The following is a 144,179-nucleotide window of genomic DNA, read 5'->3' on the forward strand; positions in this document are numbered from 1 at the left end:
AGATTGTTTTGGTCAGCAAAGCTAACAGCAGCGTTTCCTACCCCCACCCACCCCCAAAAAATACATTGCTTCTGATGGCATTTTGGGTTTTTAACTATCAAACATCAGATTTCATGTGTTAGCTACAATTTTTTTTTTACCTATTAGCTACTCTTGACACATTAAAATACTATGTTCAGGTTGAATTTAATGTTTAAAGAACATAGTAGAATTGTGTACTAGTTACTGAATTCTTTAAGTTAAATACAAGATCTTAATTAAAAATTATAAAATCTAACTTTTTACTCTTTAATTGAAATTAAGTGAAATATAGTATATATTTCAGTTATGTACTGTTTCTATAGTGTTTTTAGACAGATATTCTTGAGCGAATATTAAATCCATCGAAGTAAGATTAGATGTAACCTTTTTGAAGAATTTAGGTGGGTCAAATGGATTAGGGTAAGATTTAAGAAAGGAGGAAAAAAACTAAACGAACCACCACAGAAGGTATCCTGGAATTTTAGAGCTGAAAGAAAACCTTAGAAATTTAAAAGGTGATTTTTTTTTTTTTTTTTTTTTTTCAGTTTGGGTTAGGGATCCGAGGTCCGAGAGTGTGGCTTTGGAGCGCTGGATCTAGAAATCGTGGTCTCTTCATTCCCATTCCAGTACGCATGTATCCACTAAATGGGGAAGACATTGACTCACAAGAGTAGGGAACAAACTAGAATTATTCAAAACTTTTATCTCTTAGGTATTAGGAATTAACGTATATACATGATGGCTTTAGGAGCAGAAAAACATAGAAATTGTAAATATGTATACTTTTGTAGTTCATAGTAATCCTAAAGCACAAGGTCTTAACCCGTGTTACTATATAACATAGTCCTATAGAAAAATTTGAAAACTTGACCTCATTATGAATAAAATGTACTCAAGTGTAAAGAAGTTTTATTTTCTGAATTAACTTTTAGGATTACTGCTGTGTTAGTATTTAGGGAAATGTTGCTTTAAAAACACAATCCTAAGAAAAATAAACTTTATTTCCTAGAAAATATGTAAATATTTTCAGGATATAGTTGTAACTAGAAAAAAAGAAAAAGAAAAAAACTCCTACCCTTCCTTGATAGTTGAAATTTATTACTAATTAATACTGTTATATATTATTTAGTTTAGTAACTGTTTTCTGGAAATATTAGTGAGGAAGATGCTAGTAAATGGAATTTAGCGTTACCTCTCTGGAATCTCTTGGTTTATCTAATTTACTGTGGAACAGTAGCAGCCAGTTCACCCCATGTGATTCAGTTTTGCTATCTTTTCAAAGTAACATACCTGATGTTTGGATCATGGAAGAATCAGCAATTCAGTATCTGTGTAAAAGTACAAACTGGGAGGCGGGCTTGCAATGCAAATTAGGACTGTTTCTTAATTAAAAACATTCTTAATAGGATATGTGTTTTGAAAGACAAAGTGTTTTAGGAAAACAGCACAATAGGGTCAGTAGCTTTTTTAAAACACTCCTGAGTGGAAAAATGTGGAAGAAAATTTTTCACAGTGAAGGTGAGTATTGACTAAGAAGTGACTATTCTCTGTTCAAGAGAAAGAAGGAATATACTCCACATCCCCTTAGGTGGTCCTGGAAAAACAAACTCATACTCTGAGGAGATGCTATTAACATTCGCTTAATCTTTTAAAATAACAGGTAAATTGCAAATGATAGAATGCCATTTTATCAGGCTTTTTTTCTCATTTTCTGGGATTTTGCAAAAACAATATAAAATTATTTTGGAAATTTAAGGCAGAGTTCCTGAATAAATTTGAGGATCTGACCAGTGAGAAACCTCTTTAAAAGCACAATAAAGCTAAATCTAAATAATTAAAGGGAAATGATGATCGTCGATCGGACCTAATTTAATTTTACCTAAAGATTGCACCCACAAGTACAAACTTGGTAAGTGATGCCCTTACAGTAAGTGATCAAAAATGAGAAATTCTACACTTGTATACCACAGGTTTGGGGTGACTTGTTAAGGCAGTATCCTCTCTAGAGAAATGTCATGCAGCCTCAGTGTAAACAGCACAAGGAAGAATTAGAAAATCAAAAAGGTGAGCGAAGCTATGAAATCTGTTGTATTTGCTGTATTGATTTTATTCACTATCCCCCTATTTGCTAACCTCTTATTTGTTGGAAGATGACTTTATCCCTCTTATTTTTCTTTTAAAACTCCTGACATTTTTGTCTTCTGCTTTTTGTAGTCCTGCTCTACCAGGGTACTCGAATGAGTGGCAGGAAAGTCACCCATGGTTAGGTTTGGGATGAATCTTTGCAGATTGCTTTTTGTTCCGTATAGATTTAAGATCATATTTTTTCCAATTATTAATGGGCAGGCCTCGTGGAACAGTAATTGAATTGACATATTCTCTCCCCAAAGCAAGGTACATTGTATACCTTTTGTATTAGGTGTTTGCAGGAGTTTTGAGGCCTTTGAAGATCAGTTATTCAGCCCTTGTTTGCAATTATAGATGCACCTAGCTCTTAGAAAACGCACTCTTCAAAAAATAACACTTTCAGAAACTAGCGTGTCTCAATGCTCATATTTCCGTAATTATAAAGGCCACTATCAAAATCTTTGGTCTACTAAGTACCGCACTGACCTTACATATATATACATGGCTTGTAGCAGAAAAGGTCTTGTCAATAACCAACCGTTCTCACATTCAACATTTTTTTAAATTGGTGAGCTTTTTATTTTCTTTTGAAAAATGAGGAAGTTAATTTTTTTAATCCTATGGTAATATTTTTCAAGTAACTAACAATGTAGTTGAGCTACTGTTTGAATAAAATTATAAAGATATTTTCCTAAACCCTGGAAATACCAAGTTGTATTGGAAATTGGTAGAAAGAAAACAAACTAGAGAAATTACAAAATTACTGAAATTAAGGTGATAATTTTCAATGAGGATGAGATTTTTAAATACAATGAAAATATACAAAAGCTGTTTCTGAGCCTAAAGAGATTTTTCCTTTCAGTTTTGCCACCACTATGGGTCATATTAACTTTATGAACACAAGTGATAGTATTTAATTTTAAAATGTATCTCAATTTCTATACTTTTAGAAGTTAATCTATGCTTGCACAAAAGAAATAGTAAGTTAGCTACGTTTCTGCTGGTTTCACTTAATGAACACTTAGATTGTTAAGGGTAGTGAATGGGGTGAAAGCCTTGCTATTTTCTGTATCATTATCACTTATAATTGATGGATATTGTATTGCTACAAACACTATTGAAACTTCTGTTTCAATTACTTGTTAGGCTTTATTTGCAATATAAACTGTTTAGAATCCATATGCAGACAAATTGAATTTAAATTATACATTTAATGAGTAGTAGCCAAGAAAAAATGTTTTTGTTGCACTATTATTCTAAATATGGACTATATGTAATGTGGTATGGTGTAACTAGACATAACTTTATAGTGCATTTGAGTGATACTTTCTTCCTTTTATTGCCAGCTTCTGGTAATGAAGAAATTCTCCAAAGGGATGAGATATATGAAATCATTTTTTTTTAATTAGTTGGGGGAGAGGTGTTATCTAGTTCTAAATGTCCATTTGCTTTGTATGAAGGCTTTGATTCCCATAATTGACCACTTGATGGATATTTGAATTACACACAATAATAATGCCTGCATAAAATAAGATTTAAGTATGCAAGAGCCTTAAAGTGAAAAACATGATCTTTCTGACTGCCTTAAAATACGACTAGTTCTCCAACCCAGGCATAAAGTTCCTTTCCATAGGGTCTGTTCATTAAGTAATGCCTTAATAGTGTTAGTTTCTTGAGTGAGAACTCAAAGCGTCTTTTAGAGCTTTCACTTTTACATAAAGAATGGGAATTTAACTATTAAGTTTTAAAACCTTACTGTACATTACTATTTGAAGCACCCACTAACAGGATAAACATGACTGTTAACATCAGTAATATTTGTGAAAGTTTGAGGGTTTTTTAATTGTTTTGTATAACAAATTATCCAAGAAACTGGACTTTATGTAACTAACTCCAAAGACCAAGTTGTATCTTTAAACACTAGGAATGAAAAATACAGTTACACAGTTCCAAAAAATTGTTAATTTTTTAAGGGAATTTTTCAAGACAAAAGGCAAATATTTTGTTTGAAGCCTACAAGTAAATTCATTCAGAAAAGTGACTGTAATTGTGAAATATTGCAACTATTGCAATCAATATAAAGTATCCAGACCAGTGATTTGTTTAATTACATTCACATTTTGTACATTCAATTTGCTTTTCAAAGCAGGAATCTTTTATAAAACTGAAAGAGAACTTTAAATTGTAAAGCTGGTGCTTAAAAGTATATAAAGTTTGATAACAAGTTTCATTTCAAAAGAAAAGGCCCTCATGGGGGTGGAGGGGTCCTAGGTCTGTTGATAAACTCATTGATGCTTTGTTTAGTCTTCCAAGTTTTCACTGTAAATAAAATACCTAACAATGTAATTTTGCTGTTTTCTGATAGAAAATGGAAGAAATACTAATGTATGAAATTTATTACATGATAAAACAGTTTTCACCGATGCTGTGAAATCTTGACTTCCCCTCCTTTCTATCCTTGCAAAATGCCATACGGAATAAATCATTTTAGACATGGAACACAGGTGGGCACTCTGAACTGTTTCTGGTCAATTGTATTATTGTAGAAATTGATAGAAGTACCAAATAAACTATGCACATCAAACAATTGTCTTTATTTCTTTAAAGAGATAAGAATTTTAAGGCTCTAATATGCTTTATAAAATCTTAGACTCTTAGTAATCTATTGTATTTGAATACGGTGAAAATAAGGTTTTGGAAATTAAATTGGGCTTATAATGCCTCTATATACTACTGTGTGTAACTATTATTTATTTAAAATATATGTGGTTGGGATATTTTTCCAATGGATTTCAATTATAGGATCAAAACAACTGGATTTAATCGAAGTGCACATTATTAAGAGTTTTAAAAACAGGATTCTGTGAAAAAAAAATCTCAGATTTGCCTTTGGGAAAAGTTTACAGCAAAAGTCAACTATGCAAATAAAAACATTTTGTTTCAGTGCCAGTTTGCAGACATTTCTATCTGGATTCCCATAAAATTTTTCTGAAAAGTTCCAAGATCAGAGCTGGAAGTTACGCAGAAGAGTAAGAGCACATTACATGAGCATATACCCACCAAAACTTGGAACATTCGGTTGATTTTATAGTTCTTTGTTTAAACGTGACAGTCAACAGTTGTGGAAAAAGGAAGACTGCAAACTGTACATTCATAGATGAAGAAAATTTGACTTTAAAAGATGTTGCTTATATGACATTTTTTAATATACATTAGTAAACAATAAAATCCAGATACATTTAAACAAAACACCCTTTCTCCCCCTCGACTTTTAAGCTTTCCAATTAGATATTTTGACAATTTGAGTATAAACTGATTAGTGATAAAATGAGAAAACAAATGGCCCACTTAATATTAATGGGCTCCAGGAAACACTTTATCTTTCAGATCTTAACATGAAAAATAAAAGAGGATTGAAAAAAACCCTTTTAAACTGGTTCCTCGCCATTCTTTCTAGCCTACGATTCTGGAAAAAGCTGTTGAAACAACGCACACCTAGCTTTTCTTAGATTTTGTACTTTTATCCAGCTGTAAGGTATGTTTTTGGGGACTGACTGTCTCCCTAAAATTTGTATGTTGAAACCCTAACCTCCAATATGATTGCATTTGAAGATCCGGCCTTTGCAAGGAATTAGATCTTAGGCAACGTGATGGATTATGCCTTTATAGGAAGAGCTGTGAGAGCGCGCTTCTGCCCCTGGCGTGTGAAGACAGCAAGGAGACGGCCGCCTGCAAACCGGCAAGAGGGTCCTCACCAGGAGCCCAATCAGCCGCCACTCCATCTCAGACTTCTCAGGCTGCAGAAATGCGAGAACAAGTGTTTGACGGCATCGCAGCTCGAGCTAAGACCTCCGGGAAGGGAGGAGAAATGGAACCCCCCCCAATAAGGTTGTGGCGGGGACCTTGACAAGCCCTGATGGGTCCACGAGAAAACCACACAGTAGCCCCCCCCCCCCAATCCACGGTTTCAGTTACCGATGGGCGACTGGTCGGAAAACACTAAATGGCCAGTCGCGGGCGTTGTGAGTCGCGTGATGAAGCCTCGCGTGGGCTTGCTCTGTGCGCTGGGAGGTCCGTAGGCGGGAGGCGGCCCTGCCGCTGCTCACGTAGTGGCCGCCTCGGGTGTCGGAGGGAGAGGTGGCGCCCCACGCCTTGTGCTGGCGCCCCGTCTTACCTCCTGGAGGCCCCAAAGCACAGGGCAGTGGTGCTGGCCTTCCGGGCCCGCCGCCGCGGAGGCGCCGCCAGGGGCCGCGGTGAGTCCGGTACGTGCGGCTCGTGAGACGGGCCGTGTTCACATGACACGACAGACCGGTCCCAGGAGCGGTGTCACACACGGGTGTCTGTCCACCCTGTCAGACGTATTAGAATAAAGCCGTGGGCCTGGTCCTGCGGCCTCGGGCTCCCACGGGCTCTCACCGAGGCTCCGCTGGGAGGACGGCCTCCCACAGCCCAGGGGGAGCTGGTTCGCACAGGGTCACGCAGGTTTGCAAGCACGGGTGGCAAGGCGAGCAGAGCTAGGAAGGAAGGAGAGGAGAGTCGGGGGTCCGCTGAGTTGCTGCGGCGCTGGGGTGCGGAGCGCCGGCGTCAGGCCGGCTGGGGAGCCGTCCCGGAGGCCAGGCTTCTCCCGCCCCGTCGGGGGCCAGTGCAGGCGCCGCTGTCCCCGGTCAGCCGAGGCCCGAGCTCTGATCTGACGCTGCAGACCCGGTGCGGCGGCCCCATCCGCAGCCGATGAAGCGTCCAGGTGGTCACGCTCCATTGCCCCTGTGTCTGGTTACCTGGGTGGGGCTATCATCGGTACGCCTGGCACGGGTGCTCTGGCAGGACCGCCACTTAGTGGCTGACACAGAATGACCAGAGTCCGTTTGTGTTCATAACGAATGCTCTGTGCAAGTCTGTGGTTGTAACTGTCCTGTTGTGCATCTCTTCCTGTGCCTCATTTATAAATTAAACTTAATGTAGGAAAAGCACCGACTACATAGGGCTCAATGCTACCTGCGGCCTCAGGTGTTACCTGGGGGTCTTGGAACATATCCCTGAGGACAAGTGGGGACTACGGTACGTATTTCTGAGCCATTGTAACTATAATAGCCGTTATATACCACGTGTCTGCTCTCCACTGAGCACCACGCTGTGATTTACGCCATCTCCATTTCTCAGATGTTAAAGGAAGACAGTATTACCGCCTTTTATGAAACGGAACTTGCAGTTCGGAAAGATGACGTCACCTACCTACTAGTCATACCTGCCAAATATGACTCATGAAATGAACACGTCTCTGTCTTGATCTGATAGGTGTATCACTGTAAGTACCAGTTACAATCTGTTTTCACTGAGGGTGGAGTTCCGTGCGTCTACCTCCCCACATCCCTCCCTTGAACCTGACTTTGTAATAGCCCTGCATAACCAGTTAACACGTTGCGTACGGATCACGAGAATCTTCGTTTTTTTCTGAGCCATGCGTTAAGGACAGAAAATGAGAATTCTCGTTTTTACTGTTGACTCTTTTTACTTTGCACATTTTATTGAATTATTTGTGTTTCATTAATAACAAAGGAAGCTGCTTTCTGCAGTATCACACCAGGAGGGATTACTAACATCATAGGTGAGTAAACCCTAAAAAATTCCATAGAAAAATGATAAATGACATAGAAGCATTTACGCTTTCAAGAGAAGAGTGCATTTTAAAGTAGTTTCTTTTAAAAACCTGCTGGAACAGAGGGGTATGAGGGATTTAAACCCCGCCGTATGCAACGTGTTAAAACAAGTTCTTCACAGAATGGTATGTCTTGTTAGCAGGGCACCCACTCGATCCCACATTGTTTCCATAGTTCAGCCACCCACTGGAGGTCGTTTGTCACCTGCATTGCTGACCCACTGGCTGTATATGGGAGGCTCCCGGGAACTCCTCCCTGGGTTTAATTAATTAGCTGGAGCAGCTCGAAAAACTCAGAGAAACATTTTACTTAATAGATTACCGATTTATTAGAAAAGGATATACCTCGGGAAGAGATGCACAGGGTGAGGAGTGGGGAAAGGACGTGTTGCTTCCATGCCTCTCCAGGCACCACTCTCACCAAACAGGAAGCTCTCAGAACCGTGTCTTTTTGGGTTTTTATAGAGGCTCCATTACAAAGGCGTATTAGATGAACTAGGGCATCGCTGGGCGTTAGTGGTTGCAGTCAATCTCCAGTTCTTTCTCAGGACATAATGCAAAATAAAGGACACTCCATGCTCTGTTCTATTCATGTTATAACTTACCATGAGAATGAAATAGCCCAAATTCTTGTTTTATCAAGGTCTCCTGATGACAGTTTAAGAAGTGCATGTAGAAAGCGTCATTGATGGCAAGTAGCCAAAAAGGCCACCAGCCTTTACCTGCAGGAGTATCCCAAGATTCCTTGGTCCATTTTGACCACAAAGCAGAAGCCCTCCACTTCTCTTAAAGTACATATTCCTCCCTCTAAAGTTTCTCTTTTCCAGCATCTGGTAAACTGCCTATGTGAGTGTGAGGTCATCTAGTGAAATGCTTCTTAGACACAATATTAACTCAAGTACATTTCTGAATTGTTTCCAAAGTTCATCCTCATACAAAACTGAAATATTCCTCCTTTTAATTTCTGTTGACGAGCTACACAAAATGAAAGGCTTTTATAGGCAGAAGGGGTGAGAAAAAAGTTTAGAGCAGGGGTGGTTTCAGGCGGGGTCACCTTTCTTTGGGGGAAGCAGGGTTCCTATCAGGTGGGTTTCCTCACATGACCAGGAAATCCCAGACCGACTGGTTAAAATTCCATTCCTGAGAGAGGCTGAACCTGTATTTAGGTTAAGTATTAGGTCTCGGTCTGGTGATGTTTGGTGAGGTGGCCATAGCATAAGTGACTCCATTTAGGGCCTGAGGTCTCTTTTTTTTCACACTGCTCATAGGTGCAGTTTCTGTTCTTTGGAACAACTAAGTCAATTAAATGATTGATTTGGTTTCTCTGAAATAAGTTTCATTCCATCGTACAAATGTAATATACTTCTCTCAGTCTACTTCTCAAAGTGTGAAGTGTTGCCACAGTATAACACTAGGACATAGCCCTACCAAGTTCACAGTTATATCAGTGAAAGCCTCACGTTTCAAAGAGAAATCACACATCAGTCCAAACCACTAAAAGCTGCAAAAGGTAAGGGGTTGACTCCCGAATAGTATACGTAATAAAGAATCCCAGATGTTTACCTTCTAGCTCTTGGTGGTAAAATGTATATATAAATTCCTAGTAAGACACATTCTTCCCTAATCTTTTGATATAACTCCACCCCTTCAGTTTTTTTGTTTTGTTTTGTTTTTTAAGATTTTTTAGTGGGGAAGGGGAACAGGACTTTGTTGGGGAGCAGTGTATACTTCCAGGACTTTTTTCCCAAGTCAAGTTGTTGTCCTTTCAATCTTAGTTGTGGAGGGTGCCGTTCAGTTTCAAGTTGTTGTCTTTTCAGTCTTAGTTGTGGAGGGCGCAGCTCAGCTCCAGGTCCAGTTGCCATTGCTAGTTGCAGGGGGCACAGCCCACCATCTCTTGTGTGAGTGAAACCGGCAACCTTGTGGTTGAGAGGACGCACTCCAACCAGCTGAGCCATCCAGGAGCTCAGCGGCAGCTCAGCTCAAGGTGCCGTGTTCAATCTTAGTTGCAGGGGACGCTGCCCACCATCCCTTGTGGGACTCAAGGAATTGAACTGGCAACCTTGTGGTTGAGAGCCCGCTGGCCCATGTGGGAATCGAACCGGCAGCTTTCGGAGTTAGGAGCATGGAGCTCTAACCGCCTGAGCCACCGGGCCGGCCCCACCCCTTCAGTTTTAAATATCCCTTTTTCTCAAGAATGAGGAGGCAGGAAGATGAGGTTTCCACAGCGATTTATTGTTCATTGTTTTTACGATGTTTTCATGAAGATCATTCACATACTTAAAGATCCTCAAACATTCAAAAGGCACCATCAGGCATTATCACTTTGAATAACTGGCATTTTACTATCACTAAAATTCGCGTTACTTTTCTTTAAATAACACTGACGAACCAATGGCAGCAATTTCCCTTCTTCGTGAAGCCTATGAGTGTCAGTTGCACCTCCAATAAAAGTTCCATTGACAAATATTCTCGGCACCTGTGGGATAAACAAAGATTAAATGTCACCCTTGTGTCAGAAGTGGAAGACCATTTGACATAATACCCAATGCTCACACTCGGGGTACGTTTATGGGCCAAGCACCATGCTAAAGTCCCTCACAAAGTACCTATTTGAGTCTTCACATCCCTTGAGTTAGGTACCATTTTGAGCCTTATTTTGGAGGGCAATGAAGCACAGGCACTTGCCCAAGATCAAAGTGATAGTAAATAACAGAGCTGGGATTTAAATCCAAGACAATCTGACCCTCAAGTCCTTCCTCCAAATCACGATAGCATATAAAAGGGAAAATAAAACAGTCTGTAATTATCAATAACGTTTAAGTGTCTTACGGTTGTTTACTAAAGGGGAAAAGAATACTCTGAACTTCTGTGCTCATAAAAACAAGAAGGAAAATGGCCCCATGGTGTATTTTTCTGAGAATGCATATTATGGAAAAATCCACAAATGTCAAGAATCTAAAACCATGGGGCACTAAAGTGGTCCCGTCGGCACAGTAACTGAACACTGAGCCCTGGTCTGTACCGTCCAGGTGAGAGGAGGTACAGGAGACTCGTAGACAAGCAGTCACGCCAACACCAGTGCCCCACCCGTCCCAGTCACACGCACGCACGCACACACACACACACACACGCACACACACACACATGCACAGCAAGAATAAAAATCAAAGGAATGAACTCTGCTGTTTCCTAGTCTATAATCCGGTTCCCGGATTGTCGTGTCCTGCATTACAGAAGTTGTGGAAAGCAAGGAGGGCGGCGCAGGGTTAAGAACCACAGTAGCCAAGAATAGAGTGCAAGCGAGGCCAAGGGACTCCAGCCTCAAAGGACTGAGCCCCGAATCAGGCCAATGCATAGCTTTTATTGATTAGCAAATGAGGAAGTAAAGCTTGTTAATCTCAAGATCTGTGAGTCTCACACATTCTACTAGGAAATTGATTCAAACCAATCACCCTTGCCTGCAGGCAGCAGAACCGTAAGTTTCAGGATGTCTTAGAAATTGTTGTACGTACCTCCCCAAGGGACAAAACCTTTATGCATATGAATAGATGGAGAGCTGATGTTATCACATCATTGAATCTCTTCCCAAACAGGATGTGAGAATGAATGTTGCCAGAGGCAGGAGCTCTCCTTAGCCGGGGGTAGATGGGGGTCTGTGCCCACCTCTATCAATCCCACGAGTTCTCCAGATGGCCCCCACGTGACTGTGCCTGGCTTAGGTTGCTCCTTCCTTGAGGAATCTTACCCGTCATTGACTAACCAGCCACGCTTTGGGGCCAAACAGGGAGACATAAGGTGTAAGCATAAAGGTGAAGCCAAGTCCCTGAAAGGATCCATCTCACAGACTCTCCTTTCTTTAGGGGCAGGTACGAGGGGACAGACGGGTAGGCTGCTGCGTGGCAAGACCGGATCTGCCATTTCTTTACCAACACAAGCCTCTCAACAGAATGTCTGGCTCCCTGTTGCTAACACGAGGGTGTGGACTGTAGTGGCCCAGGTCACCAGCTATGTGGGGGAAAGCCCCGCAGAGAATACACTCACGGTTCTTTCACCGGTCATTCTGTAAAGAGCGTCTTGGAACTGGCTCCCGTATTCCAGCGTGTCCAGTTCCACCACTTTGCAGTTAACATTGATGTCATGGAAAAGCTTCTTTGCCATTGTACAGTAAGAACAAGATGTTTTCGAGAAAATCACCACACAATTATCAGAAATTGTTTCCTGAAGTCAAACAAACAAAACAACAAAGAATCACTGTAATTCCAGACATTACCTTTTGGAAAGAAATCATGATACAGTGGAGAAAGGGTATGGATTTGGGGGGTTCTCATGATTCAGGGCTCAAACTAAGGGCTCAAACTAAGTCTCCATCATCCATTTTCTCATCGGTAGGTTGAGGGTAATGTTATTCATTTCCAAGGAATGTTATTAGGAAAAAAGGATGTGACAGCTGGAAAGTGTGGGCATGGAGTAATAATGATTGTAGCCAGTTCATATACAGCAAACACTGCCGTGCACCAGACACAAAGCTCAACATTGTACTTTCACGCGCTCATTTCAACCTCACTGCAGCCCTGAGACAGGTCCTACTACGACCTCCACCTCACAGATGAGCAAAGTGAGGCAGAGAAAGGTAAATAACTTATTCACAGTCCACTAGCTAATAAGGGGCAGACCTGGGATTTGACCCCAGGCAAGTCTGGTTCTGCCGTCCAGGCACGTACTCCTGTCTGTTACACTGCTTCTCAAAGAGTCCGGAGGTACCCAGGACTTATCTCCCCTTCCTTAACGTTCAGTGGTGAGGACTGACGTGTGATTTCTCTTTAAAATGTAAGGCTTTCACTGATCCAGGTAGAAACCACAGCTTACTGTATATCTTTATAGTAAAAAAACAAAACCCTGTCTTTACTGTATTGATAAGTTATGCTTATATTGTTTCTCCTGGAAAACCTACTTCCAGGAATCCTTATTAAATGAGTCGGCTGGAGGCAGAGGTCAGAAACTGTATCTTTAAAAACATTCCTAGATGACTCTCATGGGATCAGCCTGGTTTGGAAACTACTCCCCAGGCCTTGGATCACAAAAACCATGAGACTTTGTCAGGCATCTGCATTGCCTATGGAATCGGTTTTTTTTTTTGGTTTTTTTTTGTTTCTAAGTATATGAATATCCAGGTCCTTCGAGAGATTCTGAATGTGTAGGTGTAGGACCCAGGCATCCGTTTAGGTTGTTCTTATGTGGGTCGTAACCAGCACCTTCAAGATGAAGGCCAAAAATCAGAAAGCAGAGTCCCCAGGCAAAGTGATTCAGAGGTTACGTCCACCTGGGGTGCCAGAAGCCTTCTCAGTCCCAGTCCAGCAGTCTGCAAGTTGGTCTGTTGTTACGCTTTCTCTTCTGCTTACTCATAATATTGAGTATAGAAGTCTATCTCGGAGAGCCAGCCATATGAGAGACGTATTAATGAACCCATTTTATAGATGAGAAAACTGAGGCCAAGTAGTTCCCAATACTGGGATTTGATCCCACCTGTGCCAACACCAAAGCCAGTGCTCTTTCCTCCACCGTGCTACCTCAGGATATAGGCACACAGAGGTTCACTGAGAGGGACGTGAGCATCCTGGGTACTGACAGGTAGTACAAACACTGATGAAGAGATTCCAAAGTGCGTGGAAACTCAAGAGGACAGTGCCAAAGGTTCTTGAACCTTCCTTCTCACCTTTTCTCAAGCTCATCCTTGCTATACAGTTCATGATTTTGGATTCTTGTCTTAAAAAGATTCAATTCCCTCATACTGGGTTTCTAGCATTGCTGTTACACTCAAGAGCTGTCAGTAAATAGTTTTTTGCACCAAATAAAGGCAGAAATGTTCTGTGTGTGTGGTAGGGTTGGTGGTGAGGAACACAGAAAGAAAAACATGACTGTGTCTTGTAGGCTGTGAGGGAACAAGAGAAATTTCCTGAGGCAGAATTAACTGGGCTTTGTTGGGGGCGGGGGGGGGGGGAACACGGGGAAACAAGAGTAAAACAGTAGAACACAGCAGTGCACAGAATCCCTGAGAAGATAGTTTATAGATTAACTATCGTGTCCTAGGTTCTGTGTTAGGGAACAAAGCTGTTGTTATACAGCTTCCAAAGCCAAAATCAAATAGTACCCCTGGCTAAGGGAAGCCTGACCTGTGGGCATGATGGAAAGAAACAGCCAACATCACAGACCCCGCTGAGAAGGAGTGAAGACTCCATTAAGAGTAAATCTCAGGGGCGGATGGGTGGCTCAGTTGGTTATAGCACGAGCTCTGGGCAACAGGGCTGCAGGTTCGAATCCCACATGGGCCAGCGAGCTGCACCCTCCGCAACCAGAGTGAAGTCAATGAGCTGCCGCTCAGCTCCGGGGTGGCCCGATGGCTCAGTTGGTTGGAGTGCATCCTCTCAGCCACAAGGTTGCTGGTTTGACTCCTCGACTCCCACAAGGGATGGTGGGCTGTACCCCCTGCAACTAACAACAGCAACTGGACCTGGAGCTGAGCTGCGCCCTCCACAACTAAGATGGAAAGGACAACAACTTTGACTTGGAAAAAGTCCCGGAAGTACACACTGTTCCCCAATAAAGTCCTGTTCCCCTTCCCCAATAAAATGTAAAGGAAAAAAAGAGTAAATATCATAAATTCTGACTACCAAAATGGATTGTTTTGTCACATGGATTATTTTGACAGTAAATATTAAAATAGATTTTTAGTAATTCATTTGCTGAACTATGTCAGATTGGATATTGAATAAGTATATTCAATGCAGAAGACATTTCTTTTTCCACACAGGAGAGCTTCTTTTTTTCCTACATTTTTTTTTTTATCACTCACTTGGATCTGATTCACAGGAGGAGGTGCTGGCTTCCCCAAAGATGACGACATGCTGTTCCCCATCCTAAAAGGAATTTATAAAGGTAAGCCAGTTTATTAAATATTAAAAATAACATACCAAATGCGATCCATTTGAAGAAAACTTGATATGCAAATATATATTCAAACATATGTAGATGAAAAAAAGTGTCCTTATCAGTACAAAATATCAGTTTACAAAGTATTTTACTAAACACTTGGTTTACTAAAACCAAAAGGGCCTTTGTGCTTTTCTAATTAACCTCCCAATGGCCTTAATTATTTGATAAAAACACATTTACTGTGTTTAAACCCTGGCACCAATTTCAAACACACTGTCCTAATGATTGGCCCCCATGACCATTTTCTTATAAAAACATGCCAAAACTCCACGAACATGTGATGAAACAGAAAATCTACCAGTGTCAAAGATTTTACAGATATTTAATTATAAGATTGTACACCTGAAATTTATTAGTAACATTAAAGAATGTTATTAATACATTTCATTAATTTTTTAAATTAAAAAAAATTAAGGTTTTAAAAGTGGGAAAAAAGGATTTTAAGGAAACTAAAGTATCTCAGTCACAATGATCCACAGCTCCAAGTTTCCCAATCAGTAAAGTGGGAACAATAGCTATTCCCACCTCAAAGAGTTTTGTGAAGGTTAAATGAATTGATATACATAAAGAACAGTGCCTTGAACACCGCAAATGTTCAATAACATTTGACATTATTACTATTATATCCTGATTACAGAGACCCTCATTATCCCAGTATTTATTATTCAAAATCAAGCCACTGGTAGCTTCTACAAGGAGGTATTGTTAACAGAAAAAGGTCCACTAAAACAATCGACCAGTTTAATATCATAAAATCTCGCTGCCCATCCCTAGAACCTTTCCCCACTGACTTCCTTTCTTGATCAGTCAAGTCCTACAGCATGTCTGGAACAGTATCAAACAAACATCAGGATGCAAACTAATTGCAAGGTGGAGTTACAGTCCTTGCAAACAGATTGTAAGATAAAAGAGGGTTCAAAACGAATTACTCAAACATCTAGGGATTGAGAGAGTAAGAAAAAGGATTGAAGCTTCAAATATTTCAGAAAATAGTCTCCTTATGATTATGGTGCAAACTCAAGCTTTGATAGAAAACTTTCTCCCTCCAAACGCTGAAAGCACTTAAAATTTAAATGTTGTAATGTTGTTCAATATAAAAGCAATCGACTTTTTATAATGTTTAGATTCCTTTTTAAAAAGGTACCCACCAAAACTTTTTCTTTTTTTTTTTTACTGTATAGCATGAAACTTTAGTACTGGTTTAAGAATCCACTTTAAATGGCTTTTTACATGTTGTCCTTGGATGATGAACACAGGGAACAAAGCTGTTGTTATACAGCTTCCGAGGCCGAAATCAAACAGTACCTCTGGCTGAGGGAAGCCTGACCTGTGGGCATGCCTGCCTGCTTAGAATAAAGAAGCTGTGACAAACATTACCTTTGGTAATAAGGAAGAAGAGTTAGACACAAACCACTGCAAGGGAACATTGTAACTCCCCAATGTTTACAATCTATTGTTTCTTGCTTCCCAGTAGTTGAGCAAGGAAACCTTTAAAACAAAAAGGGCCTGTGTGCTTTTCTCAGAAAGGGGCTGGGAGAAGCAAGCTAGCCAACTTAGCAGACATTCCGCTTTAAGTAAAAAGCAGGATGAGTGCCTGAAGCCTAACCCAGAAAAGAAAGGAGGTTAATCTGTGCTGGCCTGGACCTTAGGAGGTGCCTGTGACTAAATCAGCAATGTATTTGGTTGTCAACCAAGAAAATGAGCCCTTTTCATCCCAAGTCCAGCGTTTATTTGTCGTCCCTCAACCCTCTGCTACAATGTTCACTGTTGAAGCAGCAGTTCCAGTGGAACTTTGGTAAGAGAATGTTTTCCTGGGTGGTGAGAGCAGGTGGGGGGTGCATTCTGAAATGTCACCCCCTTCCCAGACAAATGAAAGAGGACGTTTCTGGAAGGGACCTTTCTCCTTAATTCTAGTTGAGCTTTGCAAAGCTATCACCTATTGAGGAACAGAACATCAACGGACAAGTCAGTGTGCACAATAACGCTTTCACCTCACCGTGATGAAGCACCCACTAGTCAAAGCCACGTGAATGAAGCACCTACTACGTGCTAAGTCGGCAAAATGCTAAATGCGCCAGGGAGACACACAGTTAGAAAAACACACCGTAGGGGCTTTTGTGACCTGTTAGCCACATAGTTAGACCATTTGATTAGCACTTTCCGGAGGGGTTGCCTAGCTTAGCATAGGAAGTTCAAGAGTTTCTAGCATCTTGCAAAACTGGTAGGAGTTACCAGATCGTGTGGGTCGGGAGAGCCCCGCAGGCAGGGCGAGACGCACAGCGGCCCGCACACATGTGCGAGCCGGCGGGACAGCCCGGCCCGTGGGGCGGGCACAGCATCAGCCCCGCAGCCGTCTTCCGTGCGGGCCCGGTCACCGCGCGGTACTGGAACCGGAGCGGCGCAGGCAAAGCACTGTCCCCGGTGTCGCCAGAGGCGACCTCAACATGCAAAAGCCACAGTACCTGTCCTCAAGGACGTGGCCCCTCGGGAGGCAGCGCCCCCTTCCCTTCTGCCTGGGCTGCCAGAGCAGCCAATAAACCCGCAGAACTCGCGATTGCATTGGAATTTCAGTTACACCGCGACTGTCGTCTGAGTGTGTCCCCTGCAATATTGGGGGTCTACTTAAACAACTCTTCGCTGTGAATCTGGAATCCCAATTTACTGAGGCATCTTGTATTTTATCTGGCAATCATGGGGATTGCGACACGACCCCAGTATTTTTAACCAGAGTCACAGGATCCTTCGGTCGCACAACCGCCCTGGGCACCGTCCTCTCCTGCCGTTTCGGGGCCTCGGCTTGATGGGGCTCGGGCCCCACGCGGCGCCGGAGGAAGAGGCTGGAGGCCTCCGCGCCCCGCCGAGCCCACCCTCGCCGGTACCTGAAGGCCGCCCCGCCGCTCCGGTTCGCGCCCCGGGCGAGACGCGTCCCCGCCAGCGCCGCGCGGCGCCAGTGCATGGTGTGCGCACCCGGCCGCAGCCAACTGGGATGAGGCGGACCGTCGTCCCGGAAGGCCCGCCCCGGCCGGCAGGCCCCGCCCACTGCCTCCGGCCACGCCCCGCACGCCCGACCACGCCCCCGCACGCCCGACCACGCCTTCGCACGCCTGATAAGCCCTCTGCTTGCCGGCCTAAGCCAACCTGGCAACTGCCCACTTGGTGTTTTCATGCAAAGCCAGATTCCTGGCGACTTCTGTCATGAGCAGCAAGTATTTACAAAGGTCCGAATGTCACCATCTGCAGCTCAAGTTGAGTTCTCCGCCAGACAGCTCCCTGGGGTGTCTCCACTCACACCCAAGCCTCGTGCATTTAAGTTTCTTTCCGGATTAGGGTGCTTATAAAGGCTCACAGTGGCCAGTATTCTGGCAAAACGGGCGACGGAAAACAGAAAAAAAGGAAAGACTGTCCAAAGCAATCCAAGTCCTTGGGATGTTTGCCTAAGGATGGCAGTGTCATCACAGCGTCTGTCGGCCAGGTCTGTGTGTTGGTGAAGTGAAAGCCTCAATAAGCCATCGAAGGGTATTGATCGAGAACCCGCAGCAACCTGGGGATATTGGATCTTTACGTTCACAGTTAGAAGAAAGAAGTAATCCGATGTAGAAGGTTCATTCCGAAGAAAACAAAGATTGTGTTTTCGAAGTTAGGAAATAAAACTTAAAAGCGCAGAGCTGTCTCGCCATGGCTTTGAAAATAGGCCGCTGATGCTAATAAGAAGCCTGGGCCACCCGGTCGTGGCAATAAGAGCCCTGTGTGCAGCGGCTGCGGAAGATGAAGCGAGGAGACCACTATTTTATTCACTGAAGCCGCCGACGACTATGTTAAGGAGGGTCAAAGGTCAAATGACACGTCTGCGCTCTAAACAATTATTTCAACAATCCAGACCTTTTTCGATCCTTGATGCTCAACTAGCTAAGTTTCAGAGTCGTGTTACCAGGTTACAGCTTCTGTTTCTGACGGTTCTTTTTCTACGTTCAGGCGGGCTGTGCTTCACGACTTCATGAAAGGATGAAAGTTAATAGCAAAAACAAACACCCTAAAAGGTGTGCAGTCATTCTTCATAAATCCAAAATAACTTTAGAAATTAGGATATGTCATCTACAGTGTTGCGGGGTTTTGTTTTGTTTGTGTAACCAAAAGAGAGCTGTTTAGGAAATTTACTGCGTTATTTTTGTTTTGAAAGTAGGATTTTACCTTATTGCCTCAAATAATTTTACAAAATAAAGACCATTATGAGGTGAAACAATCATGTCACAACGTAATTTTCATGTAGTAGACATGGCCTACAGATTTTTAAAAAGAGATCTCACAATGAAAGTACTTCAGACCAAAATGGTGTGCGTGAAGGAAGCATACTACAGGAAGCACACTACATGCTACATGCTACATACTACATACTACATACTACGTACTGCCTCTTCGTGCTTAACTGGGAAGCTACAGAAGTGATGGGTTGGGGTCACAACTGTGATGTCTACAAGAGCATAGTAAGAAGTATGTGGGCTGGTCACCTACATGTGTGCTCTGAAAATAATGGGGAGCGGCCAGTGTAACTAAGTCACGAATATGCAGAAGGTGCCAAGTGCCCTGGAATGATGCGCATTCCTCTCTCTCTCTCTCAGTTCAGCCTGTACCTCCCGGACCAGTCCAGGCGGTACCCTCCCTGGGCCTGCCTTGTGGTGGCCCCTATAAAAGAAGCGCCCACTAGGTGTGCACAGACCGTCATGCGAGGACTGCACCTCCGCCTGGCTCTGGGGCGGTCCCTGCTCGCATTCTGCCTCCCGGCGATGCTCCACGAAGCCGGGGCAAAGCAATGGAAACTGGCGGTGGGAAATCCGCTAAACCTGTCGCTCAGCCCCTCGCAGATGCTGAAGGTGGAGCCGCCAGCGGCGGTTACAGACTGTGCGGCAGCCCACTCTGCTACTCCCGCGACACCAACAGCCTCAAGGCACAGAGACCCCTGGTGGCCGGCGCCAGGCAGTACCGGAGCGGAGATGGGGAGCAGAGCCTGCGGGGAGAGCGTGGTGGCCGGAGACCGCGGAGACCTCACCCCCTGCATCCCCACCTGACCCTTCCCGGCTGTAGGATCCTAGGAGGAGAAGCTGCGCTGCGAGGTGGAGACCCCAGAGCTTCCGGCAGAAGTCCTCCCGGCTTCCAACGCCCCACTGGCTCCCCTGGGGGAGACCCCTGCGGCCAGGTGAGCGGAAGGGAGCGGCACCGCCGTGGAGCGCCCTTTGGGTCCATGGACCACGCATAGTGCACTGCGTTGCTAGGGCTGCTTCTTGGCAAATATATAGAATGCATTGGTAAATAGCTAGCCTTATGAGTTCCATAATTTCTTTTTCACGACTCAATGTGATATCATTTCAAAGAACTGAGATCTTTACACTTTTTTTGGACTTGTTTATTATTGTTTGAATTGTGAATTAAAGCTCACACATTTTCTTTGACATCAAGAGCAGGTTAACCCCCTGCCTAGGGTTGAAAGCCACTAAGCTCAGTCAATTCTGAGATCTTCTGCTTGAAAGGGCCCTTAAGTGACGTCATCTATAGCGGGTCCAACCTGTGTACCTTAGCCCTCTGGGAAGCGCTGCAAATTCTTCCTCCAAGGAACTTTTCTTAAAAGCCTAATTGTGTGCCCTCCAGGGTCAACTACTGTAGCAGTTTCCTAGGGCTGCTCTAACTACCAAAAATGTGTTCTCTCACAGTCTGGATGTGGGAAGCACCAAACGTGGCCAGGGGCGGGGTTCCTTCTAGCGTCTGCTGTAAAGGAGAAATCACTTCCTTCCTCTTCCTCCTTCTGGTGGCTCCACGTGTTCCCTGGCTTCCTGGACTTGTGGGCACATCTCTTCCATCTCTGCTTCCATCTTCACGGGCCTTCTCCAGTTTGTCCCTGATCCGGACACCAGTGATTAGATTGGCCCCACCTGGATAATCCAGGACGCTTTCCTCCAGGTCCTGAACTAAATTCCATCTGCAAAGGCTCAGTTTTCCAAGTAAGCTAATATTTACAAGTTCCAGGGATTTGACCTGGACATTTTGGGGGAAGGACCATTTTTTTTCAGCCTACCACAGTTTTCAGCCTACATAACCGAATAAAACAGCTTAGAGAAAGCCTGATATTTCATTAAAGTCTTGTGGATTTTGTTAAAATTCTGTGAATTTTGCAATGCACTCATTTTCTGTTACATACCCCTGTATGAAACGGTACAAATTTGTGAGCCCATGCATTATCTTCGACTGAACAATGTCTTCCCCTTGTGTTTTATTCCTCAAAATAAATTGCAGCTCTAATGAAAATCGCATCAGTTTAAAACTGTGGACAATAAAGGGGCCCCATACTAAACCTGACAAGCTCAGGGGAAGCCTGCGTGGCAGGCCCTACAAACTCAGAGACTGAAAGTAACCACACAGGATGGTCTGAACATAAAAATTCCCAACTGAAAGCGGGTCATGGTGGGTAGTCACATCCTTGACCCATAGCTTCCTTGACAAAGGTTAGTCTTTACCTTAAGTGAGCCCTGTCTGTTGTCTTTTTGCATCTAAGATAAAATACCTTTGAAATGTCAGAGTAATCTTCTATTCCAGACGCCTCCGGGACACACCCCAGCACTAGAGCTGAGAGACCACACAACCCTTTGTTGTTATCTTATTACCTGCATACCATCTCTAAGTGCTGTGAATGTTTACCCACCAATGTAAAAATGTACCCACCCGTGCAAAAGAAGTATGTGTCTCTCCATTTTGACTTTTACCCAATTGCAGAGATTTCTCCACTAGCTTTCTCCCACCCCTTTAATCTACCACCAATGGAGTACATGTAACTCTCCTTACGTCTCCTCCTTTGATTCTAATGTGTAAAATAAGCTGCAAAACTGCCATTTTCCAGAGCATTTTCTCAATCCTTTGAGATTTTGCTTCCTGGCAATTGTCGTCAGTTTGGCTCAAATAACCTCATAAAAATTCTCTACAGGTTGGGACATTTCTTATGTCAACAAAACCATTACTGAAAGTCATTGTAAGCTTTTTGGCATTAGAGGGTTTCTCATTCTATAAGCACAAGAATTACAACACATTATTATTTCACAGATAAGCTGCTGAAGGACTGTTGCTTTTCTAAACAACGACCAGTTTCCCGATGTCTGCCATCACCTGGGTGTTCTAGGATTCAATTCAGCGCCGACACGCACCACCCCACAGGTTCCAGGCTCAGGGCTGCAAGACTGCCTCCACTCCAAACACCAGCCACAGACGGGGTGTCCAGGCTACCCGCACTTTTGCCTGGCCAACTATAAATTCGGGTGTTACTATGACCTCCACTCAAGTTCAATAATTTGCTAGAAAAACTCACAAAACTCAGAAAAGTGCTGTACTTACACTTGTATTGTGAAGGATACAACTCAGAAACAGCCAGATGGCAGAGACTCCGGGGACAGGGCTGGGCGGAGGTTAAGTGCAGAGCTTCCATTTGCTCTCCAGGTGCATCACCACCCTCCCGGCAAATCAGTGTGTTCACCAACCCAGAAGGTCCCCTGAAACTTTGTTGTTCAAGAGTTTTCATCAAAGTTTCATTGCATAGGCAAGGTTGATTAAATCGTCACCCAACGGTGCTAGAACTCAGTCTCTAGCTCCCTCTTCTCCCCTGAGTTGTACAGGGGCAGGTGTTGGGGAGTGCAGTGGGAGGGGGTGTTGAAAGTCCATCCCTTAAGCACAGCCAGCCTCTCCCTTGAAACTAAGGAGGACCCACCAGGAATCACCTCGTTAATGTAAACTCAGGTGCAGGGAAAAAGGGCTTGTTATGAATAACAAAAGCCACTACAACCACTCGAGAAATTCCGAGGGCGTTAGGATCTCTGTGCCAGGAACCAAACCAGGAGCAAAAACCAAATGCATACTTGTTAAATTATACCACAAGGACCTATCTAGTCTTTTTATAGAAACCCAAGGGTAAAAGGCTAGAACAAATGGAGGTGTCAGATACTATTTGAGCTTCTTATAATCAGAAGGCTTATAGTCCAGATTCCTAAGTTAAGACTGAAATGAATAAGAAAACACTTTTGTTAGGTGGATTAGAATATCCATCTGCATAGTAAAAATGGAAAGAATTAAAGATTTATGCAGAAATTTTAAGTGTCAAACTGGAAGACAGTTAAATGCTCTGTGCCCTGAGAACAGGGAAAGAAAACCAGACAGTGAGTACTTCACACCTACATGGAAGAATTGGGAGTGATATTCTTGAACCAAGTATGCCCAGGATATATTTATGAAGGAGATAAAAGATATGTCATTGATTGGGGGAACTTCTGTTAAAGAATGTGGCAACTTTACCACTTCAGCTCACTGAAGAATTAGCATCTGGTATGTTCTAATGAAAATATTTACTTTTATTTCCTGCCAAACACTTCTATGTCTTTTCTATATCCATAAAATGTGTTTTCTTAAGTCTCTGGGTCAATAGACTTCGGTGACAAGACCAGAACATGTTTTCTTTTGAAGTGTGAGCAAATTTCTTTTTCTAAAGATCGCGGGGGTCTACAAGCCTTGCACTAGACAAACTAATAACTCCAACTGTCGACGGTTGTGTTGAACAAACAGCACTCTGTGATAGATGTTTCCTAACCATTGTGTTCTGAAGTTTTGTCTTTTCTCTGTGTCTTTGTAGAGGTCAACGTTGCTTTGCCCTGTCCATTTTTGTTGGTCAAGACGAGGTTAACCTTGCATTTTCATTCTAACTTTCTTTCCTTATGCATTCAAAGAGAATGAACGGAGGGGTTATATTTTCAACTTTACTGGCGAATATCATCCTAGTTAAGACTAGAAATTCACTTAATAGTATAAGCAGTTTTAAGTATTGATGCAGAAGAGTGAATGTCGGGTAAGAAACCTGTAGAGAAATTTAGTGAGTTTATTTGAGCCAAACTGACGACAATTGCCAACAAGCAAAACCTCGATGGATTAAGAAAATGCTCTGCCTGAGGTGAGAGGGGAGAAATGGTTTCAGGTACAGCAGGGCAGCTGTCACTTGAACCCACCTCTACTCAGCACCCTACACTGGAGAAGGTGTGTAACACCAGAACTGTGGCACGAAGCTACCTTGCTATGAGACCCCCTCCACTCGAACCTGACTCTGAAGAGAAGTCATTTCCTGGTCTATCCATATTCAGGCAAAATATAGTGAGTACTTGACATGAGCTAGAGAGCATGCCAATCAAAATTCTATTGGTTACTGTCTGAGGCAACTGAGAGTTTTCAGAGCAGGATAACAGAAAGAACATGAGGTAGGCCAGTGGCATGTGAAATCAGGGATGTGAGCCACAGCCCAAGTATTAGTGTCAGGGTATGTGAATTAGTTGATACTGTAATGCAAAAGACATCCCTGTGAATTCCACAGGACGCTTTGTAGTTGAGTTGCCCAAGCTTCTAGAAAGAGGGAAACATAATTAATAATAGTTGAGAAGGAAATACAGGTGACCTTATTTGCACCCACCAGAACAAAAGCAGGTGACTCTAACATATCATTAGGTATGCGAATGGGTATGTTTTTCAGAGACACTGTCCTTGCTCTGAAGTCTACTTTGTGTTTTGAAGTTCTACAACAGGCAAAATGAATCCAGTGGCTACCTCTGGGTGGGAAGGCAAGTGGGCAGGGCTTAACTAGAAAGGAACAGGAGAGAAATTTCTAGAGTGAGGATAATGTTGTGTATCTTGATAGAAATTTAGATTACACTGACATATACATTTGTCAACATTTATCCAATGTCACACTTAAGATTTGTGCATTTCCCTGTATGACAATTTTACTTCAAACATTTCAAAGAACCATAAACAAACATTGAATTCAAGGTAATGATATCCGTGCTAAAGCATTTAGGGATAAAGTGCGGCAATATTTGCAATTTACTTTGAAATTCTGCAAAAAAAACACCAAAATGGATTGATGGGTTGATGGAGGGATGGACATGTGACAAAGTAAATATGGCAGCATGTTAATTTTAGAATTTAAGTTATGTATAAAGTCATTCAAGTCTTCCATATGTTTGAAAATTTTCATATTAAAATATTGATGGGGGGGGAAAAAAAGAAAATGCTCCTGAGGGGCCTGCCCGATGGTTCAGGTGGTTGGAGTTCCGAGCTCCTAACGCAGAAGGCTGTCGGTTTGATTCCCACATGGGCCAGTAGGCTCTCAACCACAAGGTTGCCGGTTCAACTCCTCAACTCCCGCAAGGGATGGTGGGCTGTGCCCTCTGCAACTAGCAACGGCAACTGGACCTGGAGCTGAGCTGTGCCCTCCACAGCTAAGATTGAAAGGACAACAACTTTGACTTGGAAAAAGTCCTGGAAGTACACACTGTTCCCCAATAAAGTCCTGTTCCCTTTCCCCAATAAAATCTTTACAAAAGAAAAGAAAATGCTCTGGAAAATGGCAGTTTTGCAGCTTATTTTATATATTAGAATCAAAGGAGGAGACATAAGGAGGGTTACATGAAATCCATTGGTGGTAGATTAAGGGGGTGGGAGAAAGCAAAGCGGGAAATCTCTGGGATTGGGTAAAAAGCAAAATGGAGAGATGAGTGGGTAACTTTTACACGAGTAGGTACCTTTTTATATTGGTGGGTAAACATTTATGGCACTTAGAGATGGTATTCAGGGAACGAGATAACAATGAGTGTTCGGTGGTCTCCTGCTCTGGTGTGGCAGGTTATGACTGGAGGGGTCTGGAAAAAGGGGTTACTCTGACATTCCAAGGGTATGTTATCTTAGATGCACAAAGACAATAGACAGGCTCACTTAAGGTAAAGATGGACCTTTGTTATGGAACCTGCAGGCCAAGGATGTGACTACTCGCCATGACCTGAGTTTAGTTGGGAATTTTTATGTTCAGACCATCCTGTGTGGTTAATTTCGGTCTCTTGAGTTTGTAGGGCCTGCTGGCAGGCCTTCCCTGAACTTGTCACATTTAGTATGTGGTCCCTTTTTCGTCCACAGTGAAACATGTGTCTTGCAAAATTTTATAGAGGCATATAGTGAGTGTAAGTAAATTCATGTTCATAATTTAGTAAATTATCTATTGCATACTGGAGACTGAGAAATTTCAGTGGCATTTCAAACAAAAGCTACAATGGTGGTCGTATTCCCCTGAATCTCTAACTCTTTATGATGTGATTATTAGTACACCCCTCTTTACAGTGTGTTCCTGGTGGTCTATGCTTGAAGGTCATTGACAAAAATGAAGTTTTCATCAAGATTCAGCTGAGACCCTCACCGCCACAGACTGGGCCCTTCAACCCTCTGGTTTGGACATTGGAAATCTCTTGTGTTTCCTGGCTAAGGCCACCATACCTGGAGTGGGGAGGTAAATTTAGGCTGAATTGAGCTCCGACATTGTGTTGAAGTACTTTACACTGGGTTTTATTTTCTTCCCTGGGAAAAGTCTCCTGAGAACGTTCTGCAATCTGACCAGATTTGTATTGTTCCTTAGCGAAACTGTTTTCTAGCCTTCTGACTTTCTCTCCTGTGGTTGTCTTTTTCTCCTGTCTGCTTGTGAGGTTGTCTATTAGAGGAAAAGTCCATGGGAAGAGGAGAGGCAGAGGCCCTATAAGTCTATCCTTGAGCTGGTGCCACAGGTCTCCTCAGAACGCTGTGAACCAACTTTGCCTTGCGTTTCCATTTACAAATGATACAAAGACTCCCTCCTTAGTCTTGTCTTTGTATCCCTGCGCTGTTTAATTTCATCTGCTTAAAAGCAAGAAGCTTGCCCCACCCGTGTTTGGGGATGATTAGTTTTGGCTAACTTCCAGAGACATGAGGTTTCACAAGTACTGTGTGTTTCCTCCAAAATAAGACCTAACCGGAAAATAAGCCCTAGAGTGATTTTTCAGGATGGCATCCCCTGAACATAAGCCCTAATACGTCTTTTGATGCAAACATTAATATAAGACCCGGTCTTATTTTTGGGGAAACACAGTAGCATCTTTAGGGAACACTGCAATTTTCACAGGGGCTTCTTGATCGAAAACTGCCACTTCCATGCCAAAAATCTGCTTCCCTCGTGTTCTTACACTCTAATTTTAACTGGTACGCTGAGCTCTCTAACCGGCAGAATTATACAAGAGGCAGTTTAGAACTACACAGCCACTTTGGCTACTTTTGAGAAGAACAAGATTGGTCATTTAGGAGGTGCTTTAGAACAAAAATAAAAGAAAGTCATATGATGAACTTGTCTTGTTAGTGTAAAGGAAAGAGAATTTTTAAAATTTAAGGTAGGAGACACCCCCTTCTTCATGTCCGTACTTTGAAGATTGATAAGGGCTGCTTTTTAATTGTATTACTAGATAAACTTGTCAAGGATCCGAGTTATTCTTTAAACCAGCTATAATACCCTTTTGTGTGTGTACATGTTAAAATGGGTATTTCTATATCTAAATTTTCTCTTCTCTCTTCACATAGACAATATAATTAGCCTTTTACAGTGGTCATTTCATATTTGTCTGAAGCTGCCTGCTTTTCGTTTTGTTTTCATTTTCCCTCTCTTAAAAAATCTAAACATTAACTAATGGATCAAACAAACAAACACATTCAGTTAGGTGCTCATTCTAAAAGACAGTTGTCAAACTTAGTGTTTATTTTGTGAACTCTGAAAATTATACTTACTGAATAGCCCTGGTCACATAAGCACAATACAAGAAAAGAAGAACTTTGGGCATGATTCAGAGTTTGTAAATTTTAATTTACCATATAAAAGCAATGTTAACATAGTATTTTGTACATAATTAAACTAGTGTTTAGTTTCTCATGATTTGTACTTCCAAAATTTCCTATGTTTGGTTTTTGAGTTAAATAATGTTTGTATAACATGATTAAAATTACATATATATATATACATATATATGTGTATATATACCTCTACAAATAAAACATATGAATTATATTCAACTAAATGAAATGGTAATAACAGATATCTGTTTTTTTAAATGGCTGCACCCTTCACACAGTCACTCATTTTTTTTAGATTTTATTGGGGAAGGGGAACAGGACTTTATTGGGGAACAGTGTGTACTTCCAGGACTTTTTTCCAAATCAATTTGTTATCCTTTCAATCTTAGTTGTGGAGGGTGCCGTTCATCTTCAAGTTGTTGTCCTTTCAGTGTTAGTTGTGGAGGGCGCAGCTCAGCTCCAGGTCCAGTTGCCGTTGCTAGTTGCAGGGGGCACAACCCACCATCCCTTGCGGGAGTTGAACCGGCAACCTCATGGTTGAGAGTCCGCGCTCCAACCAACAACTGAGCCATCTGGGAGGCAGCGCAGCTCAAGGTGCCGTGTTCAATCTTAGTTGCAGGGGGCAGAGCAACCTTGTGGTTGAGAGTCCACTGGCCCATGTGGGAATCGAACTGGCAGCCTTCGGAGTTAGGAGCACGGAGCTCTAACCGCCTGAGCCACCGGGCCGGCCCAACAGATAACTTTCTGAAATTCCTACAGTGCTACAAATAACAATTTAATGTGCTTGCTAAAATTGTAAATTACCGATTCTTAATTAATTTTAAGACTAGGCAAATGAATAAGTTAACAAATAACTAATCTTTTGATGCTTGGACAATTTTTAAGTAAAAAGCAGATAAAGAAAACCACATTGGTTACTAAATATAATTTGTTTTTATTTATTACAATGGCAATGGATTAACAAAATATACAAATGTCTCTTGGTTATATGATATATATATGTATAAATATATATGAGGTATGATCAAAAACATGGTGAATGTTTACATAAAAAAATTATTAAAATAAAAGACACATTGCCATTAATCCCCTTCAAAACACTCCCTCTTGCTTCGCACACACGTGTGCCATCGTTCTTGCCACTTTCTCAAGCTGTGCTACAAGTCCTCTGGCAGTCGTGGCTGCTTCGACGTCCTGAATTGATTCAAAAAGTTTACCTTTCTTGGTCATTTTGATTTAGGGGAAGAGCCAGAAGTCACATGGAGCCAGATCTGGTGAATCAGGTCGCTGAGGACACACTGTAATGTTTGTGACAGAAATTGCCGTACCACCCGCGATGTGACACGGAGCGCTGGCACAATGGAGGCTGAAACCGTTTGTCCACTTCGTGTTACTACATTGCTTGTGATCCATGATTTACCGCACACTGTAAAACACACCTTCTCTCAACTGTAGCTCACACCAGACCGACTGCACCGAACAAGTTGAAACTTGTCTCACACTGTTACTGAGGTTCCACGCACCGCTTCCCTTATTGGCGATGTAAGGAACTGAAGGGGAAGGCCCCACACTTACGACATTTTGATGATTTGCGGGACCCTTCCACCTAATTCTCATACTAACTCCATTTTCTCCATGACCCAACTGATGCTGTGAGAAGGCGCATAGCTTGACCAAGTGCGGGACTGATCCCCGCTGGACCCGGTCTTTTCCAACATGCTAAGCAGCCTCACACCAAAAACAACCCGAAACCCCGCTCTTCTATAGGGTCTTCGTCACTAAGACCCAGAGGCCACTCGCTAGGCCTGGTGCGACCTACGTGGGAAGGTCACCCTAGCGCCCTGCACACCTTCTGCCACGTTCCGTCGCCAAAGCAGGGACGGCGAGCTTTCGGCCGCACTCAAAACGGGTCACGGGTCCCTCCGCGCGCGCTCTAGGAACGGACGCGCGGAACCTCTGTGCAGGTGCGCGCGCACCTGTCGCTCGCGGAGCCGCAGGCAGCGGTGGGAGGGGCCGCGGGGGGTGGGGATGAGGCACTGGCTCCGCGCGCGTGCGCCCGGCGATGTTTCCCGTACGTGCGTCGTACGTGGTGGCCGTGTCCCTGCGCTCCGAGGTGCGGGCCGGGAGTCGGGCCCGCGCCGCCTGGGAGTCGGGGAGGGGCGTCTTCCGGGGCGGAGGCGACGCCCCCTGGCGGCGGCCGCGCGGCGCGGGAGGCGCGCAGTCAGGCGTTCTCCGCGGGCAGCCTGCGGCGGGGCCTTGCCTCCTAGCGCGGGGTCCTCGGCGGCCTGGGTGGCTACTGCCCCTGCTGCTGGCGTAGGCGCGGGCGGCTGCGAGTGCGGCTGCAGTTGGTTCGCGGCGGCGGCGGCGGCGGCAGCGGAGGGGGCGGCGGACCAGGCGACCGGGGAAGAAGGAGGCAGGCGCGGCGGCGGCGGCGGCGGCGTCCGGGGCCGGCGGCCGACAGGGGGGTGAAGATGGCGGACGTGCTCAGTGTCCTGCGACAGTACAACATCCAGAAGAAGGAGATTGTGGTGAAGGGAGACGAAGTGATCTTCGGCGAGTTCTCCTGGCCCAAGAACGTGAAGACCAACTATGTAGTTTGGGGGTGAGTCCGGCGGGGCTGTGGCCGGGCAGCGGCGGGCGCCCCCGGGCGACCTCTCCCCCGGCCCCTCCCCCCGGGCCCTTCGGGGATGGAGGACGCGGGGGCTCGGGGAAAAGTTTTCCTCTGGAGCAGAAGTTACACTGGTAGGTGAGGAGGGAGCGGTGGGAGCTGCGTCCGGAGCGGTCCGTCCCCCCGAGTCCTGGGGGCGCTAAAGGGGAAGGTCCTGGGGCGGTTTCTGAGTCTCCCAGTTGGTTTTTACCGATGTGTGAGGAGCGCTAGCAACGCGCTTAGGTGCGTGAAGGAGCAGCGTTCCGTCCGCGCCCGGAGACGCGTCTTTTTGTTCTTGGGGGTTTTGTTGTTGTTTGTTTGTTCTGTTTCCTCGCTTTCTCCGTCCGAGGCCGCCCTGTGTTGTGAACTATCTCCGCTGCCCCTTGCAGCTCCTGCTCTGTTTCTTCTGCTTTGGCGATTCCCTCGGGAAGAGAGAAGGGAGCCAACTGTATGGAGTTAGGACGGGGAAGAGGTTTGGTCACTTTGGACGGGTTATCCACATACGTTGGAAGTGAAGGCAGGAGTTTCCGCAGGGACGACGTTGCTGGTGAGATAGAGTGAGGTGTACAGATCTGAGTTAGAAACGGATGGTGTGTGTGTGATTTTGGGAAATGTGTTTTAAAGAAATGTTTGGGGACATTGATCCACGTGGGGTGTCCTGAATTTTTAAGTCATTGAGAAAGCATCCAGACAGAGGTCTGACAATCGTTTGGGCCTTTTTAGTGATGTGTCTCTCGTTGGTGGTGTTTCGTTGGGGTAATTAGAACCTTGGGCCAGAACTTCCATCCTCTTTTTTTGTTTGATTGCGTGGAAGTGGTGCGCTTTATGAAGTGTTGATGAAAAACTAGGCGAAATTTAGTTGGTGGGTTGGTTTTTGTTGTTTTGTTTTTCTGGCTTGAGGGCTTGGGGTTTAATTCGGTTTATGGAATGTTAAAAGTGACATCATTCTGATTTTCCTGTTTTGTCCATTCAGAAGGATTTGCAGACTGAGTTACACTTGGAGTTTTAACTGAGTGTGTATTTTTTTTTCCCCTTCAATGGCTCAGGAGTCCTCAGGGTGTTGGGCAGTTCAACCTGAGAGATGGAAACTTCTGAGGACCCTGGTCCCTGCCTCAAAGGCGGTTCAGCTACTCAGAATAGAGGAGATGAAACCTGCTCTAGGTCTTAGGACAAGACCCCCAATACCCCTTCTAGCTTGGGGTATTGGGAAAAGTTTCATGGACGTGTATTTGGCATGTAGACATGCGACAGATTTTTCTTGAATAAATGAATGAACAGATAAATAAGCTTTAAAGAATGGGTAGGAATTCTGAGGTGAAATGGTGGAGTAGGTCTTTAAAGACTAGAGAACTGTATTAAAAGGCATGCGTGCTGGAAAGGAAATATTTTGAGAGCAATTTAGTGAAAAAGGAGTGCGTAGAATAGTAGATTTCAAACTTTTACAGCAGTGAATCACACCAATAAATATGTCTTTTATTATTAATGTTTGTGCGTATGTAAATCTGTACATGTTCATGACGTTGAACAATATTTACCTTTATCGCATGCAGTACGTTGTTTCTTATTTTGCTTTTCTATATCATAAAAAACCCCTGGTTGTTACCCGTATTTTAGATTTCGTAGTGCAATAATTGACAGTGATGTGTGGTTTGAAATATATAGATTTAGAAGAAAAATGGAAGTAGAGGCTGGAAGATAAGGTTTAGGGCTGATTATACTGGGCCATGTTCAAGTGAATTCAAATGCTTTGACATTTCCAGATGCGGAGAATGTTGTAGGAAGGGTGGGATTGGACACTAATATTTGTTGAGCAAGTGGTATTACGTTCCTGTGTTAAATATCTTGCACCCCTAGACTACATTGTTTTATCACAGGTAGAACTCATTTTGGTTTTGGTCATTGGTTTAATTTGAAGCATGTGATTAAGACGTATACCTCAGAAATTAATTGTTGTGTTCATTACTTAGGAGACATAGACATACCATAAATTTCTTGTAAGTTTAGCACCAGTAACAGATGTGCTTCTTTTCTTCTTTTCAATCTGTTCTTCTCTGAATCCTTTCTAGTGTGTTACTGATTAGGTTTCTCTATTGACAAAGTCCACAACCTAATTTGGGCCAAATATTAAAAAGTGTATGTAATATCGTAGGGTAGGAATGGGTGTGCTTTCCTTCTTGCTTTTTGCCATTGTCCACCCTTGTGCTCCTTTTGCCCTACCTAACCTAATGATGATTCCACTTACTAAATTTCATATTTTGTATTTTTGTTAGCCATCTTAATTCCATTGTTGGATAGCAAAGTGGGTATAGGTAAATTAATACACATAATTAAGCCCTACGAGTTGAAATAGAATTGTGAGTAAAACTCTTGCCATGATTCTTTCAGGACTGGAAAGGAAGGCCAGCCCAGAGAGTACTACACGTTGGATTCTATTTTATTTTTACTTAATAATGTGCATCTTTCTCATCCTGTTTATGTCCGACGTGCAGCCGTAAGTAGAATTTATTTTAAAACTTTATTGATTTAATTGATGGTAGGTAGCATTTGACATAGATAATGTCTCTCGTGGATTTCAGATGAAAAGGATGAAAGGTTTGTATGAAAGTTTCCTGGAGGGTTGTGATTAGATTATTGTGGTTTATGCAGATTTTTTTGCATGTAAAATGTGGGTAATGTTTACAACAACAAAAGTTTTAAAGACATTTATAGGGATGTTTTAAATAATTTATGAGTCTGTGGTAGGACCCTAAAATTCAGAACTCTAGTTTAATCTCAAAACTTTTTTGACATCAGAAAGAATCAAGATTAACAACTTTTTAAAATTAATTTTTAATCAGACTTTTTTCAGATTTTATTGATAAATTCATCTGTTTTCAGTTTTGCCTGCTTTCTGCACCTCAGTGTTTGAACACTGCTTTTGTGAACAGGAAATACATGTTTAGTGTCAAATATGTATTGAAAGAAATAATACGTAAGGTGAAACGGCTTGGAATCTGGAGAAATAGTGGGATAACACAGCAGCATCTCTGTAAAGCCATGTTAACTCAGATCTTAAAAACTGTATTAGGCAGTAATTAGAATGTTTTGTTGGTTGTATGCATTCCTTTTGGGGTAATAAGGGTGGTCCCGACACTTGATTTAGATTTAGAGAGTCTCTTCTTGGGGATGGGTGTAGCACAAACTAACACTGTGGATGTTATTGTGGCTCTGAGGAGCTGGGTCACACAGCATTTAACGCTTTGTTTTTCTTAACTGCCTGAAAGATTGAAAGGGCAGGATTCTAAAATTCTAAGTTCTACAGTTCTATTCTCCTCATTCTGTGTTCCCTTCTCATTCCGTGGAACAGACCATTTCTGAACTCAGTTTGCCTGAGTTGTAGCTCCTAGTAACGTGTGTATCATTCACTAGTGACCAAACCCTGAAGTGTGTTCTCAGACTTAGAAACAGTAGTGTAAGGAAAATTCATCCAAATCTTTTAACTGTTTATGATATTCCTTGTAGGCTAGTGCACAGAAAAACCTGTGGGCCCTTAAATGTCTGTATTTGTAAGCAGCAATGAAAGTTTAGCCTACTCTTTTGAAAAAATACATTAATCTTAAGTGGTTAAATACAGTGCATCTCTACGATGGAGGACTGAATGTTTGGTGCAGCGAAATCAAGTCAGTAGTCAACATAGTCATCAGCTAGGGTGCTAAGGGTTCTGGTTACTTCATTGTTGGCTTACGGAGACTGCCCGAAAGGATTTTCACTATGTCATCCTGCAGCCACTAGTTTTTCCTGTACTCTGTTGTTTGTTTACATTATAAAAATGATATGGACGATTGTAATTGCAGGATTCGTTGCATTCATGGCCCAGAGATAACTTGGTGCCTAAAGTATACAGTTCTATTTGTTTTGCTCACCTCTACAAATTGCTCATGTAGGAACTTAAAGGAAAATTATCTGTTTTACCACAGTGTATACATTTCTCCAGATTTAATTTTTTAATCTTCTTACAGAATGTATACACACTTGAGGATAAAAAAGAAATATGTGATGTAGAAAGTATACAACCACCATTAACATTTCCCTGTATAATCTAAAATTTCCCTCATGCCAGTCAACACATACCTATTGTTAATTATAAAAATTTAGTTTTAGTGGTTAAGCTGGTTTATTTGAAAGAGTGCAAGTATATTTTGAGGAAGTCTGGTTTAGATGTGATAAAAGAAAGCACTTTGGAAACATTGCATAAAATTAGCGAGCAATGAGACTAAAAAGATACTTGCCCCAAATAACGCAAACCATCATGAGTAAAATTAAAAACTAAGTACGTAGAGTAAGCGAAGGGAACAAAACAGACTCAAATTGATATTTTGAAGAGGGAAAGGGTCATTGTTTCATTTCTGATACCAAAAATTAACATGCTTAGTACTTTTAAAGATTATTTTTAGGTTCTTTTAACCTAGTAATTTCCTAAAAATACAGTTCTAAATAATGTTATGAAGATATGTTGGACTAAAATTCAGACATTACATGATGTTTATCTTTACCAAGTGTCTATAATTGTTTTTGGTTTGGTATCTAATTTAAAATTTTTATTTCAGACAGAAAATATTCCTGTGGTTAGAAGACCTGACCGAAAAGATCTGCTTGGATATCTCAATGGCGAAGCATGTGAGTCATTTTTAAATTGCCCTCGCTCTTTTTTTTTTTTTTTCTTTAAGGCTTAAAACAATAGAATTTATCACCTCACAATTTTGGTAGGTCAGAAGCCCACTGTGGCATAACTGGGTTCTCTGTTCAGAGTGTCACAGGTTGAAATCAGTATGTTGGCGTCCTCTTCGAAGGTCCTTCCGGTTGTTGGCAGAGCTCAGCTGCTTGCAGTTGTAGTATTGTCTCCATTTTCTTGCTGGCTGTGGAATGGGGGTTGCCCTCAGCAACTAAAAGTTGCCCACATTCCTTGTTATGTGTCTTCCTCCATCTTCAAAACCAGCCATGGAGAATTTTCTCTTGCTTTGAATCCTGAAATTGCTCTCACTTTAAGTGGAAATTGTGTGTGTGTGTGTGTGTGTGTGTGTGTGTGTGTGTTTTCTATGAAATAAGCGGTGGGAAGAGAATCTATCCCCACTGAAAGATGGACGTACCTGCAGCTGTGTCCATGTGCTCTCCTTTCTTTCCTGTTACAGTGAATGCACAGCTTTTGCTCCTAAGGCCAGTCACCCCTTCCTTGTGTGTGGGTTCCATCTCCTTTCACACTTTCAAAGACTTTGCTTGGGAAAATTGTTGATTTTCTCTTGCACTTTTTTCTTCTGCATCATTCCTTTTAGAATACCTACAGTAAGACCTCTTATTAAAGAAAATATTTTGACCCCACATTTCCTACTATCTACTGCTCTATTTGTCTTTTTATTGCAAAGTTCTTTGCAAGGGTTGCGTGGTATCACTGCTTCTTCTTTACCTCTGCTTCTCTCTTGACTCCTCCAGTCTAGCTTTCTTCCTCACATCTCACAAAAATCGCCCGGTGATGTCAACACTGCCTTGAGGGTTGCGTGCCCTTGGGTCTCTTATCCACGGCCTATCTGACCTCTTAGCAGCGCTTGCTTCTATTGACTGCTCCCTCTTGGAGAGCCTTTTCTTCACTCGGCGTTTGGGGCATCAGGCTCTTTTGGTTGTCTTTCTACTCATTGGCCACCTTTTGTTTTATTTTGCCTACTTCCTTGCCTCCAATGCTGGCCTATTCCTGAGCTCCAGGTTTAAGAATTCACTCTCAGCATCTTCCCTTGGATATTTTACAGGCATCTGGAACTTAACGTATCAAAAAACAGAATGCCGACCCTCCTCCCGTTCTCCTGGAAACAAAACTAAAACAGCAAATCTGTTCATCAGCGTTCCCATCTCAGTGAATGGAATCCCATTCCCGTAGCTGCTTAGGCCAAAAACCCTGGAGAAACCTTTGATTTTCTCCTCTCACGTCTCCCGTCTATCCCATCTTCCATCTTTAAACTTCTGACAACTTCCTATTCTATGCCCACCCTGCTCCAGACTTCCTCTACCGTGTAACCCCCTCACAGGTCCCCACTGCAGCCTTTATTTTCTGCAGCGCAGTGTCCCCATACCGTTAGTGACCTGCTTTTGCAAGCATGTCAACTGTATTGTGTCACTCACCTGCCCAGGGCCCCCCTGTGGCTTCCATCACGTTAGAATGATGCTCATACTCCTTCTCCTGACCTGCATGGTCTTGCTTCTCATCCTCTGACCGCGTCCTCTCCCAGCCTTCCTCTGCTCACAGCACGCCAGTACAGTTGGTCCTTTTAACGGTTCTAACCCTCAGAGCCTTTGCAGTGGCTTCGCTCCCTGTGTCCAGTTCTGTTTCTCTACAGTGGTACATGGCTCACTTCTTACCACCTCCCTCAGCCCTATGCTCACGTGGGGGTCTCTCAGAGAACTCAGCTGACAGCATGGCTCTCCCTCATGCGCCTGTCGTGTGTAGCACCGTCTGATTTACTTTGATCAAGTCCCTTGTGTTGACCTGAATGCTATATTTGTTTACTTATAGATCGTCTCCCCGACTGGAGGGTCAACTAAGGGGGCAGACAGTTGTAAATACCCATCATTTAGAACAGTGGTTACGAGGTGCTTACCCGAATCAGTGCCCAGTTATTAATAGATGCCCATGTAGCTATAACAAAAAGTTAGAAAAGACTTCATGTACTGATATGGAGGGATGTTGGAGATAAATTGTTAGGGAAAGAAAGGAAGGTTCGGAACAGTGTGTATAGTATACTATCCTTTGTGTAAAAAAGGAGGAAAAAGTATAGTTTTGTAGTTCTTGTATCTACAGAAAGAAACTAGAAAGCTATGTAAGAGACTAGCAGTAGTTACATAAGGTGGTGGCAACTCGGTGGATGGGATGGATATAGCCTGTTGTTATCTTTCCATTATTTTGAACCATTCTTTAAAAAATAATTACAATTTTAAAACCAATTATGAATAAAAGTTGTATTTAAAAGTGAATGCTAACTTAAAAAATAACCTTTCCTTCACGTATATGTACACACATATGTTTATGTATTTGTTTTGATACCTTTCCATGTGCCTGTGTATTGGAGTATGTTCTTGGCAGTAACCAGTTGATTTCAGTCAGATTATCTCAATAATTTGTAGTTTAAATTGTTGAAAATAGTCTGTCCTCCTAGTAGACTAAATGCACATTAATCTGTTATGATAAAATGTATTTACAGGAGCTGCTTTAAAACTTATTTTCACCTAGGGAAATCACCGTATATAAAGTAATATATCAAATCTTGAGCATTTCACCTGTAATAAATCCAATATATGTGTTTAAAAAAGGCCTCACATAAATCTTTTTAAATCTTCAGCAACGTCTGGAAGTATAGACAGAAGTGCTCCTCTAGAAATAGGTCTTCAGCGATCTACTCAAGGTATGTCTTCTTTAATGTCTATATTGAACTTTCAAAAACCTATCCCAAAACTGTACATTTATTTACTTCTGTTTTTTTCAGTCAAGCGAGCTGCAGATGAAGTTTTAGCAGAAGCAAAGAAACCACGAATTGAGGTAATGGAACTCTAGTTTAAAGGTGAATCATATTGTTGCAGAAATTGGGATTGTGTAGCAATAAGAATTCTTTGCTCATAGTTGTCCTAGGAACTTTTTTTCTGAAAGAATTGTTGTAGAATAAATAGATGATTAGTAAGTAGCCTGAGCTCTTGTAGTTTAAGATCTGTCACATATAAGCTATGTGATGGACAAAGCACTTTAATGAAAGTGTTGGACTAGGATCAGGGATTGGGAAACTTACTATAAAGAGCCAGACAGTAAATATTTTAGGCTTTTTGGGCCATTTAGTTTCTGTCCACTATGCTGCTGCTGTAGTGCGCAGGCGGGATAGACAATACGTAAATAAGCAGGTGGGGCTGTGTTCCAGTCAAATTGTACAAAACAGATGGCGCGCCAGATTTGGCCTTTGGGTTGTAGTTTGCTTAATCCTGGAATAAGATAGTGTGGAAATTTGCTTCACCCAAAGAACTATGAACATGAAGTGCTTATTACAGTTACTTCTTAAAATACTGACTCATCAGGTTACATGTTTCTTGTAGCATTTTATAGCCAGCAAGTGGAATATTAATATTGGTGAATAAGGATAGTTCATGTGACATAGAAGCCAAAAAGAGAGAGTTACCTTTGGAGATAAAATTTGTTGATTAGCTGGTACACTGCATGAGACAATTAAACCTTAGGAATTTAATGATACTGTTCATTGAAATTTGTAACAAGCCCCAGATTAGTTACATATAAAAGCCCCTGAAAATGGAGAATTATGTACTAGAGGCGCACTTAAGATCTGAGAAATGACCAAACTGGTCATATATCAATTCCCAATGTAGGAATAACTTGTAGTCATCACTAGTGTTAACATGGCTCGATAACATCAATCTGTGCATTTCACACTTGTATAAAAATCAAACAATTGTACCATTTGCCTGCTACATAAACAGCAAAGCATCCACAATTAAGAATAGGAGGGAGCTGTTAAAGGGACAGGGTTGGTTGGTAAGTACCTACACTAGAATCATGGACAACGTTTGATGCTAAAATGGTGTTTAGCATGCTTTGAGACACGGGCCTGATGTATTGCAGGTGGTGACAGTGACAGCTCACTGTTACTGCTCTGTTAGGTGCTATTCCGTGTACTTCGTGTCTATGAACTCATGGAGCCCTCACCACAAGCTCCTGAAGTTGGCAGTACTGGGCGTGTCATGCACCAGCAAACGCTCTCAGAGAGAATGAGTGACGTGTGAGCCTCACCGGGAGTAGAGCCCAGGCAGTCTGGCTGCCAGCCATTCCACTATACTGGCTACACGTTTTGGGGCAGTAAAACTGAAATTTCCCCCAACTCTTTCTCTGTGAAAGGAGATTGTAACTCACTGTACAAAATAAGTGAATTGAAAGATACCATTTATTTTGAAAAACATAAAACTCACAGTTTAATTATTGAACACAGTTTAATTATTGAAAAACATTGAACATGTCAGAAATGTTAATTTGTTAGGATTCCAGTAATTTGAAAAACCAGCAGGAAACAGCATAAATAATAAAATTCTTTCCAGAGCATTTAGAGTTAGAGTTATTTAAACAGCCGTGGTACATAAACCATTTCCAGTTCAGCAGATACATATTGAGAACCTGTAAGACACTACATTAGGAGGGAGAAAGAAACCTTGAGGGTAGGAATTCTGGTCTGATTAAAATCTAGGCAGCAGCTTCTTAAGGAACTTAAGTAATATGTGTTATACCTTTGTTACAAATGGCAAACATGTATCCCATTTCTTAAACTATTATCCTTGTATTCATTCATGTCAGCCAGTATGTTGTGCTTTGAGAGTTTTATGTGATAGATTAACGTTAGAGCATGAATGGAAACACAGCATCCTTTTAGATCTCTCGAATATACTGATGATGCTTTTTATACAGGTTCATACTCCATTAGTCAGACACTAACTCTGGTCCTCAGTTTTCTCATTTTTAAATGTGGCTGTTAACCTAGATCAGAGTTACTAAGTTTTGTTTTTAACCAAACACTTTTGAGATTAAATTTTACTTGAAATTTTAATTTACCAATGAGGTAAAAAGCTGAGCTACCAAGGTTGAATTCAGACAAAAGTGGCCCATGGGGCCCTTTGTAGGGAACTCCTGATGTTTGGAGGAGCATGCTTTTAAAAACCTTTTTTAAGTTTCACTTCTAGTGTTTGGATCTGTACTGGTGGATTCAGGGCCTGGGCAACAGATGAAAAAATCTAGGTCCAAATGAAATTTTTGACTGTGGTGAAGGCTTTTCATAAAATTTGGTCAGAAACTTTCCTGAAGAGGAGGAATTTCTTTGTTGTATGATACCTTTTTGAATAAAGGTAGCTATCATATGTTACTGGAAGACCACTTAATCATAAAGTTGCTGAAGTTTTTGGGTCAGTTCCATTCTTATGTTATCCAACGTATTATTGTCTTCATGTAACTAAAAGTAACCTTACGTTGACGTAAGGCCAGTGGTGCCTGGAACTTTAGAGGCGCAAATTTATGTAAGGAAAAGTTACACGTAGTGTTTTTTTGTTTTGTTCTACAAGTTAGATAAAAATTTAAGGTATTTGCTAATTTGTGATTGTTTTCAGGATGAAGAGTGTGTGCGCCTGGATAAAGAGAGATTGGCTGCTCGCTTGGAGGGCCACAAAGAAGGGATTGTACAAACTGAACAGATTAGGTAAGACCTTACTTAGTAGAAAGTAGGCGGTTTCGGCGTATGTAAGCACGTGCAGAAAAGGGGATATTAGTATGTTCTCCGCATTTACCTCTTGCGTTCAGTATGTGCCTCTGTGCCATAAGTTCCAAAGATGATGTGTGTGTGTGTGGAAGCCATTGTGCTAATGATGCTTTCTGGAAAGCCACCTTGATTCTGTTACCACGTCGAGCTTTCTTTTTTAAAATTACTCCATAATCCAAGCCACTCATTTATGTAAGGGAAGTTAATCTCTTGTTGATTTATAGTAGAGGTCAGCAAATTTGTTCTGTAAAGTGCCACTTATTCAATATTTTGGCTTTGTGCAGGTCATAGGTCTTTTTGCAACTATTCAACTCTTTGTGGTAGTGAAACAGCCATACTCGTATACTGCTTTTGTTCGTAAATGAATGGACATGGCAGGTTTCAGCCTGTGGTCTTATTTTGTTGAGCCCTGATTTTTACTATAATTAGAAGCACTTCATAATTTTTCCTTGGCACAATATAATGTTTTTGGAAGTTTAACTTAAAAATTAAAAAGATGGACCGGCCCAGTGGCTCAGGCGGTTAGAGCTCCATGCTCCTAACTCCGAAGGCTGCTGGTTCGATTCCCACATGGGCCAGTGGGCTCCCAACCACAAGGTTGCCAGTTCAATTCCTCAACTCCCACAAGGGATGGTGGGCTGTGCCCCCTGCAACTAGCAACGGCAACTGGACCTGGAGCTGAGCTGCGCCCTCCACAACTAAGACTGAAAGGACAACAATTTGACTTGGAGAAAAGTCCTGAAAGTGCACACTGTTCCCCAATAAAGTCCTGTTCCCCTTCCCCAATAAAATCTTTAAAAAAAAAAACAAAAAAACTTTAAAAAAAAAAAAAAAAAAAAAAAAAAAAAAAAAAAAATTAAAAAGATAATTGACATACAATAAACTGCATGCATTTAAAGTGTATAAGTTGATAAATTTTCACGTATGTATGCATCTGTGAAACCATCATCATAATCAAGACAATAAGACATTTTTGTCACCCCATAAATTTCCTGTGTGTACCTTTATAATTCCATGCTCTACCTATTCCCACACCTTTCCCTCCCTGGCAAACAGTGACATGCTTGTTACTATAGTTTTGTTTTTTCTAGAATTAGATAAATGGAATTATGTAGTATGTGCTATATTTTTGGTCTGGTTTCTTTGATTTAGCATATTTCTGAGATTGACTCATGTTGTTGGATGTGTCAACAAATCATTCCTTTTTATTGCTGAGGACTATTCCATTGTATGGATGTAACAGTTTGTTGTCCCCGTGACCTGTTGAGGGACGTTTCGCTGGTTGCTGTTTTTGGTTATTACAACTAAAGCTATGAATATCTGTGTACAACTTTTTGCATGGATGTATGTTTTCATTTCTCTTAAGTAAATACCTAGGTGAGCAATAGATCATAAAGTATTGTAGATTTAAGTTTTTGAAAAATTGTTAAAACTTTTTCAAAGTGGTCGCACTGTTTTACATTTCTACCAGCAGTGTATAAGAGTTCTAGTTTCTTCACATGCTTGCCAACACTTGGTGTAGCCAGGCTTTTTAATTTTAGCCATTCTAAAATGAAAATGTTATAAGCTTCCTTTCATGTGCTTACTCGCCACCCTGCATCTGGTGAAGTATCATTTTGTGTCCATTTTTTTACTGGACTGTTTTCTTATTACTGAGTTAATGCAAGTTTGTTACAAGTTCTTTTCTGGATACAAGTTTTGGATACAAGTCCTTTTTTAAACACATGCTTTGCAAATATTTTCCCCAAACCGACTTACCTTTTCATTCTCCTAGCTGCTTTTTGAAGAGCTGAATGTTTTAATTTTTACGGAGTCTAATTTATCAGTGTGTTTTTGCGTGAATTGTGTTTTGGTATAGATACAAAATCTTTGGGCAAGGTCAACAAAGATTGTCTCTTTTATTTTCTTGTAGAAGTTTTATAGACGGTTTTACATGTAAGTCTCATCTACTTTCAGTTAACCTTTTTGTATATGACATGTGGTATGGATAAAAATGCACTTTTTTTAATGAGATAAGGATTGAAGTTCAATACTGTGCCTATGGAGAGCCAGTTGTTTCAGCACTGTTACTCTCCAATGAATTGTCTTTGTACTTGGGTGAAAAACCAGTTGTTCCTTCACGTGTAGGTCTGTTTCTGGACCTATTCTATACCATTGATTTGTTTGTCTTTTTGCTGATGCCACACTGTTTACATGACTCTGTAATAAGTTGAAATCAGGTAGTGTTAGCTTTCCAACTCTGTTCTTCTGTTTCAAGGATGTTTTGTTATTTTTTAGTCCTTTGCATTTCCATATGAGTTTTGGAATTAATGTGCCAGTTTCTACAGAAAAGCTGGCTGGGATTTTGATTAGGATTGCATTGAATCTGTAGACCAGTTTTGGGGAGAATTGACATCTTAAAAATACTGAACCTTCTGACTTATGAATACAGTATATTTCTTTATTAATGGAGAAATATTTAGGTATTCTTTAGTTTCTTTTAACATTTTATAATTTTCAGTGTACTGGGCTTATATGTCTTTTTGTCATTTTTCATAAGAAGTTCATACTTTTTGATGCTATTGTATTTTTTTTTAATTTTCAATTCTTGATTGTTTATTGCTATTGTAGAAATACAGTTGACTTAAGGGTATGGACTTTGTATCCTTCCATATGCCTTTGTAACTTTTTCTTGTAGATTTTATTGTCTTTTGTGTAGACAATCCTGTTGTCTACACAAAGTCCACCTTCACTTCTTTCTTTCCAAATTGGATGCCTTTTGTTTCTTGCCTTATTGCGCTGGCAAGACTTGCTAACCCAATGTTGAATAGAAGCACTGAGATTAGAACTTGTCTTGTTCCTCATATTAGGGGAAAACAGTCTTTCACCATATAAGCAAGTTAGCTTAGGTTTTTTTTGTAGATAACCTCTTAACAGGTTGAGGAAATAGCCTTTTTATTCCTGGTTTGCTGAGATTTTATCACAAAGGAATGCTGGCTATGCTCAAATGCTTTTTGTGATTCTGTTGAAATAATCACATAGTTTTTCTTTTTTGTTAACATGGTGAATTAAGTTAATTTTTTGAATGTTTATGTTCCATGGATAAACTCTGCTTGGTTATTTTAGTTGTTACCTATTGATGCAGAACAAGTTAACCCAAAACTTAGTGGCTTAAATACACAACATACATGTTACCTCACAGTTTCTGTGGGTCGAGTCTTGGGGTGACTTCGGAGGCTTCCCGACTTCGGAGTCTCTCACAGCGAATGCGCGTTAGGTGTCGGCAGCACCGGGGTCTCATGGAGGCCTGACTGGGGGAGGACCTGCTTCCGGGCTCATGTGCCTGTTGTGTTAACAGAGTTTAGCTCCTTGCAGGTTCTTAGACACACTTCAGTTCCTCAGCTGGTATTTAGAGGACGCTCTTGGTTCTTTGCCGCCTGGGATCTGTCCGTAGAATGTTTCACAATATGGCAGCTTGCTTCGTCAGAGTGAGCAAACAGGAGGGCGAGACAAGCTAGAAGTTGTGGTTGTTTAAAGCCAAACCTTTAGTGACACCCTGTCTCTTGTACAGCGTTCTACACCTCCCCACAGAGAGGGGAGTAAGTGTGGGTTTGAGAGCCGAGAGGGGGTATCAGTAATGGTAATTTCAGAAGCTGGTACCACAGCTGTCATATCCTGCTTGCGTATTATTGAATTAGATTTTCAAAACTTTATGTAGAATTTTTATACCTAAGTTTATGAGGTCTGTAGTTTTCTTGTCATGTCTTTATCTTGTTTCATTCATACCAAGATAATTCTGGTTTCACAATGAGTTGGAAAATATTTCCTTCAGTTTTCTGGAAGAGTTTATTTAGAATTGGTATTATTTCCTCCAACATTTGGGAGAATTTACTAATGAAGCCGTCTGTTCTATAGTTTTAGTTATTTTTATATATTTATTTCAGATAAAGTTTTTCTTTTTTTTTTTTTTTAAGACTGATTTTTTTTTTTCCCCCAATTGGGGAGCGTTGGGGAACAGTGTGTCTCTCCAGGGCCCATCAGCTCCAAGTCGTTGTCCTTCAATCTAGTTGTGGAGGGCGCAGCTCAGCTCCAAGTCCAGTTGCCGTTTTCAATCTTAGTTGCAGGGGACGCAGCCCACCATCCCATGTGGGAATTCAACAGGCACCCTGTTGTTGAGAGCTCGTGCTGTAACCAACTGAGCCATCTGGCCGCCCCTAAAGTTTTTAAGTACAAATTTAATTTCTTAAACAGTTACAAGGCTAGTCTCTATTTATGGATTGTTTCTTTGAAAGAATTTGTCCATTTCATGTAACTTGTCAAATTTATTGTCATAATGTTGTTCATAATGTCCTTTTGTTATGTCTAGAATAGGTAGTGATGTCCTCTCTTTTCATTCTTTAATATTTTAAAAGGGGGCTCATTTATTTAAAATGGGGCTCACTGTTGCAAATGTACAAAAAAATGACAAAATAATCGCCAATTCCCTCTTTTCATTCTTGATGTTTGTAATTTGTGTCTTCTCTGCTAGTTTCTTTATTAGTTTGGCCAAAATTTATTGATTTTCTTTATCTTCTAAAAACCAGATTGGGGTTTTCGTCTTTTTTCCCCCTCTTTTGATTCTTTGATTTCTGCTCTGATCGTCATGATTTCTTCTGCTCACCCTGTGTTTGATACATTCTTCTTTATAGTTTCTTACAGTGGAAGCTGAAGTCATCAATTTCTCTCTAAGTACTGCTTTAATGTCTCATTTGACGTGCTGTGTTTTCATTTTCGTTTGCAAGTGAGTTATTTCGTTTCCAAATATTTGGGGATTTTCTGGAGATCTTTTTGTTACTGATGATCCAATTTATTCTAAAGTATGGTTATATTCTGTATGACTTGAATCCTTTGAAATGTATTGAAATTTGTTTTTTGGCCCCAGATATGGTCTATCTGATAAATGTTCTATGTGCACTTGAAGATGTGTAGTTTGCTATTATTTTGGAGGTTTTATAAAGGTCAGTAAGGTCAAGTTGGTCTATCATGTCAGTCAAATGTTTTTTCCCCATGTTAGTTTTCTGCCTTACTTGTTTTATTAATTATTGAGATAAGATCATTGAAATCCCCGACTGTGACTTTGTCTGTGCCTCCTTGTGGTTTATCAGATTTTGTTCTACCTACTTTGAAGCTCTTGTTAGTTGTAAATGTTTGGGACTATGTTCTTTTGATGAATGAATCTTTTTCTTATTATGGAATGACCTCGTTTATCCCTGGCAATATTATTTGTTAAAAAAATAATCTGCTTTTTCTAATGCTAACATAGTCATTCTTTCAGCTTTCTTTTGGCGTATGTTAGCTTAGTAGTATATCTTTTTCACACGTCTACTTAAAAAAAATTGTGGTAAAAGACATAAAATAAAATTTGCCATCTTAACCATTGTTGTCTTGTTCTTTTGGTTTATATACCACATATCAGTGAAATCACATGGTTCTCTGCTTTTTCTGTCAGACTTTTTTCGCTCAGCTTTACACTCTCAAGATCCATCCATGTTGTCACAAATGTTCCTATATCATCTTTTCTTACCACCAAATAGTATTCCATTGTGTATATATACCACAACTTCTTTATCCATTCATCTATCGAAGGACATTTTGGTTGTTTCCATGTCTTGGCCACCGTAAACAAAGCTGCAATGAACATTGGAGCACACGTGTCTTTATCTCTAAATATCTTAACCATTTTTAAGTGTACAATTTAATAGTGGTAAGTAGTTGGACATCGTCGTGCGACCATCTCCAGAATTTCATTCACCTTTAAACACGTCCTGGTACTTTTAACCTGTGCACCTTTGTAGCGTAAGTGCTTTTCTGATATATTTAGACCTTTACACTGGTGATTATTCCTGGGGTTAGTTTCAGTTGGTCATTTTGCTGCTGTTTTATGTTTGTCTCTTCTGTTCTTTGCTCCTTTTTTTGGACTTATTTTAGATTGAATGAATATTTGTTGTAACTCCATTTGGTCTTTTTGTTGGCCTCTTAGTTACAACTGTTTTGTGCCTGTGTTTGCTTTAGGGTTTCTGGTATGCACGTTTGTAGCCTCACAGTCTTATCTTCAAGTATTGCACCACCTCACTGCATTTCTTTCCTTCTGGCCATTGGGAAACTATTGTCATACGTTTCTCTACACATACATTGTAAACACCAATACAGTTCTCCTTCTTGTTTAAACAGTTATCTTTTAAAGACATTTAAATAAGAAAAAGTCCTATATATTTACAGGTACCATTTGCACGGCTCTTCATTCCTTTGTGTAGCTCCGAGTATCCATTTATTTCCTTCTGCCTGAAAGACATCTCTTAACATTTATTTTTGTTCAGGTCTGCTGGTGATTAATTCTTTCAACTCTTTTTATTTCTGAAAAAGTCTTTAGTTTGTTTTTTCTTTTGAAAATTTTTTTCACTGTATATAGCTTTCTAACCTCTTTTAAAAAGTACTTTAAAAATCTTGTATTATACCACAGCCTCAGTTGCATTGTTTATGAGAAGTCTATTGTATTTATTTTTGTTTGTTTTTATGAAATGTGTCTTTTTTCCCTCTGGCTACTTTAAGATTTTTTTTTTTCAATCGTTGATTTTGAGCCATTTAATTATCACTTGACTTGGGGGTGTTTTCTTCATGGTTCTTGTGCTTGAGATCCATTGAGCTTCTTGAGGGGACTTTGGGGGTCTTAATTTTTATTGAGTTTGGAAAATTTTTGGCGTTGTTTCTTCAATTATTTTGTTTGTTTTCCTCTTTCTGGACTCCCCTTGAAGTTGTCCAACAGCTCATTTAATATTTTTTCCTTATCTTTTTTTATTTTTTTTGGACTCCGTATTTTTTGGATTCTTTTTTCTATTCATTTCAGATAATTTCTGTAGTTTGTTAATATTTTCTTCTCTACTTATATTTGCAATACATTTGTTGTCTCTGACGTTGTGTGTTTGTAAATCTCTATAAATTGGTTAAATATATAATCCATGTCTCTACTGCACTTGTTGAACATGTGGAATAGAGTTATAATCACTATTTTAATGCCTTTGTTTGCTAATCCTACATCGGTGTCAGTTTACAGTTGGTTTTCATTATATTTGTCCTCATTCTGGCTTTTGTTTTTCTGCATCTTTAACATGCCTTGTAATCTTTGGATATTAGACATTTTGCACTTTACCTGTTTGAGTACTAGATATTTTTGTATTTCTCTACTTTTTTTTAGTTTTACTTTGGGACTTAGTTAAATTGCTTGGAAAGTTTGTTTCTTTGGGTCTTGATTTTAAGATTTGTTATTTGGACAGTGTTCAGTTAGGGTAATTATTCTATTCCCCACCCCTTAGTGGAACAAAACCATTCTGAGTACCTAATGCCCCGTGAATGCGAGGTTTCCGGTCTGGCAGGCGGGCACAGGTGCTGTTCTTCTCCCTGGTGAGCACTGGGCATGGTTCTCTCTGTCCTCTTGGATGATTCCAGACCCAGCTTTCCTTAGTTTCCTCATAGTCATGTGCTCATCAGCGTTCTGTGCAGCTCTCTCTTCTCAGGTCCTCTGGCCTGTGAATTCCAGCCACCTTGGTTTTACTGGACTTGGCTCCATTTTCTCAAACCAGGGAGTCCACTGTGATGTTCCGCATGGGTTCTCCTCCTTACGCCATGTTGAAAACTTTCGAGGCAGGAGACAGCAGCATACCCAGGGCTCGCCTTGTTTTTCATTTGTTAGAGGTCACTCTCTTTCATTGTTTGATGTCAAGTATCTAGTAGACTACCGTTTCACGTCATTTGACTGGTCATTGCAAAGAAGGAGGGTTAATCCAGTCTCCGTTATTTCATCTTGGCTGGAGGTAAAAGCCTAATGCACATTTCATTATAATTTAGAAAAGTGTTTGAATTTGGCTCAAGGTATGCTTGTATGCTTTCGATTTTGAGGGAAAATTGCAGAGCATTATATACAATGAGTCGAATACTAGGTACATACTGAGCATCTACTATGAAGCGCCTTCATGCCTAATGTAAGCTAGTATACTGTATAATATGACCATATTTAAACCTGCAGGAACTCCTGTCCTTTTTCCAGATGTTGTTTAAGCCTATTTCAAGATTGTCATCTTGTGATTAGAGTAATAATTTTGTCAACTGTTAAGGTACCCAAACACTTTTTAACTCTTTCTCAGTTTACATTGTGAAAAATGACACTTAAGCTTAAGATTGTCATCTTAATGAAATCTGTACTTTCAGTGTTGTCTTTTTTTATTCTGAAAGCATAGCCTCTCCTTGCTGTTTTGCCTGTTATTTGGAAATCAAGTAAAGAAAAGGAAACTTCAAAACATGGTTTTCTCTTCCAGACATAAAATGGAGTATATGTTTATGTGGCATGTAAAAACCTCCGTCAACTGTAAATTTGATATGTTGTACATTATGACATAGGTTTGAAATCTTGAAATAAATTTCAAGAACAACGTAAGCTTTGAATTCTTCACAGAATGAATTCTCATTCTCCTCTTCAAGGTGGTGTGCGTGTGCAGAATTTACATGGATGGGGCCATTAGCAAATAAAAGAATCAGAAAATATAAAGAAAAAGCACCCATATTAATGAGTTGTACTCTTGGGTGATGGGAGACATGAAAAAAATGTGAAGGTTTTTGTTGCATTGATTCTTCTAAGAAATTACTAATTTGCTTGTAGAGTAATATTTCTACATGGGCTCTATAACACTCTTATATGATCACAAAATGTCAGGTGTGTCATTTTCACCTATAAGAAGAAGATCTTAATTGCCACTTAAAGTATTTTTACCAGGAACTTAACAAATGTAACAAAATGTATTTATATTTTGAGATCCTTGCTTGTGAAAGTTTAAAAAGGAAATTGCTTTCAGGTCCTTGTCTGAAGCTATGTCAGTGGAAAAAATTGCTGCAATCAAAGCCAAAATTATGGCTAAGAAAAGATCTACTATCAAGACTGACTTAGACGATGATATAACTGCTCTTAAGCAGAGGAGTTTCGTAGACGCGGAGGTGGATGTGACCCGAGATATTGTCAGCAGAGAGCGTGTGTGGAGGACGCGGACGACTATCTTACAGAGCACGGGAAAGGTAACCTGCGTGTTTCACTCAGTCGTTAGCGTGTGTACTGAGTCTGTGATTGCTGACAGAACTGGTTAACACTTGCTAGTAGCAGGAGGTTTCAAGTTTATTCCTGAAAGATTGGTAATAATGTAGAATTCCAAGTGGCCATGTTTGCCATTCCGTTCTACCATGTGGTTGGTTGTTGGTCACCAAAGAAGCTGATGAAAACGTCTGAACCCAAGTGCAAGCTCCTTGCTTCACACCTCATTCGTAAATCTAAGGAGTGGTCCCGTGTTCTTGTGGAGCAGAGTTTTGCTTAAACCTAATGAATAGGGATTACTGGTGGCAAGCTTTCTGGTCGTTAATATTATTAATATTTTTTCACCACAAAGTAGAGAACTTAAATGAAAATCAGTCAGCAAACATTTACTGTGTTTATATATTCTGCTATGTAGATGTAGCAATATTTACTTATTCCTTATTAATGGAGTCAGTTTTTTGGGGGGAGGGGCTATAGGATTATGGGATTGTTTCCCCCTTCCCTTTCTCCTTTCTGCCTTCCTATTCAGTATTACACATAATGCATTATAAAGCATCCTTGTACATACATACACCTTTGTGCATTTATTTGTATATAGCAAAAGGATTAATTCCTAGAAGCAACTTGCTACTAAAGGAGGTTTGTACTTTAAATACTGGAAAGATACTGAATGTCGGTATCTCAGTGGATCTCCAAAAAGGTTACATTGATTTGTTTCACTACATATTTTCATCTGTCTTTCCCTCCCCCGCCTCCCAGTTTTCTCCTGTTAATTCTGCACTGATGCCCAGTTGTTACTAGTGAGGATTTGGTCAGAGGTTAGTACAAGTGTGTGAATTACCGATGTGAGGGAGCTTCAGCAGCGGTCTTGGCAGGCAGGCGTCGTTTGCGGATTTTGGGTTCCGAACTCAAATTGCCATTTTAGTAGGAACAAAACTTCTAGAAAAGAGTATGTGAAGGAAGGAATTATTTTTCTTGTGTACTTCGACTTGTTTTACAAAGTACTTGAGCTCAAAGATTAAGAATCATTCTCTAGAGCTCAGAATTCTAGAGATATCTGAGAAAACGAACTAACTTCCATTTTTGCATTTGCAATACAGTGATCTGTTTATACAGATTTTTACAGCTTAATGTGGGGCTCATAGTTGAATATTGTGACTTATATTGTTCTACTAGTGTTTATTATAATTGTTGAAAAATCTGAATTTCATAGTAATGAAATAAAACATAGGTGATATGCCCCATCTTGTAGACTGACAATTAAGCTTTCAAATAACTGCGATGAACGTTTTTTATTGAGCTCTAGGTGGCAGGATTGTACCATCATTTCAGAATTTAGTGTTGTAATTTAATTTAGTGTCGTTGGCACCACTGTATAATTTAAAAATAGATTAATTTAAGAATTGTTTGGCAGCTGGGTTTGCTTCTGTGAGTCTTAACATTTTTAAAAATAAGAAAAGTTACTTTGATGTTTTCTCTGTATACTGTTTTATCTGCTCAACTCTAAAAACCTCATAGGTACTCATAACTCCAAAGGCCCCAAGATTTTAGACAGACCTTCCTTACAACCAGGGATCGGGGCCTTCTTATTTTATGGGTTTCTGGAATAAAAGACAGGTTGAAGATTCCCACATAAAGCAACCTGACTTTATAAAGCCATTAAAAACACATTTCTAAACATGCATTAATTAGTATTATCCAGTGTTGAAAAATTGATAAAAAGACATTGCTAAAAGGACCACAAAAATCACCTGTAATTCTACCACACAAAAATAGTGATGACATTTTGATTGATTTTTCTAGAGTTTGTATCTCTCACACATACTGGATTATTTTTAAAGTAACGAGACTTGATTTTTATCAATTCTCTTAATAGGATTAAGACTTTGTTTGCCTCTGTCACTGCTTTGATCTTAGCATTCCTGGTACAACAGCAGTGGTTTATTCACCGCTGGCATCTTGGCATGAATGAGGGCGTTGGCGCCCAACTGTACTAGCAGCCATTGGGTTCTTCACTCACTAATAATGTCCTCGGTGAAATTTTAAAATAGACTAGTTTTATTAACTCTTGACTTTTGAATAACACCTTTCCAGGATTTTGGGTGATGAAATCTGAATATCCACGGCACTTTGGTGTGCCGAAATACGAGGGTGGTGTCCATGAAAAACACTTGTGCCGTTGTTTAAGTTGTGTGCCGACCCAGCTGCTTTTTCAAGAAAACCATTTTTTATTTGCTTAATTATGCTACTTAGACTCATGTTTGGCAGACTTTTTTTTTTGAAAATGAAGTAACTCTTTTCCTTCAAGGGATGTAATCGATAATATTTGTTGTCAATAATTGAAATGTGAGCTTTTATAAGACAGTGTTTTGGGGCGTTTCTTTTTGCTACTGTGACCTGTTGCTTCCTAATTCTAGACTCTTCTGATGAGGTCTGTGATGATACTAGCAAATGTAATTTGTTGCAGTGTATAATATTATACAATTTGTTAATATTTGGTAAGTCTGCAGTGATCAATATTTTCCAGATGACCAATGCAAACTATTGTGTGAGTAAACAAAAAAGTCCATTTAATGTACAAAAGAGACCGGTGGATTTTAAAGGAACGATACAAAATGTTTATGGATGTGGTTTCCACATGGCAGTAACCTTTAGGAGACTATCACTTACTGAGTTTTGGTGTGATATCAAAGAAGAATATCCAGTCATCTGAAAGTGATTATAATACTTCTCCTTTTCAAGTGTCTGTGTGAGACTAGGTTTTATTTTATACGCTCCGATCAGAACAAAACAAGATGTCACGAGAAATACTGAATGTAGAAGTAGATTTGAGAATACAGCTGTCTTTTATTGAGCCAGACATTAAGGAGATTTGCAAAAACTTAAAACACTGCCATTCTTTTTTGTCAGCACTTTTTGTGCATTTTGGAAATTAGTTTTATTAGCGCCTGAAATCATTGAGCTTATAGGAAGACTTCAGCAAGGGACCCCTGAAATGAATGACGCCAAGCTATTTACTTCAAGTAAGGGGTGGTTCCACAGATTCAGGAATAGGTTTACACTGAAAAACACAACAATTACTGGAGAAGCTGCATCTGTTGATGAAGCGGCTGCCACCACATTTGTGGCAGATTTTGAAGGAGTGGTTATGGTTTGGTGGTGCTATTTGAGGTTTTAGGAATCTACTGGGATCTTGGAACCTGTCCCCTAGGAATAACGGGGCACGACTGTAGTAGTTAATTCAGAATTAGGAATCCTCTTTTGACAACAAATTTGTCATATTTTATTTAAATGTAACTTATTTCCTGGCTCTAATTTGAATAGATGCAGCATAAGAATAAATTTGTAGCCAATTATACAATTTAAGTAAAATGAAATAAATGAATAAGACTGGATTTATAATCATTGGTCTTTGGATCCACTTCCCTGCAGTTAGTTAATTTTTTACTTAATGTGTGTAACAGTAATACCTCATGATATAGTAGGGAAGAATTGAGAGGAAGAAAAAATCTGAAATTGTCTATTAAGTAAAGTTACTGTCTTTGAATGTTTAACCAGGCTTAATGAAAATCCATTTATATTTCAGAATTTTTCCAAGAATATATTCGCAATTCTTCAGTCTGTAAAAGCCAGAGAAGAAGGGCGTGCGCCTGAGCAGCGGCCGGCCCCAAACGCACCGCCCGTGGTAAGGATGTTTTACTGCTTACATAGTAATTTTATGGAAAATGACACTTGTTTTTCAGTGTTGTAATTTTGAAGACATCTCATCTGAAAGTTTTTCAATCAGTATGTTCTAAACCTTTTGGTGCTTCAGTATAGCTGAAGGAAGTGAAAACCCTCCTCATCATTAAAAGTTGCTTCAGCAGCAGTTCTTACCTGGAGACATTCCTGGGTCTTAAATCTGAAAGGGGTTAATTAGGAAACGCCCTCTGAGGAATTGGGTAAACTGTAGCTGGCCTTCTTGTGGTGGCTTGGGACAATCACTGACCACTGTTAGAAATAGAAATCCTACTAGTGTCCACCTTGGGGCGCTTTTAAATCATTGGTATCTGTGACTTCTGAGTGAATGTATTGTGTTTCTCCTCCTCATTGGTCATTTGGTCCTTTCATTGGGCCTTAGCTTCAGCTGTTTGGAAGGTTGATTTCCTCACTCTTTGAGGTCCCACGTAGAACCCCTAAAGTAAATTCCATGTATGACATATTGCCTGTATTTTAACTCAAACGTACCCTCCAATTTGGTTGAAAATCCTTCTAGCTATTTAGTTTCGTATGGTTCCACAGTATCTTGGAAATAAGCATGTGATGACTCCCCACTTTCGTCTTATTGGCTTCAATAAGCAAAAAGTTTAGAAAACAATACCCTTATTAGGTTTTTATCATGAGTATTAAGTAACAATTTAAAATATTAAAATGTGACTCATAATTAATTTTTCTACAGGATCCCACATTGCGTACCAAACAGCCCATCCCAGCTGCGTACAACAGATATGACCAGGAACGATTCAAAGGAAAAGAAGGCAAGTTACTTAGTTTTTGTTTTCCTTTTACTGTGGTTGTGCTCAACTTGAGAGGCAGTAGAGCCTGATGCTTGAGAGCAGAGGTTGACAAACCAACATCCGCAGGCCAGATCTGGCTCTCCACTTGTTACTGTAAGTACAGTGTTGGAACAAACGGCCACACTCATTCATTCGTGTTATCGGTGGCTCTTATGGTGCTGTGACAGCGATATGGAGTTGTGACCAGACTGTGTGGTCTGCAAAGCGTTAAAATACTATCTGGTCTTTTACAGAATAAATTTGCCCGCCATTGGTTAACTGCGTGGATTCTGAACCCAGATTGCCTGTGTCACAGTTACTTTTTCTGTGAACTTTGATCAAAATTACTTTAACTGCATTCTGTCTCAGTTTCCTCCTTTCTAACATTATAGTACTAATAATAGCAGTATTCGGTTGGTGCAAAAGTAATTGAGGTGTTTGCAATTGTTTTTAACCTTTTAAACTGCAATTACTTTTGTACCAACGTAATAAATAGTACAGTATTGTGGGGATTAAACTAGTTAGTAAATGTAAAGGCCCTGGAATAGTGGGCGGTATATACTAAGCTATTATATATATTTTTATATATAGTGTGTACATATATGTATATATATGTAATATATTTATATGTATATATTATGTTTGCTATTATTAATATTCTGTGTCTCAAATTTTAAGAGTGGAGATTCTATCCATGTTGTCTCCCAAATTATAACAGTGTCCATGAGAACGTGGGGAGTGCACATTTTAGTCGCAGGGTCCTCACGTAGCACGCGATGAACGCCCACGTGGTAGATTGGCTAACGCAGTCATGAATTGGTTCCACGTCAGTGAGGCGCTTAGTGAGGTGGGACTGCTGTCATTGTAACTTCTCTTGAGATCTTCATGTATCTTGACTTGATTCGTGAAAAAATGAGAAAGAAGCAAAGACTTGTTAGAAGCAAGTCTAACATTTATGATTCTTTTCCTGCGTAATCTGAAGTCTCTATTTCACTTTCATTAAGGTTATATTGCCTTGATGCAGTGAATTCTGTGTGTTGACTTCATTCACTGGACAAAAGCATGTACTGAATTCATGCCATAGAAGAGAGCGGTCCATTCTTTATTCACTGCACTGTTTTTTCCTGTGGAATGAATTGTGGAAAGTAGGACTTGGACAGTCACAGCCCACAGACCAAATCCCACCCTCCCCGGGCAGCATCAGGCTATGCCATTTGTTTACATATATTGTTTATCCTGCTTTTGCACCATAAGTGCGTAGTTCAGTAGTTGTGACAGAGACTGTGTAGTTTGCAGGGTGTAAACTGTTTATCATGTGACGCTCTAGAGAAAGGCATGTTGGGACTTTGTCCTGGAGCCTTATTCCCTCTTACAGTGTGGCTTTTATACAGGTGGAACACAACTTTTTATAAGTTAAGGACTTCTCATGATAATAGATGCGTTTAGTGGTACTGTAATAGATAATTTGCGGGTTATAAAAAATGTTATTCAGTCAAATTTTTGATATTCCCAAGCAACTACATACATGACTGTTGAATAAAAGTACAGAGGTAGTCTTAACCAGCGTCTACCCAGTGGGCTCGTTGGTGCGTGTTGAATATATTTTTGAGACTAGTGTCCCTATTGAACTTTCTATCATCACAAATATGTCATTTAACTTAAACTTTGTATGTATAGTAGATTGAAGGTATTGTTATACTGTTGAACTGTCAAGAGACTATGTAGATGACCACTTTAGATTTGTTATTGATCATGAAATACATAAATTCTAATAGTGAACCGTTTTTCTTTATAGAAACGGAAGGCTTCAAAATCGACACAATGGGCACGTACCACGGTATGACCCTGAAATCTGTAACGGTAAGTTCCTTTGACTGCACAGGCTCTTTTGTTCCAGGCATTTTATGTGAGTAGCAGATGTTGAAGAAAATCTTTATTATGCTCCAGTATTTTCTATTTCAAACATTTATCTTTAATAACCAATTGTGTCCATAGATCTTTGTGGTGATTATTTGATTCATGGGTGTCCTTTATGTATTTATTTTTAATTGTTTATTTATTTATTTTTTTACCTGAGTTGAGTGTGTAAATAAAATCTGTTTTAACTGCAAGTAGGGTGGATGCTACCTGGTTAGACTATTTAAAGCCAGTGGGGAATGGAAGGTCCAGTTTGGAGAGTTTTCTGCCATAATGGCTTAGGTTCTTTAATCTTTTACACTCTTTAAAATGACTGATGGCAGTGGTTGATGTAATGCTTGCGAAGTGCACACGTGACAGAACCAAATACTTGGGTATCCACGACTGAAAGCCTTTGGCTCACTTGTAGCAAACTTTGCTCTTCAACCCCCTAAAGATGGTTATTTCTCGATGTTCTGACTAAGCCAAAGTTAACACTTTTCATTTTTAGTCAGTGATAGGACAGGGTGACGTGGAGCAGGAATTGTGTTAACCTCATTTGCGTATTTATATTATAGCTCATTGTACCGTGAACACTTTAAAATACTTTGTATATGCGTTAATTGGAGTGCCTGTATGTTTAAAACACCACTGCCACGCTTACTGTGCCTGCGTGAGTCATCATGTCTTTGAGGACTCAGCATAGGAGTCACTGTGCATTTGCTGTGGTTTCTCAGAATTAAGATACGTCTCGCCATGCTTCACTCATTTCCAGAAACAGACAGCAAATAAGTGTGGAGGATCTGATATTAAAAGTTGACTTTTTTTCTTTTTCGGGACTTCAAATTGGAATGGAGGATTAGACATTTTGCTAATAGTATACATGTTTTTAAATTGTCATCAGATTTATTTTTGTAGTTTTGAAATTGTATGTGGACTCGTTCATTCATTCTGCAAGTACTTCCTGAGGGCTTGAGTCAGATCCTGTTCTGGGTGTGGGGTCTGCAGCCATGGGTAAGACAGGGAGGGCTTCTTATGAGTGAGCAATGACAGAGGCCTCTGCGGAGGTGACAGTCGAGCGGAGACCTGGCAGTGGAGCATTCTAGCATCTGCCTACTTCCTCCTGACTTCAAAAGGAAACTCGTGGTTGTAAGATTTAACTTAACTTCTTACAAGATTCATTTATTGATGTTTTCTTGGGGACAGAGCTTGCCTACTGGCCATTGCCCAGGTGAATTAACTGTGGAACTGAAGTTACCCTTTGGTAGTTGTCAAAGTAACTTTTTTGTGATTATTGTTGTCCTTTTCACTTTTGTCTCATCTGAAATGCCATTTAGTTGGTTTCATTACTGAGCTTCTATGCAAATAGTAAAATCAGTGATAGTTTTTATAGTGATTCTTTTTTCACAAAACAGTTTTGCTAAAGTCCAAGGACAGCTTCTTAGTTAGGCACTGTGAGAATGATAATGGCTCTGCTTCCTCATCAGAGACTGTGTTCCTGAATGTACTAGTAATAGAGGTCAATGTAAATGAATTTATGCTGTGTGATTTTACAGAAAGAATCTCAAGAAGACTGTGTGTAGGAATGCAACAGAAAGACTAACAGTGCCCAGATTTCTAGTACCTTTAATATGTTAATACCCAGTTTGAATCTCTGCTGCTTATGACCTGATTCATTCCAGCGGTGTTTAGAAAGAATATAGACAGACGTTTGACACTTGAAAGCTTTGAAATTATTTGATAATTGTTTCTTTTTAAAAGTTGAATCTCAAACTTATGTTTTTTCTTGCATTTCCCCCCCTCTTTTGGAGTTAATACCAATTTGTGAGCTTATGAGTTTCACCAACTTTCTACCTTGTTCGATTCTTAAGACAGTTTCTCTTACGCTATCCGATACCCGCCGGACTTACAGAGCCCTTGAGTGAGTGCTGCCTGTAACAGAGGCCCAGTGGTGACTTCCTCTCAGTGATGAGAGCTCCTCACCACCATGTTCTTCAGGGTTTTGCTAGGCCTCGGTGATACAGTTACTGAAATAGGATCAGTTCACTTTACGATTGATCTACATAACTTTGAAGTTCAAGACACCAGGCTTCTGTTAGATGTAAGAATATGTTAGTAAATCAGCTTCTGCAGATGGTTAGAAAATTTTTATACAAATGAGTTTTTCCCTATATGTTTTACAGAAAAGAGGTATGTGCTTTGATAATATTTCATGAGTCGTAAGTTATTGAGACATATGGAAATTACTGCCTAGCCAGGATATTTTTGTAATAGTTGGTAATATTTCGTAAAAGTAATAATTTACTGAAATTTAGTACAGGAGCAGAAGTCCAGGCATCTTTAAAGTTACTGAGTTTATGTTGTTGGCTTGCTGGCTACCTTTTGACTTAGGCTAAGAAATACACTTCATGGCAAAGGTTCCAGGGACACTAGACATGAATATTGAAGAGTTGTTAGAGGGCTTTTCTGAGTTGGAGGCCTTTCCCCAAAATGTGTTACTTGGTTTCTGTAGTGTTTCAGAAATACTAGATGAAGCGTTTCGTGGTGCAGGAAGGAATCTCTTCGTGTTTAGTGTGTGAATCAAGAGCCCAACTCGCTCCCAAGCTCGTGTGTCCCCACTTTACCCCTTTGCTCCCTGCTGTTGAGAGCTCTGGGGACACCTCGAGCTGCCCAGACTCGGTTTAGGTGAAACATCTTGGGAGTTACCGGGTGGGTGGGACTAGAAACCGTTTAGCATGGAGAACACCAGGACGTATTTTCATGGATTCCGTTTGTGAAAGGGGGCATCTTAGACTAAGAAAACGCCACTCGACAGTGCGTTTCATTCTGTAGTAAATAAGATGAGGACCTTTCTTTGTTGGTTAGGTACTAGCAAAGAACCTATGCTCCCGCTGGAGATGGAGTAAGAAAATAGGATCAGAACTCACTCTTGTTATGCATAAGGATTTGGTGATTGAATGTAGCACTGCTTCATTTTAACGTCCCCATCTAGTTTGTTCATGTTCAGGTGAAGGGTCACGTACTGTAGCCCCTCCTCATTCTTTTCTCTGTTCTCACTGAATGGCACTGACTCTGGATTACCTTGCTGTCTTAACATTTTTGAGGAAACAGTTTGCACTCTGAAATTGTACAGATCAAAAGCTTTCCTTTAAGATCGTTATTTGAATTGACTCTGACAGCCGTAGTTCTTAGAACAAGTCTTTGGGGAACCATTTTTCGGATAGTAAGGAAACTTGCGTGGATTTTCAGTATCTGCATTAGAGGTATAATGATATCACCATCAACTGTCACGTTTTGGAAGGATCTGGAATCTCAACCTCTTCAGGAACTTCTGTTAAGCAGGAATGTGTACATTAGTAACCTCCCCGCTCCCTGTTTTGTGGAGCCTTTTTCATCCCCACTCAGTGTTGATGAGCAGGTTCGCCTCTGCCTGCAGCGTACGGGGTGCTCTAGGATCCGAATGCCGGATTCGGGTCTGGACCAGGCCAGGGAAGGTGAAGACAGCTGCTGAGGGCTTTCTCAGGGCCCTCCTTCCCCGCCCTCCTCCTCCTGAGCAAATACTGCTTCGGTGCTTGTGATGCGCGTGTCCTGTGCTAGCTGAGCAAACCCAGACGGTTCTCATGGGCTGTATTTCTGGTCTGTCTGTCGGAGGAGAGGCGCCTTACATGGGGCTTGTTTGGGGACAGTCAGAATCGTTCAGGGAGGAGGTAATCCGACTTGAAGTGGGGGCGCAGTTTGAGCGGCAGTTACCTTGAAGATCGCAGGACAGCACATTTTGGGAGGCGTGAACAAGAAGCATGCGTCAGCGCCTTGGCGGCAGAAAGATTTGAAAGAAGGCTGGTTATTGTGTGGTTGGTAAGGTGCCTGCGAGACAGTCTCCTCCCAGCATCAGACGCAGCCCGCCTGCTCCCAGACGCCCGTGCGCGGCCATCCTCTGCCCCCCTCAGCATTTGTACGTCTGCAGTCATTCACTCGGCCATGTCAGTGGGGCCCCAGGCATGTCTTACTAGGCGCCATTGCAATTTAAAATTTTGTTTTACTCACCAACATTTAAAAACAAGAGTATGTCTCATAAGCAGTCTGGGTTTCCCCTGCTCCCAGGGGCTCTCTGGCAGAATTGGGTCCTTGTTCTAGCTTCTCAGCAGCCACATCCATCTGAGCTGCAGCTGCCTTCTTGAGCATCGTGGGTTTCTCCAGGTCGCCACAGGCCTCATGTTTCTGTCCCTTTTAGCTGGCTTTCTTCATCTCTTTATTCTCTCTTCTTAGACTCTAGTGGCCTTTGGGTTTGAAATCCCTGCTCTAAAACAGAGAGTGCTACCTTGTTAGAAGTTAAACAGTTGGAAGCACTACAGATTTCAGGCTTGGAAGTCAGCCCTGGCTTTGAATCTCGGCTCTTGCGTTCATTCTGCAGCTAATGAAGTTGAGCAGGTTATTTAACCTTTCTGTCAGTGGGCTTGTTCTTACTTTATAGTAAAGACACTGTTCACATCTGAAAAAAAGTATTATAATAACTTCTTCTGGGATTTGTTTAGAGGTTTAAATGTATACAGGCTTACCTTGTTTAACATTATTCCGTTCAGTACTGTTGAATTGTAGCACTGAATTAATTGTAGTTATTACAGAAATTTTTATGTTAAACACGTAATATTTTGTAAATGTTTAATGCTGAGTAGTATAGAAAACCCTTTTTTTTAAAGTTGGGCAGTGTTGACTGTGAACATGTACTTAGATGGGTGCGTATTGGTCTTACATTGATAACTTTCTTTGGGGTGCAAGATATTAAAATCTCATTGTACCTGAATATTTTGTCACCATAATCAGCATTTTGATGCTAATATACTTCAAGAAAAATGTATTATGGCAGCGGAACATACTGATATTTTAATGTATATTAAGTAAAAGTTTATGTATCCTGAGATTTATTGAAAATTGATTGCACAGTGGATGGTACTTTTGATGTAAGCCTATAAATTAAACTCCATTAATTTATCTTTGTATTTCGTTAAAGAGTTTATCTAAAATATCTTAGCAATTTTAATATCTATAACATAATCTTTAAAATTAATCTGCCAATGACCATATAGCCAATGCCATGATTACAAAATTGCTGAGACTTATTTTCGAAAGAAGCATAGGCAGAGCTACTGTTGGTGCATATGTCAGAAGTATCTGAAACTTAGAAATGCCTGTATTCGTGTAATTTTTAGTGATAATGTTAACAACATCTTGTTTCATAGTGTTTTCATATTGATCATTTTAAGAATGGGAGAAAACAGTTTGCAAATATAATGTTTTTTGTTAGCAGCTTGATAAAAATTTATACACAATTTTTATTACACAAAAATTTATTACACAATTTCAGTTTTACTGTATATATGCTTTTAGTTGTCATTCCATGTGTAATGTTATAGTTACATATAACTCAGATAAAGCAAACTTAATTTTCTTTAAATTTAATATTCTCTCTTGGACATAGTACATGCAATATAGCTTTTTATTATAATTTCTATTTACCTTCATCAATACAACTTGAATCCATTCCATTTTAACAGAATTATTATTAATGAATGTGTTTCACCATTTTAAATTCTAATTGCTCACTGTATTTTTATTTTTATTATTTTTTTACTATTTTTTACTTTATTTTTTTCTCAGTGTGTTTTTAGACTAACTGTTTGCTCTTCTTTAACATAGACGTGATTTTACTTTATATATGTCTCTCCGTTATTTTGAGGAAAAGGATTAATATTTCCTTTAATTTCATGACATGATTTGAATCCATTCATAAGAAGAAAACCTTATATATTTAATAACATGCTCTAATTAGTGTTATTTCTTTGATAGGTACTTTTCTGTTGGCTGTGGTTGGCAGAGTTTTAGTTTGTTGTATCAATTTGTAGGTCTTCATAAACTGGTTTAAAATCTTCAATGAACTTCCTATCTTTTATATAAATTCTGCGTTCAGATTTTATTTTCTTACTTTTCTTAGTATTTCTATCTTATTCGTTGGATTGTCTAGTTAGTTCATCCCATCACCTACCCCTTCCCTTACTGTGCCAAGCTTCATTTGATCTTTAATTCTAAGTTTTGGTTTCTTTTCCAGGTCTTTTTCTTGATGGATGTTTCTTTTAGTATTGTTCTTCTTGTCTTTCCTGCTTCTCATGTTCCTCTGTGAGTGACTGTTCCCACTTTTATTTTAAATATCTGTATGTAAACTCTTACTGCTTCTGGTTTGGACGAAACTGAAGTTCTTATTTGAAATTTTAGAATGGTACTTTGCTGCAAATAAGTTGAAGGCATTCATTTGTAATGCTAAGGAATTAAAGCTTTACAAATTTTTTTTAGTTTTGTTTTAATTGGAGATAAAGGTTGTACCACCAAACTCACGTAATTCTCTCACTGTCGTGGTTGTCAATGTTAGGTTGTCATTGAAAAGGCATTTGTTCTTTACATTTAGATTTTTGCAGTAGTATATGATCAAACAGAACTATTTTGAAATCAAGTCAGTTGGACATTTTTACAAATTACAATTTAAGTCAGAAAGAATTGATTCAATATTTTATCATCATCTACAAACAGTGAATTTTGGACACTCAATCTAATTACTTACCTCCCTACATTCGGTATTTTTAGATATATGCTTCAGTCTTCTTACAGTGTATTTTTGTCATTCCTATCTTACATTGTTGCCATAAACAGTCTGTAATTAAATTGCTTGTGTATTTTAATATACCAAACTTGAGAAATAAAGTTAAGCAGGTCTTTGATCTTTCCAAGAATTTTAACTTCTATTATGCAGAAGGCTTTTAGTTTTTTTTAATTAAAAACCTCCCAAATTCAGCTTCTGATATGATTAGAGTATTATAATTGATCATAAACGGCTATAAAAAATACTTCATAGCGTCCTTAGGAACTGTTGGGTTTTAACATAGAGCTACCTCATAATAACCAACCATTCTGATAGTAAATTTGTGGGTACGTTATAATTTATCAAGAACTTTGGACTATATCATCACATTTTTTCCCTACAAAAAAAAAGTTAGTTTTAAAAAAAGTCACTTGAACAGGACAAAATAAACATTAAAAATTTAACTATTCAAATAAATTGAGTTAGGGACCATTTTTTTTCTTTATCTGGATTCAACGTAATAGATGTAATTGATCGAATACCTTCTAATAAGTTGATAGACATCAATTTTTGAGAGACCTCTGAGACATTTGGTTTATTTCTTAGCTTGGAGTCATGAGTATTTTTGCCAAGTTTGCATAGATTACAGTACAACAGATGTTACAAAAGCTGGCCTCAGTGTGGCACACTGGTAACAGGACATTTACATTTTATATCGTGACCCTCTCCTAGATCACTGAGGACCAGTTCATAGTCACACAGTCTGGTTCTGACTGCCTGGAGAATTTTCATAACCATCTTTGTTCCAGCACAGTCAGAGTGTAAATAGCTGCAGGTGAGGAGGCTGCGTCCCCGGGGAAGAGCACCTGCATGGACCCCAAGTCGCTTCACAGGGTGGCATTTCCTTAGTAATTTGTAGTGTCCTAGAGAAAGGCTGAGGAAATGCTATGAGATATTGGTTCCTTGTGGAAGCTTCTGAGAGTAGCGCTGCAAGTGCTCAATGTTGATGCATTAATTACAGTGAGAAATAGGATTACCCGGGTCACTGACTCCAGTCCTGTGAAGCACAGACGTGTTCTCCGTGTAAAAAAGCTACGTGGGAAATCATGGCATATTGATGTGGTGGTGCAGTGAGCACATATTAAAGGAGATCCTTCAAACGTTGAGTGGGACGAGAGTGAGACGGCTTGGCATTTGCATCTCTTCAATAAAGACAGACCTATTGCGAGGCCAGGGACCCTCCTGCCTTGGTCACTGCTTGGATAGGCTTTGTCATCATTTGCCATTTGTGACTTGTGTTCCTCATTTGTGTTCTAACTGATCTCTCTCCAAGTGGGTATGATGTATTTCTTTAGCTGTATTGGTTACTGATTTAGCTTTAGGACTACCATCTGATTCCATATGATTGACTAAAAAGTGTTGGTGAGGGAATTAACCTCTTTTGCATTTAAAATTCATTACGTAAATGTCCAAAGGATCTGATTTGCCCCTCGAGAGAGTAGAGTGGTTGACAACCTGGCTAGAACTCGGAGCTGCAGGGCCAGCATTAGTCTCACGTAGCCTCAGTGCTTCGGATGGGGAGACGAGGGGCAAGGATTTCCCACTGGATTCTAGAAACCACTTATTTCTATCTTTCATGTATTCTCACAGATCGTTAATCAGATTAAGGACATTACTTAAACTCCACCCTTCCGATTAATTCAATAATTTCATTGCTACAAAGACATTAAAATTTAAGTGTTTCCTTGGCATTGTAGGGAAGAATTTAAGATTTAGAATGCTGTCAGAATGAGCACAAAACACATATGAAGTACAGATGGAGACGTCCCAGTGTGAGTGAGGACCGTTGTTGAACCCTTCCTGGGTGACCAGGAGCGTGATCCTTCTGTCTTGGGTAAACATTGTGCACAACTTAATGCTGCCTTGGCGTGTGTACTTGCAGGTGTGAGTATAATGCAGTACAATGCGAAGTGTGAGGGATTTTAAAGTAAGGATAATTAGTGGATTATTACATGGAAAGTTTCCCTGACTTTAGTTCACATTTTACTCAGTTGGTTATACTTCTTCTGTAAAATTCAGTTAGTGAAATTACCAGAAACATTTTCAATAATAGGAGAAGGAAAGTGTGTTTCTCTCTGACACGTAAATGCAATACTCCTTTCCCTCTCTCACACGTGCATAAATAATACTAATAAAAATGTGCTTGAGGTCTCCATTGGGGCATTTATAACTAAGATCATTTTGATTTTTTTTCCCAACCTTAAAAATGTACAAACCAGTCTCTTGGCCCATGGCATACATCAGTATAGGCAGTAGCCTAGATTTGGCCCAACAACTCTAAGTTTGCTAATGCTTGACTTAAATTTTATCAACTGATATAGAAGGCAATAATTTATCTACTAAGCCAAACAATCCATAATTGAGTAGAATTTAATATCCTAAGGAATTGATATTTAGATGAATTTTAGGAAGGATGCTATTTAAACACACCTGGAATGCTCATTAAATAAAAATACTAACGTAATGTTAAATTTGTAAGAGTGGAGGCATTTGCATAATGGCTATTGCCTGTGTACTGGAGTTGAAACATTTCTATTTATCTTAGGAAATGCAAAAATATTAAATAAAAATTCTTAATGATGGATTTGGATTTCAGACTAACAGCAGGGAAATACTATGTGAGAAGATGTATTTCTCAGTACTGAAATAATTAAAATTTCATCATTCCTTTTTTTTTAAATCAGGGATTTTTTTTTTTTTTTTTAAGATTTTATTGGGGAAGGGTTACAGAACTTTATTGGGGAACAGTGTGTACTTCTAGGCTTTTTTTCCAAGTCAAGTTGTTGTCCTTTCAGTCTTAGTTGTGGAGGGTGCAGCTGAGCTCCAGGTCCAGTTGCCATTGCTAGTTTCAGGGGGCGCAGCCCACCATCCCTTGCGGGAGTCGAACCGGCAACCTTGTGGTTGAGAGGATGCGCTCCAACCAACTGAGCCATCTGGGCTCAGCTCAAGGTGCCGTGTTCAATCTTAGTTGCAGGGGGCGCTGCCCACCATCCCATGTGGGAGTCGAGGAATCGAACTGGCAACCTTGTGGTTGAGGGCCCACTGGCCCATGTGGGAATCGAACCGGCAGCCTTCGGAGTTAAGAGCATGGAGCTCTAACCGCCTGAGCCACCAGGCCGGCCCCTAATCAGGAATTAATTGCTTAAAGCCAAATGGGGGAAATGGATTTTGGTGGTGTTTCTTTTTGTAAAGAAAATTTCTCATAATGAATGAAAGAATGTGCCGATTTTTGCTAAGACATCCTCCTGATTTGTGGTAACATAAGATATTTAGGGAAGAAAGTTCTAAGGCTTTCTGTCTGTCAGCCAAGCTGAGAAAACACTTATGCAGAGACAGGAGGAGTTGAGAGTCTTTTGAGTTAGCTGACAGGTGAGCAGGTGAGGCGAGCAGGCCAGTGTACAGGGCCTGGAGAGAAGAGGGGATTCACAAGCCCACCTTCCCGCCGGTTGCAGAGCCGTGTGAGTGTTCCCATCTTGCAGTCCACTCCAGTTACGCAAGGGGAAAGGCTTCCTCTCCAGTGACAGTCATTTTTTGACAAGCTGGGAACCATCTTATATGGTCCAGTTGTCTAAATATGGCATTTCCTCACCCCCCTCTGTTTGTTTTGTGTGTGTGTGTTCTGCCAGTCGTGAAGACTAAGTGACCTGGTCCTGCATTGTTTACGTGTATCTGCAACTACCTAGTGTCCGCCACCTCCCACCCCACAGGTGTCAGGGTCTCCTACATGGAAAGCCTAAATTCAGTCAGTGCTCGTTAGCTTATGACTGTAACTTATTTCTCCTAAACCATCGCTGTTTCTAATGCCGAGATGTGCTAGTTTGATCAGAGACTAATTTTCTAGGCCCAGACAGCTGAATAATGAGAAGTAGTCTCTTTTGTCTTTGCACTGAGTGCTGTTAGACAGGGGTTGCATACTCAGCAAGGTATGAATAATAGCAGAGCAGGTTTTAATGATGCCTCCTGTCTTCTCTGAGCGGAATGGGAGAAGAAAGAGGAAAACCCTGGTTAGCCTGCACCTCGGCAAGTCAGGCAGCCTGGCCCAGGACGTCAGCCTGGAGGAAGGGGCGTCTTCCTCTCATTTGCACTCCAGCTGACAGTGCCTCTTTGTGATTTCTTTTTTTTTTTTTATCTAAGGGGCACCTTTTTACAAAAGTGACTACTGAATGCCTTTACCATCCCCGTTTTTCTTAATTTTGAAAAGTTTCAAACATAATTAGAGAAAGTAGCATATGATCTTCTTCGCCCATCACACAGATGCTATAATTATCCTTCTTAACCACTTTTCCTCCACCGGCTCCACGTCTCTCTGGTTTTCTGAAGTATTCTGAAGTATTGTAACGCAGAATCTGACACTGACACTTTGTGTACACATGGACTTGGCACTTCCAAACAACATGGACTTTTCTTATTTTTATTTTTTACCCAGCCACAGAGGCTAACGTTATCACACATAATAAAATAAGTGATAATTTGGTGGTGTCAGCTAATACCCAGTTCATTTTCTAGTTTCTTTGATTTTTCTGAACGTCTTTTTGTAGTTCATTTCTTGGAAATAGGATCCAAACAAGCAGCAGAAGTTGCATTTAGTTGTTAGAAATCTTAAGTTTCTTTTATTCTAGGTTAAAGGTTTATAATCTTTTTTTGTGCCATTGACCCATTTGGTGGCCTAGTGAGTCCTCTCTCTGAATGATGTTTTTTATTTTTGTTATTTTCCCCACCTTCTTCCTCTCTCCTCTCCCCTGCTCTCTGGTTCAAGCCGTTGTTTCTCAGTCTAGTTGTGTAGGACACAGCTCCCTGGCCCATGCTGGTATTAGGAGCCTTGAGCTCCCCCGGCTGAGGCAGTCGGTTGCCGGGGCGGCGGCTCACAGCAGCTCACGGCAGTTCACCGCCGCCCAGCTCCAGGAAGGGCCCTTGTTTACAGTCTTAGCTGTAGAGGGCGCAGCTCACAAGCCCATGTGGGAATCGAACCGGTGATCTCGGCGTTAGGAGCACGGCCCTCCAACAATCTGAGCCACTGCACCGGCCCCTGAATAATATTTTTAATGCATACAATAAAATACAAACGATGACAAAACCAATTGTGATGAAATAAAAGTATCATATTTTAAAAGTGCGAATTTATGAAATAGTAGTTTGTACTTTACTTATGTATTTTATAACAAAATTCAGTGACAAATCTAATAAATACCAGAATTTAGAGTATGAGTATATATAATAGTTTAAGACAGTTAAGTTTTAATATGACATGAAAACGTCTGATTTCTGTTGGTGACAAAGTCTCAGCCATTGTTAATAGTGCTGTGGCTTCTTGCCTGTTCACGCAGGAAGGAAATGTTAATTTCTGTTAGATGTTGGTGACAGTAAAATTGTTCAGTATTTTTCCCATCCAGATTTGGAAGCCTCTGAATCCTACTCCTAACCTCCTGCTCTGGAGTAAATGTACTAAGAAAGGTCCTGGCCGCGTGCTTCTGTTTCACTGCCTTTGCCTGTTTCCCACCAGCTTGTCAAGCAGTTCTCGACTTCCTGTTCTTTTCTTTCGCCTGGATCATTCTTCCTTTTGCTCTGAATAAGACTGGCGCCTCCTCTTAATTCATATCTCAGTGCAAAGGTCATGTTCTCAGGAAGACCGCCCAGTTTTTTCTTCTAGTAATCTTGTTTATTTGTTTACTGTGACAGTCTTCTTTGAATATGAGGGTCTGAAGGTAGGAACCACCTCATGCCCTCCACTGTGTCTCCAGTGCTGAGAACAGAGTACTTGGCAAATAGGTATTGCTTGAAAAGTATTCCTCAAATGGATGATTCTTAAGCTCATATTGCGCATTATGTTTTTAGTTCCTTTCCACGCATTCAGTCTAATGTTAGGTTTTAGAATTTAGCATGGCAAGACTGGTCTTTTTGGGAAATGATGCCGAGCTGTTTCATCTGTATTGACGTTATACTGAGGACAGCGAACCCTTCACATCTTGATCTTAAGCATCATAATCCCTGCTTAGAAATGCACTGTGGTTTGCAGGACCTGGACATACGTGGCTTCATTAAGTTTGATAATCAACACTTCACAGTTGCTTCCCTGTTCACGATTCAGTTCTCATAGGCTGTCTGTAAATCCATTTTGTGTTGTCCAAGATGACTGAGACGGATTTAGTTTGTGTAACTGATTGTAGTTATTATTTCCAGAATACCTGTATTTTTTGTCAGCATGTATTTACTTTAATGTTGCTTTATTCTCAATGTGAATGAACCCATATCTAAATTAGTGGATGAGTCTTGTCCCTGTAGAGAAAAACTGATTAGGTACCTTAAAAAATTTCCTTTCAGATACAACGAAAATGCCTTAACCCAGAAATGTGAGACTATTTTATTGAGTCAAATATCAATTTTCTGTTTCTAACCTAGGATTTTTTGTTTATTGATTTTAAAATCAGTCTTGAGGAAGAGAGGGTAATTTATAGAATGAAGAGGAAGGCAGGAGTGGGATCAAAAGATTGGATGGAGAGATTAGCCTTAGCAAGGAAGGGAATCATTCAGTGGGCCTTGTAGCTAGCCAAGGATTTTAGGGATTTTGGTGTTTATCCTAAGAACATTGGGAAGCAGTTAAAGCAGTGGGATGACGTAAATAGCTTTGTGTTTTGAAAGTACCATTGTGGCTGTAGTCTGGAAAATGTATTGTATGAATATGAGGAAACCAGTTGTAAAGGTATTGCAGAAGTTCAAGTGAGAGATGCTCATTGGAATTACTAGAGGGTAAGATCTTTAAGAAACGTACATGGATTCCACTAGGAATCCAGGTTTTTGGGTGGGTGGGTGGGTGGGTGGGTGGGTGGATGGATAGATAGATAGATATAGATAGATTAAATAGATAGATTAGATAGATACATAGATAGATAGATACATAGATAGATAGATAGATAGATTGATTGATTCAGACGTGGCCACTGACTGGAGATAGCCATTCATTGAGACATGAAATGATGAGAATGTATTATCTTTGGAGATGAGAGAAGATAATCTGGGTTTAAATGTACTGTTAAATGTGTGTGTACTCATAGACATTCACATAGACATACAAATAGGTTACATTTGGGGTTATGTTTATGAACTTTGATTAAAAACTTTATTTTTGTAAAAATTAAGTTTGTCTTTTTTGCCCAGTTCATTGAGGATGGAACAGCTTCCCAAAGGGAGTCTGCCCACGTTGGGTATTGTCTAGAATATTTAAAAGATCATGGTTCGTTTTTTAGGAGTATGCCATCTCCAGTTGACGGAACTCCACAATTTTTTGTAGCACAAGAGTTTGAGACTCACTATACATGGTTGTAACAGATCTGGTATTCTCAGTTTCAACTTTTTTCTTTTTCATGGCCTAATAAGTAGCTCTGTAGTAATTCTGTGCCTTGTGTTTTTTCCACCCATCCTAAGCCCAGAGCATTTTGTAAGCTTGCTGCTCTTGAATATGGTCTTCTACTTTCTCCTTGTTGAGGCATAGTGATTTTCCAATTTGATCTGTTGTTTTTCTTTTTCTTATGCTCAAAGTTCCCCATAATTCTCTCATTCATTCTCCTATTTTCCCTCTCTCCCTGCCAAATGTGTGTGTATAAGTAACCAGTCAGCCTGCATTCATTCTTTTCTTTATCCCTTTAATGGTTACATGGGAATATTACTTGAGAATAAGTAATATCTGTTCTTTTTCAATACCTTTGCTTTTCCATACGGGTTCTAGTGGATAATCAGTAGAAAGAAAGAATTTTCTTAAACAATTTAGTTCATAGCATTTCCTAACCATATTAACATGATTTCTTGTTTGTTCTATCTGATATTTCAATAGTTACTTCTAAATAACATTAATAATATTGCTGTTTATTACAACATAGGTGAATGCAATTATTTTTCCTACTTCGATACAGTCTTGGTCTATTTAACCAGTCCTTTTCTGGGTGGATGTTTAGGTTGCTTTCTGTTTACTGTGCTGTTACAAATCATGCCTCATGATAGTGTTATGCCAACTTTATTTCATATTGTTAATGTATTTTGGGAAGAGCTTCCTACATGCAGAATTGATGAGTAAAGGGTAAATGCTCGTGTAATTTTGCGGGATGTTATCAATTTCCCTGCAGTCAGCATTGTGCCATTTGCATTTCCACTGGTATGTATGAGTTTGCCTGTTTTCTCACAGGTCTGTCCGAAGAATCTGATGTGTATCTCTTAATCTTTTGTTAGTTCAATAGATGGAGAACGGTTTCTCAATGAAGTTTTTATTTGATTCCTCTTCAGTTCAAGGTTGACCATGTTTAGGCTTACATCAGTTCTTTCTCTGCAAACTATTAATATTTTTCTCCATTTTTCTATCAGAATGTCGGTCTCCTCCTCTTCCTCTGTCTCTCTCTCTCTGGTATATTGGGGATATAAACCTTGATCGGTTGCAAATATCCTTTCCCAGTTTGTAATTTTCCTTCTGATTTGTTGATGTTTTTATTGGCATGCAAGAGTTTTTCCCCCCCAGATTTTACGTAATCACAGTTATAAATCTCATTGCTTCTGGGTTTTGCCATATTTAGGAAAGTTACTACTTCGCCTGATTTATAAAGGAGTTCATGTTTTCTTCACCTCTAGAACTGGTTTGTTTTGTTGTTTACATTAAGATATTTGATCTCTTTGAAAATTATTCTCATATAGGGTTGTCTAACAGCTCTAATTCTTTTTCCTTATGGCTGTCCTGTTACCCAGACATTTATGAAAAAATATACCTTATCTTGTCTAGTTATCATAGTGTCAGTACCTGGCAAATTGTAGGTGCTCTGAAAATGTGAAAATGTTTGGTCATTTATCCCTTGAAGAGCTAAGTCCAGTCAACTTCATTCAAATTTTGATTATGATCTATAACTCTAGAAAGTTCTTTAAAAATTTTTGAAATTTATTAGAGTAGATTTAGTGAACATAGTGAATATGTGCTAATCATACAAGATATAGTACAAACCTTGATATGATTCGCTTGTTACTGACTTTATTTTTCACTGATTTTAAACCTGGAAAAATTGAAAAAATACAGAAAAATAGGAAGAAAACATAGTCATTATTCCATTTTCCAGAAATCACCACAATTCCATTTTTACATATTCATTTTCATTTAAAAAAGTACATATGTTAGTGGAATATGAACCATACTACATTGTTTTATAGCCTGATTCTTTTTTTGTTACGGCTTAATAGAGTGAGTGGTTTTCTATGTTATTAAATTGTCTTTGAATCCAAGTTGTAAAGGACTGTAATATTCTATTATACAACTACCATAGTTTATTTAATCTCTGTTTTGGACTTTTAAATTTTTTTCTGGTTTACTTTCTTACAGATTTTTAATTGTGAGCTAATGGTTCAAAGGCTTTTGTTAAATATTTTAAAGTTGTTTTTCAGAAAGACTCTACCAGCTTACACTGCCTGTGGAGGACTTTCTCAACCCTTACCGTTATTTTAATATCTTCCAGTTTGATAGATAAAGATGGGACCTAGTTTCTAAGTGCATTTATTGACTACGAGTGAGGCTGAATGTTTTATTGGATGATTTCATTGTTTGTGATTTATTTATGGCTTATGGTCAGATTTCTTTTGGAATATTTGTTTTCTTACTGACTTGTAACAGTATTTTTATATATCGAGACTGTCATCCACTGTCAATTATTGTAAATATTTTCTCAATTTCTATTTTGCCTTTTAATTTTGCTTATGGCAGTAGTCAATTTTATGTAGAAGTTAGTATTTTGTTTATCTTTTTCTGCTTGATTTCTTTCTCTGTTTGATTTTTTTTCTCTCTGTGATCAGTAAAATAGTCCTCCTACCCCTTCAGTAACAGGCTTCACAGTGCCTGGCATGTAACAGGTTTGGTAATTATTAGGACAGTATTGTACTTAGTTTGCTCTACTGGGATTTATTTTTGTAAAGTATGAGTTTAGTAGTATGAGGACTTAACCTGAATTCTAAACATTGCATCCTAGAGATTAGCCAGTATTTATATTAAATAATGGAATATTAAATTTTAATTTGTTCATGAGACCAGGTTACTATAAACGTTAGGGTCTCTTTCAGGTCTGACTTTTTTTTTCTTGATATAAGTGCCAACCTAGTTTTTGTGTTGGTACAAACCAAAAGCGTTGTTGCTTCATAGTAAATTCTTTATCATCATTTTCAATAGTATTTTCTTAGCTACTGATGCCTTTTTTCCATATTAACTTTATAATCGTGTTGTGCTTTCCACACACACTAAAAACTTTTTAAAAATGTAGAAAGACTCTTGTTTTTGTATTATAGTCTTGCTTTTGACTGATTTTGTGAGTTCTTTTTATTCTTTGAGATAGTTGATTGGTTGGATGTTATATAAGTAAATATGTACTTTTCCCTTTTTTTGTAGTTATATTTCAGTTCAAGAATCATCGAACTTGAATCATTTGATATTTTTTATGATGCTGTTGATCTGTTTTCATTTTTTTTCAGTGTTTATGACACTAAAGTGAGATTCAAATTTAGAATCTGTAGGATTCAGTTGGAAATTGAAATAATTGGACTAATAACAGACTGAGGCAGTTGCTTTAGCTCTGTTTAGCGCAGCCGTGCTGTGTGAAGGGAGAGGAAACAATTTCTGCACATACAGGAAGGTTTCCTTCCTCTTCTGGCTGATTGTGAGGTTTACAATTACATTATGCTGGGACGAGGGTGTGTGCGTCTGTGTTGGTGGAGCTCAGTGATCAGTTTCTTCCTGAAACTCAGAATGTCCCCCTTTCAGTATTGGATGTATTAACCTGTCTTCTTAGAGTCGTGTTTAAGTAACACATCGATATTCTGTGAGGCATATTAGAAACGTCTAGTACGGATATTATTTGACTTCTTAAATCTGTGTTAATTTAATAGTAAAATTTTGTAGTTAAGCGGTAAAATCTTGGGGAAAAAATACCCAAATCAGCCAGATCAGAGGATTTTACCACCTTGTCACAAAACAGTAGTGACTAACTAGTAGTGTGGGTAAATAAATACTTTTGTCTAATAAAGATGATCAATTGTGCTTCAAAAGAAGCACCTTTTGTAATTTTTAAGTGTCACCTGCCTGTTGTTTACAGATGTGTCTGTGTGCTTAATGGTTTTCTAAGGTTCTGGCCACCAGACATCAACTACTGAAAAGGAGAAGAAAAAGGAACTGAGGGCTCAGGATTCCTCTCGTTTCGCTTCTCTTTAGTTGCACTTAACATGAGGTTCCCCTCCAGTGCAAGAAAATGTTGGAAAGCCTGGAGGCTGTGGCAAAAGGTGAAGGGCAAGTGGAGAATAGAAGACAGGCCTTTTTTGCTTAGCTTTTTATACCTTGTAAAAGGTGTCATTATGTGAAATACACAGCAGAATAGTAGAGGTCTTCGCGAGGGAACCCTGTTGCTTCGCCAGCTGTGTGGTCCTAGGTCCTCACTCAGCCTCTCGCAGGAATGAGACTTTCCTATCTCTCCAGGTTATTTATAAGGATTATGTGAGATGCATGTAAGGTGCTTTAACACAGTGCCAGGCACGCGGTGTGTGCGCCATCAGTGAACAATTCCTGTTGCTGTTGTTAGTATTTTTATAGGGGTTTTTGGTAATGGATATTCATATTCCAGTTGAGATTATATAGGATTATGCTGTATACTAAGAGGTGAAAATTTTAATTACAGAATTAGAATTTCATCACTTATAATCTTGATCAAAATAGTATATTGACAGTTATTTTTGTCTTCTAAAATAACTATTAACACTTTAAGTATAAAGATTATTCTGTAATATTTTCTTTGATGAAGCAGTGCTGTCATTTAAAATTATATTTTCATGTATAATAAAAATACCATAGGCATGAATAAGGCACAATTAATACGTGGTGAAATGTTTTCATACCATATTTTAAAATGCAATATAAAAATTCATATTTTGCTGAAGAAGTCAACTTGCATATTGTTGACTTCTAGAAAGTCAAATATCAATTAATAGTAGAATATTTATTTTAAAATAAGAATTTTCAGCTGTACTAAGAAACTATTATTTGGTCCAGTGCTCTTTGAGAACTCATCAGAGTCTATCATTAGATTACCATTGGTTTTCAAGATAGTATTATCAGGGATATAAAAATGATTTTAAATTGGTGCTTTCATAAGTCAACTTTTTACACTTGAATTTTTCCAGAAGGAAAGTACTCCCATAGGACATCCTGGACAAACAGGGCTGGGCTTGGTTCTGTGTGCATAGCTGTGCACCTACGCAGGGATCAACATACACCTTTCCCCCTTGATTTAGAGGTATAAATGAGAGAATTACACCGAGGGGCGGGTTCTTTTTGTCTGTCATCAAACTTGCGTAATTTGGTATTGTCCTGTTATGTGTGACTCGTATAGTAATTTTGGTGTCTAATTTTAGTCGTTTTGTAATCATATGGAATAAATTAAGTGAAAACCAGACCTAACAAGAGCTGAAGGTGTTGTATAGCTCAGCTCTCAGAATTACTCTATGTAGAACAGGACACTTAGACTAAGAAATTGAAAATGGGAGATAAACTGAGTATAAATAGAATTCAGTGTATGAAATAATGAGTACTTAAGCAGGCCTTGTGATTCTGAACTTGATCAAATGAGACAAGTCTGTTTTGATGCAATGTCTCTTCGGAATTAAGGATAAAAATAATTGTGTTAGAATTAGAATAAGTAACATCCTGATTAAATTAAGGTTGATACATTTACATACTTGTATGAAATAAAAACGTTAAAGTTAGTGGATATAGTATTTCCTGATTTTTAAATTTGTAATGGAGCCAAACAAAATTACTGTGAAATATTTGTACCATAACACTCAGTGATATTTTTCTTTACCTTTTTTATTAAAAAATTGATAAAAGTGCATTGTATACATTGTTCATCCTAGAATTAAGTGTTCATCAGCATTTGTAGTTTCCCCCCATTCCCCCCAAAAAGGTTTTTAATTGGTGATGCAGAATATTTGTCACCTACCAAATTAAAAACTGCAGGTTTGTAAACTTGGCACTCAGAGAAAGAAGTAGGTGCCATAAGATGATTAAGTATTGGCATGTGTACACCTGCTGTCAGGAAATAAACTTCCCGTATGTTGCATTTGGCAGCCATGCATCTTAAAAATGGATTGAATGAAACTGCTGCTGCACTCTTTATCCTTTTTCAACAGCACATTCTCTTTGTGACTTTAAGTCGTCACTTCTGCTTCAATTAGAGAAACAGGGTGTATTTTTACAGAGCGTCTTGAAGTTAAGTGGTGGTTCCTTAAGACTGCAATAACTGATCTAGTTGAATAATGCGTTGAAATACTAGCTTGGCCCTTTAACACCAACGAGGAAACACATTTGTCTACTTTGAAACATTTAATTTTTTGCTTTTATAAAAACTTGAGCCTGAGACACATCGATTTTTCACATTTTATCACGTCAAAATAATTTCCCCCAATATATGTATTAATAAAAGAAAATGAATCTCTCAGTCGCTTTTAAAAAGTAAATACTTAAGATGAGAACTGCATTGATGAAACATCTGAACTTTGTAAATGTGTTTCTGGAATAACTCAGCTAACTCTTATTGCATGGAATACGGTTTTTAGAACCCTAAAATAGTCATGTCAGAAAATTTGTCCTTTGCACAATTACAAAGTTTCCTTAAAATTGACAGTAATGTTTTATTTACATGTGATTATATATTGAAATGAAAAACTGAATCTGAAATGAGGGGTCTTTTGACTGCCCCCATTTCTTAAATTAAAATTGATGTGGGAAATATATGCAAATACGTCTTCTTGGCCCCTAACGTAAGACTTGAACCATTGATGTCTGCATGCTTGTTATTGCAGGTTAATACACAGAATCCCCTTACACAGTTTTTGTATAGATTCTTTCAGGATGCCTTTCTGTTATATAATGTATTTTTAAGAATTACCTTCTTCAGAAATTAAAACAAATATTTTTGGAATTCTTTCATGTGGTGAATTTTAACTAAAACCTGTCCTATGGGTGTACTCAGTTTTAACTATACATGCTTTTAGCAATATTTTACAGATTGCACGTTGGAAAAGAAAAGTTGTTTTCTAGTGTAGTTTACGGTGGCGATACCTGCCTGCCTTTTCTTTTGCTGCGTTGGCACAAGCGTTGTGCTTATTTTGTTGTAAATGGTTCCAGTATTTTATCAGTTCACTAGGCTGGAACTGATGAGAGGTAATTAGGTGGCTGTATTTACAGCTTGAGTAAGAAACTCGCCAGTGATTGAACACAAACTCATTGGGCGGAGGCACAGGGTCAATTCTCAGCTTGGCGAGACAGATCCCTACGTATACATCTTCCAAGTGCAGACGGCGGATACTTAAAGAAACTTTAAATATCTTCTCGGCCAGGTCTCCAGAGAAAACGTACCCAGTCCCAGAGCAGAAGACAGGGTAGCGCTCACTTGGGTAGAGGTCTGGTGGCATGTACCATTTGCTGTCTTTGTTTCGGTTGGGTGCGTATCCTCTCATTAGGTAACCAGTGAAATAGTTCCGTCTGGGAGGCAAGTCTGGCTTCAGTAATTTGTGTAGCAGATATTCAGTGTTGACAAACATGTCACTGTCAGTTTTCATAACATAAGGGATATGTGGACAGTATGTTGCAACCCAGTTCATGCCCATCAGTGTTTTAATGGTCAAATTATAGTATGTATCTAAATATTCCTGTTGAATGATATCATGGTGTTGTCTGCTTTCTTCCAGTATTGCACGTTGCAGGTAGCCATTTAACTTAATACTGACGCCCAACAAAAAAATGCGCGTGATTTGGATTCCAGCTGCTAGACTTTCGTTGCCCCAGGTTTGCCGGATGGCTCTTCTAGCTTCTATTTGTCCAGGTTCTGCAGCTATTAGTAGTATTAAAAAGGGGCTTTTCTCTTGGCATTTTCCAGGTTCATTGATAATATATTTGAAATGGTAAGCATTGGGATGTCCAGTACCTTTCTCGGTGTAAATACTTCCATTGGCACTGAGTGTATTCTCCAGCCCTGTAACTCCTTGGGGCGAAAGGTCGGTGTTATTGGAGTTGGTTGCTGTTTGAGGCCTCAGAGTTTGAGGGACCGTTTCTTTCCAAATGTTTCGAAGAGAGCTGTGGTTTGTCTCACTTTTTGTGGAACGAAATCCTCGGAAAGTGTAGGTCACAGGGTTTTCCTTGAATCCACCTCTGCCTGGCAGCCAGTCATGATGATTGAAAAACAAGAACATGGCAAAAAGGAACACTAGGGAAAGTACGCCGATGAGGTGGGTGCGGAACAGAGACCTCTTGGCGTTCCAGCTCATCTTGGCAAAGCAGCAGTGCCTTCTCCTCCACTGCAGCATGTTGTACAGATCCAGGGCCGGGGAGGAGCTACTGGTGCTGAGAAGGGTTCCTTCTGCGGAATCAGGACTGTTCTTTGGTGACCATCTTCTCATTCGGTCACATTGTCTCCGTTGCAGCCATTCTGTAAAGATAAAGCACGGAAGTTTACGCAATGCTAACTGTTACAGAACTGTCTGAAAGAGACTTGGAGCGCTCTGAAATTAGGGCAAATAGGAATTCTGAAGCTGTGAACATACGGTAACCCAGGAACAAAGTTTATAACTCGTTTCCTTTTGGAAACATAACATCACCACGTAGAATTAGTTTCTTTAAAAATATACCTTTTTGTAGCACAGTGAGCACTGTAGTGAGGGGGACGGATATCGTTTCTTCCACTTACTTCGTTGTCTCCGTAGGTCTGGTCATTTGTACCCTGGACCTAAGTTAAACATGTACAAGTTGTGTGCATGTGGAGGAGAACGCCAGTGATTTCCTGACCGAGGCCACGCGAGAAGGCCTGAGAGCAGATGGGAAATGTATTGGCATTAATTAAAATTGATTTGACATGCCATTGGTGGGGTGGCGCTCAGTCAGCGGCCCTTTCTGTACAGCGGCCATGTATCAGTTGTGGGACAGACGGCGCAAGGTTGATTATGGCAGAGCTCTGTTAGACACAGTGCGCTGCTTGGCATGTTTCCATTGGCCCCTGCTGTGCTGAGAAAGTGAGTGAGAAGATGCACCTGTCAAAATTAATTTTCAGGGTCCAGTAACTTCAGTGCAGATTTTCAGACAGTAATAAATGATGAGCATTTCCAGGCATTCTTTGCTAATCCTACCCTTCCACTCCAAATACGAGGGGTTCAGGAGATCATTATCTACACTTAGACTGAAGATTGATTTTTACAAAAAATATATAGCAGCTAATTATCTTTAATTGTCTGTGGCCTTGGCAGAGCACTGTCACATATCCCAGTAGACTCTGCATGTTAGAATTAAACAAAGAACTACTTTGAACAGTCTTTTCAGATTTCGTACAAAATATGGGCACTAATTACTGTCATAGCCAACTGTTTAACATTTTAAATTTCACAAAATGCATTTTTAAAGATTCCTAAGTTATGCTGTGTTCTAAATTTGTACGTATGTAGAAAATTTGTTACATTTTTAGGACTTTTGCGAGCATGGCATTTAGAACCCTAAATTTTTAAAAAGATTATGAGATACCAGTATGAGAAGTTCATGGTACCGCATGTTAAGAATTGGCTGTTGTCTTTGAAGCGGATTTTTCAGAACATAGCACAGATTTGTTCATGGTTTCTGGTTTGTTTTTCTGGATCAAGCCACAGGGGTGGAGTTGGATAAAGGAGCTGTATGTAGCTTGAATTCTAGTAAAAGAAAAAACTTTGGGTAGGGGACTAATAAATATGCAATTTTAATTTTCCAGCTTTTTATTATGAAAACTATTTCTTTAAGCAAAAGAAAACTAGTCAATAAAAAATTTAATGTGGGAACATTTATTTGAAATTATAATCTATACATCCATACGTATGTGTTCATTTAGTCTGTGATGTTGAGAGATTCATGGTTAATACCAAATTTGTTTAACCTTGACCTGAAATTTAATTATTTTGGGGAAATAATGCCAGTCCTCATATAACTGAATAATTATAGAGTAAAATTCATTTATATACATAATGTGAAGAACTTTGAAACTATTGACTGAAAGTGTTGAGACATATGAATGAAAGTACTTCTAGTAACAGTCACTAGGGGGAGCAAGTAGGTGGGAATTTGAACAAATTTCTAAACTGTCATAGTACAGTCGCCGGCTTTTTATAATTTCTAGTATCTGAAATTTTGTAGTACTTTTAGAAGTTATGGCATTTCTCGCGTGTAGAAAATTAATCATTTTGTGAGATGCGAACAGTGATTTATTTTTAAGTTTGTGGTTTTAAATACATAGGATCTAATTTGCTATTTATTAAAGTTCATTTACATGAATTTTAATGTTACATTACTATAATGAAGACCAAGGCTATTCACTGTACCAGTAAAACATAGTTCTGCAGTGAACTAAGCTGAAAATAATTGAGATGAGTATCATGATTTAGAAACTCACTTTTTCCTTTCTCGTGAATGTAAATAGTTGGCCAGTCTGTTTAGACTGGGAAACTTTTTCTAAGCTTTTATTTTCAAATGAAACATTTAATAAATAGTAATGATACTTACACCACATAAAGAAGCCAGTAGATGTACGGGTTATGTGTATATACTTTAAAAATACAAAAGTGGCTTTTAAATTTTAATTTCATCATCTGATTTAAACATTCCAAAGCTCAATTAAATGTATCAGCTTTCTGTTCATAAAATAATGCTGCTTGCAATCTGGTTGAAGTCCCAATTATTTACATTTTTTAAAAGTGTAAATTTTGACTGCTTAAAAAAGCAGTAAATACAAAGTCAGATTTTTGAATGAATGTTTAAATAATGGACTGAAGAAGTGAATGAAGGTAATTATCATGGTAATAAATGTTGGTATTTTTATTAAAACAATATACCTGAAGTGATATTTGTTTGTAATCCAGCACAAATACATAGTTTATGGTTCCATGTGATTTTGTAGCAATGGATGATGGAAATATATCTTAATTTAAATTCATGTATTTGTATGTTTGTAACTATTCAGCTGCTCAGGCTTGAAATCATATATACTCATATGTTAACCTCCCATTGATAAAAATGCATGTGTCCAGCCTTAAAACTTTTTATTATAAGTTTATCAGGTATTATAATTTTTCTGTTAAAAAGAAAGTAAAATTAAAGTAAAATTACAACCTTTTATTACACGATAAAAATCATTCTCCAGTTACTGCCTGTTGTATTTTAATTCTCAGAAAGTAGGAACAAGACAAGAAAGTTAAAAATATTGTGGCATTCTAAATATTTTTGTACTTTTACATTTTTGGCACAGAAATAGCTTTGATTTATCTCTTACGGGTTTTTATGGTAGTATTTTCAAGTTATAATGTGTGTTTACGTCTTATGGACTGAAGTTTATGGAATATTACTGTAAAATGTTCAGTTACTTACAGACACACATACCCACTCACTGTCTTTATCATTTGGCTTTTAAAAGTGTTGATATCTTTAGTGTATTGGAACAGTTGTAAATTTAAGTGGTGCTTAAATGAAAAAAATGCTACACTTTGTTATGAAATATCGAGCCTATAAAAATGTTTAATTGGTGACTTTAACCTTAAGAGATACAGGCTCTAAAAGGGACTTGAGGTTTTTACAACCATATTTTTTTAATACCATCTGATTTTATTCTTACGTGGAATAAAAAATTCATGGTTTGAATGAGAGTTGATGTTGAGATGTAATAATAGTAGGGCCTGCTAAAACTTGTTTAATCTTAATTTTAGAATGGAATGCTGACATGTCTTGCAAATGTTTGTCTTTTATGAATAGTGAATCATAGGTTACTGAGTTGTCCTGTGACATAGAGCAAAAATTGGGATCTTTGATAGATACGTAAAAAACTGTAGAAATATCTTTGAGTTCCTGAACCATGAGCTGCTATTCTATGATTGTTGCTAAGATAGTTTATTAATTTCTGCCCTGCACACACATAACCGTGGCAGTAGTTCGTTACTACATATTAATATAGCCTGAAAGCACAGTAGCTACATTTATTTTTAATTTTTTGGCCTTATATTGCTACCTATGGATGTTTTTATATCATAGTATTTTCATACTATGTTTTGGAATTTCACATTAAAAATGATCACCAACAACCTTATATGTAATCATTTAGAATCAGTCTGTTGCTTAAAATTAAAGCTCACTGTTTCAGGTAGGGGAATTTTTAGCAACTATTGATATTTCTTTGTTTAAAGTTGTATTCACGGACACCGTAATAACATGCAACCCACCGTGGTGGTGTTCTGTGCGTGGACCCAGTGCCTGTGATCCTCTGCACACGCCTTCTGTGTCGTGTCTCACTGCCTGGTAACACTTAAAATTTGTTGATACTCTCTTAGGTGGTGTTCCTTATCTCTATTTGATGAATATTGGAGGGAAGATTGTGTTGCCAAAAGCTGCTGTATATTGAGATCCTGTTGTAAAAGGACTTTGAAAACAGCTCTTCATGTTCAGATCATCTTTGGTGCTATTTAATGTAATTGCATTGTCTCTCCTGATAGCCATTTTTAAGGGAGCACTGTAATTTACTAGATAAGGATGCAATTTGACCTAATTTGGTAGAGGATTGCTATGTTTTCTTTAGAGGGCTACAGATTTTTTTTTTTAAGTTTAATTTCTCAGAGAATCCTTTAAGCACATCTTATATTTGCTTTTTCTCCCTTATATGCCTATAATCCGTATTTACTCCAAGCTACATAGTGACTTGAATAAAGCAGTGGCAGCTTGTCTTCTAAATAATGACACGTTTTTAGAATCATATATTTAGAAACCCTTCATAGTTTCAAGGGCAGTGAACTGTACGAACTCTTTTATCAGATATTATTGCCTGCAGGGCTAAAAAAAGGCAGCAGACATTTACATGAATATCACACATAAGATACTGACATACCTTCCTTGGTCAGGCCATTTGTGTGGAGAGGACTAAGCCCACTGAACGTACTTTGGGCACGCCATCACTTCAGCAGAAAGATGCTATGGAACATGCGTACATCCCCCAGCAGTCTGCCGCCTGCGATTGCTTTTCACAGCCTGCAAAGTGTCCGTCTGTCTGCCTGGCCTCCAGGCACCCTCCTTCTTCATAGGGGTCCTGCTCTTCTGCGGCTTTTCCTGTCTTTCATTTTCTCTTTCTTTAAACAAAAGAGCTGTAGTTGTCCGTTCTGTTTGGAGCACTGTGGACCCTTCCCGACAGTCGATACATTGAAGCTTTTTACATCTGCTGTTTTGCTGGCCGGACAATGCAGTGCTGTATTCTCTTCTCAGTATCCATATTTCTAGTAAAAACACGGAGCTGCAGTGTAAGGCAGCCAGAGCTAGAACGGAGTGCTTCGGTTGTGTTGGAAGAGACCAGGCTTTAATTCTCTCTCGTTGTTGCCTGGCAGCTGCAGGAAGGATTTTGAGCAGTTTTCCTGGGGTTTTAGTCTATAATATGAAACCCACGTTTCCTCAGCTGCTGCACAGGCAGGCAGCAGTTTAAATGTGGGCTTGACAGATGCTCTCTCTGACAGAGCAGAATTGAACGTCACTGCTTGGCTGAATCCCACGTGATTGTTTGCATTAATTTGGACTAAAAACCTAAGGTAGGGGAAGGCTTGGGGATTTTGCTTCTATGTGATGAATTATATATACTCAGTACAAGTGTAGTGATGAGTGTGTGATATGAAAATGGGATGATTATGAAAAGGTTATAATTTTATTTTTTTCCATTTTATGTCCTTTTTTTTTAAAAAAAAAAAAAACTTTATGCTGAAGAACATGCTTTCTTACCGTTGTCAGTGTTCGATGTTGGTTTTCATGTTTCTTCCATGGTTTCACTGGGCATAAGCAATTATTAGCTTTTATATGTAACTTGGTGAAATTTAACCCTTGCAGTGCACTCCTTCCCTTGAAGTTTTTGTTTCTTCCTCACATTGTCCTGATTTTACTAGTATCTGTTTAAGACTCACAGACCCTTTTCTTTTATCTGTAACTTAGACCCCCGCCCCTTGCGTTCCCCCCCACTTTCTGGGGTTTATGTAAATCAGTGCCATGCTTTGCTTTACTGACACGTGATGTGATACAGCCTAGATCTTTTTTCTCTTATGTGGTTTCGAGTGTTCTAGAAGGCAGCAAAACTTTTAATCACTTTTTTAATGTCAGCATTTCCTTTTTATTTTTCCTTTTGTTTAAAATTACATTTATGATAGAATCCAGCAAAATGAGCTGGTAGATACAGCACACGTGTACAGGATCCTCTTGGTGGGTAATGAGGTTTCACTGGTCATATTTACTTGTTCTGATATTTATTTCAGGATGGGTTAGTAACTTACTGTCAAGCAGATTTTTTAGTAAGCTCTAGATACTCATGCAAACATTTCTTTGTACATTTAGTATCCTGGGTTCTTTGCTTCCTTTTCTTTTTTTTTTGTTTTTAAACTGGGACATTGTCTTTTTTTTTTTTTTTTTTTAAACTAGCTTGAATTACCAGTTTTTTCTCTGAGGCTTTAGGGACATTAACTCCTAGAAATTTATAGTTTTGGAACTTAAGCTATATATTTGTATATGTTTCATCCCATCTTTCTTCCCCAGTCAGTGATGTCTCTTATTTCAAATATAGATGTGCATTTCCTCTAGTACCTGAAATTTTTTTGTCCTCATTTATTTTTAGTTTAGCTGATGAAAAGTACTTTGTAGTTTTAGGAATCCTATGACTGGTTTTTAGGAGTGTATATGACTTTCCTAGAAATTAGAAGGAACATTAAGAATTCTGTAAATGTGAAATCTAAAGCCTAGAGCTTTTGACTTTGAGTAGTTCAGTGTGAAGGAGAGACCTAAAACCCAGGTTTCTTGGCATTTAGGCCTCTTGCCCACGCATACCACACACGCTCACCAGTCATTTTTGTGTGTTTGTTTAATTTAGGCAGCAGAGGAATGCTTAGTGCCTACTTAAAATACCTTATCTTACAAAAGTAGAAGTTGATTATAGTAGATCAGTATTTACCCATAGTCCCTCACATAGGATTTCACTGTGCAGCTCAGCGAGCAGCAGTGGCCATTTATCACTAACCCAAGTCAGAATGGACACCAGGCCTACCAGAGTTGTTGTACAAATGGCTTTTTCCCTTGTAATGGTTTTATTACTGTAATACTCACCTAAAGATGAGGAACTAGTGCTTAGCGTTATAAACTAGTTATCCCAAATATTAGCTAACTATTGATGAGAAAGAGTCCGCCTGGGAGTTAAAACGATATTTATGTCCTTACGTTCTTTTCTTAACCATTATGCTACATGGCGCTGCTGTGGAAATTGTGGGAATTTTTTTCTAGTGCTGGCACACCATGCCCAGAAATCATTCACAGAAGTATAAATGGTTGTCACATTTTTACTTTACTCACCTGTTCAGCAAATATATATTGATCAACTACTATGTGCCAACATTTGCAGTTGGGCACAGCTTATTAAAGGTTAGGGGTACAAAGATGGTTTAGCCACCTTCCTGCCCTTTGTCTAGGAAGGATAAAGGAATTATTTTTGCCAGTTCTTTTGAGTGGACTCTTTTTTTGATGGCCTACTGGATTTATTATGGATCTTGGTTTTTCTTTTCTTTTTTTTCTTTTTTCTTTTTGTTTTGCATTTCTCATTTTTATTTGACAGAAAAAGTTGTTCTCGCTGTACAGATTTTAAAAAACCAAATGCATTTAAGAAAGGTGAAGAAAAGTTGGGGGTAGGGGGCCACAATCTCACTGGGAGGCAGTAAGGGCCAACTAATTTTAATTCCTGCCCCATGTTTCCAGAACACCTCACACAAGTTCTCTAGCCCCGAACCATCATCCCCCCAGAATTCAGGGGTACAGGGGGACAGTGCCTTCCAGTCTCTTTCTGACTCAAGACTGGGAAGTCTTGAACTGTATCCTCCCCTCCAGCAACTCCCATTTTCATTCCCCGCAACCCAAGCCCCCCAAAACATGTGAACCAGGAAAAACAGATTAACATTTCATACAAACAAAGAAAAATAGGTGGGGAGGGAAAGAAGGGAGCCCCTCCCTGCAAGGTGCTGTCAGGGTTTGGGGTGGCGGGGGACCCCTCCTGCAGCTGTTGGGGGGAAAGGACGCATTCCTTGTGGCTCCAGAACTTGGGGTGTGGTGGGATTCTCCCCAAAACATTCGTGGAGACCTGGATGAACCGTGCTGCGCGGAGGCGGGGCCCAGGCGTGTACATCCTGCATTTGTGTCCTGGGGAACAGCTGTCCCCACGCTAGCCTCTCTGGGAACCCCGCTCTGTGCTGCTCTGCTGGTCCCATGTGAGGGTTGGGTGAGGGGCATTGGCACTGAGGGACCCGGAGTCTAGTGGTTTCCTGGGGCTGCAGGTTTGGGCAAGGCCTGAGGGTCAAGCTTGGGGTGGGGAGGAAGCAGAAGAGGAAGACGAGGAAGAGGAAGTGGAAGTGGAATAGCAGGAACTGAAGCCGCTCCAGCCTCTTGGCCTGGCTGCGGTTGGCTCCTGGGATGTCCCTTTACAACAGCCTCCTTTGGGGTTGGGGCGGACTAGGAACCCTCCTCAGTGCTCGCTCAGGTTGAATGGGACGGTAAGGAGAGCCCTCTGAGTTCCCAGAACAGGAGCCTGCGGAGAAGGCGCTCCGCCTCCTTGCCCTTTGCTGCTGCAGGGTGGCCAGTGCAGAAGGCTGCTCGGCCCCATATAGGCAGGTGGTTCCCACCCCCAGGGTGGAGCACCCCAGGGCCAGGACCAGAGAGCATGTGTTATGGTCACCTGCCGAAGACGTGGTCTTGGCCACCGCCCCAGAGGAAAGGGACTGAGACCCTGCTGCAGGGGCGGTCTGGGCAGGTAAAGATGGAGTGGACTGGTCAGAAAAAGCAGGTGGCACAGGGGATGTAGGCGTGGGTCTGGATTATTGAGAGCGCTCCACGGTAACCTGCTGGCTGGTTGGGAACCTTCAGTGTTGTCCGGAGCCCCTGAATTCCTAGTGGACTGTTGTCTTAAAGATACTTGCTGTGGGACAAGTGTTTCTGCAGCAAACGAGATTCCTGAAAACTAATAAAAAGGGGCCTGTGTCCTTAATCAGAATTTACTTTAAACCTTTAGGTATAGCTGCATTCTGTTTAAGTTAAGCTGGTTAAGAACTTCACATAAAGTGCAGGAAAGCAGAGCAGGCATGAGATAAAAGTTCCTGTAGTGACTTTTTCTAGCAACCTTCATGTTTCCAGCCAAGAGAAACGGTGAAAATCTTATGACAGGCGAGCTTGTAGAAGTTCCTCCTCTAGTCTGGTTTCTTTTAACATCTGAATTCTATGGTTAAACTTTCTCAGTAGATGTGACAAGCTTCTTTGTCAGACTCAGCAGACTGCCAGCTATTTTGTTAAGTGTTATAACTGTCTTGTAATTTTTCCTTGCATAGGTCTACTTTTTAATCTGTAACATGTCCCTGATGGGAAAACAGGTAGTCATAGGGGTGGCTGGTTATCTCAGTTGGTTAGAGCATGGTGCTGGGAGCTCCAGGGTTGCCAGTTTGATCCCTGCATGGGCCACTGTGAGCTGTGCCCTCTGAAAAAAAAAAAAGAAAGAACATAGGTAGTTACTACTAAGTGCGTTATGGCCACAACTGCCCAGGTTGGTTTTAGGATTTTCCTGAGCCCGTCTAGAATAAATCTCAAGGAGTCAGAATTTAAAGACAGGATGTACAATGCCTCTGTCAACCTTAAAAATAAAATAGCTGGGAGCGGCCAGTTAGTTCAGTTGGTTAGAGCGCGGTGCTCTTAACAATAAGGTTGCCGGTTCGATCCCCACATGGGCCACTGGGAACTGCGCCCTCCACAACTAGATCGAAACAGCTACTTGACTTGGAGCTGATGGGTCCTAGAAAAACACTGAAATAAAAAAAAGTTAAAAAGAAATAGCCAGTTATTTTACCAGCAAAAAAATGAGTTTATTGAGAAATGGCAGAGAAATTGCAATTTGAGACATGCAAGCTATAAGACACCATAGGCAAGACCAGAGACGAAGGAGAAGCACATGACTTTATAGAGAAAAAAGGAAGTGGCGAGGGTGTGCTTCGAACAAAAGTGCGCAGGGTGGCCAGGTTTCCCATTGGCTGGGTTGTTGCTAGTCTGGGAGAACATCTCCCCTTCTCCTGTTGTGAGGTAAAGTTAGCTTCCTCCATCTGGGGAATAGAAGGCAGGCTTCTCCTGCCGGGGGGTCTGCTGGCAGAGCTGGGGGTGGGGGTGGGGGTGGGTGAGAGCCGCCCCCTTCAGGGCTTTCTGACCTTCATTTTAAATGAGGTTTCCTTTGTTCTTTTTCACACCTTCCAAACTCTTCTACTGGGTACAGAAGTAATTATTTTATTCATGTAGTTAATATTAATAGTTTTGCAGTGATTATTACATGATGAATCAGGTATAGATTTGCTCATTATCTAATAGTCAGGATAAGTCATTTCATGGACTTAACATTAATCTGTTTATCTAGATAAGTTCAACTAAAAATCTTTGGTTAAAAAGATTGAGGGAGAGAGGGGTGTGAGGGGGACACTTCAGTCATGGCGGGTGACTTCCATCCCCTGAGAATGCGGAGAAGCCCTGAGGATGTGAGCAGGAGCCGGGCAGCGGGTCCCCTCCCATCGCTCCTCGCCGCTGTCTGGGCTTTGGGGTGAGTAGTGGCCCCTGCGGCAGGCGAGCGTTTCACAGCACTCACCTAAGAGCTAGCTTCCTTTGCAGTGCTGGAGAAAAATGTTAATAAGGTTTTGGATCAGATGTAGTTTCCACCGCAGTACTCTGAAAATGCCATTGGACACAGTTACTTAGAGACCAATTTTAGTTTTATTGAGCTCAATCAAAAATTTTACATAGTAATGTTTGCTTGGAGTTTTTATCTCTTGACTATTTGGACTTAAAATTAGGTGAAATCTTTTGTATTGCATAAAAGATTTGGACAAATAGCATATATTTGGCTATTTAATTTTAGTGAATGGTTTTCCATTTTTGAAGAAAAAAATTACTGTTTATTAAGAGTTTAGAAATTTCCTATAAAGTCAGTAGATGATTTATGAACCAGTTGTACTTTTATTTAAACTCATAAAGCTGGAATTAGGAATTAGCCTGATTACAAATTAGCAATCTCAGAACGACCACAAGTGTCAGTGTTTGCCTGCCTTATTTTTTCTCCTTCAGTTTTCATCAACCTGTGCAACAGCTATTGTTTAAGAATTTCTTTTGACTTGAAAGCAGAGCTAAATTTAAGTCTCTTTCAGAACTAATGGTAGACATCTTTATCTGATTTAATTCACACAAATTATGAGTGATCCTAAAGGAAAATGTAAGCATTTAAAAGCAGCAGTACTTTCGCACATACTTTAATAGTATGATATAGTCTTTGGTTTGTCAGTAGCATAGCTATTTTATTTGGGCACAAATCAACTGGACTCTTTCAGTTGTTACTTGGTATATATGCAGGGGGTAGATACTCTTGGTTATGCTGCTGGAGAATGGGTTTTTGGTGTCATGACACGAAGAATTCAGAGACACACTGAATAAGCCAAGGAAGCAGTGAATTTAGGCTTAGGACTTTATTAGAATGGGGGTGCAAAATACCCAGGTTTTAGGGGTGGAGTTGCAGGCATTCCCAGGTGGGTCTTCGCTCACCACTCCTTCCGGTTGGGTGGGATTCCCTTTATTTGGCCCTTGTCTGAACTGCCATGGCGTCAGAGGGGTGGAGAGTGTTCCCTGCCCACAATGCTAATAGTATTATACTCTGTTACCAGTTAGCTACAGTTCACCTTGAGGAGCAAGATGGTGTCCGAGTCACCGAAATCTAGCTCTGGCCAGTCGGGTAGCTGCACCTTTTTCTAAGAGTGATCTCATCTCCTTTCTTTCCTTTGTCTCCCTCACACCCTCTTTCCTTTTCTCCCCCCTCTCTCCCTGCAACCCTATTCTTTCTGCCCACAAAGCAATTAGAGGGATGGTGCTGCAGGTAACACGCCTTGTTACGGGGGTTGTAGAAGTTTATGAAGGAGGCTTTGGTTGACAAAACTACTGAAGATCATTTAGTCAGTGGGGCCAGGGGAGGCAGTCTGTAGTGTTTGGGACGACTTCTGAAATCAGTGAAGTTCTGTGTTCCCCGGGACTTCTGGCTGTCCCATTGGGTATTTGTGTGTGAGTAACAGGCCTTTATAATTAAATGAAGCTAAACCATAATTGGAATACAAAGTGTGTTTTGTAAAGTTTTAAATATGCACTGAATTTTCCTAGGAATTTACAGTATATATGGAGGGAAGATTGGGCTTATATTTGTTCTGAATTTTGCCAGTATTACACCATTTTGAAAAATCATGTTGCTGTTGTAGTGATGCTTATAGTAATTGAATCACCAGTACAACATACAGTCTGTGGGCCTTTGTAATTGTTACATTCACTGTGATTTTAGGTATAGATTCTAGTATCTGATTACTTCAGTGAGTCTTCTGGTGTAATCAGGTCTGAGATGCACATATTGAAATACATATTATAATAAATTTCTTTCTATAAAAAAAAAATGTTTTAATAAAAAATTTAGTGTGAGTATGATTGAAAGTATTGCACCAGAAATAGACAACCTTTTAAGTGTCTTAAACATTTCAGAGGCATCTAATCCTGAGTATATAATTGATATACTTCCACACTTAGCATATTTCTTTGTACATATTCACCTCCTTAGTAATTAGTTGAGATTTGTTATTCACTTTTTAAAGTATTTTCAACCACTCTTAACTGTAACAAGTCTCATCTTTATAAATGGGATTATTTTCCCTGAATATTTTAAAGGCATTTAATATGAACTGTTTGTGGTTTTTTAATGCCTTCAAAGTAACATTGTTTACATCTTTCTTACATGAAGTTCTGTATTATTTATTCATTTTCAGACTGTTTAAGGGAAGAAAGATTGACTTGATTTAAAAGCTGGTAATGACATTTCTGAGATGTTAAAATTGTTAGCAATTAAGCAAATCACTGAATATTTGAAAAATATTACATGCTTACAATAACTACAGTATGGTAACAATTTACATTTATTTTCCACTGAAGATTCCAATTTCTACTTTATGACCAATAGCATAAAAGATAAGGAAAGTTTTTTTTTTTTAATTCTTAAGTTTGTGGAGTGACTGAGAGAAAACTAGATACGGAATTTGTTGGCAGTAATTAAAGTGTTCATCATGTAAAAGGATTTTCATGCCATGTATCACTTTTTATTCTTTAAAAGGAGGGTGCATCGGCCCGTAAGACTCAGACTCCTGCAGCACAGCCAGTACCAAGACCAGGTAAAAATACAAACTTTGGCTTTTTGTTTTCTTTCTAAATGATGCAACAGTGAAAGGTTTTTTTTTGATATTTTATTTTGCTTTGAAGGAATTGAAATTTTACTTAAAGTACTTCTAAAGTAATATCATAAGAACAATTACTTGAAAGGAGGTATAGTTGGAGAAAATTTTTAAGAAAATATTTTTCAGATTTTTAGAAAAATATTTTTAAAAGCTGGTTATGTGTTGTGTACCATCCCCCTCACCAATTCCTTGATAAAATCCATGATGGTCCATGAGGATGTGATTTTTGTTCCCCTGTAGAATCAGAGAAGCATCATTTTAATAGACTAATAGGCAGCTTTTATGCTTAGAATTTCAGATGCCTGTGTTATTTAGTGTGTAAGGTTCTTAATCATTTTTTTTTTTAAATGTGTTAAGCAGAGGTAATATTGAAGTCATTTTAGAAATATTTTTCTTCCCTCTTCCTGGTACCTGAAAAGATTGATGTTTATTAGTGCGCATAGATACCAATGCTAAATTCATTTTAGGTTTTTTTGGGTTTGATTTTGGTGTTTGTTTTAATTTTACATTTAGCATAATTTCAGGGCTAGGCTGTACTGTGTGTCTTTTTTACGTCATTGTTGTTGAAAGTAACTATGAAGGAAACGAAAAGTACTGGAAGGCACAGTAAGAAGTATTGGAAAGACGCAGGTAACTGGGTGACCTTCTCTTCAGTTTGACTTGATCAGGAGTGCGTATTTGGGCTTCTTTTTACTCATAGTATGGCCACACACAGGCTAATTCTAAAATTATGTAGATTATGCATAGTAAATAGTTCTGGAAGCACTTTAAAAGTCTGGGATTAAGATTATAAGGGGCTTTGATTGGAATGGTTCTGAATCGGCTGTTTCACTGTGCCCTGGATCCGTACACCTGGATCTTGACACACCTTTTTTAACATGACAGTGGGTTTGTTGGAAGTCGTTGTCATTGCTGTTTTTGAGGAGGAGTGCTCCATTAGTCGTCTTAAATTGGGAGCACGTCGGATATAATTGATTTCGGATGACAGGACCGTGGTCTATTTTAAGGAGCGAGCATCATGCCAAAGCAATTATGAGAGTACAAGGAAGAGCAATTAACTTCGGTAAATGCTATTTGAATGCCATCTATGCTCTCAGTGCCAGGCACTCGGAGAAGCTCCAGGAGCTGGTTGCAGGAGGAAGTAGGGATGGGTGGGCTGAGCTGGGCCCCAAGAACACAGCCTACAGAGTAGAGGAGCTGTGGTGCTGGCCGCTGGAGCACAGGCACCCCCAGTGGTTTGTTGTTCTTGGAAGGGAGGGACGGGAGGTGATCGTTGGCCAGGCTAAGGAAGATCCAGTGAGAAATTCAGAAACAGTATAAAAAAGGAGAAATCGCCACCCAAATATTCTAACCCAATTTTGTGTTGTGTGATGTAAAGTTGTGTTATCTCACATTTTCTCAGAATCATTTGGCAAACAAAGGAATGGGGTGGAGGAGGCAGGAACACCGATATAAACCAGGTTGTTCCAATGTGCCCTGTGACAAATGAAATTATGGGAGCTGATCTGCGGGCGATCACATGACAGAAGGAGCTCTGGGTCTTTTCAGCTCTTAATATTCTGTCATTCTTGCTCAGTCCTTCTACCAGGATGCACTGACAATTAAACTGATTGAAATTAATGTGAGCTAATGTCTCATAATATAACAAATATTCTGATGCCCATTCGTGTGTGGTCTCCTCTTCTTCCACTTAACTACTCCCCTAGGCCCGCAATCCCTACCCACCATTCTAAAAGCAAAGACTGTTTTATAAGTTTTCAGCACTCATTTGTCACTAAGACCTGATTTGAGTGGGTGTTAACAGTTTGTCATCTTTATTTGTCAGATTAATGAATTTCTGTTTTGCAGCAAAAGTGTGTTCATCTGTACTGTCTTTTTAAAATTGGAAAAAATACGAATGTACAAAGGATCTGGCAATGTAATATGTTGTAGATGCGAGATTATAGACTTATATTATTTGTAGGCAGAGCGAACCTTTTGGAAATGAGACACGGAGCCACCTATTCTCTTTTCCTCCAGGGAAGGAACTCAAAGATGGACCTCCATTTTTGATCGTTTTCTTCTTTATCCATTCATCAAATATTTATTTAGCACCAATTGTGCCAGGTGATTTAATATTTTAAAGTGTTTGCAGTTATCCCTAACTTCTAAACATTCCTTTAGGGAATATAACTAACAAGAGACATATTTTCCAATGTATTAAAAAGCACAGCCTTTGAAAAGCCACAGCCCTGGTCTTTTTTGTCACTTGCTTTTTAGAGCCAGGTTCAGCCTCTCGCACATACCACTGCTCTCCCACCTCTTTCTGGTGCACACACAATGCACATACTTCACTTCTCCAGCTTTAATTCTTCTACTTTATAGATCTTCTGAAATGCGTGGGTGGCTTATAACTCTAGTTTACCTGCTTATCACTCATGTGAGATTGAGTGAGTTAGCCCTCTGTGTTTTACACACGTTTCTGTTCAGTCATCGCTTTATAACCTAGGTGCGTGTTGGAAGACCTCTTTCCATACTTCTAAATCTCTGTGCTGATGATTTTCAAATTTTTATTTCCAGTTTAGACGTGCCTTCTTATCTCTGGTATTTATATTAATTGTCTAACATTTGGATATGCCATGGGCATCTTAATACTGATTTAAAAACTTCACTCCCTGATATTTTCCCCAAGATGGCTTCACACTTTTCAGCTTCTTCCTGAGTAAAAGGCACCACCATCCACTTTGTTTCTTAAACCACAAACTTAGGAATTATTTTTCATTCTTCACATTTGCTTATTCCTCTCATCTAATGTTGGCAAGTTCTGTCACATTCACCTTTTTTGTGTTAGAGATTCATCACTGTTCTCTTTTTCTCCACGAGCACAGCTCAAGTCTAAACCGTCATTGTTTCTTCAGATCGGTGCATCTTAAAGTCTTATTCCATGAGTCCATGACCCGTTCATTTCCGGTCCCCAACGAGACACATCCAGCGCTGGAGAGTACAATGCTGTCACAGCACCCCAGGGCCTGGCCGGTCTCGAGCATCGCGCTGTGACTGCATTTTGTTCAGTGGGCCTTGGATTGGGAATCTGAAAAACAGAACGCCTGCTGCCTAAGCACACACACTTCCAGGGGCAGCAGGGTGGGCTGCGGTGCTGTGTGTCGTCCTGACAGAGCCTCTGTTTTCCTGCTCGCCCCCCTTAAACCTGTTACCGAAACCGATTGGGTTTGCCTTACCGAAGATGTGCTGGGAAAACCACATTATGTCACTCTCTGGCTTACAAGTTGCAGGCTTTTCCAGTGATGCCTCAGTACAGACTCACGCTGCCTGGAAAGCCCTGTGTGAATTGGTTTCTGCGTATATTTTTTAAGCTCATCTCCTGCCACTTCTCCTTTGGCCCCCCGGCCGGCACCTCTGCAGATCCACAGGCACAGCACTTTCTTCTGCTTCTCCCATTTGCTCATGTTCCTGCTGCTTCTCTGGACTTGTTCTTGGCAGGTTGGCTCCTTTTCATGCTTCAAATCTGCGCTTAAATGCCACTTCCTTTGAGAGGCTTTTCCTACGCAGTCTACCTGAGGACACCTTCCGCTCAGTGTCCCCTCCTGTTACTCCTTAATATTGTGTAGTCACATGTATTTACTTCTGTGTGTTCGTTTGCTTAGTTGGGGTGTGGCCCCTCTACTTCACTGAGAGGTCTTGGAGGGCAGGGATTACTTCTGTTTTCTTTATCATTCCAATAACAAGAGCCTAGCAGAGTTCTTGTACATTGGCTCCGAGTAAATATTTAAGTGACGAATATAATTGTATTTGAAATCAGACATAGCCACAAAAATTGCTAATTCTCAGCCTGTAAATCATCAGTCACTGCATTTGCTGGACTGGAGGTGGGTGGGACCGGGGGCTGCAGCGGTCAGTGTTGGCGGTGGCCACGGTGCAGGAAGTGCTAGACGGGCGCCCAGAGCTGGCGAAGGACCGACCGCGCGTTGTCGTTTCGAGTCTTACAGCAGCATCAGTGATAGAAACTATTACCTGTGTTCTGGTTGGGGCCACCTGAGGTGGAGCAGTCAGTCCCTTCTCCTCGCCTGGGGAGGGTCATGTGCCTGGGGAGTGGCCCAAGGGGCTTGGAGTGGAGATCTGAGGACAGACTCGACTCTGCTGAGTGGATTCCTGTCCGCCCTCTTGGAGGCTCATGCTTAGCGAGCTCCTCAGGGGCCCTGCCTTCGTCCTCGCTCTTCTGTACTTGTTTTCTTCTAAACCTCTAAACTTTATTTTTAATATGTGAGCTTTCATATTTTATCTTTTTCTTACATTGGGTCCTTTTAGCCTTGATTTTTAGTGAAACACTTTTCCTAAATTCCTGAGTCCATTTTGGGCTCTCTACCACATCAGTGGCATTTCATTCAAAGACATCTTTTCTTTTTTTTCCTCCTTAGTCATTCTCATAGCACCTGCTGTCTCCTGTGTACCCATGTACCCATCCATCCTGTCATTGCTTTGTCCCTCTACCAAATACCAAATAGTTACGGAGACTGTGTTACAGCCCAGATGACACTGTCTAGTTAATCAGATGCATCCAGAAGTCCTGTTTCTAAAAATGACTTAATAAAGTGTTAGTATTTTTCCTCAGCATTAAGAAAAATGACAACACTATAGCAAATACATACGTGTGAGAACTTCCATTTGTGTGTGTCTTCTTCTGCTTTCTGTGGCTGGAAGAATCATGCTACTGGACTGGATAGTACCTAACGCAGTGACTTACTCTCCATAGGAGTATAAACTGTTGTGCAGTGTCCAATTTTACTGCATTTAAAATGGAACATATTCCGAAAATGTGTGAGCTTTCCTTTAAAAGTAGTATCTGTTTCTAAGAACTGATGTTTAATTAGAATCTTAACTCTCCTAAATTTTTATTTGCTTATATGACTAAAAAGCACATTGTAGTAGCACAGCACATGGAACATAGAGGGCAGTCAGTAAATCTTAATTGTTGGATAAATGCTGAAAATTGAACATACAGCACTTTACCCTAAACTATATTAATTTTGAACTCGGCTGGTATTACCATTATGCCAACAAATATTTCTGTGCATTATAAAGTCTGTTGTATACAAATAATGAAAGCATGACTATCTGTGTTTTTTATAACATATGTTTACAATTATTAATAATATATATGGGCAATTCCAGATAATACAGACCTTCACATGACTCATGGCCTGTACTGTTCTCTTCTTCTTCTAATAAAAAAAGAAAAGCCATTTTAAAAAGAGAGAGAAAAAAGAAGTAATAAATATTTTAGGTGTTGGCTCCCAATAATGCCTTTCATTTCCCTCCACAGTGGTTAAGCACATGGCCCCTCCTAGTCCTCCCCCCAGTGTTGTACGTACGCTCTTGTAATACTCTGTTGTTGCACTTACTGCTGTGGTGGTCAGTTAATTAAGAAGTTGTTTATTTGCTTCCTTGGGTAGACCTTAACATCCATGGACAGAGACACTCAGCACCCACTAATGTAGTATATCCACTTTCCTTGTTCAGTGGAAAAATAACTACAAAAGAATATAGTAGATAGTTCCTTGGTAAGTAAGGACTGATGCAACTACAGGTTGTTGAATAATGCTAAATCCTTTTAGTGTTTTTATGAAGCAGAGAAATAACTTATTATTTGAGAAGATTGCAATACATTTTAAAATTTTATAGCTAGTCGTATGTAAATACAGATAATTTTTAGACCTTGTTTGCTTTTTAAGTTTGAAAATAAGAATGTGATTTTTATAATACTAAAAGGTTTGAGTTTTTTTTCCCTTCTCTTGCAGTTTCTCAAGCAAGACCTCCCCCAAATCAGAAGAAAGGTGAGGTTGTGCATATGCTTCTAAATGTACTTTAAAAAGTAGTTGTGACTAATCTAGATTCCCAGACCAGGGCGGGTACTATGCTTGTGCGTTACATCAAACATGTGTGCGTGTTACCTATTCTGATACGTGAGTGCCTGGGCCCTACTGATGATTAAGCATTTTGAATATCACTGCTGACTTAAAATAGTTTTTGGCTCACAGAGTTATAATTACAAATTTACAAACTTTTAACTTTTAATTGGGAGAGTAACTATAATTCCTTTTGGTAATAACAGATTTGCTACCTTTAAAATTTTGTCTGTGCAGGATCTCGAACACCCATTATCATCATTCCTGCAGCTACCACCTCGTTAATAACCATGCTTAATGCCAAGGACCTTCTACAGGACCTGAAGTGAGTCATTTGATAATCTGCTCTTTTCAGAGCGCAGAGAGAGAGGTGTGACAGTTATGATCTGTACTCCTTATCTAGCGAAACAAAATTTGTGTTTCTGTGCTATAGGCTTTATAGATAGTCTGAAATATAATGTTCAAAGTAGAGTGTATTTTTAATGTCTGGGTTTTTAGGGAAAATTACACAGACTTTTGGCTAAAGTCATAATGAAAAGGATACTATTGTATTCATTTTTAATATGAATTGTTTTGTTGATTTTTTTCCCCCCCCGAAGAGTTTGAGGAGGTCCCAACACAACTTGAGGCTCTCTCCCTCTTTCACCCTCAGAATGGAGGAAGTGATGTGAACTTCTGGCTGTTAGATAAGAAGTTCCCTCGGGGGAGGAGGGTAGAACCATGGTTTTCTTAACCTATACATTAAAAAAAAATTAGTTAAAGTGGAAACGAACCCTATAATCTATGTTAAATTTTCCAGATGCTTAACTTTCTGAGCTTTAAAAATTGAGGTAGAATTGACATAACATTGTATGCATTTGAGGTGTACAGTGTAATGATCGGAAATCGTTGTAATGACGCGGAATCAAAATGATCGCAGAGTAAGACCAGTGAACGTCCACCACCACATACGGTTTTCTTCTTGTGAATAGAGCTTGAAAGATCCGCTCTCCTAGCGACTTTCAAATATGCAGTATCCTGTTATTGACCATGGTGTACATGATTACATCCTGATGACTGTGACTTACTTATTTTATAACTGGATAGTTATACATTTTCATTTTATAACTGGAATTTTGTACCTGAAACTTTGAATGTCTCTTTCCTAATTTCCTGTTTAAAATGAGTATAGTTGCAGTTGTACTCAATTTATTCTAATGAATGTGCATCAGGGCAATGGGCACAAAATAAATCTCTCCCCTACCCAACCAGCGTTAGAGTTAGACTTAAAATTTAAGTAGTTTACATATTTTCCAATAGCATTTTTATTTATATTATATTAATATGATAAATTAATAAAGCTTGTTAGGTATATTTAATCTATCTTAGTAGTAACTCAGTTTGCTAAATGTATGTTAATCTGTTAAGACACCAGCAAATTTTTAATTCACATTTCTTGATTGAGTTATAGCTGAGGAGAAATTTTAAAAAGTATATTTAATAAAATATTTGCCCATTTGGCTATAAAAAGTTTGTTTTGGTTTGGAATACACCCTACATTAGAAGTGAGTTTTAATTTTTACGTTGTAAATCATGCTGTTTTATCTGTTATGAGAAGTACAGATGGACTTAGTCATAACACCCAGTTAGGGAGATTGCTGTGTCTACTGAGCCATAACTAAAAAGCACAGTGCTAAGTAGATAAATACACCACAAGTCCAGCCTTCTAGGAACGCCCAGGATAGTGGTGATAGTGTATTAGGAGGAACTAATAGCAGTTGATGAGAAGTAGAATGTGTTCCAGCATTTAGTGTAAAACCCAGTCTTCCCAGTTTTAATGTGCATTGTTCAAAGTATGGCGAGAACATCATTTCCTTTGACACGCCATAAACTGAAATCCCATCTAGAAGGTTGGTTCAAAATCAAATTAGACCTCCACTGTAATATATTAGCCAATACAAACTTTACCTACATTTCTGACAGATTTTGTGGTATTAGTGAGAACATACAGAACCACAGTGACTTTTTTTTGTAATCTAAAGAAATACTTGAAATTCATTATTTTCTAGAATTTGAGATCTGAAAGGAATATAGAACGCCTTTAGCTTGATCCATTCTTACACTCAGTGAAAATGCTGGGAGATAACCTTACAGGCGACTCTGGAATTTCGTTAGTTGCAGGTCAGGATCTTCCAGTGACCAGTTCACTTGTTTTAACCTTGGGACAGTGGAGATTCTTAAACATTCAGGTTAAGAAATGAGGTTTTTTTCTGGACCTGATCGTTATGGGATAACTCAAGAACAAAAACTCTTCATTCACTGTTAGAATAACATTTTATAATTTGAATTGTCTGACAGTAAAAATTCTTGTTAAATATGTTTAGTGGTAACTAGGAAATTACATTCACTCAATATCATAATTAGTATCTAAAAGAAGAATGTGAGTGAATGATCTACCTTCTTAGTAAAATAACAGTGACAATTCTTGAAGAAGGAATAAAACAACCCCAAAACCCTCACCTCCAAAAAGGAATTCATACTGCTTCTAAATAGCTTATGACTAATTAAAAATGAGAAGCAAAGTAAGTTGTAATCCTTGCTGATTTTAGGTTTTACCAAATGTAGAACTGAATTTTAAAAAGTACCTATGACTTAAATAGCTGTATAAAAATGTATGTAACCTGGTACATACAAGTTTATCCGTGTTTTATTCTTCTTATTTTTTTTAGTACCTTTGAATGACATTTTCAAAAAAGCTCTTTCCATTAACAGTATGGAGAGAAGAAATGTTTGTCTTATGGTTTTAGTTTTTATTAGGCTTTTGTAATGAAGTTTAGTGTTGTGATAGTGTTGTGGATTACTGGCTCAGTTCCTCAATTGACCTACAGTTGGGGGTGAAAAGGAATGGAATCATTTGTCCCACTTTCTGAAATGGATTTGATGCTCCTACAGCTGAGACTGTCAGACCCACACACAAATGGTTTTCATTAACTTTTTAAAAATGCTGTGCTTTTGCTTGAGTATTTATGTATCTCCTTTTCATCTTCTAATCGATATACATAGGTAGATTTTTTTATCATTTATAATCTGTGAAATACGACATGCATGTAGGTTTTGGTTTTGGTTTTGTGATGGCTCGGTCTATGTCTTGCAGTCCAGCAAACTTTACAACTAAATTGTGAATTCCTCAAGGCAAAGGACTTGTTATTCTACTGTTATTTGTCTTTCCATTGTTTGCCAAGTAATAGGTATTAAGTCAATGTTTAGGAAGGAAAAGGAGAGGGGAACACATTGAGAAAATTGGAGAGAGGTACTCGTGTGTACCTGAAATTCAGAATTTGTTTTTGTGTGTGTTTGTGCAAGCTGTGAATTCATTTAGTGCATTTATCTCTAATTTTCAATTCCTTTTTTGCTCTATGGTAGTCATATCTGTACCTGTGATTGGTTGTCATGAAGTGTCATTGTACTTGGTAGTGGGTTTTTTGCACTTACTGTATGTGGATCAGCTGAGATTTGTGGCCTTTTGTCACTCTTGGGTTTTTATGATCTGTGAATTTGATATTTTCGGTTCTCATTTTTATTTTAAGTAATTGACAACTATGTGTTTCATAAATATGTCTGAATGGTTGCAGAAAATTCACAGTAAGTTTTTGAAATGTTAAAAAAGAAATCCTGTCTTTAATTTTTTATTCCATTGGAACCTTTGCAGTGCTCATCCGAATGTATTACAAATCTGAAATATTGTTTTATAACAGAAGACAGCAAATGTGCAAAGAAATCACAAAGTACCACATTCTTAGGACCCACCATGCCTCATTTTTCTTCTAAGTTGCAAACACTCCCTTCATTGTTTTTAACACCTCATTGCAGCTGACACATCCCCTACAGTTTGAGTCAGCTGGAGGCCTTGCTGTGTAATTAATGCATCATTGAAACCTCCTCCTCACAATGAGAGCACGGGCTGGGGCCCATATGCCTGGTAGCATGGAGTTGACTTGGTTTCACGTGAAACGGGGGATTCTTCCATTTTCTAGCCCTTCAGTAAGAGAATGAAACAGAACAAAATAAACCCCACCGTAACCTTTAACATCCTGAAAAACAAAATTGAGGTTACATTATGGCAGTATTAAAAAACGCATTTTGCATTCATGAACATGATCTGGAGAGATGTTTTAGTGGGACTGTAAGTTTATTGAAAATAAACTGATTGGATGGCACTTGTGAGTCTGGCCATGATGGTGGTAGCCTCCATGGGCAGCGTTGCAAAGAGGGCCCCTTGCTTCAGTCACGCGTTCAGAGCACAAGCGTGTAAGGACGCTGCGCAGGGCCTGGGGAAGCCGCGGGCAGAGCAGTTCCCGGGGTTCTCTGGTGCTGTGGGTCGTTCATGCTCCCAGCGCACTGCAGCCATTCAGCCACCTGGGAAACAATACAGGAGCTGCTTAGTATTTTCTCATTGCACTGAAGGTATTAGTGCACATCCAGATACTATTTTTTTTATTTCAATTTTTTTTACATTTATATTTTGAACGTGGGAAACATCCATAAACGTGTTCAGTTTTCAAAATAACAAAATTAAAAGTCCAGAACATATCTCCCTCTATCATTTCATTTGTATTTGATTCTTTGACAGTACTAGTAAAAGTATTTCAGTAGAACTACACGTGTTGAAACAGTAATGACTTCAGTTGTGCCCCCCACCCCCCTTCACACTATGGAGTATAAAGTGGAATACAGACATTTGCAAATATTGGGTGAGTCAGTGGACATCAAAATACTTATCCAAATCATATACCACCCACCGTATCAGTTGTGCAGTTCTGGTTGTACTTGTGAGAATACTTTTAAGTGATAAAAACCAACTGAAACTACCTTTATAAAAAATAATTTATTGTCTCAATATGACCTAAAAGTTCTGGCTTTCGACACAGCTGGACCCAGTGCTAAAATGATGGAATCAGGGGCTGCTGTGTCTGTCTCCGTAATCATCGAGAAAGACGATGACCAGAACGTCCAGGTTAGCAATCACTGCACGAAGATAGTACCTGTTTCCCAGTAATTCCAGCAGAAACCCCAGGATTACGTCTCTGGCCTGTCTTGGATAACATGTTGATCCTGAACCAGTCACGGTGGTCAGGGTTGTTAATTCTTGCTTCAAGTCTCAGTGAGGTCCAGTTTACAGTTCTGAGATTTGATTTTCCTTGCACTGGCCATGGTGTTGGTTAGGATTGGGGCTGAGGGGCAGGGAAGAGGGTGGGCAGTGAGTTTATTCCTAGTTTGCCATTACTTTGAACTTATTTCTGGAGAGTTCTTATTTCTGGAGAGCTTTATGAAAGAAGGAACTCCTGTTAGATTCCCTACCTGGAGCAGAATTGTGGCTTTGTTTCCTATTCCAATAGCCTTGTGAAATATTGTAAAAACCAAAGGCTAAGTTTAATTAGTTTGCCAGTGCCCTCCATGGGTAGAAGTCTGCACTGTTATTCTGACTTCTTTGGGTTCCCAACTCCACTTAGTCCTTGGCCCAAGAATCTTTCCTTCTTACTAGCTAGCTCAGAGATGCCTTTATGATGCTCTTTAAACCTTGTCCTACTTTGGAAAACTTCCCAACAATTTCTTACACAGTTAAACATACCCTGTGATCCAACAGTTCCACGCATAGGTGTTTATATAAGAAATGAAAGCATATGTCACAGAAAATGTTACACAAGAATGTTTATAGTAGCTTTATTTGTAATAACCCCAATTTTGGAACTACCCAGGTGTCCACCACAGGAGAATGCATAAACAGATGTGGCATATTCATACACTAGAATTCTACTCAGCAGTCAAGAAGAATGAACCACTATATGCCCACATGGATGACCGCTGCAAATGTTCACCTGGGTGAAAGAAGCCAGGCACCTAAAAGAGTGCATCTGTACGACCCCAGATGTGTGCATTCCTAGAACAGGCAAAGCTAGTCTTGGGTGAGGGATTGCAGAATAGCGGCTGCCTATGGGGGGGAGGGAGGATGGGGATTTACTGAAAAATTCCCTAGGTGTGTTTCTGGTTAGATGGCAGATGTTTTGTTTTGGTTGGAGTGCTGCTTACACTGAGTATACATTCCCGAAAAGGCATCCTTCTGAACGTCACTGTGTGTACATTTTGTGGCAGCAGCCTTGCGTATGCAGACTCACACTGACAGGAAGCAATGGGGCATATGTGTGGTATTTGGGAGGCATGTGCGTGGATTCCCCCTTGGAGAAATGACCTCACACCCATCTTTTCTTGTAGATGACTTTGTAAACGAATCCATAGGGAGGAAAGTGATTATCTGGGAGAACTTTTTAAATGATACGACAGTCTTTCCTATTAGATGTGATATGGATGTGAAAGCATTCAGCTCAAAAGTGAAGTTCAGTCTTATCACAATCACCATATCCTAACAACTTTCATGACTACAGAGCTAATATCACTATATCATGAATCCAACACGTGGTATTAAACATTTTCAAAGGATTCTACCAAGTGCAGTCTCTCATGCATCCCCTCCCCCTTTTATCTCTCCTAAATTTTAGAAGCAGAACGCTACTCAACACAGTAATTGCATTGCCCCCATTTAATTAGAGGGCCCAGACTATAGCTAATAAAATAACTAATAGACTGTATTAGGGGTATGTATATTTAAAAAAAAAAAGGCTTTTAAAATACTTTGTGAACACTAACAAATCTAGATCTGGTTAACAGCTCTGCAGATTGCTGAATTATTTTTGAGAATATCTGTTGATGGTACAGTAGAGAATTCAGCCACATAGATATGGCAGTTGACTGAATTATTAGCAGTATTTACTGAATCAGACAGTTGGCATACACCAATTGAATTTCCTTACGTTAGAAATTGCAAAGCAACCCTGAAATTTGATGGCGTTTTTCTAATTTTGCTGAGGCATAAAATGTGAACAGAGGTGTGTTGTGAAGTTCCTGGGTAGGCTGAGTCCCCTGTCCAGGAAGAAGCCTCGCCAGCCACGCCTTTCTTTCAAGTTGCCTTTCAGTTTATAATAAAACTTCCCTCTAAGAGCATTTGAGAAGTCAAGGATTACTGTGGTCTTTTATGTGACCTTGGAGAATGCTAAGGGCTAGACGAACAAATATAAATAGTGTGTGTCTGTGTGAGACATGCACACACATACTTACGGCCCAAGTGAGCGTGTGTTCTGTTCTGTGGACATGCAAGGGAAGACCCATAATCTTGAAGCATTATGACCTGTACATGCAAAACAGGTTTATTTTAAAAATGAATGTTTTTAAAAACTCGCAGTATTTTAAAAAAATAATTTCAAAATATAATGTATTTTACTGTTTGCATCACATTGAATCGTTTGACGTTTTCTCATCTCTGTTTTTTCAAAGATTTGTCCCATCAGATGAAAAGAAGAAACAAGGCTGCCAACGAGAAAATGAAACTCTAATACAGAGAAGAAAAGACCAGATGCAACCAGGGGGCACTGCAATTAGTGTCACAGTTCCATATAGAGTAGTAGACCAGCCCCTTAAACTTATGCCTCAAGACTGGTAAGATAATCTATAATTTTTGGTATAATGAACACATCATATTTTATCATGAGTTATAAATAGAACCTATCTTTGAAACCTGTGTTACTATCTAATTTGGTCATCAATAATACAGACTAGTAATACATAAATTTATATTTTGAATAGTTAAACTTTATTTTACTTATAAGAAGAAGCACTAACTTCTCGAAGCCTTAGTAAAAATTTTTTTCATTTGTTCTGGATCAGCTTTTAGAGGAAAACTTTCAAATAGACTAATGTTTTGAGGGTTTATAGTTTATTTAACATTTTGATTTGGACAATTCAAATTTTCTGGTAAACAGTGAATGCATTGTTACTTTTATTGTAAGGGAATAATTTAATAAAAACATAATCACCATGTTTTAGGGCTGTTATTACATTAAAATGTCCTTTAATAAAATATTAAGCTTTTTGTAATGTAAAATACTTATATATATAAAATTCATATACATGAATTACCTTAAATTGTTTCATTGATGTAAGCTGGAATAAAAACACAGTCTGAGCGCATCTCTGTGATACAGGGAATGCCACACATTGACGCATGAGATGGCATTTCCCTTTGCAGCACTCACTAGTCTTCAGACATTAGGAAGTCAAGCCGTTGATGATACTGGTATGTTAATTCACTAAAGAATAAAGGATTCTTGTATTATAATTCTCCCCTGATACCTAACCAAGATACATTGAGTAATACATGAAGTGAATAAGATGAGAATTTCAGATGTCAGGTTTAAAACTTGTAGGAAGGAGGAGTGTTGTACCATTTGTATTATATATGTTTGGAGCTATTGGCAGAAAATGATAATGCAGATGGGATGTACAAGTGCCATCACTGGACACAAAACATGGCTTGTGCATATTCACTACGTCCCTAGCCATTGGTGTCATAACCTAGGGATATTTTCCCTTTCTTTCTTCTTTTCTTCTGTGTTAATTGTCCTTTCATCAATTCACCGGGAGTCATATTTATATTTTGCTGCTCCCCAGCTAACACATTGAGACCTGGAAGGATCCAGGTGACCTCTCTCCAGCAAATTCCCTTTTCTTGGCAGCTAGGCACCTTGAGCTTTTAATATGATACAAGTTACATCATACAATTAAGAAGCCATTTAATAGTGTGCTTCATTCCCAAGGGCGGTTTTGGCGGGATGAGGCATATACCCCTTGAAAGGAAGAAATCTTCTATTTAAGATTTAATTTTAGCCTTAGAACAGGTTTTTAAACAGATTAAGAATTTTAAGCTGTGGTTTGTCATGGTAACCGATTATTGCTGTAGGTCTTTTTTACTTGAGTAGAAGGCAACCCAGGTTTAATGTTGTTGGATAGATAGAGTCTTCTTCATCTAATGTACTGGTTGTCCGTGGACTCCCGGGCATTGCTAGGACCCTGTCAGGGAGTTGGAAGGTCAGAACTACTTCCATGGTTTGGAGTGGAGTGGCTGTTCTCATGGTTTATCAGCTCCCACACGGGACAGTAGCACCACCAGTGTACAAGATCAGTCACTTATTTCCCTTTCTGTCCGCCGCCCCCTTTCTCGCTCCTCGCACGTCCTCTCCCTCCCTCCCTCCCTCTTTTCTCTAGCGTGCCCATGCACTTCTGCTTCCTCATCTGTAAAATGGGGATAATGATAGAACTCGCCTCCCTGGATTCTTTCAAAGATTAAATGTGTGCACATAAGTCACGCTGTAAGGTGCTTAGCCCAGCTTGGGCACATCGTAAATGCTGGAGTCCATCTCACTGACGTTAACTGTTGTTGATGTTGGGTTTTGTTCCCGCCTTTTTACTTGTAGACTGTTTATGGCGGTTGTACTTACTGCGATTTCTCAATTTAATTAAATATTTTGTAAACCAGTGAAATGTGAGGGCCTAGAAAGAGATTTGTTCTTTTTAGGAAAACAAAATTAAATGGTTGGAAAAAGAAGCTGCTTTAAGCAGTACTTATAGCATGTAGGGTGAGTGAAAAATTGAAAACTTAAACAGTTGAAAAACTTTTAAAAGTCTAGATGGTTTCTGTATTCAAATTACTTTCCAAATAATCAGAACTCAAAACAAGGCCTTAGAGCTTCATAAAATGGTTGGTGAATTACTATAATTTATGATGTTTTTAATTAAGGTAAAATATTTAGGATGTGTTTGAATTTTGAAACCAACTTTTTCAATTAATAGATCAACTACCATTCCCTATTGCGTTGGAGAAGTGGGCCCTCACTGTAGTTAATAAAAGGGCAGAGATAAGAAGCTAAAAAAAGATCACATGGAAGGATTGCACTTGTGCTTAAAAAGACTCAGGCACAAAATACAGCCACATGGGGAATGTAGCAAGCGTTGTAATCTGATGGGAACGTTGTGATGAGAAGTTATGGTGATGTGCTTGGTTTGCCTCCTAGAACTGTTGACAGGAGACTATATTGCAAGACTAATTACGAGACTTTTCTTCAGGATTTACAATAACCGAAACTCATGTTTGTGTATTTTCTCTCTCCACTCTCCCCCTGCCCCTTTTCTGTTTGTAGGGACCGGGTTGTAGCAGTGTTTGTGCAAGGTCCCGCGTGGCAGTTCAAAGGTTGGCCATGGCTTTTGCCTGATGGGTCACCAGTTGACATATTTGCTAAAAGTAAGATTTTCTTTATTACTTTCTACTGCTTGCCTAATATGGAGGTACTCTTACTTTATTTAACAGAAAGCGTCATCTATGTCTCTGCATCTATGATGTGTATATCAGAGGATTCCTATTAACATACACAGACGGTGCCCACAAAAATGTATACACATTTAAGAAAGGAAAAAACGGGGGCTGGTCTGGTGGCTCAGGTGGTTGGAGCGCCGTGCTGGATTCCCACATGGGCCATGAGCTGCGCCCTCTACAGCTAAGATTGTGAACAACGGCTGTCCCTGGAGCTGGGCTGCGGTGAGTGGCCGGCAGCCAGTGAGAGCTGCCGTGAGCGGCCGCCTGGTTACCGGCGACTGACTGCCTCAGCTGGGGGAGTGCAAGGCTCCTAATACCAGCATGGGCCAGGGAGCTGTGTCCTACACAACTAGACTGAGAAACAACAGCTTGAAGCGGAGTGGGGGGGTGGGGGAGGCGGAAGAAGTGGGGGGAGGAAAAAAACTATATTAAAATTACGCTGATGGTAACCACTTTGAGCACCTCTTGTAATTGCGGAAGCCAAACGTGACGTGTATTTATCTTCTGTTATCAGTACGTATTGAGTATTACAATTTTAATAGTTTTTTCCTCTCTTAAGATGTGTATACATTTTTTTGGCACTCTCTGTATAATGTTATTTTCAAGCACCTGTGAAATATTTTTAAGCCTTTTTTGTGACCGTTAATGTTTTCTATGAACTTAATATCTAACAGTGAATTATTGCCTATCCCCGAACATTAATAATTATTTTTTTAGTTTGCTTTAAAATCGGTTGTATTGTTGCCTGCCCATACATTTTTATTAGAATTGTTGTCGGGGTTGACTTTTATGAACAGTGATGTGTAGCTGTGACTTGAAGTGCTCGTGTCGCTTTTGCCAGCTCTTCCCTTTGTCTGGAGTGGTTGTAGCCTGACCGGCTTCTTCTCATTCACGCCTCAGCTCAGGTCTTCCCTGTAGAGAATCCTTCTCTCCCGGCCTGGAAATAGGCATTCCCTCCTCTCAGTTCCTCTCTACGCGGTTGTATTTCTGTGATAGCACTGACTGTTCTTGATCTTTTCTTAGTTTGTATTGTGGTCGTCTCGCTCTGCAAGTTCCGTGATAGGAGGAGGTTTACCTGCATTCTTCGCTCTTGTCTCCTCAGCATAGAAGAGTGTGTGGCATTTGGTAGATAACCCGTTAAAGGAGTAGATTTCATGTGGTTATAGCCTTTCGCCACCATATATTGGTCAACAAAAAGCAGAGGAATTTAACCTGCTTTTTTGGCTGGTAGGGGTAGTTCAATTATTATTTAATTCGAGTACCCTGTTAAGTTAGTAACATTAGTGGAACCACTTTATAAAAAGCATTCTCATGAAACAAATATGTTTATTACAAATGACAACTTTAGTTATTATAAATGTAGATTGTGCTACTGTGAAATCCAGCTGATTTTTAGAAACTTCCGTTTTTGTTAGTGGTACCACTATTCTTCCAGTCTGGAAACTGCCGCTTAAAACATGTAATCTTTCTTGTCCTACCTTCATTCATTTTTTAAAAAGTTTTCATAATGCTAATATTATGTTATTTCTGAAACTTGAGTGATGCACAGAGTTGATAAGTAGAAAGTTAAAGATGCAGAGAGAAGGGGAATTTTTATGAAAACAGTCACCGAACACGAATGTTGTATTCCACCTGCTTGCTCGCTTTGTTGGTAGTGTTATAATAAAAAATGATCAGAATGTCTTGAAGATGTAAATGCTGTCTAAATTGAATTAATTATAAACAATGTTTTAATTGTTATTTTGTTCAGATTGTTAAGTCTTCTGAAATTTCAATAAGAACTTAGAGGCTTTAAAAAAAAAGTTATTAGTAATGATTTTCTTCCATGGATTATTTTCTTTCTCTTCAGCCTTCCTTCTTTCTTGATTCCTTTGGGTCAGCATTTACTTATTTATTTTATTTTTTGTTTTTTGTTTTTCCCCCACCGCCCCTCTGTTAGCATTTAAGATGAAAGTACTCTTCCCCTTCCATCTTAAAACAGATAAAACAAACCCTTTCTCTTGACCTCACTCTGCCTCCTGGCGCCTTCTCCTTTTCCTTTACAGATAAGCTTTTGAAAGAATTGTCTCTGCTCACTCCCTCCTAATTCTCAATCCACTGTAGTCGGACTGTCTTCTTTCCACTAAACTATTCCCACCAAGCTCACCAGTGACCCAAATACAGGATATTTTTGACCTCTTTATCAGATTTTGACTCTTTTGACCCATTTCCTCCTTTTAAAAATGTTCTTCTCTGTGGTGTGTTATGCTTTCTCAGACTTCCTTGCTACTTTTCCTCTGGCTTTCAGCTACATTTTTGTGTTCCCGTTTCTCTTCTCCTTTAATTAGAAATACCCTCTGAAGAAGATCTGATAGCCTTCAGTTACCATCTATGCCCTCTTGTTTGAAAAGTCACGTCTCTGGCGCATGTCATGCTTCCCAAGTAAGGCCTCTGATGTCCCCATTGGTGCATCACACTCACCCTCTTCCCCGTGAAATTGATGGTCTTATATTCTCCCTTATCCCCAAACTGTTTCTTTTCCTCAGTTAGTTTTTTTGTAGTCATTTACCTAAGACAGAAGTTCAGGACTATATTATCTCTTGGCTTTTAATTGGTCTCCTTGCTGACTTCACTCTTGCCTCTTCTAGCTTCCCAACCTTTCCCCCATAACACACTCTGAAAACAGTAGTATCTGTGTAGCATACGGGGAGAAGACGGAGGGCGTTGGGAGCGTCTCTGTGGGCCTTGGTAAAAAATTATCTTTTCTTTATATTGCATAATAAAATACAAAACTTTAGAGAAGATATTAAATATTGAGTTGTATAAAATTGCCAAATAAAGTATTTTCAAAATTATGAGAAATTTGAGCTTATGACTAGGTATAGCTTTTATAAAATATTATTTTTTATGCTTGAGATGGCTCCACACATCGGTGATCAAGATTTTTAAATGATGATTTCTTCAAAGTTTTGCTAGTTATCATTGAGAAAATTTCATTCAACAATATCCTTACATTATGTTGTTCCTTTATCATTTGACATGCCATTATTGTATCTACTAAATATTATTCAAGAGCACCGTTTTAATTTTTTTACTTCTTTGTTCCCACAAAAAAATGTTGACAAGATTTATGCAGTTTGCGGAAAATGAACAGTTCTGAGCTGTGTGAAGTATTTTGCTTTCGTATTCATTGTGCCACCAGCTCACTGGCTTCTTATAAATGAACTTTGCTTCTTTTACGTTTTGCTGAGGCTTAAAACCTCGAAGCTTTTTCTGAATAAGAATGGTGTTTTAGGGTGATGTCGTGGTTTGCTTGTCACCATCGCTCCATGTTAAATGATGAAATGTTTTATATGATGAGAGAAACCTTATGTTTCTTCATTTGTGAGTTAAACTTTTTGGATTCTGATATTCCCTTTTTAATTTAAAACGTTCTCTATTGTGTTGGAAAAATACTGTATAAACTAAATTTACTGAAATTGTTAAGGGGAACTGCATGCCTTTGTGGCTTTAGATAAATCATTTTTTAAAATATAACTAATAATGTATTTTTAAAAATGATTTAAAGCAGTCATACTGAGAAAATTAGAAGTGTGAAATGTAAGCAGAATAGGAGGTGTTGAAATGTTGATGTATTTAATTTTAAGAGTTTAAAAAATTAAAAAATATTTTCTCAAATATTTTGAAAATGGGTCTTCTCTCAAACTATAACATTAAGCCCTTTTAATAAATTGGCTTAAATTCATTAAATTTAATTCATTTCAAAATGAGTAATGTGTCTGATGAGGGGACCTGTACTTTAAAAAGGAAATCATTTAGAAATAATGTTTATGAGTATTTTGTTTTGTTTTGTTTTGTTTTTTTGGTGGGCACAATTGATTCATTTTGGATTTCCATCATGAATTAGACCTTGATTTATTTTTAACATCAAACATAAGCCAGCCGGCAATAGTGGAACAAGGTAACTTGTTCATAAGGTGGCTATCAAAAAATGAACAGAATTAATCATTTCTTCTTTGAAAACCTTAATACTTGATGATAATGGTGACAGTAGCTGTCATAGTTTGTATCTTAGGGAAAAAAGTGAAAAATGGGCAGAAAAGCCACACACCTTACACGTGCACATATAAAACAAAAGTTCCACGGAAGGTGAACTGATTGCAAATACAATAGTAAGCCAGCTGGGTGGTCAGGGAGAGCGGAGGACTGAAAGGCCCACCTCCTCACTGTTTGCAGCACACACAGGACTTGGGGAAGTTTTGCCCTGGAGTCTTGTATTTGCCCAGCACCTAGAGTTACCATGTAGTTGTGCTTTACATTTTCTGGTGGCTTATTGTCCCACTTGGAATGAAATTCAGGTGTTTTTTTGCCATAGCCATAAGGTTCTACGTGTGGGACATCGCCCACAAAAGAAGTTAGGCTTGTTGGGAGGGCACTCCCAGCTCGCTTCCATCCCAGCCTCTGTACCAGCTATTCCCTCTGCCTGAGACCTTTCTCCTAGAGCTTTGCTGGACTCACTTTTTATAGCGTTTAGTTCTCTACGTCTACGAACTTCTTGAGAGAAGTGCCAATTTTTTCTTTTTCCTATTCATCATTTCTTTCCAAGTCCCATTAGTTCTCACTCCCTAATTATCTCTTGAATGATTTTCTTGCCATACAGATATCTTCTCCCCAGTTGATCAAATCTGTCTCCTTCTCCTCTAGATTCCTAAATTCTGTCAGTTGTCTCTGCTGAACACATTGAAGTGATTCTCCATGTCTCTCAGATAAAAGTCCAGACTTCCTCATATGGCCTAGAAGCCAAAGTTGCTCAGACGTCTGTGGTCTTCCCTCTTATGCAGCCCCTCCATTACTTTGCACAATGTAGTTCCATTTAATTTCGTTAGTTCCTACACTAAACCGTTTTCTCTTTGAGTGTGCTCTTCTGACTAACTGGGTCACTTTTGTTCTGTGTTAGCCTAATTCTTACTCCACTTTTAGGTCTTAGATTAGACATCACTGCCTATGCAAGCCTTTTTGGAATTCCATGGTCTGGGTAAGGAACCTTTATCATATTGTATTTGAATAGTCTTTTCCTTATTATTCTTTTTCACCAGACCATGTGCATTTTATCCTACCTTATTCCTCAGGTCAGTCCCCAGTAGCTGGCGTATATAAACCCTCCATAAATGTTTGTTAAATTAAATGTTTTTGAGGATGCCGCAGTTTCTAGCATCTATTTCAAAGATCACTTTGGTTATCATATAGCTTTAGTTGGTGGAAGAAAAAAAATTAAAAAAAAATTTTAGCTAATGTCTGTATTGGGTATTTTTTTTTTAGAAAAATTTTTTAAAATTTTGACTGCAGTTTGAATAAAAAATATTATCTCTCCCCCCCCCCCATCCCCATGTAGTTAAAGCCTTCCATCTCAAATATGATGAAGTTCGTCTAGATCCAAACGTTCAGAAATGGGATGTGACAGTGTTAGAACTCAGCTATCACAAACGCCACCTGGATAGACCGGTTTTCTTACGGTTCTGGGAGACGCTGGACAGGTAATGCTGGTGCTCAGACGCATGCACTTCTGCTTTTTTCAGTTAGGTTTAAGTTCCCCAAACTGGTGAACCATATCCCCCAGTTCCCTTTTTTGAACATTTTCTAATTTGATGCTGATTTACAGTCTATAATTTACCAACTATCTGTGTTCTGTTGATTTTAGAAACAGATGGAGAAAGGGTTTCTTGATAGGAAACACCCTAAATTCTGAGTCAGAAGGCGTGCATTTCAGTTCTGACTCTGACCTGCTGTCAAGGCCTGTGCGAGCTCCCAGAACGTGGTGTTCTCCCCACCGGCGGGCTTGGACCCAGGGAGTCCGGTGTTTTCGGTCAGCACAGAAAGCTCTCTGACTCTGGATTTGAGTTGCGGGTAGCTGATGAAAGAAACTGAGTTTTGGAATTTATTTTAATTCCTAATATAGAGTTCTTGCAATCCTTAAAACACAGCAGTTTTGTAATTGGAAACATTCAGAGCAGTACATGATCGCAGTAAATCCCACCGAATCTGGTCTTCTCATGAGGCGCCCTCTAAAATGTGTAACTTCCTTGGTCTAAGTCCCTTACTGAACGTTACGGGTTTCCTCAAAGTCAGAGGTGATTATGACCGGTGATTCTAATTGATAACGTATTAAAGAGAAACATTTATTATTCTAGCGAGAAGCTCTTAGATTATAGAATTTAGTAAGTGGAATGTTTCTTCTAGTTTACTTTAGACGATGTTATGCTCCCAAAGGTTACAGTAGTAGGTTTCCAGTTTTTTAGAAAACAAAACATTGTTTCACTGTTGATTTTAAGTTAAAAAAAGTCCACTTATTTTTACATGTAGTATCTAAAATTTGTACAATCATTATAACCTATTATAATACTATTTTTCAGGTACATGGTAAAACATAAATCCCACTTGAGATTCTGAGTTACTTGGTTTCCCCTTCTTCTGGAAATCTGGATTAAGAAGCGTGGATATGCCTTGATCTAAAGACTGAGAGTCAAGCTTTATGAATTTATCAAAAACTTACAAATGAAGAAGGTCACAGATCGATCAAAAGACCTCATTTGATGCTTTATGCTTCAAAGGGATGATGCCTGTCATTCATATAAGCAAACTTTTTGGCTTACAACTATTTTTTTAATACTTGCCTTCTAGTCTGTAATGGAAATTGTATATTTTGATAGAAGTTTTTTCTCCATTGGTTAAACTAGCATTACTTAAAATTTGTTTCTTTAGAAAATAAATACAGGTTATAAATGTGTGTATATTTAGAGGTCATAAGGCTCTCTAAGCCATCTTGCTTCTGATTTTTCATTGCTCTATAATTCCTTTATTGAAAATACTGTGTTATGAATGGTATTAAATTTTTGGTTTCTGGAACTTGAAAAACCAAGCAAAGGGATGTGACTATTTTGAATGAATCAAAATGTCAATCTGTGTGTATTAATATACTATATCTATACTTTTTATTTAAAAAGGAATAATGAAAAATCAAGAACAATTCTTCAGCTTTGGTTGAATCGTTCAGCCTTTTCAAGACTTCTTTACTTATATTGAATACATTTAATGAATGTACATTCTTCTCACTGACTTTGGTGATTTTAAAACTTAGAATGATATATTTCTATCTGTGATATCTTTCCACTTGAAAAATCTCAAAACTCAGATTAAAAAACGAATAGGGTATAGTACTTTTTATGTTGGGAGCTCGAGTATGGTGTGTGGGAAGGAAATGTACTGGTCCTCCCGCAGGGTAACTTGAGCTTCCTTACCTTTTGTCCTAAGTCCACCTTTCATTCTTAGCTCACAGGTATGGATTTGGAGTCTTCTGCTTCTAGGCATGTTGATGGGAGTCCTTACCTTCCATTATCTCTTGGGTATTGCTAAACTCTCCCAGGCACCAAAGAACACATTTGCTTAATTCTCTGAACAGAAACAAGATAAAAACACTGGTATTTTTATGTGCATATTCAATATCGTATGAAATATAAAACCTATATTTTAACTTAGTAAAATATTTTACTACTTCTCTACTTTAGACAAAGTGTTGCATACGAGGTACAATGAATGAGCATTTTCCTTGAGTCCTAATTTCACCTTTTATTACCTAAAAGCAACTTGGAACCTTCACTGCCCTAAAGAGTTTTTGCCATTAGGATTGTTGCTGATCGTTCACCTTGTATCATTTCTTCCCCATTTTTACCCTGCAGTGATTTCTCTTAGGTTAACTTTTTTTTTTTTTTTTTTTTTTGGTAAACATTTAGCTTCTATGTTAACATTTCCCAGCCTCATTTTGAAATTTAATGCTATCATAAAAATGAGAAGCACTTACTATTTATTTTTAAACAAAAAGTCCATATTAGTGGGGAATAAACAAAAGTATTTATTCATATGGAATTCACTAGGTTTTTCAGAAGATAGTCAGCATTTAAAGTTATTAGATTTTAGGATATTTATAAGGTTTGAACAAATTCTGACCCCCCTTTCTTCTCTGTATGCTCTCTTGAAAATAAAAGAAAACTCAAATTATGTTCACATTAGAATATCTCAGCATATAAATCAGTTTTTAAAATAAATTATGTATTGTGTAAACTTTCTCCGTGATGAAATAGTTAAGAACTAGAATCTGTAATATTTTAATGTGAGATTACTTGTTAAGACTACTACAAGTGGACACGAACTACCTTTCTATAAAGATTTTTAGTATTTATACTTATGTCATGTATGAAACTTACTTGATACAAAGTGTGGTTAAAATTGGGAACATTTACTTTAAACAGGGTTTATTTTTCTATCTTGAATTTGCCTTATATATTTTCAAAGGCTTCTTGAAATGCTGTAAGGAACATTAGGAAAAGTACAAATATGCTGTGCCATGTATTTTCAGATCCAATCCTTTGTATGTATTCTCTCTCTCTTTTTTTTTTTTTTACGGCAGTTCAGTCCCTTAGGTCCATGCAAATAATTTTATAGCCATTAATTAAAGAAAAGATTTTCAGGCACTCACTATTCATTCTCTCATGACTCCAAGTCCTCCAGTAGCACCTGTCACAGTGCCTTGCACGTAGTAGGCATTCAGTAAATATTTATATACATGAATGACTGAATGAATGATCTATTTTCAATGTTAACTGATTTATTACAGAGTACTTTGACTACATGGTCTTGGATTTTGAAAATTCAGAGTTAAAGGAAATTAATAGGCATATGCAGATATTTTAATGGAAATGAAGTGCACATTGATAAACTTGTCTTACCCCTAAGTTACCATTAACGGGAGACCCCCTTGTCTTGTCCCACCAGTAAAAAAAACTCCATCTTTTTATTCATAGGACACTTCTGAGTCAGGTAACAGTGAGAAGCTTGTCAGTCAGTAGCTCTCAACCGTGACTGCACGTTAGAATCATTTGGGACTTTATAAAAATACCATTGCCTGAATCCTGATTCTGATTTAATTTGTCTGGGACGAGACCTGGTCATCAGTATTCTTTGAAAGTTCTTCAGATAATTTTATGTTCAGAAAGGATTGAGAATGACTGGTTTAATTTGTTATTGAAGGCAATACCAGTATTAAATGTGTCCCCCCCCTTTTTTCTTGTGGCCACCCTTTGCACTAGACCACCCCTTTATTGGTGGTATCGGTCTATAGTTCCACGTGACAAATTTCAAGTTTTATTTATTTAATATAGGACTATTTTGCTGTTTAATATTTAAACAATGTTTAATATATTTCATTATAAAGTAGTAATACAGTTTATGATTTGTTTCCCATGTGTCCATATCCTTTACTGACTTTTTTTTAACCGCAGCATGACAACAATCCATACAGAAATAACTAATTCATGAGGAAAATTTCATAATTTTTAAGGTAGAAGGAAGTATTAATTTCTTATCTGCCATGCAGAATTAGACAGTTTGCTTATGAAAGGAAAGAAGCATACTTTTTAATTGGTCTACACAGAAAAGTAACAGTAAATTATTCATTTAAATAAAATTCATTAATAAACAATGAAGGAAATATTTTTCCTAAATAAAAATTTTTGTGACTCCTAACAAAATTAAAGCGATGACATTGTTCTTTTTTGGAGGATGGGGTGGGGGTATTTAGTTGCTATATTTCTTACTATATACTACAACGATTCCATTTTATCAGTGTCAACAATAGAAACTGATAGGACAGAGTATGTGGCCAGAAATAATGCCAGCTTTGCCAGATTCCTGTTATCCATGTCTTCCTTGTTGAGCTACTTAGTTTATAAAATTCTTTGTGACCAACGGTAAAATTCAACAATTACAAAAGCTGCTTAAAATGAAAGAATAAAAAATTTAATTACATTAGCCTTAATATTACTTGAAAGAATTTTTATTCACTCGGAATTGATATTCAACTGGTCTCTAACCATAGTATATTAACTTTAAAAATAAAAAGGGAGAAATGACCAAATTTGACTTCAGAATTGGATTAGAAGTGTTGAAATGCCATGTCACATATGTCCTGACCACATTTGGATGTACGTTGACCCCAGATGGTATCTATATTAATATGTTGGGATAATAACTAAGGAAAAATTGAAAATGTATAATAGATGTATAAAGAATTATACTTAGTAAATGCATAATAGGTAATACTTTCAGGTTATTGATCTGTTTGGGGTTATATGTATTATTTTAGGTAGTGTTTACAAGAGTATCTTGGGAGTTATGAATGTGTGCCATTTAAGTGAATAAAGCTAATGAAATAAACTAATTTTATTACCTAAATTTAAAAAGTGGGGATTCTATGTCAAATTTAAGAAAATGATCTGTCTGAGAATTTTCTTTTTCATTGAATTACATTTTTATCCGTTTAAAATTTACTAAAAGCTATTTAACCTCCAAGTTTGATTATAGTGCTTAATACGGAATGCAGTTCCTGTACATGGTGCGAGCACTATAAGTGATTGTTTAGCCACCAATTTGTACTGTTTCTCACGAGAAGTGATTCTCGAATGGAGCTTAAATTTGGGCTGTGTGACCTGATAAAATGTTCTATTCATTCTGATTCCGTTTCAGTGGACTTTTACATTTCAGGTTTAATTGTAAATAAATAAAACATTCTGTAGCACATTATATTAAGAGTCTTGGACAATTCCCACCCCTACCTGTACCCTTGCCCCTCAAACCTCCCAAGCAAAACAATGACTTTCAGCCCAGAACACAAACTATTGTGGGGTAGGATATGGATGCTGAAAGTCTTTACATAAAGTGACTCCTAAGATTTTTCAAGCATAGTAGTTCTCTGTTTTGGAAATACAGTTGACCCTTGAACAGAGTGGAGATTACGGGACAATCCGTGGTGGTGAAAGCAAAAGTACTTTTCCGCTGGGGGTTGGTTGCATCTGCGCATGCGGAACCCCGGGGAGACGAAGGGCTGTGACTGAAGAAAATCCACTTGGACCAGTGCAGTTCGTACTCGCATCGTTCAGGGGCCAGCTGAATGCAGTGTAAGTTCCCTGTGCAAACTAGTGAGTGAAGGACGGTTAGTCTCCCTGTCTGTCACTTAAACAGTGTGGAGAATCTTAGTTCTCCATGAAGGTGAGAAGCTTCGTGCTCCGCGGAGCTTGGTTCAGTTCAGGTTGAATTGCCTGTGTCCTCCTTGTAACAGAATTAAGAGTGCATCTTGGTACGCTCCATTATCTTTACAGTTGGAACGTCCTGGCTTGCACGTTTTACAGTTCGAAAACAAACTGTACTCCCATGTAATCAAATCATTAACAACGTCATCATATCAGTAATAATGTGTGAATGTTCTGCAACCGAGTTTCTCTAATGAAGAGAGCTTAATGGGCCATATTGGACCTTAATTTCCATTCAATTCGTAAGTGCCCACTAAATGTATTTTATTCTGCTCTGTTCCTTTGCTCCTCTGCTCTCCCGGGAGCACCGCCTCGCTAAAATAGATACAGCAAGAGTGGTAAATGCTGTGGAATTTTTTTTAAGGCTCAGAGGTGCTAGAATGTAAATAACAGCCCGTTGCCAGCTGGGCTACTTTCCTCTCATTTTTAAAAAACACGTTGCTTTTATATTTAATTGTATAATGATCAGCATTTATGGTGACTTGGAAGACTTTTCCTCTCATTTGTGAGAAGGCTCTGTTGTCGTCTGTCTCCTGATTATTTGCAGATCCTTTGGCACAGAAGGATTTACGGTTTACAGTTCCCTGTCTGTCACCCGGAGAATGCTGACATATTACATGACGAATGTGAATAGGGCTGAGGCCATGTGAAACAGAAGACATCTGAGAGATTCTATTTATCACATTTGGATGTTTTGGTGGGCTGCGCTTCATTTGCCAAAAAAATTCCAAGTGGAAACACTTGAGTTACACAACATTCACTGTGATAAAATACGGTAATGTGAACACACGAGACTGCCTTCATGGAGTTTAGCGTTAAAAATGTAAATATGGCGATGACATCTATTTTTCTTTAAAATTGTGAAATAATATCAACGTGTTTTCCTTTAAAATGAAATAGTTTGAAAGTTTATCAGGTCAGTGTGTGTAATGGTTAGGGGAGAGCCCATGAGCTTGCTTACATCTGTTATTTTCGCATAGTTGGGCATCACTAATGTTTATTGCAGCTTAGACTGTAAAACAATTTTAAAGTATGTATGTGTCTTAGTTGTGTGTCTCTTCTATAATGCACCATGGAGTACAAAAAGGAAGTGTAAGGTTACTGGAGACGACATAACTTGAGCATTAATGCAGTTGAAAGCAAGTTGATGTAGGAATTCTGAGGAGAAGCAATTACATGGGAGCTCCAGCTCGGTGGGAAAATACTGTAGGATCTGGGCAGCGATATATCCTTGAAGTGAAACTAGGCGGGCCTATGGTGTGGTCTTTCTCCAGCTTCATTTGCATTGGTTGCAGTTGTAGAGAAACCAAATAGCTAGATTTTTAACTTGGTAGAAACAGAAGCAGGCCGGGAGTTGAAGATCGAAGGTGATGGTTATAATACCAGAGTATGGTCTCTGAGCTGTTCAAGGTGTGAGAGCACGGAGGTGCTAGACTGTGAGAAAGTGGATGACCCGGGAGCTGAAAGCTTCCAACAAGGAGGCTGAAGATGAACCTGAAAGACGAGAAGGTGGGGAGGGGGCACATACGAAGTCACGATTTCAGTGATAGGACAGTGATGAGAACAAGTGAAGACCTTGGCAGTGGCTGGGACAGAAGGACGAGGTCCTCGCTGACAAGTCAAGGATTTGTGAGGCCACCGCTCTTCTGTGAGTGTTGAAATAAAGTGCGAATGACGAGGGCGGGGGTGACGGGAGCCGGCCACAGGCCAGTGACTGATGGCAACCAGCAGGAGACCTAAAGGATCCATGCTCAAAAGAAAAATTTTTGGCTTTATAGCAAGAGATCGGTGACTGTCCATTTGGATAGTTGAAGATTTTTTTTTTAAAAGGTCGGATCGCTTCAATGCCCCCCGCCCCCCAACTTGCTTTAACAAAATGTATCTGGGTGTCCCATTTGCACGGATTATGAGGACACTTCCTTACAGAGTGTACGTTCTTCCTGACGGCCTGCCTTCCTTCTGCTCGTCTTCCCCAGTTTGCTCCTCTGGGAGGCTAGCTCTGTGCTGCTTCTGTAGCCCGGTGACCCTGGGGGTGGGTGAGATCTCTTGGAGGGACCCGAGCTCTGCACTCTTCTGACTGAAGCCACTCCTGCTAGTTGTGTGTCCATCTTACCACTGAGGGCGAGCCCCGTGAATGGTTCCCAAAGTGGGAACACGAGGAGGAAAAAGGGTAAGTAGGCAGACGTTTCTTTCAGATATTTATTATCTACTTCCTGTCAGGGACCAGCACTGTTTGAATCGCTGGAAATACAGAGTGATCAAAGTGTTGGGCCGTGTCCTCATGGAGTGGGAAGAGAGAGATGATAAGAAGATGAATAAATGTGTCCGATGGGAGCAAGTGATACAGAAAATGGGGCTAAGTGCTGTATTAGAGGATCGAAGGCTGCACGCAATGCCGAGATACTCAGGTTCACGCTGAGCTTTGAAGCTGGTGAACCTGAAACGTGTGTCAGCGTTCGAGTGATCCCACAGATGATAAAGCAGAGGGTGCACACACTGGAATAGCTTTTGCTGAGGTTGTACGTGAACGCTGGTGTACTCCACGCCTTACTCTGTGGTACCCGGGCTGAGAGAAGTCAGCATCCCCCAAATAAGCGTTTTTTTAAATATTTGGAAGTTTGCTACCTTACTGTCTTTTTTTCTATATATTTGGATTTTAAATGAAGTGTTAAAATTTTTATCTGGAAGTAATTTCAAATTTACAGAACAGGTGCCAGAAAAGTACTAATGGAAACCCAGATGCCCTCTGCCCAGATTTACTTAATGTCGTTTAACATCATTAACGGTTTAATACTCTAACACTTGTTTTCTCTCTCTTTCGTCCTCCCCACTACCCCATGTTTTCCTGCCATTTGAGAGTAAGTTGAATGCATCACTGCCCTAGTATTTGGTGTGTGTCAATTAAGAAGGGGGTATTTTCTCATAGCACAATGCAGTTATCAATATAAATAAATTTAATATTGATGCCACATTTTATCAACTGTCTATGTCTACGTTCCAGTTTTTTCAATTGACCCAGCAATGTCCTTTTTAATACCATGTCCCCCCCTTCAGTACGGGGTCTAGTCTAGGATCATATATCAATTTAACTGCCATGACTTTTTAATCTTCTTCAACGCGAAGAGTCCCCCAGTCCTTTATGGCACTGACATATTTGAAGAACACAGTCTCCTTGTAAGTACAGTGCTTCTCCTTTTGGGTCTGTCCGCTATTTCCTCATGACTATTCAGGGTGGCATTCCTCATAGGGAGCCTACCTAAGTGGTCTGAGGCCTTCTCAAGTACTCGCACATTCCTGGTTTTTCAGTGGCTCACAGTTCACCACAATCCCACATTTGGCCTGTGGCGTTCCTTCAGGCCATTTCCTGTATCCTTGGGACCCCTCCCCGCCTCCCGCCCAATCATATTTTTGAGCATTTTCTTAGTTTCTGGCATGATCAGTCTGGCAAGATTTAGACCGGATCACCTGACTCATGCAATGTCATAAACCCCATGTAAAAGCTAATCGTTTTGTTCCCGTCTAGTGATGACAGTTACTCAAGAGCTGCCCACACTTAGCCACCCAGCACAATCTTCTGAAAAATCTATTGTCACCACATCAAACTTGTAGCAATTGACTAAAAAATCAGCTAGATATCGTAGAAAGTATTTTAATAAATCCTTGCTTTGTAAATGCTAGAAGTTTTTCTTTGTGTGTGTGTGTGAGACCCACTTTATGTGTGTGTGTTGTGTGCCTATTTTTAAACATAGAAATGTCATTAAATAAAACTTTGGAGATATCCTCTCTCAAAAGGGGTACTAATTACTAGGTCTAGTTTACACATTATTCTTGTGTCTTATTAGGACACTTTAAGAAAGGTATTAGAGATTTCTTCATACATTTCTATAACTCAACATCAGTAATTCATGTTACTTGTCAAATTCTCTTATCTGCCCCTTTTTATTTCATGATCATGCTTCTCCTAACATGTTTTTCTGTCATCTTGAGCTACAAGAAAGAGAAATCAAAGTTACAGAGATCAGAGAGCCTTGTCAGAGGTCTTATTTAATGGCTGTGTCCCTTGTGCCAAATTATAGAAATGGTGTTTAGAATCAGTTCTTCAGAGAGAAGTCTTTTCTTTGTGTATCTTACCCTTTTTTACTTAGTTCAAAGTACTTGAGTAGTTTTCTAACTGCATCGAGGTGAACAAACATGCATTAGTATGCTCTACTGAAATGTACTTTAAAAAATTAATTCAGAGAGTGTTTATAGATTGCTTGCCGTGCGTTGTGGCACTGTGCTATTTTAGAGGCATCAGAAAAGTTCCATGATATTCTCATGAGAAACTTCAGAATTTTGGGAAATACAAGATAATCTCAGGAAGTATTAGGTAATATCTCATGAAGTATTAGGTAGTATCACTGAGAGCTGCTGGGTTAGATCTGACAGTCAGCGCTGCTGTCATCTCAACGCTTACGTAGGGAATCTGCTCCCAGGCTGACTCGTGTCAAGATCGACTGGCCTCCGCTCTTCTGTGGCTGTTGGCTGGAGGCCTCAGCTCCTCACCCTGTAAAGCTCCGCATAGACTGCTCACAACAGCTCAGCCTCCTTTCCCCGAGTGACCCATGTAAGGGAGGGAAAGGGGGAGTGAGTGCCCAATGAAGACGGCACAGTCTTTTTTATAACCTAACCTTGGAAGTGACATATGCTGTTGGTCACATGGACTAATTCTGCGAAAATGTGGGGGGACTACACAAGAGAGTGGGTACCAGGAGGGAGGCAGGGTTTACTGGGAGCCATTGTGGAAGCCGTCTACCATACAGGCAGGTCAGCTGCTGGAGGAAGCATTGGGGGACATTGGGGTGGTATAGAGTTTGGTACTAATAAAGCTGAAAGGAATATTCTCGTCCATGTCTTTTAGTAAGTGTAGTATATAGATTTTGGCTGATTAATGTTTTTAAAAGGCTATTATAACTTCTTGGGTAGAATGAAGTGGAAGGAAGGCAGGAGTAGGTGGGGGAGAAATGGGAATGAGGACTAAAGCTTTGAGGAGCTTTGTCACAACTTAGTTATCGATTGGATATCGGGGATGAAAGGAAGGCAGATATCAATCTTGCCAGATTTTTTACTTCTTTAATGTGGAAAGTGCTATTTAATTCACCAGTAAGCCATTTGGGTTTTAGTCCCTTGGAAACTACTTGTGGAAGTGTCTGAGTTCAGACTCAGCTTGAGTTCAGAACTTTGAATTTAAGAAAGTAATGATTTTAGAAAGTCAACTAAAACAAGGTATAGTAATCTGCACACACTCTTTACAAAAACCTGATTGCTGTAAACTTAAGCTTGTAAAATAGATATTTATATATATATATATATATATATATATATATATATATATATCCTCCCTAACATGGTTTTAAGTGTACTCAATAATATTCCACTTAAAAAAGTGTTCACGTTAAAAAACAAGTACATGGGAAAGGAATACATTTCTATTCCTATGGGCATTCACGCATTTCAATTTCGTCATGGCTTGATAGAGATTGAATTATGTCACTTGATGGCTGGCTATTGTGTAAAATGAATTGCTCTCAGTTCAGTTTGTTATAGACCAAAGACTTCATCCCCTAAATTGCTACTGCAATAAGTACCTTACTGGCAGTTAGCAATTGGCTGGAGGTGAGTGCATAGAAACTCAACCACAGATTTTCCCCTGATCATGGGTTTGGATCCAGCTGGAGAAGCTTAAGCAGAACTTCTACTCCCTCAGTTGTTGGAAGGAGGATTTTGTTTTCACAGCTTCAGACTGCATCTGGGACCTCACTGAAATTCAGGTTAATAAGAAATGGTATGTGTTGCAAAGATTCCTAGAGTCCCATTTAATTACGGTTCCTCTTTTTGTCTTTCCATTCTCTTTTTAAATTATAGTACACTTGTGTATGGAAAAAGAAAAGAGCTAAATTTGAAGACAGCTGTCACCTTTGTTCTGGGTTTTAGTATAATATTGAAAAGAAACGTAATTTTTTTCTCAGCTTTAAATCCTGCAGCTGGTTGTGGTTTAATTTCATGTTGTTTTTATTCTATGTCATCCGTTTTCTGCTTTTTCTATCTGTGACAACGTCACTTTTCATCCTTAATTTGTCCCTGAGATCCCTCTGATCCATGCCCTGACATGACACATGACTGGAAGCCAAGAAAATCACGAGTTATGGAAAACTTTGCTCTCATGTTCCCCAGTGTTAAAGATCTTTTGTACAGAAAGTCAGAATCATTTTTTGGAAAACATTTCTTATGTTCATTTGTAAGAGGCTGGATCAAATGTGCAATGCCCGGTTGTTGTTGGCGGGACCCCCTCTTCTTGCCACTGGGTGCAGCACAGTGGAAGGACCGTTCAGGTTCAAGACCCAGCAGCCCTTCCAGGCGTGTGGCTTTCCAGCCATCTAATCCTTTGACAGGTCTCGAAGACTCCTTAAGCCTTGCTTTCCCTGCCTATAAAATCAGGATGGCAATATCTGTTCTAGTGACCCTGATGGACTTGTTGTGAACAGCACAGGAGACACTGAGGAATGTTCAAAAAACTAAAATGCGCTGTATGAATGTACCATGAAATTGGTATTATATCACCATCAGTCGTATTCGTTCAGTTGTTGTTTTTGACTGCTTGCAACAGAGACGTGAATGAACAGTGCCGTGAAAGAGTGAATTTTATGTCTCGGAACACTCATTGGGGTCAGTCTTCTTCGATCTCCTTGCTCTGCCACCTGTAGACTTTTGTTCTCACTCGCGAGGTCCAAGGTGGTTTCATCACTTTGTTTACATTCCAGCCACTAGTGGGAATGAGGCAAGAGGAAGGGAGGAGGGGACATCCTTTCTCTTTAAAAGCCACATATCACTTCCTCATCCACCATTCACAGGGCAAAGCGGGGGTGGGGGGGTGGGGGGTGCCCATCCCCGCCCAGATGCGTGGGAGGCTGGGAAGTGGGGTCTTCATTGCTGCAGTCACCTCCCCAACTGAGAATTATAGGCACGATCACCAAAGAAGAAAGGGCGAGAAGATATTGGGGGTACATTTCCAAATCTCTGCCACGTGAATTGAGAAGAAGAATATGAGTGAACTTTAAAAGATACATTGCAAACAGCCCTATCACATAATATAATTCCGCATTTTCTAGTAGCCACATTACAAAGTAAAAAAGAAACAGGTGAAGTTAATTTTAATCACACATTTTATTTAACCCAAGATACTAAAAATGCTTCAATGTGTGGTGAAGATAAAATTATTAATATCATGTTTTACTATTTTTTTTATATTAAGTCTTTGAAATCCAGCATGTAAGTTTTAGTTACCGCGCACCTCACTTTGGACTAGCCACACTTTAAATGCTCAGTAGCCACCTGTGTCTAGTGGCTGCTGTATCGGACGGTGCAGCTCTAGGAAGAAGTACTGACAAATGTTAGATGGCTGCAGTGAAGGAGAACATACATTTCATGCAATGTTCTGTGTGTCTATTCATTCCACAAGTAGTTCCTAAGTAGTTCCTGTGTTCCAGGCACTGTACTAGGCGCGAGGGCACAGCAGTGAACATAACTAACCGTCCCTGTGCTAAAGGAACATGCCTCCTGGAGGGGGACGTTCAGGCAACAAACAACACACAAGTAAAGATTTAGTATGTCAGACAGTACTAAGTGGAGAAGAATGTGGAGAAGAAAAAAATAGGGTAATAAAGTGAAGAAACAGCCATGGCTATCTGGGAGAAAATTATTTCGAACAGTGGGAACAGTGAGAACAAAGGCCCTGAGGCAGAGGGTGCTTGGCAATATTTAAGGAGTGCTCGGAAGGCCAGTGTGCATGAAGCAGAGCCGGTGAGTGGCGGTTCTGAGAGGAAGCCCAGCTGCTAGGAACGCTGGGCTACTTGCACTCCAGACTCATCCAGAAGGGAAAAGGCAGAATCTCAGTTCTGCCCGGCTACTGGGCCCCACAGTTCCGGTAGGGACCTAGGAACCAGGGCCAGACCCTGACCAGGTGCAAGATAAGTTCCACTTGGCATCTATCTCCAAGCCTAGGGACGGTGACAGGACTAGGGTTGGTAGTGGTGCACCAGAGTGTCGAGATGGATTCGCTCCATTTGGCCAAGTTTGAGGGTGTCCTGGGGCAACGACCCATCATTCTTAACACAGAATTTCAAGCGGTAGCAAGGACCGAGTACTAACACTGAGACACCAGGTGCGCAGATGCATTATTAAAATGTCAAGAACCAGTGTCCTGACGATGTCCTACCCCAAAGAACCAGCAATAGATGGGGGGGGGGGGGGGGCGGCAGTGTGAGGACTCTTCAGAGGCAGAGCAGTGAGTCGGAAGCCCTAGGCGCTTGGTGAGGGTCTGACCGCGGTACATGGGCCTGATGCCCGTGAAGCATAGTCTGGGCGCTGCTTCTCAGCCCTGGCTCTGCCTTAGAACCACCGAGGAGCTGTCAACACACGTGCTGGACCAGCCTCACCGGACACTGATTAAAATCACAATCTCTGGAACCACATGGCCCTGTTAGCTGAATCGGACCATCACGTAGACCTACCTAAAGTGACACAGTACTTCGGGAGGATATATCCTAGATCACCAAAATAAGTAGATAAATAATAAGTAAATAAATAAATACTTCTTAAAGCCTAAAAAAAAAACAACAACAAAAAAATCATACTCTGCAGAGTTGGTCCAAGCAGCAGTTGTTTTTTAAGCTCCCAGGTGATTCTAATAGCCCAGGCTGCGAACCATCTTCCAGGAGAATTGAGCAACGCAGGCAAGGAATGGCGGGGGCAGCGGCGAAAGGGAGTTAGAGCTGAAAAGGTCTGAGTTTGGTTGAATCCACGGACGAGAGGGGCTGACTGTAGAGTGAAAAGTTACATGCGAATGTTCCACGGCTTTGGGGGTGTTGGCTCCCCTAACTCCCATGTTCTTCAAGGCTCAAGGATAGTTCATGTAAAGGTAAGGGGACGTTCCCCCATTATACAGTGTTTTTAGCCAAAAATAGGCGGATGCCATGCTTCCTCGTGAGTCTGGCTTCTTGGAGTTTCTTAGTGACATTTCCAGATGTCTTTCTTGCCTGTAACCTTTGTTTGCTCTAGTGTTTGCCAACGAGAACAACTGTCCTGGTTGAAGCTTTGAGGAAACGATATTTTTCTAATTGTTTCATTTTATGAAGTGCTCTTACTTGTGAAAAGGAAGGTAAAGATAAGTAAAGGGAGACCGTGTGGACTAATTTCCTTGCTGGATCAGGCACACTTAGTTGGGTTCTAAAACCTCGTTTTAGTTTAAAAATATTTTTCAAATGAGATATGCAATGTGTGTAAAATGAGACCAACACGGTAAGAAATGGATGCTATTTTGCTTGGTTTGCTTCATTTGGTTCATTTAGTCAGTTCCTTGACTTATCCTGAATTCCTGGGCTCATCTTACAGTGCTGTGCCAAGCATTCTAAGAACCATTAGGAAGACAAAGATGAATAAGGCTCTCTTTGTCGTTAAGAAGCTGGTGGAAGAGACAGAAATATAGAGAATATTAAACAATGGGAAAGAACAGTCGCAGAGATGATATACACAGGGTATTAAAGATGGGACACAGACTCCGTGGAGGCTTCTGGGAGGAAACACCAGCTTTCGTCTGAAAGGATAACTCTAGGTTAACCTTGAAACTACAGAAGAGAAGCTGTTTTAGGGAGAGAAGGAGAATTACCTTTTGAATCATTCTATTTTAGATGCAGGAAAAAAGAAATGGCTGAGTGCCGGGTATATGCAGAGAAGTAACTTACGACTTCTGTCGGTATTGGAATCCCATATGAATTTATAATGCCTTAGAAAAAAATGGAGTCCGAGAATTACTGCTCAGGGGTTATATGTACTGAGATGTGTTTTTTATTAGTATTTTTTATATACTTCTCTTTTTTGATGCTTTATGTACAGAATAGAGCTTTCTAGGCAGTTCCAGGTACATTTTCATAATAATAACAACAAACATTTATTGAGTGCTGACTACATTCAGACCCTGTTCTGAGTCCTTCTGAAGCATTAACTGATGTACTCCTCACACCCAGCCCCTGGGGTACAGGAGACAGTAAGACACAGGGCAGTTCGTTCAAGGTTCTCTGTGAAGTAGAAAATCCAGAATTTGAATCAAGGCAAGAATTTTACTGCTGACTCTCACCACCAGTCTTCATTACAGCTGCCATGATGGATACTAGAACATGAATGTAAAAGTATTAACACATAGAGTTTAATATCCGTGTGTGAGATAAATTTGCCACCCATCTTTTCTGACAATGATAAATGCACAGAGAAAACTTGATTGGGAAGGAAGTCTCTTATTGGAAAAAAAAAAGCTGAAGAGCAAGTACAAACTAAATTTAAAGTAGCATTGGAGGGGTTGGGGGGGCTGTCTCTTAGCTTTACATACTGCGTGTCACAGGAAACTGCCAAAAGGAATGCATTGGGAAGGGGCGGAGGGGACACACAAAACCTGTGGTCACTCTAACTCCTTCACCAAATAAGAAAGGATTTCGAGAACTCCGGTGTATCAGATGCTTGTCACAATATCAGCCCAGGAGAGAGCTTGAAGGGAAGGAAGTTGACAGATATGTGCTTGGGGGAGCCCAGGAACCAGACTTTGTCACACACGAGCGTGCAGACAACTGCAACTGAGACTAAAACAAAGTATTTCACTTGAGGGACATCTAATCCAAAAAAAAAAAAGAAAAGAAAAGAAAAAAAAGTACGTTGTTTCTCTACATGACATATCTCCCAAAGGATATGATGCTATCAAGGATTAGACACACTCACCAAACAAAATGAATTTCGCAGGGACAGGATGTGCTCGGTCTGTCTTGTCACACGTTATTAGACTTAACATTTAGCCTCGATTCTATTTTTCCGCGTCAGTTTCACATTGGTTTCCATCCATTTTGAAAGACTTTAGGAGGGAAAAAGCACATAGAAAAAAGAGATTCACAATCCCTCTTCTGCAATTCTGAAATCTAGAATCTTCTGCAAAGTGCAAGATTTGCATAAGTTTGGCACCACAATGCATTTGGGTACAAAATGTGACCTGAACTGACATGAGGTTATATAGGTTTTTATTTATCAACTTAGTGTGAGTATGTATATATTTTGCTGCAAAAATCTCAATGAGTTTCATTCTGTGGTACTTTTCTAAGATCCTGTTGTGGGTGTTATATAATAAATAGTGTATGTGTCATATTACTTTTCTAAAATCCCCCAAATTCTGAATTCCCAAATGCATCTGCCCCTTGGCTTTGCAGTGAAGTATTGTGGACATACACAGGCAAATTGAATGATCTGTAGACTTCCTATTCTAATTTAGGGTTTTTTCATATTATACTCCTAGTTGCTTTGGGAAACAACATTATTTATCAAGTGTTAAAAGTTTATCAAGCATCACCCCAATAAACTTTAAGAAAAACAAACAAAAACAAAAACAGTACTTTGGGAAGCAGCCAATATGTAATCTTTATGAATCACACGTATTAGCAAAGCTGAGATAAAGTGTTGAACCTGTTTGGAACATTGTTTTAAAGAAAAATTGATTTTTTCTTTCTCTTCTGAAGAAGGGAGTTGAGTTAAAACTGAGATAGGTCTTCAAAGGTACTTGTTAAAACAGATTTCTCAAGCATGTAGATTTGTTACTACATACCAAAATTTAGTTGAACTTTTTTTCCCAGTTTTATTGAGGAATAATTGGCATGCATCACTGTATAAATTTAAAGTGTACAGCATGATGGTTTGATTTACATATACTGTGACATAATTATAGTCGGTTCAGCCTAACATCCATTTTTTATTTTTTTTTTTGGTACAAATACAATAAAAAGGAAAGGAGAAAATGAAAAAGAAAAAAAAAATTGTCTTTGCAATAAGAACCCTTAGGATTTACTGTCTTAACAGCTTCCCTGTGTATCATACAGCAGTGATAACCATCGTTGTGTGTGGTCCATTCCAATCCTAGTACTTATTTATCTGATGACTGGACATTCGTCCCTTTTGACCACCTTCCTCTAACTCCCCCTCCACTGCTGGTAACTATAAGTCTGACCTCTTTTTCTTTGAGTTTGGGTTTTTTCCCTTGTTTCTTTTTTTTTTGTTTTTATTTTTATTTTTTGTTTTTTAGATTCCACACATATGTGAGATCATACATTTGTCTTTCTCTGTCTGCCTTATTTCACTTAGCACAATGCCCTCAAGGTTTATCCATGTTGTAGCAAATGGTAAGATTTCCTCAATTCTTCAGATATGTCATATAATGAAATATTATATATAATGAAATATATATATTTATATATAAAGATGCCACAATTTCTTTATCCATTTATATGTTGGTGGACACTTAGGTTCTTTCCATGTCTTGGCCATTGTAAAAAATGCTGCTGTGAATATAAGGGTGCAGATGCCTTTTTGAGTCTGTTTTTGGTTTTCTTTGGGTAAATACCCAGATGTGGGATTTCTGATTCATATGGTCGTTCTATTTTTAATGTTTTGAGGAACCTCCATACTGATTTTCATAGTGGCTGCACCAGTTTGCATTCCCAGCTACAGCACATAAGGGTTCCCTTTTCTCCACACATTCCCCAACCCTTGTTTTTTTGATAATAGCCATTCTAATAGGGGTGATGTGAGATCTTGTTGTAGTTTTGATTTGCGGTGATAAGAAAGAAAAGAGGAAATCATCTGTCTCTGATATATAGATAGACCTTGTTTATCATTAAGAGTTTGTACAGTGTTGAAGTGGAGAGAATTTATTTCAAACTGGAGAAAAAAAAATCCTATTGGATTTTATTTTTCTTGTATAAATCAGACATCAGCAAGCTATATCCAAGTCAAATGCCTGGACTTATGTTTATAAATAAAGTTCTATGGAAACACAGCCATGCCTAGTTGCTTACATGTTGTCTGTGGCTGCTTTTGAGCCATGAAGGCCGAACTGAGTAGTTGTAACAGACCCGATGCCCTGCAAAGTAAAACGTAAGTATAATAGTATGTGGTCCTTTAGAGAAAAAAACCTGGAGACCCTTGGTTTACATGATGAAAACATACTTTTAAGAGTGTCAGACCAAGTACATACCCTGCCCCAAAAAGCGTTTATTCAACAAGTCTTTTTCAGTTTTTAAGGCATTGTTTTTGTCAAAACAATTACCAAAGATTTAGGTATCTAAGTTTTGCATTTTTCCGTTATCTAGAAAAGTTGCATGTATCGCTTTTTTAAAATTTCATTTTTGTTTCCTTTTACTACCCTTTCTACTTGAAAATTCATCTCCTAGACCAGTTAAATAAAACATTGGAATTCAATGCCAAGTCGACAATTCCTTTTAAATGTCCACTGACAATAAAATGCATTTTGTGTTATGATATTTCTCATAAGGGCTAAGTTGGAATAGCATATAAAATAGCAGAAGACATCTAATAACCCACTTTATCTAGCAGAATCCTGAGCAATTGCTCAGGATGTAAATGGATTTTCTAGATAAAGGAGCGAGATTTCCGAAATTTTTATTTTTTTCTTCTTTTGTCTTAAAATGAGCTCTCACTTCATGAGTTTAAACCCTGTAAGATTATCTTGAAAGAAATATTTTATTTTAAGAGACAGAAGCTTTCACCCAATTATACATTAATTTTATTGTCATTAAAACAATACCTATCAATTTAAAATTAATACAACTATATCCTAGGAAATAACTGAGTTGTAGTACAACAGCCTTTTCAAAAAATTAAATTTTTTATCACATGAGAGTCAGTTGGAACAACCAAATACTTAATTCATCTTCATTAATATTCTAGAAACTATGAATACATTTGCATACTTGTGTGTTATGAAAGCACTATATAAAATCACTTCCAATTTGAAATAAAGGTTTGGGGAAGAGCATTTATATTCTTCCACTTTCACCTTAAAACAAAAAGTTAGCTTTTCAATCAAATGAGAAATTCATTAGAACCACGTGATAAAATATTAATTAACCAATTATTTTGCATATCCATCAAATCTAATTGAATTATAATCTCCACATATTTTTAAATAAATTGTTATGAGCACATATCAGATATTCGTTTGATTATTTTAGTGCAGGAAATTCTGGATATTATAGAAATTAGTAAAACATGGTTTCTGCCATCTAGGAATTTATAATCTTAGGGAGGAGAGAAAGTATATATGTAAAATAACCATTTATTCGTTCAACAAATCTTTAGCCTGTACTTGCTATATGCTTGATATTGTCTGTGAGCTAGGCCTGAGGCATGCAACAATGCACAGTGGCGTCTTGCTTTCACGGGATATAATATAGAAAAAGCCAAGTGAAAAAGGCTGTAGGAAAAGTAATGAAAAATGCCGAGAGATTAGAGCAGGGAAAAAAAAAAAAAAGAAGTTTGGCTGTTTAGGACAGGAAAATGTCATGGAAGATGAGGCCAGTGACTTGTACCTCCAAGGATGGTGGGATTTAACACATAAGCATGCAAAGGGCATTCCAGGAGGTGAGAGAAAACTTTATGTGATATGTTTACAGAATAGCAATTAAAATCACTTTGGCAACCTGTTTGCCGGTTCGTAATAAAGTTAAGCAAATGGATAAAGACTTTATTTCCTATCTATTGAGTGCTGATACATGTGGGGTGTGTACGGATGAATCTCATAAATAAGTCAGACACAAAAGATGGTCCGTATCATTGATGATGTCCTTTAAATCAAGTTCTAGGACACACAGAAACCAATCTGTAACAATAAAAATCAGAATAGGTGTTGCCTGAAGGCATGGAAGTACATTGTCTGGAAAGGGAACATGAGAGAAGGTTCTAGGATGATGGAATTGTTCTGCATCTTTATGTGGATGATGGTTACATGAGTGTACACATTAAAACCCATGGGGCACTAATGGATTTTGCTATATCCAGATGGTAGCTCAGGACAGTACTGCTAGTATGAAAATATAGGGCCAGCAAGTGGTCCATGTGACTAGAGTATTGGGTACATGCAAGCTAGTGATTTCAACATAGTAATAAAAATTGTGATACAGAGCACGAAAGCAGTCGTTTATGCCTACTGGTTCTGTTTTATATGAAGCAGAGCAGGAGAACTGACCATCTACTGAAAGGGGCAGGAGTCGAGGGTTTAAGGAGACACAAGTTAGGAAGGGCTGTACATGGAAGGGAGCATGAGAAGCTGAGATCAGCTACTTTATTTCTTAGGTTTTTAAATTTTTTATTACAGTATAGTTGGCATCTGATATTATATTAGTTTCAGGTGTGTAATGTCGATACTCACAAAACCTTAGGATGCAATCACGGTGACTAGTCTAGTACTCATCTGTCACCAATATTATTGACTATATTTCATGTGCTGTGTATGACAGCCCCATGACTTTCTTATTTTATACCTGGAAGTTTGTACCTCTTACTCCCCTTCATTTTTTTCACCCATCCCCCCACCAGTTATGACAGTTTAATCAGGCAGCGTAGACTGGTCTCCTCAGTAGATTAGATCATGGAGAAAGTGAGCCCCGTCCATGCAGAGACTGGAGAAAATCAAATTAACAGAGAAATGAATCATGGTCTATTTGACAGCAGCTTCCTATGTCTGCTCTGAGTCTTCTACTGAGACATAAATCCAGTTTCATTGCCTTTGGTACCTCTTCTTCCTTAATTATGGGTGTGGAGCTGTGCCTTCCTTCTATTTATTGTCTTGCATGCTGTGTCTCCTTTTTCAGTTGGTTTCAAAGGGAGAGTGGAGCAGAAATGACTTTACTTCTCCATGTTTAACCAGAAGTACTTCTTAGTGTATTTTTTCAGTGCAGGGCACAGAAGCACATTGGAGACACTCGTGATGTCAAATCATGCCTTCCACTGCTTCTCGAAGGTGCCCCTGACGAGCTTTTTTCGAAAGCTTAGGTGAAGCTTGGGATGTGGCCTGTGGAGCTGGAGAGATCTGCGTGGTCTTCAGTGAGTTCTCTGGGCTTCATGTTCCTTGTCTGTAAAATGGACCCATCCAATAGTTCCCTGGGGTTGTTGTGAAGACTAGAAATGATGTAGGTAAAGTGGCACCTAGAGTCCCTGGAACATGAAGGGAACACAACAAGTAACAACTACAGTGGTACCTCGGTTTTCAAAAGTAATCCGTTCCGGAAGACTGTTCGAGTTTTGAAACGTTGGAAAACAGCCGACAGCGAGGCCTCAGGATCTTGCACACAGCAGAAGCCACGTGACATGTTCGACTTCCGAGGCGTATTTGAAAACCGAAGCATTTACTTCTGGGTTTACGGCGTTCGTAAACTGAAATGTTCGTCCACGGAGACGTTCAAAAACCGAGGTACTACTGTATAATTATTAATTGGGAGTTTATTGATGTCGTCTTACAACTATAATGATTGAATATTATGTTGTCACTCTATAATCTTTCAATTTGATTTGGGTTTGGAGATTACTAAAGAGGATCGTTATCTTATTTTATCTTATCCAGTACTGAAGAGATTGTCCTGTTTTTTTGGCCAGAGCATTAGTTATATATTCTAGATCAGGGGTCAGGAAAACTTTTTCTGTAAAGGGCCAGATAGTAAATATTTTTGGCTCTGAGTATCACACAGTCTCAATTCTGCTATCGGAGCAGGAAAGCAGCCACAGTCAGAACCGTATAGGGACAGGTGTGGCCATGATCCAGTAAAACAAAGGACAGGCCAGACGGGGCCCAGCGGTTGCACTTTGGTGTCCTACAGACTGGCAGTGTCAACATTACAGGACACTTTGTCACGTCTTTGCCATTTACCTCACAAACCTTACCTCTAATGATTTTATTGTATAGATAAAGTTATATTTCGGGGTGGGATTTTAAACATGGAATTATTTTTAAGGTTCCTGGAAGTGTTCCCTGTCTTCCCCCCACCCAACTATTTTGAGGTGTAATGGACAAATAAAATTGTAAGATACTTAAAGTATACGGTGTGGTGATCAGACGTGGAATTTTTATTGTTTTGAAAGTGTTTACCAAAATCGCCCTCGTAGATAATTCACCCAAATAACGCAAAGCAATAATATACAGAAAAAAGACTCAGGCAGGATACAGGAGAAGATCAGCTCCTAATACCCTAATCGACAGGAAGTAGTGGTGCATTTGTGTAAAATAGTGTTTAATGTACATAGGCCTTCGGGATTTTTCTCTCTTTAAGGAACATTTTAAGGGAAATTACTTCTTCAGTGGACTTTGGATTTCTAATTTTATTTGGGTTCATCTGAGTCCTGAAAATAGAAGAAAACGGGTGCCCACGTAGGTGGGGACACCCTGCACAGAGTCTCCCAAACAGTCCTGTCCGGCATCTCTGTCTCTGAACTTGAGAAATTCTAGCAGGCGTTCAACAGGGACTACATAAATAACATGTTGTTTTGTAGGCTAAGCAATCACCAAGAGCTACTGAGATTTAGGTTATGCGGGTGGCAGGGAGTAAGGATGACACATATACACACAAATATCTCTCTAGGCCATTGCTACCCTGGTCCCAGCCAGTGGTCTGTTATCAGTTCATCCCTCAGATAGTGATGATTACAGTATTGCCTCTAAAGAAATGTCCCTGTGGGTTTCCTTTCATCACAGGAAAGTAGAAAGAAGCCACGGAGCTCTGTGTTTGGGCTGGATTGCGTACATCGCCCCTGACAGCTTTGTACAAAACCTGCCACCCGTTACTCTCTTTTCCTTAGAATAGGTTGCCTAAGACTGTGGTATGAAATTGGACGCAAACAAGAGCGGAAGCTGTTGGTTTCTCAGGTTTATTTAGCAGAAGTGTCATTTGGATGCTTCAATATAAATTTGACCCTTTCAATAGCGATTTATTTTTTCTGTATTATAGTAACTATCACAGTGCTGTCTATATACACAGTAGATTCTCAGTAAATCTCCTCAGTAAAAGGCTCCCCAGCCTTTTAATCTGTTTATACCATTTATATCAGGCCTCTGAGCCGCCATGCTTACTTCGTAGACTGTCACTGTTAGATTTTAACATGTCAGGTAGAGATCAAAACTTGTGTAAATAAAATGCTCCCGTGTTTTTGTGCTCAAACATGTCTTATGGTGACAACCACCGGAAGAATCTACTGCGAATGCAACATAATAGCCACAAAAGTAGTTTTAGCCCATGTTAGCCTTTCAAGAAGAATGGAGTTTATTTCTATGTCTAATAAGATGACAGTGTTGTCACTCAGAATGCAGAGCCTCAATGGGGACAACTTTCTTTACCAAATTCTGATGGACAAGAAAATGCGGTTAGTGATTTATAATCGATGGGGATTGAGAGAGAGAGCACGTTGCCATCCTTGAGTTCGTGTTAGTGGAGTAGGGAGAGCAGGCAGAGACACAGAGTTGTCTGAAATTGAGTCAGTTGTTTTCAGCAGTTACTCGCATGCCCATTTTATGTGCCAGGAACACTATGATTGTTGCTGGGGATCCAGTTTTGAACAAGACAGAAAACCAAGCTCCTGGTTCTCACGGAGCCCACAGTCTTACAGGTGAGGCAGCAGATACCTGGGCTATAGAAAGGCATGATATCTTGGGGTAAATGGCCTTGGAGCTAGAACACATATTTAACGTTTCAGATTGCCCCTGTGCTCGTCAGTTCTTTCACAAAGGTTTTCCATAAAGACAAACAAAAATTCCCAGCAGCCTCTTTCTTGCCCTGGCATTGAGCGTGTGGCACATAGCTTGTCATGGCAGGTGAAGGGTGTTGGTGGGCTCTGACCGTCCCTGCGCTCTCCAGTTGCTTGTAAAGAATCATTTGCTGCCGGGGCATGAACGTACAGGAGGCATGCTCGTAACCCATGAGCGAGATTAGCCTGGCATTGTACGCAAGGAATGGAAGGAACCAAAAAGATCACAGCAGCTTAGCAGGTTGGTCTGGAACCAACACGGATTTTGGAAACTAGAAGATGGAGACAGTTTGTGTTGTGACAGTATTTTCTGTGAACTATCTTTGGGATTTAGTTGACTCTACACTCCTTAAGAGCCTATTAGAGGAACGGGCTGTTCAGATTCATATAATCTTTTCAAAAAAATTTAATAATAAGCAAAAGAGATGGAGCGATACCGGTAGCAGACCCATTCAGCTAGATGCCAGGGGGACTGCAGCCGTGGCACTGTGCCCGTGCCAACATGTTCTGCTTTGAGAGGGACGCCTGTACACCAGCAGGACACAAACCCTAGCCTGTCAGGAAGCCGCCTCTCGCTGTGCCTGAGGTCTCTGTCATATCCTGCCTGGCTTTTGCTGGTTATATTCCCATCACCCTGTCTCGAGTTGGCCTTCTCCGTATTTCAAAAAATAAACTTTTTTAGTTTTAAGTTCACAGCCAAATTGAGCAGAGAGCTCCCAGATTCTGATGTACCTTCTGCTTCTACACATGCCCCCACCAGGGCAGTATGTTTATTACAATCAATGAAACAAGAGTGACACGTCATCACCACCCAGACCCCGTAGTTTACAGGACGGTTCCTCGTGCTGTTGTACATTCTGTGGTTGTTGACAAATGGATCATGACACGTCCAGCATTAAATGATCACACAGAAAGTGTCTCTGTACTCGCCCCCCAAATCCTCCGTGCTCTGCCTATTTATCCCTCCCTCCCCGAACCCCTGGCAACCGCCAGTCTTTTCACTGTCCCGATAGTTTTGCCTTTTCCAGAACCGTCCCTGTTTCACACTGTGATCAGAGTGCTCTTTCTAAGATGCTGACTTTCTCATCCACTCCCCGGTTCTCCGTTGTTCTCAGGGTCAGAGCTGACACTGCTGATCTGGCACTTGAAGGGATGTTCAGAATCTCTCCTTTCATGGAGACGTGTGTGTGAGTGTGTGTGTTTGCGCACGCGGCAATCAGCAAACACTGAAACTAGCATGTAATGAGATGAGCTCATGTGGCACGAGGTACCCGAGATGTGACAGTGGTAATGGGACAGGGCGTGTTTGGAGCATGAGCGACGTCTCTGAGGTGGTGAGATGTGGGCTGAGGGGTGAATGACGAGGACTTAGCCACAAGAAGATCTTGGGGGTGAGCCCTCCAGGCACAGGAAACAGCAAGTGCAGAGGTCGTGGGGAGGCACCAATCCGGGCAGGTGTAAAGCAGAGAAAGGCCAGAGTTCTGGCGAGTGGTCAGGAGGGCAGTGGTTTGACGAGCATTTCGAATGACGTCTGTGGGAGACGGAAAAGGAACTAACGTTTGTTGAGGATTTTCAATTTATGTTATTACCTTTCATTTTGAAGATTTTAGCCATGATTCCTTTTTACCAGACAGAAAGGAAAGACGGTCATAGAAGTGAAACAACTCGCTCAGGTTCTTGTCCAGTCGCAGGAGCGGAGCTGGGATCTGAACTCAGTTGCGTCTAATTCCAGACACACCCTCCCAACTTTGTGTAATTTCCTTAGTGGAAGATTCCGGGGTGTTTATCTCTGCTGAAGAGCTTACCTGTGAGCATCCGTTATTCATTTTTGTTTGCATAGTGGTTATCTCTTTTTATAGGTGTGATATCACCCAGCTTTAGAAAGTAAACGACCAGGAGTCAGGATTTCAATCTTACATTCTCCACCGCACTTAGTCAGGTTTAAATGTAAACCCATGAGGAGTGAGTTTCAGTGATAAATAAAGGCGTTAACGTGCCCCTCAGCAAAAACTTCGTTATGATACAGGGAACAGTTGAGGACTTATGAGATAACGGCTCATTATACATCACCCTAGAGTTTGTGTTCTAGTTTTCCCTGTTGATGACACTAAGGAGTTTCGCAGTATTTTGTCAAACAGAGCAGACGCCTTAACATTTTAAAGAGATTACTATGTTCCTTAGGGGGAACGGAACCATTGACATTTTTAAGACCAAAAAAAAAAAAAAATTATACATGAGATGCTGAGCTATGGTGGTTCAACTGTGAGATACACAGACATGGTGGTCTGCCAGAAAATCCCAAAATAGAAGCACAGAAAAAAGAACGTGATGAAGGCGCCGCACCTGCTAAACTTCTGAGGTTGCAGTTGTCCCTGGGCTTGGGACGAGTTAAAAAGCAAGGTTGCAGTCTCCCAGGCTTCCCTTTTCTAAAGAAAATGCTCTCCTGAGCTCTCTCACTTGATAGCAGTAATTAATATTCCAGTTCAGCCGGTGGTACCTGGGATACGCTCTTTGTCATTCTATGAAACCTGCTATGTTTCTGCTTCATTAAAGACAGAATGCAGTGCCCCTTTCTGATGGGCAGGGGTGATGTAGAGTTGTTCTGTATTGTGTTTGGTTCTGTAATACCAGTGTCTGTCTGGGCTTGGTGCAGCAGTGTCAGGGGGACTGTGGAAAGTGAGGGCAGAAACGTGGGCTGGAAAGCTGAGCTGTACAGCGATGAAACGGACTTTCTGCATTGAAAGTTTGGGGGTGAGCTTGTGGACTGTGTTGTTGTTATAAGAACATATGACTAAAGGAACCCCAGGAAAAGTTTATGGAAGTCTGTGTGCCTGATGCTTCGAGAGGCCAAAACTCAAAACGTCAGCGTTTGGAGTTAGGAAAGCTTTGTTGGTGGAGAAGGCGCCCACTAAGAAGGTGGGAGGCCTGGTGGTGCCTCAGGTCCATCCTGCTCGCTGGGCTACGTTTTAAGGGTTTTAAGGGGTTGGGGGAGTAGGTGCGCAGAAGTGCTGGTGAGGCAAGTTTTAAATGGAGGACTTCGGAACTCAGCCGTTTATGGTACAGGAGCTTCAGCACCACATCTTCCTGGACAGCGCACCCAACGTTTCTGAAAGTGTCCCTGGGTGTGTGTGTGTGTGTGTGTGTGTGTGTGTGTGTGTGTGTGTGTGTGTTCTCTCCTCTGGACACGCTTCGACTTCACGACTGTGGTGGTTTCAGTCTGTTGTCTCTGAAAAGCAACTCAGTATCTTGTCAGACAGGGCAGGGCCATTTTCAAGCTGGTTCCGCGGTTACAAAAGTACTGTCGGAAAAGGAATAGAAAAGCTGGAAAAAACTAGCGAAGATTCTATGAGGATTTTAGGGTGCAAGGACACATAGGAAATAGCTCAGGCAGCCTGGGAGTGCAGACAGAGCAGCAAGGATAACATGGGAGCCACGTGCGGGAAGCCACTCCAGAGGGTCTGGAAACTGGGTAGCATTCACCCAGGAAGACTGAGAACAAAGCCTGAGAGGGACGGTGGGACAGACATCCGAAGTCACGTCAAGAGAAAGGAAGTAATGGAAGTGCCAGGTGAGACCAGCCTCCACGATGGGAGAGCGGAGAGGGAACGAAGAATGAGAGAGAAACGAGCTGTGTGACCAATTCCTGATTTCTCAGCTCTGAACTCGTTTTGTTCTTGGTAGCTGGTCGAGCAACGCAAGCAACCGTTTCCAGGCTTCTATGTAAAAATGTGGTTCCCAGTGGAAGATGAGCTGTTTTCAAATAGGTCGCCCTGTGTCTGTAGCTTATAGCCTGTCTTGAATTTTCTGTTTCCTTTTTCTTTTTGTCCTTGCTTCCAGCATGGCCTTTTGCATTTTGTCCGATGATGTGTTGTCAGGCAGCAAAGAGCAGTGGCGAGCAGGCTGACTTTTGATTTGAGTGCTTATAGCTTTTGTTACTTAAAGTACCAAGGCATTAGTAGTTAGTCAGATTGATAGATTGACTGAATGTTCCAAGTGCTGGGAGAGGGGGTGAGGCGGGAAATGGTTCGTGCTCTGCAGCTGTTTGCTCTCAAATAGTTATTTCTTTCCTCATTTTTTTTCCTCTGTGGCAATAACCACAAAACATGCAATCTGCTGGTATCTCATTTCATTACACTGCAGATTTTAACTGCTCCTCCAGTCTCATCTATAAATCGCTTATGCTTTTGTGTGACATTTACTGTTTTCAGATTCAACGTAGGTTGCTCCATGACAACGTAACTGACAAGCCTACGTTATCCTGGCAGCTACCTGCAACAGACCCTGGCATTCTCTGCTCTGCCATCCTCATGGCTGCCTGCTGCCCATCGCTCGGCTGCCTTCACACGGAGGTTACACAAACAACAACAGTAATTACCATTGTACATACCTGGGAACACACGTAGGGAGGTTCCATGCTTGTGTTTGAACAGGCCAAATGCCAGTCTGATGAAAGGAACGGGGTGTCTTATTTAATAAGGGAGACATGATTGTGTGAGCCAGATGGGGTTTTATGTCCACCAGCACGGGCTCCATGCTGTTTCGTGTAGCTCTGGATTCGTAAGTTTTGTGGCGTCCAGGTGTGACTCCCCTCTTTTCTTTCCACATTTCCTCACACGCGGCGTCCTACAGAGGCGTGCTTTCCTGTTCTCGCACCCCAAAGCTGGGTTCCCCACTGCCATGATGGGTTAAGAGCCATAGTAAGGGAGAGGTCCAGGTGGGAGGGTGATAAAGAGATTTTGTTTTTTCTTCCAAAGAATGTCACCTTAGCATTTCCCCAACATTCTTTTCCAGCTAGAGCAGGATAGCAAAATGTCATTTCAGTAACCAGCCTTGGAGTTGCTCTGAAGGAGATGAGACACCTGTTATATGTAAGGATGATACCAAGTTAGGCTGTTGTGGGAAGGAGGTATGAGAGAAAACAAGGTCCGGAGACTTCAAGAATGGGATTTACTATTTGACTTCCAGTTCTTGGCAGGGATGCGATGTAAACTCTTTCCATTACTTGAAACTTTGAGTCAAAATCTCCTCTGTGTGCCAGCTTGTCTTAGTGGCATTTAGGGGAGTGAAGAGCATTGGGGTGTCCACCCAAGGTGATGTGTGCAATAAGGATACCATGTACGGTGTGGTCAGATGTTTCAGAATTGGAATGGATTGAGGAAGTACAGCAAGTTGGAGCCAGATGTGACTAGGAGAAAAGTAAACATGTCCCCAGAGAGACTGTAGGGACCCCCGGCTTTCCCCCAGCCAGAGCAATGGGTATTCTGGTTTATCCATTGGAACTCAAAGGCAAGGTGACTTTGGCTGGCATCTCGGCTTTTCGGTTATACTTCCTGACGCACTGTGTCTACTGTACTTCAATCCAAATAATAACCCCAGTGCTGTTTAATCTTTATTATGATTCAGCAGCATGTGGGGAACAGGATGTATGAGTGCAGGCCAGGGCACTTGTTAGCAGGGGCGCCAGCTGGCATATAGATCTGGCCGTGCCTGGTGACCTGGGGCCGGCAGAGACTCATGGGTGAGACTTCCTGCTCACGGAGGAGAATCAGGCAGAGTTACTCCCAGAGGAAATCCTCAGAGGTGAGGGAGGTCAAGGTGCAGTGACATGCATCCTTACCTTGGTTCCCAGGAACTCGTAGCTGGTCTCTGGGAAGAGGGGGACCTGTGAGCAAGCACGATGTACCTTCTAAAAGGTATTAGGGAGCAATGCCGGCCGCTGCTTGGGTAACTCAATTACTTGAAAAACAGCAGGTGCAAGAACACTTTGACCGCCCTTTGACCCCTGAAAACAGGAAATACATCTCCCATGTGAAGTTATCTTCACGTACTGGGAGGATATAAGGCATCCTTTTGGCCAGAGATAGGAAATCCAGGGCTGTAGAAACAAACCTGTTGCTTCTTCATGAATTTGCTGCCCCAAGCCCAAACCCCTTTGTCTTGTCAATTTTCCACAAATTTATTCTTTGGCTAAAACGTATAAAAGCTGCCTGCGTGGGTCACTTCTTTGAGCCTCATATCTTTAGGGTTCCCATACATATGAAATTAATTCTTTTTCTTCTGTTAATCTGCTTTATGCCAATTTAATTACTAGGACAGCCAGAGACCCTAGAAGGGAAGAAAGGAAACGTTTTATTTTCCCCCGATACTATGTGCACACATGACAATATGTCACCCAGACATTGGACACTTGAAGGTTTCACATGTGTTTATTCAGGGTTGAGAGAGATTGCATTTGTCAGGGAGTGGGTGGAGGGGTGGCTGGTAGCAGACAGACACAGAAGGCGTCAGAAAGTGTATTTTACTTGGGGATGGAAAGAATATTCTTACGCTGTTCACTTGGCACATGTGTAAAGGACAATGAGTTTTCTGCAACCTCCGCAAACACTCGCTCTTTTGCAACTCCTATGCAAACAACAGCTGTAAGCCCAAGCCTCAAGCCCCCATTTCTCTTACTAAACTTCTCTCAGAATTCCTTAAGTTTCCTTTTCTGTCTGTTGCAAAACCGAAACCACAGTGTGTACTCTCCTGGTCCAGCTTATCCTGGGGCCGTCTTTCTGAGCGCAGAGAAGGTCACATTTGCCCTCCAAACACATCATGCTTGGGTATCCTTCCTTTTCGTCCCGGACCACCCTGAGCACCTGTAACACTGAGCGTGTACCTCTTAAAAAGCTCTGTTAGATGCCAAAAGGCAAAGCAGTCTCATGTTCACGCTGATGGTCTTGCTGTAGTAACCAATACAGTTTCCCCTCGTCTCATCTGTTTTCGTGGTTCCCTTCTGGGAGGAACCTTGGCACGTGGCTAAGGAAGTCAGTGCTGTCTTTGAGGCACTGGGTACCGCATGCTCCTTGCAGCGCGCACGTCGCTCTCTTCTCCAGACCCACATGTCACCATTGTCCTGTTCTACCCACATCTACCTCTAGGCCGAGGCTGCCCCACCTCTTCCAGCTCCCGTTGGTGCTGGCAGCCCAAGGACTGCTCCTCCATGTGAAGCCGTCTGTGACTTAAGCTGGGGGTGTTTTCTCAGTGTCACTTGGCCCTCTGAGTTCTGTTTGTCTGATGAGCGTTTCTTTCGGTTTGGGGCTCTGGACAGTTGACTTTATTTTCACAAGCAGAGTACACTTCTTGTGTGTCTATCACTCTCCCCACCCACCCTCTCCCTTTCCTGTCCTTTCTGTCTTGCCCTCAATCTCACCCCCATTCTCAT

The 144,179-nt window shown here is 39.9% G+C and overlaps 3 protein-coding genes across 4 annotated transcripts; 1 reads left to right on the top strand and 2 right to left on the bottom strand.

The window, feature by feature from the left end:
- Positions 1-10,012: 10,012 nt before the first annotated feature.
- Positions 10,013-17,821, bottom strand: GLRX2 (glutaredoxin 2). Of its 2 annotated transcripts, none has more exons than XM_019745782.3 (4): positions 17,671-17,821; positions 14,652-14,715; positions 11,843-12,019; positions 10,013-10,277 (listed from the first exon to the last, which is right to left on the bottom strand). In XM_019745782.3, the coding sequence occupies exons 1-4, from the start codon at positions 17,745-17,747 to the stop codon at positions 10,110-10,112; spliced, it is 486 nt and encodes a 161-aa protein (XP_019601341.2). In that variant the 5' UTR covers positions 17,748-17,821; the 3' UTR covers positions 10,013-10,109. The 2 variants fall into 2 exon arrangements, with proteins under 2 accessions (XP_019601341.2, XP_074173151.2); XM_074317050.2 differs by lacking the exon at positions 17,671-17,821 and adding an exon at positions 17,254-17,636.
- Positions 17,822-29,799: 11,978 nt separating this feature from the next.
- Positions 29,800-117,815, top strand: CDC73 (cell division cycle 73). Its single transcript, XM_019746080.3, has 17 exons — positions 29,800-30,101; positions 32,532-32,637; positions 34,733-34,802; positions 37,508-37,570; positions 37,652-37,704; positions 40,314-40,402; positions 49,324-49,540; positions 53,140-53,238; positions 53,992-54,070; positions 55,884-55,948; positions 90,944-91,001; positions 96,860-96,895; positions 97,205-97,292; positions 104,333-104,494; positions 107,032-107,132; positions 112,576-112,717; positions 113,594-117,815. Exons 1-17 carry the CDS (start codon positions 29,971-29,973, stop codon positions 113,628-113,630), a joined length of 1,596 nt encoding a protein of 531 aa, XP_019601639.1. The 5' UTR covers positions 29,800-29,970; the 3' UTR covers positions 113,631-117,815.
- Positions 75,520-83,209, bottom strand: B3GALT2 (beta-1,3-galactosyltransferase 2). Its single transcript, XM_019746208.3, has 2 exons — positions 82,610-83,209; positions 75,520-78,157 (listed from the first exon to the last, which is right to left on the bottom strand). Exon 2 carries the CDS (start codon positions 78,126-78,128, stop codon positions 76,767-76,769), a length of 1,362 nt encoding a protein of 453 aa, XP_019601767.1. The 5' UTR covers positions 78,129-78,157; positions 82,610-83,209; the 3' UTR covers positions 75,520-76,766.
- Positions 117,816-144,179: the final 26,364 nt, after the last annotated feature.

This window comes from Rhinolophus sinicus, chromosome 6 (genome assembly GCF_057876585.1).
Source record: "Rhinolophus sinicus isolate RSI-liver-muscle chromosome 6, RSI-T2T, whole genome shotgun sequence".
NCBI classification, from domain to species: domain Eukaryota; kingdom Metazoa; phylum Chordata; class Mammalia; order Chiroptera; family Rhinolophidae; genus Rhinolophus; species Rhinolophus sinicus.

Bases quoted from the DNA above. Each gene is read 5' to 3' on its own strand.
- GLRX2 (XM_074317050.2), bottom strand. From the start codon at position 17,351: ATGCAATCGCGAGTTCTGCGGGTTTATTGGCTGCTCTGGCAGCCCAGG. The intron at 14,716-17,253 runs GTACTGTGGCTT...AATTCCTTTTAG, and splicing joins GGCCACGTCCTTGAGGACAG to GATGGGGAACAGCATGTCGT. The intron at 10,278-11,842 runs GTGAGTGTATTC...TTTATCCCACAG, and splicing joins GAATGACCGGTGAAAGAACC to GTGCCGAGAATATTTGTCAA.
- CDC73 (XM_019746080.3), top strand. From the start codon at position 29,971: ATGGCGGACGTGCTCAGTGTCCTGCGACAGTACAACATCCAGAAGAAG. The intron at 54,071-55,883 runs GCAAGTTACTTA...TTTTCTTTATAG, and splicing joins ACGATTCAAAGGAAAAGAAG to AAACGGAAGGCTTCAAAATC. The intron at 112,718-113,593 runs GTAATGCTGGTG...ACTATTTTTCAG, and splicing joins TTCTGGGAGACGCTGGACAG to GTACATGGTAAAACATAAAT.
- B3GALT2 (XM_019746208.3), bottom strand. From the start codon at position 78,128: ATGAGAAGATGGTCACCAAAGAACAGTCCTGATTCCGCAGAAGGAACC.